This window comes from Trichomycterus rosablanca, chromosome 10 (assembly GCF_030014385.1).
Source record: "Trichomycterus rosablanca isolate fTriRos1 chromosome 10, fTriRos1.hap1, whole genome shotgun sequence".
NCBI lineage: Eukaryota > Metazoa > Chordata > Actinopteri > Siluriformes > Trichomycteridae > Trichomycterus > Trichomycterus rosablanca.
Window position 1 is genome coordinate 9,731,168 of NC_085997.1, and position 144,179 is coordinate 9,875,346.

Here is a 144,179-nt window from a genome sequence, read left to right on the forward strand (position 1 = left end):
ACCTGTCTCACTCCTCTCTTTTCTATCCAAAATTCTTGAACGTGCTGTCTATAACCAACTATCTTCCTTTCTTATTTAGAATGACCTCCATGATCCGTACCAGTCTGGCTTCAAGGCAGCGCATTCTACGGAAACAGCACTTGTAGCTGTTACTGAGAAGCTTCATGCAGCCAAAGCAGCCAAACTGTCATCGGTCCTCATTCTTCTTGACCTCTTCGCAGCCTTTGACACAGTGAATCACAGCATTCTCTTGTCCACTCTCTCCAACCTTGGAGTAACAGGTTCAGCATGGCAATGGATGACCTCCTACCTTGAATGGCACTCCTACCAAGTGTCATGGAGGGGATCCATATCTCCCCCATGCACTCTCTCAACCGGTGTTCCTCAGGGCTCTGTACTTGGCCCACTTTTTTTCTCTATCTACACCCGCTCTCTGGGTAAGGTCATAGCCTCCCATGGCTTCTCCTACCACTCCTATGCAGATGACACTCAGCTCGTTCTGTCATTTCCTCCTTCAGACACACAAGTCTCAGCTCGCATCTCAGCATGTCTGCGAGATATCTCACAATGGATGTCAGCTCATCATCTAAAACTTTATCCCAGCAAGACAGAGGTGTTGCTTATTCCTGGAGATCAGTCTCCAACCCAGGACCTAGTCATTTCTCTGGATGACTCCCAGATCAGACCATCTGATGAGGTAAGAAGTCTTGGTGCTGTCCTGGATAACCAGCTGACCTTCTCTCCTTATATAGCCAACATGACAAGATCGTGCCGGTTCCTCCTGTACAACATCAGGAAGATTCGGCCATTTCTCTCCAGGAAAGCTACCCAGATTCTGGTCCAATCACTTGTAATCTCACGGTTGGACTACTGCAACTCCCTCCTGGCAGGAGCTCCCATGTCCACTATTAAACCCTTGCAGCTCATTCAAAATGCAGCTGCCCGTCTGGTTTTTAACCAGCCCAAACACTGCCACATCACCCCACTGCTGCGTTCTCTTCACTGGCTTCCTGTAGCTGAACGCATTCAGTTTAAAAACTGATGCTCGCCTACAAAGCCAAAAATGGACCAGCCCCAAGCTACCTTCGTGGTCTAATCAAACCCCCGCTCTGTACCACGCAACCTCCGAATCACTAGTCTCGCCCGACTTGATCCTCCACCCAGGACTAAAGGAAGACAAGCATCAAGGCTCTTCTCTGTTCTAGCACCCAAGTGGTGAAATGAACTTCCTCTGTCCGTCCGAACATCTGAGTTTCTTTCTGTCTTTAAAAAACGATTAAAAACCCACCTTTTTACTAAGCACTTAAGCTGACTTGTACATATTTACAAAAAAAAATTTTCCATTTCCAAAGAAAACAACAACCCACTTTTGTTCTAACAGGTTTCAGCAGATTTGTGTTCTTTGACTGTTGTTTACTAAAACTTGAGAAATGAAATGTTTACTATGGAAGCACTTCTGTAAGTCGCTCTGGATGAGAGTGTCTGCTAAATGCAGAAAATGTAAAATGTAAATGTAATTAGAGATTTAAACGGTCCTCTATTTACTACAGTCTGTTTGAAACAGCTGGGCGTACAACTAGTTGGTGTGGAGAACATGTTAACATACAGTGTGCTATTATTTCAAGCTTATCAAGTACATGCTAGTTTACTTACAAAAAACTCACAAAGTACAAATTCTTCATCATTCTAAACAAACCATGTAGTACAGGACATTACCGCTTACCTAATGCAGTAAGAACCAACTCTCCCGAACAGGGACTTGAACACTGGACCTCAGATTAAAAGTCTGACGCTCTAGCGACTGAGCTATCCAGGCTCTGCAAGACATTTCAATCCTCACAAGGACGTGTCCACAAGGATGTGACTTGAATTACAAACTTTAACATACACTGCCTGGCCAAAAATAAAAGTCACCAAAAAACCCTTAAGAAACACTTCTTAGTACTACATACATCAGTTGTATACCACAGAGGTCAGCATGCCATGAAACTTTGATAGTAGATTCAAGATTCAAAGTAGCTTTATTAATAACAGACATTTATTTATTTATTAGTAACGGACATCGTTTTACTTCCTAACTGTGTTCATATTATGCTATCTAGTGGACGATTTAATAGCCTACAATGAGCACAAACAGGGTTTGAGTTCTTAATAAATAATCTTAATAAATAATCGAGTCAGTTAAAAACCCAACAAGAAGGCTGTACCTAATACACTCATACCAGAGAAAACACACCCTAACATGCTAGTGCCGTTACAGTGTCAAAAACATTATTTGGTCAGTTGGAGTGCTCATATGGGGCTCCCTTTCTATTGATACATGGTTTACAGCCTAGTGACAAAGTGTACAGTGCAGCAAATGGGTTACAGTCAGTAAATTTACCAAACATAATAATTTGTGAAAAGATTAAGCAGTTTGTACAAATATTAGTCTGTGTGGGGTGGGAGTGGCGTCAACAGTGTCCAAGCTAGACAGAATGGTTTTAGCAGTCTAAGGCACTGTGACAGCTCATGCTTTACACAAATGTACGTCTTTAACCCTCTACCATACATAATAATGTGAAAAGATTAAGCAGTTTGTGCAAATCTTAGACCATGTGGGGCAAGGGTGGTACCAATGGTACCCCAGCTAGTCAGGATGGCCGAGCGGTCTAAGGCGCTGCGTTCAGGTCGCAGTCTTCCCTGAAGGCGTGGGTTCGAATCCCACTTCTGACAGCTCATGCTTTAAACAAATTTACATATTTAACCCTCTACCATACATAATAATGTGAAAAGATATGCCATTAATAATTTATAATCACTGATTTGTGAGATATCAGCAGTAGTAGGTCATGTTTAACTGGTTTAATATTGTTTAAGCGCTGATTATCGGCTGTTTTTCGTGAGTATGTTGGGCAGTTTTCCATGCATTTTGGCGGGCTTTTAAATGCGCAATCTGGCAACCCTGGCTGAAGCGTTCATTCATATTTTGGAGCGATGTATGTTTGTATGCTAGAATATAAATAACATCTTTTACAAACTGCTGTCTATTTACATTGACATTTTCTCTTCTGTCTAAACCTTGAAATTGGGTTTGTAAAAGTAAGCGATACTGTGGATAATATATGTAATGAGCTGAACTAACTGAGAGAAGCGCTAACGGTGGTGGAAGAGTCTAAAAGGGTTTGGAACATAGTCGTATCATCATAGCAGTACAACACAGTTTTGTCCGTAGCATCCGAAAATATCCAGAAGCTAATATACACAAACTTTTCTTTAAAAAATAAACTTACCTTGTTAATAAAGTATGACCTCAAAATCAAAACAAACACAGTATCCGCTGCTGCAGTCTCTACACAAACTTTGCTGCACTGAAATCTCAAGGACACATTTTATGGATATTACGGTAATGCACTGAAAACGCGTCCTACAGTCATGCAAGCACATACAGCAGTGTGTAAGTTTACACTAATCAACCATAACATTAAAACCACCTCCTTGTTTCTACACTCACTGTCCATTTTATCAGCTCCACTCACCATATAGAAGCACTTTGTAGTTCTACAATTATTGACATGACCACCACAGAGCAGGTATTATCTAGGTGGTGGATTATTCTCAGCACTGCAGTGACACTGACATGGTGTTGGTGTGTTAGTGTGTGTTGTGCTGGTATGAGTGGATCAGACACAGCAGCGCTGCTGGAGTTTTTAAATACCGTGTCCACTCACTGTCCACTCTATTAGACACTCTTACCTAGTTGGTCCACCTTGTAGAGACAGTCAGAAACGATCGCTCATCTATTGCTTTGAGTTTGAGTTGGTCATCTTTTAGACCTTCATCAGTGGTCATAGGACACTTCCCACAGGGCGCTGTTGGCTGGATGTTTTTGGTTGGTGGACTATTCTCAGTCCAGCAGTGACAGTGAGGTGTTTAAAAACCTGCAGCGCTGCTATGTCTTATCCACTCATACCAGCACAACACAGGAGAGTCCTGACCATTGAAGAAAAGGGGGATAAAAAAGCATGTTGAGAAACAGATGGATTACAGTCAGTAATTGTAGAACTACAAAGTGCTTCTATATGGTGGAGCTGATAAAATGGACAGTGAGTGTAGAAACAAGGAGGTGGTTTTAATGTTATGGCTGATCGGTGTATACTCACCATGTATGCGTGGCTTTCCTCCGGGTATGAAAACGTGCCAGTAGGTGTAATTGCTGCTCTAAATTGCACCTGTATGTGTGAGTGAGTGGATAAATTAGTGTGTGATGCTTTGCGATGGTTTGACGCGCCCTGTCCAGGGTGTATTTTTGTCTTGAGCCCAGTGTTCGTGACACTGGACCCACGCTTGCCCTGTAATGCTGAATATCAATACAGGCAAATGAAGCGCATTTAAAAAAGCTTTAAAGCATTCTTGAAAAATGATCAGGCCAACCTTTTTAAAAAGTAGATCCAGATGACCTGTTGACTGAAATAGTAGATCCCAAGCCACAGAAGTGTGGGCACCAGTTTTACATTGGCTACGGTTTAACAAGACGTACCAAGAATGGCCTGTAGATGGCGCACTGTAGTCGTTTTTAAAAGCAAGCCAATTATGCCACCGAACTTAAATATGTACAATACTTTATAATGTATCAATTGTAACAGTATCAAATAATAAAACATTATAAAAAATTATAACTTTATGCGTTTCTGTCAAAACAAAACAAAAAAGGTATGTAAACAAAACTGTTTGAGCGTAAATAGGGCGTTACTGACATTGTAACACGGACAGACTAGCCTTATGGTTAATGCTGCAACGAATTTTACCGTAATTTCATCTTTTCAGATTGCAAAATGATCATAATGTTTGTGCACTGGAGAATGTGGGCATCGATCCCACTACCTCTCGCATGCTAAGCGAGCGCTCTACCATTTGAGCTAATTCCCCTTACACAAAACTTTCCTTTACCCTTTGTAAATTGTAATGTACTAACAGAGTGTTAATGCTGCATTATAAAGTGAGAGTGCAACATGTTTAAGCTCACGTACTCTTTTCTATATTATGCGTTGCTTTTCATTAAAATGTTATGTGCATTTATATGTGGCAAAATAAAAAAATCCATAAAAATCAAATTGAGTTAGCAGAGAACCTTAAATTATACTAAATGGTTCTTCAAGTAGAAACAGTTCTACCAAGAACACCTAAAAGAACCCTTAAGAAACACTTCTTAGTGCTACATACATCAGTTGTATTCCACACAGGTCAGCATGCGATGAAACTGCTCGAAACAGACATCGTTTTACTTTGTAACTGTATTCATATTATGTCATCTAGTGGACAATTGAATAGCCTACAACGAGCACAAACAGGGTTTGAGTTCTTAATGAATAATAATTAATCTTAATAAATAATCCAGTCAGTTAAAAACCCAACAAGAAGGCTGTACCTAATACACTCAGACTAGAGAAAACACACCCTAACATGCTAGTGCCGTTACAGTGCTAAGAATGGTCCACCCAAAAACATTATTTGGTCAGTTGGAGATCTCATATGGGGCTCCCTTTCTATTGATTTTTGGTTTACAGCCTAGTGACAAAGTGTACAGTGCAGCAGATGGGTTACATTCAGTACATTTACAATACATGATAATGTGAAAAGATTAAGCAGTTTACGGGTTCGAATCCCACTTCTGACAGCTCATGATTTAAACAAATCTACTTCTTTAGAGGACACAGCCATCAGGGAATACAGTTTTCATCAAAGGGTGAACATGGTCTGCAACAATGCTGAGGTAGGTGGTACGTGCCAAAGTAACATCCACATGGATGCCAGGACCCAGGCTTTTGATCTCTGAGAAACTGAATCATGTATTCATCCTGATCTTGCTCTGTTTATTATTGCAGCTCTGCTGGAGGGTTATTTTTTTGGTGTTTGTGGTGGTGGTGGTGGTGCGGTCTTTGTTCCCATTTTGGTTTATTTAGTATATGATGTACTTTACATCCATTTAAATATGTACTTAAATACTTAAATATCCATTTAAGTATGTTTATTCAGCGTCCATTTACATTGTTACAGCAGTATTTTACGACAAAAATGGAAATGTTCACATTATTTAAATGGATGTAAAGTACATCATATACTAAATAAACCAAAATGGGAACAAAGACCCCACCACCACCACCACCACAAACACCAAAAAAAATTACCCTCCAGCAGAGCTGCAATAATAAACAGAGCAAGATCAGGATGAATAGTTCGTTGTGGAACTACTTTTTGGCGGAAGGTATTGTCAATATTAAAGCATATTTATTATGAAATTCAGGGCTTCTTTGATTTATTTTCTTTCTTTATTTTGTAAAAACTGTTGTATAAAAGCAATAGAACACTTGAGGTTTTTAGTTTCACCATCACTATCTTATTAACTCTTTAATAATTAAAGCTAATTAAAGCTAAATAAGCATAATGGTTTTATTATACAAGGAAACATTAATTTTCACTGATTAGTCAATATGGCCCACAAGATATCAGCAGAGATCCAGTAAAATATCAGTAATTACATGAAAAAGAAAAGGTAAGTTTAAAGTAATATCACAACCTTCAAAATGGGAACAAGGGAGCATCGTAAGGGGAATTAGCTCAAACGGTAGAGCGCTCGCTTAGCATGTGAGAGGTAGCGGGATCGATGCCCGCATTCTCCAGTGCAGATACATTATGATTATTTAAGGGTATCATGTAATATGAAACTCGTTGCGGCATCGCTTAATCGCAGCTTCAAAAATTAGATCAGGATTTAAGTGAGTCTTTAAGGCAACAAAAAATATGTGGGTATTAATATCTAAAACTCAGCGCATTATTAGGCTACACATAAATTTACATTGTCAGCAGACGCTTTTATCCAAAGCAACTTACACAATGAGCAATTGAGGGTTAAGGGCCTTGCTCAAGGACCCAACAGTAGCAACTTGGTGGTGGTGGGGCTTGAACCGGCAACTTTCTATTTACTAGTCCAGTACCTTAACCACTGAGCTATCACTGGCCCAGTGATAAATATAAATATAGATAAATATATAAATATGAATATAGATTTAAACTGTCCTCTATTTACTACAGTCTGTTTGAAACAACTAGTTGGTGTGGAGAACATGTTACACACACAGAGTGCTATTATTTCAAGCTTATCAAGTACATGATATTTCACTTAATAACATCTCACAAAGTACAAGTTCTTGAACTTTCTAATTAAACCATGTTGTACGGGACATTACCGCTCACCTAATGCAGTAATAAACAACTCGCCCAAAGAGGGACTTGAACCCTGAACCCTCAGATTAAATGTCTGATGCTCTACCGACTGAGCTATCCAGGCTTGCTTTAACCCTCACAAGGATGTGACTTGAATTACAAACTTTAACATATGTTGTCCTGTAGAACAGTTCCAGCAAGAACACACAAAAAAACCCTTAAGAAACACTTCTTAGTACTACATACATTAGTTGTATTCCACACAGGTCAGCATGCGACATCGTTTTACTTTATAACTGTATTCATATTATGCCATCTATATTACGGTGGCCCGCTGAGTTAAAACACAATAACATTTACAAAACAAACAAAAGCTGACAACACAACAACAATAAGGAAAAACGCGAATATATTAAGAGACAACACAAATTATTTAAGGTGGAACGCAATTACATTAAGGGAGAACACAACGAAATTAAGGAAACACGAATACACACTACACTACATCTAGTGGTCGATTGAATAGCCTACAACCAGCACAAACAGGGTTTGAGTTATTAACACATAATCCAGTCAGTTAAAAACCCAACAAGAAGGCTGTACCTAATACATTCATACCAGATAAAACACACCCTAACATGCTAGTGCCGTACAGTGCTAACAATGGTCCACCCAAAAACATTATTTGGTCAGTTGGAGTGCTCATATGGGGCTCCCTTTCTATTGATATATGATGTGGTGTCAACGGTACCCAAGCTAGTCAGGATGCGGTCTAAGGTGCTGCGTTCAGGTCACAGTCTCTCATTGAGGCGTGGGTTTGAATCTCACTTCTGACAGCTCATGCTTTATACAAATTTACATCTTTAACCCTCTACCATACATAATAATATGAAAAGATACAACAGTTCAGCCAAAGCTTAGTCCACATGGGGGTGTTGTGGGATTGGTATTAGACCTTTGCAAGCAGGTCAGGATGGTTGAGTGGTCTAAGGTGCTGTGTTTAGTTTGCAGTTTCCCCTGGAGGTGTGGGTTCGATTTCCACTTCTAATGTTTTACATTTACATTTTCTGCATTTAGCAGACGCTCTCATCCAGAGCGACTTACAGAAGTGCTTCCATAGTAAACATTTCATTTCTCAAGTTTTAGTAAACAACAGTCAAAGAACACAAATCTGCTGAAACCTGTTAGAACCAAAGTGTTTTTTTTTTTGTTAGTTTTTTTGGAAATGGAAAAAAAATGTTAGTAAATAAGTACAAGTCAGCTTAAGTGCTTAGTAAAAAGGTGGGTTTTTAATAGTTTTTTAAAGACAGCAAGAGACTCAGATGTTCGGACAGACAGAGGAAGTTCATTCCACCACTTGGGTGCTAGAACAGAGAAGAGCCTTGATGCTTGTCTTCCTTTAGTCCTGGGTGGGGGCTCAAGTCGAGCGAGACTAGTGGCTCGGAGGTTGCGTGGTACAGAGCGGGGTTTGATTAGACCACGATGGTAGCTTGGGGCTGGTCCATTTTTGGCTTTGTAGGCGAGCATCAGTGTTTTAAACTGAATGCGTGCAGCTACAGCTCATGCTTTATACAAATTTACATCTTTAACCCTCTACCATACATAATAATGTGAAAAGATTTGTTTCAAGATTGTTTCAAAGTTATTGCATGTTTGTCAATTAAAAAAATTAATAAAGGTCTTTAAACTAAACGATGAATGAAAATAGAGCGAAAACTGACCTCATTTTTGACGCAGCGTTTCAGTGAGCAATGACGAAAGGAGTCTTACATTACGTGTTGCCTTTAAACGATCATAATGTTTCTGCATTGGAGAATGCAGGCATCAATCCCACTACCTCCCGCACGCGAAGCAAGCACTCTACCAATTGAGCTAATTCCCCATATAAAGAACTTGCCTTTACCCTTTGTAAATTGTAATGTACTGACAGATCATTGATGCTGCATTATAAAGTGGGGGTTCAACGTGTTTAAGCTCACGTACTCACGTTTATCGCAGCCTTTAGGACGAACTGAACCAAATCGTAACTTTGTACCACTGACAGACTGACTTAAGGGTTGATGCTGCATTATGTAGGGAATAGTGCAGGATATACCAACTGTTTAGTGCAGTGCAATAACAAAGCAGCTCTGTGAAGCAAGAACTAAAATTAACATTCAACATAAAATATGTAGGTATTAATATCTAAAACTCAGTGCATTATTAGGCTGCACATAAATATAGATTTAAACGGTCCTCTATTTACCACAGTCTGTTTAAAACAACTAGTTGGTATGGAGAACATGTTACACATGCAGTGTGCAATTATTTCAAGCTTATCAAGTACATGCTATTTTACTTAGAAATATCTCACAAAGTACAAATTCTTCATCATTCTAAATAAACCATGTAGTACGGGACATTACCGCTCACCTAATGCAGTAAGAAACAACTTGCCCGAACAGAGACTTGAACCCTGGACCCTCAGATTAAAAGTCTGATGCTCTACCGACTGAGCTATTACAAGTGTGGTGACTGCACTTGCAACCTCTTTGACTTCAATTGGAAAATGCATGTAGACATTGCATACGTAGTTGCTCGTTTCAATCAGTACTTTACCCAGTGGTAGCGTGGCCGAGCGGTCTAAGGCGCTGGATTAAGGCTCCAGTCTCTTCAGAGGCGTGGGTTCAAATCCCACCGCTGCCAACTCAGGCTTTTCAACGCCGGCTCCATGTTTACCCACCCAATGCAACGTATACTCAATCACAGTCCTAAGTGTGGCACACGCGATTGGCCCTTTTCGACCCACAACCTTTCTTAACTTTTTTTTTTTATGTAACATGAAACAGTTCGACCGCACTGTGCACACAAACCTTAACTTAGTGTACCTTTGTATCGTTGCTGTTATCTCTAGCATCGCTCCGACTACATGCAACTATGATATAATAGGAAACATAATAAAAAAAAAAACTTGTACTCACGCAATAACTGTGTTTATACCTAAAATGGAAAGCAGACACTGTGAAAACAGCATACGTTCTAAAGCCAATGAGCTTTTAAACAAGCTCAAACACACCGATGCACCACGGAGTCTTAAATTAAGCATACAGCACGATGGTTTAGCAGAAGAAATGTTGTAAGAAAGGAAGCCCTTAAATACTGACCGTCTTGTTGCTCTGCTTGCAAGCTTACTGTAACAAAAGAATGGTCGTGTATCTGATGGGTTAAGATTAGTCGCTACTCCAACAGTTCTTCGCTGTGGCTGGTTAAATGCTGGAAATTACCGCTTACCTAATGCAATAGGAAGCAACTCACTCGAACAGGGACTTGAACCCTGGACCCTCAGATTAAAAGACTGATGCTCTACCGACTGAGCTATCCGGGCTCTGCAACCTGCTTTTATCCCCACAAGCATGTGACTTAAATTACAAACTTTAACATATGTTGTCCTGTAGAACTTCAATTAATATAAAATGTTTTTATTTCTGTTTCGGCTCTCTTGAAGGTGATTATATAAAGTTTTAGGTGAAGTATGTTGCTGCTTACACCAGTGGCGGAGCCAGACAATTTTCATAGAGGTGGCCAGACTGAGACCATTGCTCACACAGGGGTGGCACAGAAACTGTCTGAAACCTTTTTTTTATGTAGCAAGTTGCTGTGGATCTAGTAGTGTTTTGGTCACTCACTCATTTACCTATACAGGCAGTGAGTGTCATGTAGAATTACATCAAGCCTAGCATATAAAAAAAAGCCCAATTTAGAGGAAAACCGCCCAATCTGGCAACACTCAGGGCTCTAGACTAACCTTTTGCACTGGCTGCACTGGTGTGCCTAACTTTTTTTCTTAGGTGCACCAGCACAAAAGTTAGGTGCACCCAAATTTTCAACCGCATCGCATTTAACACCTGTTTCACAGGTTCACTTTTTTTAATACTGACTTTGATTGATATTGATTAACTAACAATCTGGTCAACATAAAGTTCTTTATTTGAAGCACAATTCTACACGAAAGGTAACTTACTGAAAAAGTGTTGGTAATTAAAGTGCTTCACTAAGCTGAAATTTAAACTCAAGATAAATTAAATTAAAAGAAAATCTCAATTAAAAGTGCAAGTGTTTTAAGGGCTTCAAACTGAACATCTCATTTAATGATAAGAATATTACATATAATTAATGCAGTAACGAGACGCATATTATTGACATAGGCTACATGACATGACATTATTACATTTTGAGTCAGTTTGTCGCTGATATTTTTAAAGTGCCTTAAAGAAAAGATGAACTGTGTGATGTGACGCGGTAAAAGTAACCCGGACAGAACGAACAACGTTTAACGTGAAATATAAACACCACACGTGAAGTAAATCCAGTTAAACACAGATACATGTGGAGCTGTTAGACTGGGTTTGATGGTTATTTCACACAGATGTTTGTTTGTATCATGGAACTTTAATGATGTTTTATCTCTCGAGTCGAGCGTTGAGCAAATCGGTTATTTAGGTCGAGAGTCGCGGTGAAAGCGAAGCGCAAAACTCTTCTCACGTCAGTGAACTAAAGAAAACAACAACTGAGACAAACACGTCACGTCTTCTTATCACCGATATTTGATTGATGTTTTTACATTAAAACAAACATCTGTAACAGCAGCACAGATGCTCACACATATTCTACACACTCCGTCATGATATTTCGCTGTGTAACGCCCGCCGGTGATGACGCTGGTCCCGCCCTTCACTATCTCTGATTGGTTTAGATTTATAGATATGATTAGATATGGGCCTAATGTGTGTCTGTTGGTGCACCGGAGACTTTCAGAGTCACAGAGACTTTTTTTTTTCCCCTCGAACGGCTGGTCGCAGATTGACTGTGGATGCTCGTTCACTCACAGCTGTTGAACTCATTTAGCCGCTAATATCCACCGTGTTGTAGGTATTATAGTGTAATCAGAGCGGTAACTGTGGCGCACGTCATCATGCACTTACGTATGCATATCGATCGAATTTGTTTAAAAATCATATCACCGTTATTGAAACATTTTCTATCGCTATATATATCGATATCGAACTATTGTCCAGCACTAGATATTCCCTTGCAATACTTTATCATTTGGCTGCCAACTTGTGTGTAATGAGACTCATTTGAACCCCAGAACATGCTAGTGTGAATGCATGGAAAACTAATTTTAATTTTCTTTTAACAATATGATACAGACTGACCAACACTATTAAGCCAAATCAGCATTGAAAATAGACTTTACTTTTAATAGCCTTCTACAATGCTGGAGCTTCTTAAAACGGAATATATTCTTTTAAATAGAAGTGTTATTTAACTGCGATTAAATTGTTTTCCAACAAAATCTTCCCAATTAGGCGGATAACGGCCCAATCTGTCAACACTGGAACGCGCAGAGCCAGCTGGCGCCTTTACTCGTAGCTCGCCACAAATACTACTAAATAGTAATAGTAGTACTAGTAGTACTAAGTAGTACTACATCTGTAATTGTGTTGGTGGTTGACATTTATGTCGAGTGTATGACTGCACTGTTTTGGTGGAGAACTACTTCTTTGAGGTGCGCTGTTGAATTGCGTCCCTGTGAGAACACCTGCGTGCAGAAATGCTTCCGCAAAAAAAGTTGCCGGCAAAGCGGTGATGGGGGGGCCGGAGGGGTGGCCGAAGATTCATTTATGGTGGCCATGGCCACCACTGGCCACCCCCTCTTACACACACAAAAAAAAACATCTCAGGAGGAGAATTTAGCAGGTAGATTACAAACAGATTCCTTTCTTTCACCTTTTTCCTTTTTTCCTGTATCAATTGCATGATTGTTTTCCAGTCCTTAAATGTTATGTGCATTTATATGTGGCAAGAGAAAAAAATCCATAAAAATCTAATTGAGTTAGCAAAGAACCTTGAATTATACTACAGAGTTCTTCAAGTAGAAACCCAGCTAACACAGAACGTTCCCGTAACGTAACGTAGGTTCCCCTATGGTTATTTTTAGGGAACCATCCCATAACGTTATGGTAACGTTCTATTCTCGTTAAAAAATCAGCGCTGTTCCCGGAACGTTCCGGGAACTATGAAACCTAACGTTCTCTCATGGTTTTATGAAAACTAACAGAGAACGTTATCTAAAAGTTGCCTTAAGGTTTTCTTTCTCATGTGTTTAAAGTAACGTTCCAGTAACGTTCCCGGAAGGTTTTCTTACGATCATTAAAGTTTTTTAGTAGGAACAAAAAAAAAGCAGCCTTTTGCTTGAGACGGTCCATGTAGATCAACCTTTACTTACAAGTACCAACTATAAAACTATGAAACCTAACGTTCTCTCATGGTTTTATGAGAACTAACAGAGAACATTAGTTAAAGCTTGTATAAGGTTTTATTTCTTATGTGTATAAAGTATTGTTCCAGTAACGTTCCCGGAAGGTTTCTAAGTTAACCCAGCTAGCACAATCATCTGGCCCATGTTGAACAGCGTCACCATGGCAACAGTGCGACGCGAGCCGTTGAAAATGAGGAATCGTTCGTTTGTATGAGGTAAATAAACGTTTAATCTTAACAACTTTTTACTTAGTAAAATGTAAGCAGAAAGTCTATTAATGAGTTCTGGATTAAGATAGAGAGTAATTTGGAAATGGAAACTGTTAGGTAATGTTATCTAGTGAGTTTTAGGTTAACTGGTGGTCTGAACTGAAACACTTCAGGTAACGTTAGCTAAAAGGCTAACAGTTTCTAGCATTAGACAACAGCTGCTAAATCATCGAATATAATAAAGTTCATTGAATACTGTGGATAACATTAACAGAAAAGATTTACAGAAAAGTTTAAAGAAACGCTTTAAACTCATGTATGTGGTGTTTAATTGATTTTCTACATTCATAATACTTTGTTAAAACTGACATTGCACAATGCGTCAGGGAAGTTTAATGAAGCGCTTTTAACGTATCTATGTGGTGATTAATTGAATTTTTACATTTCGAATTGACACGGCTCAATGTGTTTTCAGCATAGATAAGCATAAAAAGCGACAGTGGAACTGTAGAGCTACAAAGTGCACCTATAGATAGATAACTTTATTAATCCCATAGGGAAAGTCAGTAAATGGTTAGTAAACTATATGGTTAGTGGAGCTGATAGAAAAAGAGTATACATACAAGGAGGTGGTTTTAATGTTATGGCTGATCGAATATAATTTTATAACCCAAAGGTTGTCCCTTGTATTTTTTGTAGATATTCAAGTGTCCACTACCATCACTGAGCCACATTTGCTTATTCACCTCTCATACATGAGTAAAAACTATGAACACTACTCTGCAGCATCAAACAGCCGGTGTAGATCATCAGCCAAGGTCACAAGATCCAGCAAGAAGGTTCTGGATTCGATCCCCAGGTGGGGCGGTCTGGGTCCTTTCTGTGTTGTTTGCATGTTCTCCCCATGTCCGCGTAGGTTTCATCTGGGTGCTCCGGTTTCCTCCCACAGTCCAAAGATATGCAAGTGAGGTGAATTGGAGACACTAACTTGTTCATGACTGTGTTCGATTTAACCTTGTGAACTGATGAATCTTGTGTTATGAGGTTAAAATCCTGATAAACGAACAAACAAACAGTACTTCTTTATATTGTTTATATATATATATATATATATATATATACTGTATGTGTGTGTGTGTGTGTGTGTGTGTGCAATATGTTATTTTCTACATATAGTATTTATATAGCTGTCATTTTGGTTTGCTTTTGTAATTGGTCTTATTTATAATATTCTGATGATTATTATTATACTACTTGCTGCAATTATCTTAATAAAATACTTTCTGCTGCACAATCAGTAGTTAATCTGTAGTATAAATCTACTATTTTATCTATGAGGATGTGAAAGGAGAAGAAAACGGTAAATAAATAGTATCGCAGTGTTTTGGGGGCTATTCCAGCCCAGTTATGGGAGAGTCGGCAGAGATCTGGCATCCGGATTTGGGCTAGTGTATTTGGCCCGATTCTGGGCAGTCATTCAAAAAGAGTCAGAGCTGACACGGTCTGCCGGTGTTACCGGAGTGTTATTGCAAGGTTGTCTAAAGTTTTCAATAATTTAAAGGTTAGTACAAGGTTCCCTTAAGGTTTCAATAATTTAAAGGTTAGTACAAGGCTCCCTTAAGGTTTCAATAATTTAAAGGTTAGTACAAGGCTCCCTTAAGGTTTCAATAATTTAAAGGTTAGTACAAGGTTCCCTTAAGGTTTCAATAATTTAAAGGTTAGTACAAGGCTCCCTTAAGGTTTCAATAATTTAAAGGTTAGTACAAGGTTCCCTTAAGGTTTCAATAATTTTAAGGTTACGGGAACGTTAGGGGAACGTTCCCACAACTATAATGCACAACCAAACGGGAACGTTCTATTTCCGTAAAGAAAACTTTCCTGGGGAACCAAAGGGCAACCAAAATGATCCGTTCCCAGAACGTTCTGGGAACCAAAAACTAACGTTCCCGGAACGTTCTGGGAACCAAAAATTGTTAGCTGGGAACAGTTCTAGCAAAAACACAAAAAACCCTTAAGACTTTTTAGTCTTAGTTTTTTATTATTTCAAATGCCATTAATAATTTATAATCACTGATTTGTGAGATATCAGCAGTAGTAGATCATGTTTAACTGGTTTAATATTGTTTAAGCGCTGATTATCGGCTGTTTTTCGTATGTCGGGCGGTTTTCCATGCATTTTGGCGGGCTTTTAAATGCGCAATCTGGCAACCCTGGCTGAAGCGTTCATTCATATTTTGGAGCGATGTATGTTTGTATGCTAGAATATAAATAACATATTTTACAAACTGCTGTCTATTTACATTGACATTTTCTCTTCCGTCTAAACATTTTTGGAATTGGGTTTGTAAAGATAAGGGAAACAGTAGATAATATATTTAATGAGCTGAACTAACTGAGAGAAGCGCTAACGGTGGTGGAAGAGTCTAAAAGGGTTTGGAACATAGTCGTATCATCATAGCAGTACAACACAGTTTTGTCCGTAGCATCCGAAAATATCCAGAAGCTAATATACACAAACCTTTCTTTAAAAAATAAACTTACCTTGTTAATAAAGTATGACCTCAAAATCAAAACAAACACAGTATCCGCTGCTGCAGTCTCTACACAAACTTTGCTGCACTGAAATAGCAAGGACACATTTTATGGATATTACGGTAATGCACTGAGAACTCGTCCTACAGTCATGCAAGCACATACAGCAGTGTGTGAGTTTACACTAATCAACCATAACATTAAAACCACCTCCTTGTTTCTACACTCACTGTCTATTTTATCAGCTCCACTCACCATATAGGAGCACTTTGTAGTTCTACAATTATTGACATGACCACTACAGAGCAGGTATTATTTGGATGGTGGATCATTCTCAGTACTGCATTGACACTGACATGGTGGTGGTGTGTTAGTGTGTGTTGTGCTGGTATGAGTGGATCAGACACAGCAGCGCTGCTGGAGTTTTTAAATACCGTGTCCACTCACTGTCCACTCCATTAGACACTCCTACCTAGTTGGTCCACCTTGTAGATGTAAAGTCAGAAACGATCGCTCATCTATTGCTGCTGTTTGAGTTGGTCATCTTCTAGACCTTCATCAGTGGTCATAGGACGCTTCCCACAGGGTGCTGATGGCTGGATGTTTTTGGTTGGTGGACTATTTTCAGTCTAGCAGCGCTGCTGTGTCTTATCCAGTCATACCAGCACAACACACACTAACACACCACCACCTGAATTTCCTGCATAAATCTGTTCCATAAAATATTTTCTGCCTTACTCAGCCCTCTGCTTCCTTGTATAGAAATAGGCTAAAAACCGGGTGTAGTAAGTCCTGCCGTCCATAACAAAGGACATTGGATAAATGTTTTGTTTAGAAAGGGTTAAAATTGCTGTACATTTCTGTAATCTTTATAAACTGAAGTTACGACTCATATTGAACGAAACTGATCTCTTACTTTGCTTATTTCCATGAAATTTGAAATATGACATGGCAGCCATTTTTAAAAGAAAGTTCATGAGCTGCTTGCCACACACCCACAAATGTGACATTAATAAAAAGCTCAGGATGTACTCTATAAAATACAGTAGTACTCAAATGGATTGCATAAACGGTGCTTGAGTTAGAGATCTCAGACACATGTCAAGTCAGATTTATTTATATGGCGCTTTTTCCAATGAACATTGTCTCAAAGCAACTTTACAGAATCCAGGCCGAAGGGCGAGAGTGGCAAGGAAAAACTCGGGAAGAAACCTTGAGAGGAACCAGACTCAGCAGGGACCCATCCTTCTTGGGTGGCCTGGAGGATACTTTAAATAAAAAGGATTTACACAAATCATACAAACACAAAATTAAATTGAACTGAAAGTTGTAACTAGCAAAAAAATAATGTGAGTTCTTCATTGTTCAGTCCAGTCTGTGATAAAGTCTGTTGTACGTTCTGGACATTTTTGGTGCAAACACGCCAGGTGTCCGTCACATCTAGTAGGAGCAGCATTGTTGGCACTGCAGTCTCGACTTGCAGTCTTTAACCTCGAGAGGGTGAACAGGTTTCCGTCAGAACCACCTCGGGTTAAAACAACAGAAGATGTTGTTACAATGTGAAATCGTTAAGAGTAAAATATCAGAGAGTTTTACAGGTTTAGACTCCAGCACCCCTAACTATTACAGCATAACTAGGTTTGCTTGTTTAGTTTGAAAAGACCAATCAAAAGCCTGAGTAAATAAACATGTTTTCAATCTAGACTTGAACATAGAGACTGTGTCCGAGTTCTGACAGCGGATCTCCCTAAGTTTGAAGCAGATCTGTGATGGAAATGTTGTGTTTCAATAAACAATAAAAGTTATCAGGAGCAAATCCTTGGAAAGACTCCAAAAGGGGTTACCAAAAGTACAGTTGTTTTACATCAGGGGTGCCCAATACGTCGATCACGATCTACCAGTCGATCTCACAGTGCATGCTGGTCGATCGCCCCTCATTTTAACAGGTCAACGTGATTGACATGAAATGTGGTCACTGTTTTTGTAATTTGCGGTTTGCCTCCACCTAGTGCACATCTTGAGAAATGCAATTTATTACAGGTTAGAACATAACATTAAAAAAACCTCTTTGTTTCTAGACTCACTGTCCATTTTATCAGCTCAACTTACAATATAGAAGCACTTTGTAGTTCCAAAATTACTGAATGTAGTCTATCTGTTTCTCTGCATACATTTAAAACCTGGAGAATGCAGGCATCGATCCCACTACCTCTCGCATGCTAAGCGAGCGCTCTACCATTTGAGCTAATTCCCCTTATGAAGGACCCTCCTTTACCCTTTGTAAATTGTAATGTACTAACAGAGCATTGATGCTGCATTATGAAAGGGCCAAAATAGTGCAGGATATACCAACTGTTTAGTGCAGTGCAATAACAAAGCGGCTCTGTGAAGCAAGAACTAAAATTATGATGCATGTAATTCAACATATAATATGTGTGTATTAATATCTAAAACCCAGTGCATTTTTTCACTTTTTATCTTTTTTCCTGTATCAATTGCATGATTGTTTTTCAGTCATCAAAATGTTATGTGCATTTATATGTGGCAAAATAAAATAATCCATAAAAATTAAATTGAGTTAGCAAAGAACCTTAAATTATACTAAAGAGTTCTTCAAGTAGAAACAGTTCTACCAATAACACCTAAAAGAACCCTTAAGAAACACTTCTTAGTGCTACATACATCAGTTGTATTCCACACAGGTCAGCATGCGATGAGACTTTCCAGCACAATAACTGTATTCACATTTTGCCATTTAGTGGATGATTGAATAGCCTACAACGAGCACAAACAGGGTTTAAGTTCTTAAGAAATAATCCAGTCAGTTAAAAACCCAACAAGAAGGCTGTACCTAATACACTCATACCAGAGAAAACACACCCTAACATGCTAGTGCCGTTACAGTGCTAAGAATGGTCCACCCAAAAACATTATTTGGTCAGTTGGAGTGCTCATATGGGGCTCCCTTTCGATTGATATATGATTTACAGCCTAGTGACAAAGTGTACAGTGCAGCAAATGGGTTACAATCAGTAAATTTACCATACATAATAATGTGAAAAGATTCTGGATTTTGTACAAATATTAGTCCGTGTGGGGTGGGGGTGGTGTTAAGTGTGACTTACCTAGTCAGGATTGCTGAGTGGTCTAAGGCGTTGCATTCAGCTCACAATCTCCCCTGAAGGCGTTGGTTCGAATCCCACTTCTGACAGCTCATGCTTTATACAAATTTACATCTTTAACCCTCTACCATACATAATAATGTGAAAAGAATGATACAACAGTTTGTACAAATCTTAGTCCTAGTTAGTCTTAGTTTTTAATTACAAAAAACATCCTTTACCATTTGTAAATTTTTATGTATTAACAGAGCGCTGATGCTGCATTGAATCATGAAACACCGGACGTGATGGTAAACTTGTCCATTGTGCCAGTAAATGGTATGCACATGAGGTTTGCCTTGGTGTTGAGAGTGGCGTGAGTGCTGTATCTCAGATGTGGAAAGATGTAAATTTCAAGACACATCATCAGTAGTGTACCTTTGAATCAAGGGGTGTTTCAGCCTTTCAACACTAAACACCCTCATCAAAGGTGGCCAGCTACAGGGTGATCAAACCTGAGCTTGTGTCCCATGTCCAATCATGAGAATTGCCTGGTTATTTAAGTGGCGCAGCCCACGGGACTATGCAAGGCAGGGGGTGTTTGTTTGTTTTTGTAGTTCAGCGCTTAAACACCTTTGTTTTGTGGGGAGGTAAAACCATTTTCTGTTCGTAGGAAGCGCGTTCTGTTTATTTGTTTTGTACACCAGCACATAAACACCGTTTTCCTTTAGAATTACAGCCGGTTTTGTCGGAAACAAAACGCGTTTGTGTTTGTTTGTTTTTGTAGTTCAGCGCTTAAACACCTTTGTTTTTGTGGGGAGTTAAAACCGTTTTCTGTCTGTAGGAACCGCGTTCTGTTTATTTATTTTGTACACCAGCGCATAAACACCGTTTTCCTTTAGAATTACAGCCATTTTATCCGAACGAAGCGCATTTGTGTTGTTTGGTTGTTGGTTTTTATATTCCAGCTCATCATCGCCTGTTTCGTCCGGAATTAAAGCCGTTTTTCTGTGACTACCAGCAGAAGCGCCGGTGAAACCAACATAAACATCAACTTCAACTCACCCTCTAAAGCTAAGTACATTTCTTTGTTATAATGGCCCCTGCAGGAGCTTTATATCCCTGTTCCGAATGCAACATGTTCAGTTATTCCTTCTCCGTGTTTAGTGATAACTTTATATGTGATAAGTGCAGATTAGTTGTTAGTCTGACGGAGAAGATCTCAGTGTTAGAAGGGCGCATTCGGGCGTTAGAACAGACTACTACTAGTGAGTGTTTAGATACAGCTGTAGCAGTCCCGAATGCCAGCAGTTCAGGTGTAGAACCCCAGACTCCGGCATTAGAGTCCTCACAGCGGGGCGACTGGGTGACGTCTCGGCGACATAGTCGTGCGTATTGCAACCCCCATAGAGACACCAGCAACCATAGTCACTTGTATTCCGGGGGCCAGGGCGCCTGACATCAGAGCAAATCTGAAAGTGCTGGCTAATGCTAATCGTAGATTTTCGAAGATTGTTATCCACGTCGGCACTAATGATGTTCGTTTACGGCAGTCTGAGGTTACTAAGAGTAATGTTAAAGAGGTGTGTGAGTTAGCTAGGTCGATGTCTGAGGCAGTAGTGTGCTCTGGCCCCTTACCGATTCGACCCAGTGGCGAAACCTACAGCAGGTTGTTGTTGCTGAACCGCTGGATGTCTAAATGGTGCTCAGAAAACTGCATTGATTTTGTAGATAATTGGTCCACCTTTGAGGGAAGGCCTGGTCTTTTGAAGCAAGATGGTGTCCACCCCACGTGGGAGGGTGCTGCTCGCATTTCTTGCAGCATAGGTGACAGGCTTTACCACCGCGTTAGTGTAGCGGCAGATAGTGGTAAATGACTATCCAGAGCCAAGACCAGGCAGCAGACAAACAGGCCTAACCAACTGTCTGCGAGTCGCAATCGGACGTCACCTGGAATCCTTAGGTCACAAACCATTGAGACTATGTCTGTTTACCGTGGCAGGTGTAAGCCCACACTAAATCAAAAAGTATGTCATAATAACTTCATTAAAATTAATCTAAATGAGCATCATGAAAACCATAGTAGGGCTAAACTAAAGTTAGGACTTCTAAACATCAGGTCACTTGCATGTAAAACAGTAATTGTAAATGAAATAATTACAGATAATTGTCTTAGTGCACTTTGTTTAACCGAGACCTGGGCTAGACCTGATGAGTATCTAGGTTTAAATGAAGCATCTCCTCCGGGTTACAGTTATGAACATAAGCCACGTCTTAGCGGTCGTGGTGGAGGAATAGCCACAATTTATGATAAAGACATAGGTCTTACTGTAAAATCATCTCCCATAACAAACTCGTTTGAGGTTCTTATCTCTGACATAACCAATAAATGTTCATCTGATAAAACTAGTATGTTTAAGCTGGTTACTGTTTAACGACCCCCTGGTCCTTACTCAGAATTTCTTAACGAATTTGCCGATTTTCTTTCTAAATTAGTCTTATCAACTAAAAAAGCTTTAATTGTTGGTGACTTTAATATTCATTATGAGGATAAGTGTAATCCACTCAAAATTGCGTTTAATTCTATTTTAGAATCTGTAGGCTTTACCCAAAATGTAACAGGACCCACTCACCGCTGTAAACATACCTTAGATTTAATACTTACTTATGGTATAAACATAGACAACCTGGAAATTGTACCACAGAATGACTTAATTTCTGATCACTCCCTTCTAATTTATGAAGTGTCCCTGTCCAATAATATACAGCAACCACATCGTTTTAAATGTAAGCGCACTATTACATCTGCAACTGCAGCAACGTTCATAAACTGCCTACCAGAATTACCAAATATATCAGCATCAGAACCTAAGGAACTAGATCAGGCAACTCAAAACCTAGAGACCGTACTGCGTACAACCTTAGATAACGTAGCCCCACTCAAAACTAAACTGATTAGGGAGAAAAAACTTGCTCCTTGGTACAATGACCACACATGCGCACTTAAACAAGCAGCACGGAAATTAGAACGCAAGTGGTGTCACACTACACTGGAGGTGTATAAGATTGCTTGAAAAGATGCTCTAACTGAGTATAAACATGCACTTATAAAAGCTAAATCTTTATATTATTCGTCCCAATAGAGAAAAATAAAAATAATCCTAGATTCCTTTTCGAGACAGTGTCCAAATTAACTAAAAACGTCAATGAAACTGAATCTCATATACCACCTGACTGTACCAGCGATGATTTTTTAAAATTCTTTAATGACAAGATGGAAAAAATACGACTTCACAGTCAGAGTGAGTTACCTGCCAATGTTAAGTATGGACTCACTCCGAGCAGCATTGGTGATAATAGTAACGAGTTAATCCAACTAAATTCCTTTAATCCAATCTCCCAAAATGAACTAACTATGTTGATTAAATCATCAAAGTCATCATCGTGTATACTCGATCCTGTTCCAACTCATTTACTTAAAGATTTACTCCCAGCTATTGTAGAGCCCCTGCTTACATTAATCAATGCATCCCTTAGCCTTGGGTATGTACCTAAATTGTTTAAAAGTGCCGTTATTAAACCCCTGATTAAAAAACCTAATCTTGATCCACATGTTTGATCTAATTATAGGCCAATTTCAAACCTTCCTTTTGTCTTTAAAATATTAGAAAAAGACGTTTCCAAACAATTGTGTTCTTATTTGAATGAAAATTGTATTCATGAAAAATTTCAATCAGGATTTAGACACAATCATAGTACCGAAACCGCATTAATTAGAGTAGTTAACGAGTTGTTAATGTCTTCTGATAATAGATGTGTCTCTTTTCTTGTTCTATTAGATCTTAGTGCAGTGTTTGATACGGTCGATCATAACATTTTACTGGAGAGGCTAGAAAATACAGTAGGTGTTAAAGGACTCGCACTCTCTTGGTTTCAATCATATCTGACTGACCGCTCGCAATTTGTTTATGTAAATAATAAATGCTCGGAAACTACAAAAGTAAAGTGTGGTGTTCCACAGGGGTCGGTACTGGGACCACTATTATTTACACTCTATATGCTTCCACTAGGTGAAATTATTCATAAACATGGCATAAAATTTCACTGCTATGCAGATGACACACAACTGTATATATCAGCCAAACCAAATGATACTGACACAATCAGTAAGATAGAAGATTGTATAAACGACATAAAAAACTGGATGTCGTGTAATTTTCTTTTACTTAATTCAGATAAAACTGAGGTTTTACTTGTTGGCTCTAAAGCTGCAAGAGACAAGTTGTCTAACCTGGTGCTAAACCTAAACACTTTCTCTGTTACTCCCAGCCCAGATGTAAAAAACTTGGGTGTCACAATAGATTCAGATCTTTCCTTTGATACTCACATTAATAATATTACTAGAGTTGCTTTCTATCATTTGCGTAATATCTCTAAAATAAGAAATATACTATCTGTTAATGACGCAGAAAAACTGATCCATGCATTTATAACTTCTCGTTTAGATTATTGTAATGCTCTTCTAACTGGATGCTCTGGTAGATCCATAAACAAACTCCAGTTAGTTCAAAATGCAGCAGCTCGAGTGCTAACTAGAACGAAAAAATTTGATCTTATTAGTCCTGTTCTATCATCTCTTCACTGGCTGCCAGTTAAATTCCGCATTGATTACAAAATACTTTTACTAACCTATAAAGCGCTACATGGTCTGGCTCCACAGTATCTGAGTGAGCTTATTAATCACTACAACCCAGCGCAGGGTTACTTATAGTTCCTAGAATTAAAAAGATCACGGCTGGTGGAAGAGCATTTTCTTACAAAGCTCCACAACTCTGGAATAATCTTCCTGCCTCTGTTCGGGATTCGGACACAGTCTCAATGTTTAAGTCTAGACTGAAAACATATTTATTTTCTCAGGCTTTTGATTAGTATAGACAAAGGCGCAGAGCTTGGAGGTCCTTGGTCATAGAAACTTGTGGTGATCAGGGATGTTGGGTTGCTGTCGTTCTGCCTCTCCTGTCCGATCACTCTGGTTTGGGTAGGAGAGGTGGGCGCTGATGTCCTGTGAAAGCTTTCATGACCTTGTTACCTGCTCGCTCTCCCTTTTAGTTATGCTGTAATAATTAGGGCTGCCGGAGTCTAAAACTCTCTGTAAAACTGTTTTATATAACTAGCATTGTACATTATTAACTACATTCTCTATTGTTTTACCCCAAGGGCATTCTGATGGAAACCTGTTTACCCGCCGAGGTTAAGGATTAAAGTCGAGACTGCAGTGCCAACGATGCTGCTCCTGCCAGATGTGACGGGTCGGGAGTAACTGCACCAAGAATGACAAGAACTCACTACAGACTTTATTGAAGACTAGACCGAATAATAACTCTATTATTATTTATTTCTTTATTTATTGCCAGTTATAACTTTTAGTTCATTTAATTCTGTGTTTGTATGATTTGTGTAAATCCTATTTATTTAAAGTATCCTCCAGACCACCCAAGAAGGATGGGCCCTGCTGAGTCTGGTTCCTCTCAAGGTTTCTTGCTGTAATTTTCAGGGAGTTTTTCCTTGCCACAGTCGCCCTCGGCTTGCTCAACAGGGGTTTTTTGTAAAGTTGCTTTGAGACAATGTCTATTGTAAAAAGCGCTAAATAAATAAAGTTGACTTGACTTGACTTGAAGTCGATTATACACTATATTGCCAAAATAGCTCACTAGTCGGGATGGCCGACCGGTCTACGGCACTGTGTTCAGTTTGCAGTCTCCCCTGGAGGTGTGGATTTGAATCCCACTTCTGACAGCACATGCTTTATACAAATTTACATCTTTAACCCTCTACCATACATTAAATTGTACAAAAATTAAACAATAAATTGTAATGTACTAACAGAGCGTTGATGCTGCATTATGTCAGGGCCAAAATAGTGCAGGATATACCAACTGTTTAATGTAGTGCTGTTTGAAACAGCTGGGCGTACAACTAGTTGGTGTGGAGAACATGTTACACATACAGTGTGCTATTATTTCAAGCTGATCAAGTACATGCTATTTCACTTAGAAATATCTCACAAAGTACAAATTCTTCATCATTCTAAATAAACCATGTAGTACGGGACATTACCGCTTACCTAATGCAGTAAGAAACAACTCGCCCGAACAGGGACTTGAACCCTGATTCACGTGGGGTGTTGTGGGAAACTGGCATTAGCCCTTTGTGAGCGGGTTAGGATAGCCGAGTGGTCTAAGGCACTGCGTTCAGATCGCGGTCTCCCCTGGATGTGTGGGTTTGTATCCCACTTCTGACAGCTCATACTTTATACAGATTTACTTCATTAAAGGACACAGCCATCAGCAAATACAGTTTTCATGAAAGGGTGAACATGGTCTGCAACCATGCTGAGGTAGGTGGTACGCGTCAAAGTAACATCCATATGGATGCCAGGACCCAGCCTTTGATATCTGAAAATGTGAGAAATTTAAACGTGTATTCATTCTGATCATAAAGTATGTTTATTCAGCTTCTATTTACATTGTTACAGCAGTATTGTACTATTGAAATGTTCACATTATTTAAATGTATGTAAAGTACATTATATACTAGCTGTTTACTTTTTTCCCTAAGTAAAAACTGTCATTACCTCAACATGCCATTACCAACACATAACTTGTTGTGATGGTAAAGACACTTAGTGATGGTATTAACAGGTTTTTAGTTTCACCATCACTATCTTATTAACTGTTTAATAATTAAAGCTAATTAAAGCTAAATAAGCATAATGGTTTTATTATACAAGGCAGCGCATTATTTTCACTGATTAGTCAATATGGCCCACAAGATATCAGCAGAGATCCAGTAAAATATCAGTAATTACATGAAAAAGAAAAGGTAAGCTTAAAGTAATATCACAACCTTCAAAATGGGAACAAAGGAGCATCGTAAGGGGAATTAGCTCAAATGGTAGCTTAGCATGTGAGAGGTAGCGGGATCAATGCCCGCATTCTCCAGTGCAAATACATTATGATTGTTTAAGGGTATCATGTAATATGAAACTCGTTGCGGCATCGCTTAATGAAACGCAGCATCAAAAATTATGATCAGGATTTAAGTGAGTCTTTAAGGCAACAAAAAATATGTGGGTATTAATATCTAAAACTCAGTGCATTATTAGGCTGCACATAAATATAGATTTAAACGATCCTCTATTTACTACAGTCTGTTTGAAACAACTAGTTGGTGTGGAGAACATGTTACACACACAGAGCGCTATTATTTCAAGCTTATCAAGTACATGCTATTTCACTTAATAATATCTCACAAAGTACAAATTCTTCAACTTTCTAATTAAACCATGTAGTAACGGACGTTACCGCTTTCCCAATGCAGTAATAAACAACTCGCCCAAAAAGTGACTTGAACCCTGGACCCTCAGATTAAAAGTCTGATGCTCTACCGACTGAGCTACCCAGGCTCTGCAAATAGCTTTAACTTTCACAAGGACGTGACTTGAATTACAAATTTTAACATACGTCGTCCTGTAGAACAGTTCCAGCAAGAACACCAAAAAACCCTTAAGAAACACTTCTTAGTATTACATACATTAGTTGTATTCCACACAGGTCAGCATGCGACATCGTTTTACTTTGTAACTGTATTCATATTATGCCATCTATATTACGGTGGCCCGCTGAGTTAAAACACAATAACATTTACAAAACAAACAAAAGCTGACAACACAACAACAATAAGGAAAAACGCGAATATATTAAGAGACAACACAAATTCTTTAAGGTGGAACGCAATTACATTAAGGGAGAACACAACGAAATTAAGGAAACACGAATACACACTACACTACATCTAGTGGTCGATTGAATAGCCTACAACCAGCACAAACAGGGTTTGAGTTATTAACAAATAATCCAGTCAGTTAAAAACCCAACAAGAAGGCTGTACCTAATACATTCATACCAGAGAAAACACACCCTAACATGCTAGTGCCGTTACAGTGCTAACAATGGTCCACCCAAAAACATTATTTGGTCAGTTGGAGTGCTCATATGGGGCTCTCTTTCTATTGATACATGATGTGGTGTCAACGGTACCCAAGCTAGTCAGGATGCGGTCTAAGGTGCTGCGTTCAGGTTACAGTCTCTCATTGAGGCGTGGGTTTGAATCTCACTTCTGACAGCTCATGCTTTATACAAATTTACATCTTTAACCCTCTACCATACATAATAATATGAAAAGATACAACAGTTCATCCAAAGCTTAGTCCACATGGGGGTGTTGTGGGATTGGTATTAGACCTTTGCAAGCAGGTCAGGATGGTTGAGTGGTCTAAGGTGCTGTGTTTAGTTTGCAGTTTCCCCTGGAGGTGTGGGTTTGAATTCCACTTCTAACATTTTACATTTACATTTTCTGCATTTAGCAGACGCTCTCATCCAGAGCGACTTACAGAAGTGCTTCCATAGTAAACATTTCATTTCTCAAGTTGTAGTAAACAACAGTCAAAGAACACAAATCTGCTGAAACCTGTTAGAACCAAAGTGTTTGTTTTTTTGTTTTGTTTTTTGGAAATGGAAAAAAAAATGTTAGTAAATAAGTACAAGTCAGCTTAAGTGCTTAGTAAAAAGGTGGGTTTTTAATCGTTTTTTAAAGACAGCAAGAGACTCAGATGTTCGGACAGACAGAGGAAGTTCATTCCACCACTTGGGTGCTAGAACAGAGAAGAGCCTTGATGCTTGTCTTCCTTTAGTCCTGGGTGGGGGCTCAAGTCGAGCGAGACTAGTGGCTTGGAGGTTGCGTGGTACAGAGCGGGATTTGATTAGACCACGATGGTAGCTTGGGGCTGGTCCATTTTTGGCTTTGTAGGAAAGCATCAGTGTTTTAAACTGAATGCGTGCAGCTACAGCTCATGCTTTATACAAATTTACATCTTTAACCCTCTACCATACATAATAATGTGAAAAGATTTGTTTCAAGATTGTTTCAAAGCTATTGCATGTTTGTCAATTAAAAAAATTAATAAAGGTCTTTAAACTAAACGATGAACGAAAATAGAGCATAAACTGACCTCATTTTTGACGCAGCATTTCAGTGAGCAATGACGAATCGAGTTTAAATGATCATAATGTTTCTACATTGGAGAATGCGGGCATCGATCCCGCTACCTCTCGCACGCAAAGCGAGCACTCTACCAATTGAGCTAATTCCCTGTATAAAGAACTCTCCTTTACCCTTTGTAAATTGTAATTTACTAACAGTAAATTGTAATGTACTACTCACGTTTATCGCAGCCTTTAGGATGAACTGAACCAAATCGTAACTTTGTACCACTGACAGACTGACTTAAGGGTTGATGCTGCTTTATGTAAGGGCCAAAATAGTGCAGGATATACCAACTGTTTACTGCAGTGCAATAACAAAGCAGCTCTGTGAAGCAAGAACTGAAATTATGATGCATGTAATTCAACATATAATATGTAGGTATTAATATCTAAAACTCAGTGCATTATTAGGCTGCACATAAATATACTGTAGATTTAAACAGTCCTATATTTACTACAGTCTGTTTAAAACAGATAGTTGGTGTGGAGAACATGTTACACATGCAGTGCGCAATTATTTCAAGCTTATCAAGTACATGCAATTTTACATAGAAATATTTCACAAAGTACAAATTCTTCATCATTCTAAACAAAGCATGTAGTACGGGACATTACCGCTCACCTAATGCAGTAAGAAGCAACTCACCCAAACAGGGACTTGAACCCTGGACCCTCAGATTAAAAGTCTGATGCTCTACCGACTGAGCTACCCGGGCTCCTACTGTCTCTTTGACTTTCATTTAAAAACCAGTCTGAAGAAGAAAGTTCATCACCAACTCATGATGTTTACCAGTTTGGTGTGGCGATTTGACTTCTATTGGAAAATGCAGGTAGAAATTGCATACATAGTTGCTTGTTTTAATCTACCCCTTAACCAGTGGTAGCGTGGCCGAGCGGTCTAAGGCGCTGGATTAAGGCTCCAGTCTCTTCGGGGGCGTGGGTTCGAATCCCACCGCTGCCAACTCATGTTTTTCAACGCCAGCTCCATGTTTACCCACCCAATGCAACGTATACTCAATCACAATCCCAAGTGTGGCACACGCGATTGGCCCTTTTCGACCCACAACCTTTCTTAACTTTTTTTTTTATGTAACATGAAACAGTTCGACCACACTGTGCACACAAACCTTAACTTGGTGTACCTTTGTATCGTTGCTGTTATCTCTAGCATCACTCCGACTACATGCAACTATGATATAATAAGAAGCATAATAAAAAAACACCTGTACTCACCCAATAACTGTGTTTATAACTAAAATGGAAAGCAGACACTGTGAAAACAGCATACGTTCTAAAGCCAATGAGCTTTTAAACAAGCTCAAACACACCGATGCACCACGGAGTCTTAAATTAAGCATACAGCACGATGGTTTAGCAGAAGAAATGTTGTAAGAAAGGAAGCCCTTAAATACTGACCGTCTTGTTGCTCTGCTTGCAAGCTTACTGTAACAAAAGAACGGTCGTGTATCTGATGGGTTAAGATTAGTCGCTACTCCAACAGTTCTTCGCTGTGGCTGGTTAAATGCTGGAAATTACCGCTTACCTAATGCAGTAAGAAGCAACTCACCCGAACAGGGACTTGAACCCTGGACCCTCATATTAAAAGTCTGATGCTCTACCGACTGAGCTATCCAGGCTCTGCAACCTGCTTTAATCCCCACAAGGATGTGACTTAAATTACAAACTTTAACATATGTTGTCCTGTAGAACTTCAATTATTATAAAATGTTTTTATTTCTGTTTCGGCTCTGTTGAAGGTGATTATATAAAGTTTTAGGTGAAGTATGTTGCTGCTTACACACACAAAAAAAACATCTCAGGAGGAGAATTTAGCAGGTAGATCACAAACAGATTCCTTTCTTTCACCTTTTTCCTTTTTTCCTGTATCAATTGCACGATTGTTTTCCAGTCCTTAAATGTTATGTGCATTTATATGTGGCAAGAGAAAAAAATCCATAAAAATCAAATTGAGTTAGCAAAGAACCTTGAATTATACTAAAGGGTTCTTCAAGTAGAAACAGTTCTACCAAAACACAAAAAACCCTTAAGACTTCTTAGTCTTAGTTTTTTATTATTTCAAATGCCATTAATAATTTATAATCACTGATTTGTGAGATATCAGCAGTAGTAGATCATGTTTAACTGGTTTAATATTGTTTAAGCGCTGATTATCGGCTGTTTTTCGTGAGTATGTTGGGCGGTTTTCCATGCATTTTGACGGACTTTAAAATGCGCAATCTGGCAACCGTGGCTGAAGCGTTCATTCATATTTTGGAGCGATGTATGTTTGTATGCTAGAATATAAATAACATCTTTTACAAACTGCTGTCTATTTACATTGACATTTTCTCTTCTGTCTAAACATTTTTGGAATTGGGTTTGTAAAAGTAAGCGATACTGTGGATAATATATTTAATGAGCTGAACTAACTGAGAGAAGCGCTAACGGTGGTGGAAGAGTCTAAAAGGGTTTGGAACATAGTCGTATCATCATAGCAGTACAACACAGTTTTGTCCGTAGCATCCGAAAATATCCAGAAGCTAATATACAAAAAACGTTTATTTTAATAAACTTACCTTGTTGAAAAAAGTATGACCACAATTTCTAAACAAACACAGTATCCGCTGCTGCAGTCTCTACACCAGGGGTTCCCAAATAATTCCTTATAAGGGGCCAAAGTTTTATCTCAGTGAAGGGCCACGGGCCAAAACTAAAACGTTATGTTATTGTACTGAAAGCTGGGTGATATTGCAAAAAAAAAAAAAAAAAAAGATTCCGATTGCGTTTTTTTTTGGTTTTGTATAATGCAATAAAAAAAAAGACTTAGATTTATTTTCTTTTTTTCTTGCATTTTAATTTAAAAGACTGCAGAAGTGTAAAAATGTATCAGTATCTACACTGGGGGGGACATTGAGTAAGCACTCAGCTCAGCTTTCATTCTGTCCTCTTGTTATTGGGGGGTGGATGGAGGGGGCACGGTCTGCTTCTAACCATATGGACTACAATTCCCCTGCTCCCACGGACTGTCACGTGACTATCACATGTTCCCGGTCAGCCAATCCTGATCGGTCCTCACGCTTGGGAGTTTTGATTCAGTTCAGCTGTGTTCGATTCCATGAATCTTAATGAAACTCTTCTGTTCGTGAGTCTCGTTGTGAAGTTTTGCTGATCGTGTTTGCGCTCCTTATTTCTGAATCTAACTCTGTCTGGTTTTGTACACTGTTTCGCCCTTTTGATATTAAACTTTCCCCGATTTATATATTCCGTGAGCGTCTGGTCAGTTTCTGCCTCGGGATATTTTAATCGCGATTGTCACATTTCTAACATTGTGTGATAACGTTCATTCGAATTAACCGAATTTATCGTGAAAATCGCCCAGCCCTAATTTTAATATTGCATTAAATTTAAATATATCACGTTTTTTATTGTTAAATAAAACATTACTGTCTATTCTAATTAACAGTGCTTTTATTGATTTCAACGGATGATAATGTTTCTTTTAGGAGCAGAAATATTTGAACAAATGTAAATTTGTAAAGAAAAACATGCAAAGCAAAATATTCTTTTTCACCTTTCTTTCCTCCCCACTGTACTTTGAGAACAGATGTGCATGTTTTGTTTCGTAATGCTGCCGGATCTTGTACTCTTAGCACAGCCACTCTATCCGCAGATGAGGCAAACTGCGGTTTAATCTATTTCAGTGAAATAATATTCAAGCTGCCAACTGTTTTTAAATGTTGGTTTATCCGTATGCCACTGCCTCATACGCTCCATGATTAACAGCTCACTCGTGTCATCATAGATTACTTGATGTCTGCTGACAGGAGCTCCACAGCGCCCCCCTCTCCTATCCACTGTCTCATGTAAAATTGTGGTCAGCTAATGAATTGCAGCTAGCGTTATCGGCAGTTCAACACCTGCTGAAAGAAATTCCCAGCTACTGACAAAAGTAGGTGCTACTTTGATCTAGTGAGGCGGGCCAAAAAAAAATAGACGGCGGGCCAAGTTTGGCCCGCGGGCCCCAAATTGGGCAGCCCTGCTCTACACAAACTTATCTGCACTGAAATCGCAAGGACACATTTTATGGATATTACGGTAATGCACTGAGAACTCGTCCTACAGTCATGCAAGCACATACAGCAGTGTGTGAGTTTACACTAACCAGCCATAACATTAAAACCACCTCCTTGTTTCTACACTCACTGTCTATTTTATCAGCTCCACTCACCATATAGAAGCACTTTGTAGTTCTACAATTACTGACTCTAGACTGCTCACTCTGTTCTTCAATGGTCAGGACCCCCACAGGACCACCACAGAGCAGGTATTATTTAAATAGTGGATGATTCTCAGCACTGAGAATCAGGGCAGTGGTTCATTATTCCTGGTTCAATCGATTAGGACTCCCATGAAGTCACCCAAATGTCAAAGCATCCCCACACAATCACACTGCCACCACCTGGTGGTATGATGGATGTTCTTATTGTTTCTTATTATGGAATACATTCATTCATTCACTGCCTGTTTTATCCTGGTAATGATCACTGTGAGTCTTTTTTTCCAAAAAAAACTTCAAAAAGTAAATAAAAAAGATAACAATAATATCATTTCAGTTATATCAATAGCAGCGATCAAACTAAGAAATAAAACTCTGATGAATTTTAATATTGTAGCATTATAAGTTCATGTGTTTCTGTCAAAACAAAACAAAAAAGGTATGTAAATAAAACTGTTTAAGAGTAAATAGGGCGTTAATGACATTGTAACACTGACAGACTGGCCTAAAGATTAATGCTGCAACGAATTTCACCTTAATTTTATCATTTCAGATTCCGAGTTGCTGCCAAATGATCATAATGTTTCTGCACTGGAGAATGCAGGCATCGATCCCACTACCTCTCGCATGCTAAGCGAGCACTCTACAATTTGAGTTAATTCCCCTTACGAAAACCCCACCTTTGCTAATGTACTAACAGAGTGTTGATGCTGCATTATAAAGTCAGGGTGCAAGTGTTTAAGCTCAGACTCAGCTTTATAGTCATTCTATTATATAATACAATATTAACTGTATTCATATTATTCAATCTTGTGGACGATTGAATAGCCTAAAACAAGCACAAACCGGGTTTGAGTTCGTAACAAATAATCCAGTCAGTTAAAAAGCCAACAAGAAGGCTGTACCTAATACACTCATACCAGAGAAAACACACCCTAACACGCTAGTGCCGTTACAGTGCTAAGAATGGTCCACACAAAAATCATTATTTGGTCAGTTGGAGATCTCATATGGGGCTCCCTTTCTATTGATATATGATTTACAGCCTAGTGACAAAGTGTACAGTGCAGAGACTGCGAGCTGAACGACTGCTTGGCCATCCTGACTTGCTTCACGTTACCAATGCCAATTTTCCTCAACACCCCCACATGTCCTAATATTTGAACTGCAAGCTGCTTGAGCTACAGCAACAAGGCGCCGAGGAACTAATACACAGAGTTTTGCTCGAGTCCAATCATAAAGGCCAATTACCATAGCAGAAGTCGAAAACCTGGGTAAAAATCAGGAATCCTGACCACTAGACCATATGGGAAACTGCAAGGCTCAGCACCGGCTGACGCCAGAATCAGCCACTTCATTCTGCTCTGCCAAGTCTTTGTCACCTTGACAAGACCTGCATTGTTGGATCTGGGGTACAGAGAGCCATACACAAGGAGTTAGAGAGACAAAAAAAGAGAGAGAATAGAAACCTTCGAAGCACGGCATACGGAAAGACAGTGCCGTGACTTGGATTCGAACAGGGGTTGCTGCGGCCACAACACAGAGTACTAACCACTATACGATCACGGCTTCCCAGCAGTCTGCCACTGGTGGCTCATGTCGGCTGCCCCCTGATAGACTGCAGTCATAGTTCCAACAGAAAAAGCTGCTTGAGCTACAGCAGCAAGGCGCAAAGGAAGTAATGGGCAAAGTTTTGCTCAAGTCCAATCATAGAAGGCAATTCCCATACTGGGAGTCAAACCCGGGCCACCTGGGTGAAAACCAGGAATCCTGACCACTACACCATATGGGAAACTGCAAGGCTCAGTATCGGCTGGTGCCAGCATCAGCCACTTATTTCCGCTCTGCCAAGTCTTTGTCACCTTGACAAGACCTGCATTGTTGGATCTGGGGTACAGAGAACCATACACAAGGAGTTAGAGAGACAAAAAAAGAGAGAGAATAGAAACCTTCGAAGCACGGCATACGAAAAGACAGTGCCGTGACCCGGATTCGAACCGGGGTTGCTGCGGCCACAACACAGAGTACTAACCACTATACGATCACGGCTTCCCAGCAGTCTGGTGGCTCATGTCAGCTGCTCCCTGATAGACTGCAGTCATAGTTCCAACAGCATCAGCCACTTCTTTGCGCTCTGACAAGTCTTTTTCACTTTGACAAGACCTGCATTGTTGGATGCATTGTTGGTGCTCCATACACAAGGAGTTAGAGAGACAAAAAAAAGATAACCGAGCCAGCCAGGAGTCGAACCTAGAATCTTCTGATCCGTAGTCAGACGCGTTATCCATTGCGCCACTGGCCCACGTTTGACTATGGTTCTGACTTTCCTGAAGCTCCAGCCTCATTTCGGTCTCTTGCCCGAGGAGAGAATAGAAACCTTCGAAGCACGGCATACAAAAAGACAATGCCGTGACTTGGATTCCAACCGGGGTTGCTGCGGCCACAACGCAGAGTACTAACCATTATATGAGCATGGCTTTCCAGCCGTCAGCTACCACTCCCTGATAGACTGCAGTCATAGTTCCAACAGAACAAGCTGCTTGAGCTAGAGCAACATGAAATGAGGAACTAACAGGCAAACAACAAGTACAAACAGGGTTTGAGTTCTTAAAAAATAATAAATAATCTTAATAAATAATCCAGTCAGTTAAAAAGCCAACAAGAAGGCTGTACCCAATACACTTATACCAGAGAAAACACACCCTAACATGCTAGTGCCGTTACAGTGCTAACAATGGTCCACCCAAAAAACATTATTTGGTCAGTTGGAGTGCTCATATGTGGCTCCCTTTCTATTGATATATGGTTTACAGCCTAGTGACAAAGTGTACAGTGCAGCAAATGGGTTACAGTCAGTACATTTACTATACATAATACACATAATAATGTGAAAAGTTCGTACAAATATTAGTCCGTGTGGGGCGAGGATGGTGTCGATGGTACCCAAGCTAGTCAGGATGCAGTCTAACTCGCTGCGTTCAGGTCACAGTCTCTCATTGAGGTGTGGGTTTAAATCCCACTTCTGACTGCTAGTGCTTTATACATACTTATGTCTTTAACCCTCTAACATACATTATAATGTGAAAAGATTCAGCAGTTCGTACAAATCTTTGGCCATGTGGGGGTGTTGAGGAAAATTGGCTTTAGTAATGCATATTCAGGTCAGGATGGCCGAGCGGTCTAAGGCGCTGCGTTCAGGTCGCAGTCTCCCCTGGAGGCGTGTTTTTGAATCCCACTTCTGACAGCTCATGCTTTATACAAATCTACTTCTTTAGAGGACACAGTCATCAGGGAATACAGTTTTCATCAAAGGGTGAACATGGTCAATGCTGAGGTAGGTGGTACGTGTCAAAGTAACATCCACATGGATGCCAGGACCCAGGCTTTTGATCACTGAAAATGTGAGAAACTGAATCATGTATTCATCCTGATCTTGTTTTGTTTATTGTTGCAGCTCTGCTGGAGGGTCATTTTTTTGGTGTTTGTGGTGGTGGTGGAGTCTTTGTTCTTATTTTGGTTTATTTAGTATATGATGTACTTAACATCCATTTAAATATGTACTTAAATACTTAAATATCCATTTAAGTATGTTTATTCAGCGTCCATTTACATTGTTACAGCAGTATTTTACGACAAAAATGGAAATGTTCACATTATTTAAATGGATGTAAAGTACATCATTTACTAAATAAACCAAAATGGGAACAAAGACCCCCCCCCACCACCACCACCACCACCACAAACACCAAGAAAATAACCCTCCAGCAGAGCTGCAACAAGAACAGCACAATCTCCTACAGGTCCAACAAAATCAAAGAAAAAATGCACTTCATAAAAGACCTCACATTGTTCGTCCTAAAGGCTAAGATCAACGTTTTAAATGAACTGAGTCTGTGATGGTTTAAAAACAACGCATAATATAGAAAACAGTACGTGAGCTTAAACACGTTGCACCCTCACTTTATAATGCAGCATCAACGCTCTGTTAGTACATTACAATTTACAAATCCTAAAGGACGGTTCTGTGTAAGGGGAATTAGCTCAAATGGTAGAACGCTCGCTTAGCATGCGAGAGGTAGTGGGATCGATGCCCACATTCTCCAATGCCGAAACATTATGATCACTTAAGGGCAACACGTAATATGAAAGTCATTGTGTTGTTGCTCACTGAAATGCTGCATCAAACATTAGGTCAGTCTGTAAGTTCTACAATGACAGTTATGCTCTATTTTTACTCAAATCGTTTGGTTTAAAGACCTTTTTTGACTTGTTTAAATTGACAAATGTAGCGCCCCCTAGCACCCTTGGCTGTATATGGAAAGCGCTCCCTGACTTCTTTTATTTGTTTAAGAAATCTCTTTCTTTGTGGTAATGTAAGGATTTAAAAGGGCCACTACTTATTAGTACTTACGGTTATTTTATATGTAAACTATACTCTTATTTAAACCAAAAAAACTACTTCAATTACCCTATATATATGTGGTACTAACCTTGCACAAAAAAACCTGCGACTAACACCATTTACAGTAGCTGTATTAACATTATCCCTGACTCACATACCAAACTTGTATACGTTAATAATACTTAAACAAATTAACTATTTACTCATTAACACAATCATTAATATGCATTTCAAACCCCAATATATTTTACAAAAATGTTATAATACAATAAAAAAAAATTACCGTTGCAGGCCTGATCCAACCTAATAGTCCCAATCAGCACAGATCACAAAGTATATTTGGTCGGTTGTGGTGGAGCTGTCCACGTTCTTTGTTTACATGGATGAAACAGAAAAAATCCACCAGTCTTTTTCCTTTTGATCTTGGATGAAACAATCAGAGGAAGCGTACTGCCTTCAATGTCCATGCGCGAAAACTCAAGAGACGAAGTTCACGGCTGATACAGCATAAACAATGTCACTAATCGACTGCAAGATGTTAATATAAGACTTACTGTCCGTTTGTCTTTACGCATCAACAGAAATAAATCCTAAACAGGTGTTTTACCCGCTTACATGACACATCAAGGAAGAGCTATACATACACTTTACTTTAAACAACATAAAACCATCAGAACATTATTTACAGAACACAATTGCACGATTGAAAAAGGGTAGCACTGTCGCCTCACAGCAAGAAGTTCCTGGGTTCAATCCCCAGGTCGGGTGGTCCGGGTCCTTTCTGTGTGGAGTTTGCATGTTCTCCCCGTGTCCGCGTGGGTTTCCTCCGGCTGCCCTGGTTTCCTCTTACAGTCCAAAGACATGCAAGTGAGGTGAATTGGAGACACTAAATTGTCCGTGACTGTGTTTGATATAACCTTGTGAACTGATGAACCTTGTGTAATGAGTGACTACCGTTCCTGTCATGAATGTAACCAAAGTGTGTAAAACATGACGTTAAAATCCTAATAAACTTTAAACTAAATAATTTGAGTGAAAATAGAGCGTAAATGTCATTGTAACATTGTAAATTTTGATGCTGCGTTTCAGTGAGCAATGACTCAAGGAGTTTCATATTACGTGATGCCCTTAAATCAGGGGTGTCAAATCCGGTCCGCCACGTCATTTTATGTGGCCCACAAGAGGTTAAACGACGTACGATTGTTGTGATGGTTCTAGTAGTCACTGAGACGTACTTATAATTTAATGCGACACCTGCGGCTTTAAGCGGCAACTGCTGACATCGTAGTCATGGCAACTAACTTTGACCTTCGCTAGAAGCCTTGTCACTTTTACGGCAAAAAGAACGCGGAGTAGTGTAGTCAGTAATGTAAACAGTAATAATAAATACAAATAATGATCTTGCAATATAATACAGAAGCATCGTCTGTAAGTAGTGATGTTTATATTCTCAGTTGTTTGTAAATGTTTAGCGAGTTTTGTGTTCTGGAGGGAGTTGTCTGTCTGTCTCTCTGTCTAGCTAAAAGGGGGGGGACTCTTAGAGAGGGGAAAACAATCGTCTTAAAATACACTGTAAAATCCTACATAAACTGCATCTCCCAAAATGCATGCTGATTTTGTGACCCGCAAAGTGACCGCATCCCGCCAGTAGATGATGTTGAGAAATATTTACACATTATCCCAAAATGTACAAGAAGAGAAAATTAAGCAGAATGAGAAAACTTAATGAAAGTGAATACAAGTTTGCGCTTTAGGAGGAGAAACCGGTGCGTCTCTTGTGTTACCATAATGCTGATGTGGCCCTTGGTGAAAATGAGTTTGACACCCCTGCCTTAAATGATCATAATGTTTCTGCACTGGAGATTGCGGGCATCGATCCCGCTACCTCTCGCATGCTAAGCGAGCGCTCTACCATTTGAGCTAATTCCCCTTACACAGAGCAGTCCTTTAAACTTAGTGTTAATGCTGCATTATAAAGTATGGGTAGTAGTAGTAGTAGTAGTAGTAGAACTTTATTGTCACTATAAATTGCAACAAGTACAATTACAGCGAAATTAGCCATCCACCCGTCCAAACATTCAATATGACAAGGGGGGGGGGAGACAGGACGGGAAGACAGGATAAGAAACAAGAAATAATAAACATCATTGGGAGGATAGGAGATAAAAAAAAACAGCAACCAGATTGTGCTCCCTGAGGAGCCCACTATGGTAACATGAAAAAAAGCTCCTTACAGCACACAAGCACATGTAAACAAAACATAACATAGTCACACGACCAGCCACTAGTAGGGATGAGGGGATAAAAAGTAACCAGCTGCGACAAGCAGCCATCTGGTGATTCGCAGCCAGACCAGCGCGCACTACAGACCTGTCATGCCGTGTTGTTGGAATTAAGCTAAGAGTGGAAAACGTTGGGTTGGGGGTTGGGAAAGTTCTGACAGTCAAATTCGTGCAGCAAGAAAAAGTCTGTATAAAATTCACGATGAAATGGTTGTTGACAGCTCCCTTACTGCCCCGAATGAACCAGCCAGTGGAGGAGGGTAGGGTGCTTCGCAGCAGATCCTCTGGAGGAATTTTCTTATCACCAAGGTCGTTGATGATAACAGTGGGAGCCAAGTGCAGAAATGACATGTTGTTTTGTCTGAGCCCTAATACAAATTTAACAAGAACTCACAGAATTAATGCGTCTCTGATCCATCTCATTTCGCAAAGCAGTTAGTTTCTCCAAAATGGAATCCATGTTGCGATTAATAACCACAGTCTGAGTTCCAACAGCTCTACCCACCATATCAATCAAATTGGGCAATTCCTTGGGACCGTTGACAACTGACCCAACTTTTTAATTTCCAGATACAGCAGGGCTAAGCCTAAACCAATCAGCAGAAACCCCACAATTAAAGTTCCAAATAGGTAAACATCCTCTACGTCCTCCAACAAAAGAGGTGCCAGGCACACGACTCTCCACTTCCCCCACGAGTCCGTCGCGTATCCTGCCATCTGCGTTCCATCGGGGCATGTGGGTTCCCCCGAACCCGAACTTCTCGATGAGAAGATGGTGTCAATAGCATTCAGAGACCATTTAACCAATTCCATAATTTGTTCTTTGAGGAGCTGTGCTGAGAAAATCTCTGTAGAGTAGAGTAGACGAGACAGTACGATACAGGAGAGGCCAAGCAGGACAGATAAGGGAGGAGGGAGAGTGCGACCGCCACTAGTTACCACTTTACATCTTACACACAATCACAGAGTAAATCTTTATTAGAAATGAGTTCTAAATCAAACCTGAACTGGATCCTTCACTCAAAACTTCAATCTATTACATTTAATATAAAATACATTTAATAAAAACGCTTCTAGTCGTCGTGCTGTATCGTACTCACCACTGTGCAGTAGAGACGCATCGGAGAAGGAATCGTACTCGGCAGCAGGTTCGAGTACAATCTCGCCAACAGTAGAGAAGATTTGTTCTATAAAAGCTGTGAATCTAGTCAGAACTTTAGAAGGAGAGCTGCTCCTCTGGACTGAAGTCTTGCTCTTATCACCAGCTACTGTTTACACAAACATCATTAAATCACTGTTAGTAACTGATCTCCAACACGTCAGATGTAGAACAACTGTATAGAACACGTGTGTCAAACTTAAATCTGGCCGCCATGTCATTTTATGTGGCCCGTGTGAGCTTAAAAGACGTCTGATTGTCTTAAAATACTCTGTAAAATCCTACATAAACGGCATCTCCCACAATGCATGTGGATTTTGTGACCCGCAACATGACCGCATCCTGCCACTAGATGGCGGTGTTTCTACACCAGCGTTTAACTGACAACAAACTGTCCAAGAATTAAAAGGCAGAGAGCAATGGGCAGTTGTAGCCTAGTGGTTAAGGTACTGGACTAGTAATCAGAAGGTTGCTGGTTTGAGTCCCACCAATGCCAGGATGCTGCTGTTGGGCCCTTGAGCAAGACCCTTAACCCTCAATTGCTCAGACTGTATACTGTCCCAGTACTGTAAGTGGCTTTGGATAAAAGCGTCTAATAAATGCCAATAATGTAAATGTAAATGCAGTCACAGCAGGATACGTTACAATCGCACTTTGAGGGCCACCATAATGCTGATGTGGCCCTCGGTGAAAATGAGTTTGACACCCCGGTATAGAGCTTTACAGAGACATGAATTATAAATGTTTTATTATTAAATCACACCAGTTCACCCAGTGAGTGGAAACACTTTAAGCAATCGGAAGAGGTAATGGTCAAAACCCAAATTTCCTTCAGTCCTCATGTTGTGCTGCATGATTGTGTGTTGTGGCCTGGATGCCGGTGTGTTTAGAACTCAGGTACAGACTAACTGAGACTTAGATTTGAGATGTTCACTCTCTTTTAGTATTCTTAAACTAAATACCAGCTAAAATTCATCCTGGTGTTTCATAAGAAGCTAAACTAGACCCTCCTGTGTGCACGTGCTGATGGAACTCTACTCGGCCTGCAGGATGTGTTTTTACTTCTATGCTTCAGTAAAGCTTTGGCTGACCTGTGTGGATGCAGTAGCTGGAGAACGTGCTCAGTTCCTGCTCCGGGCTTTCTCTGATATGTGGCGTCCGCCCGAATCTGACAATCTCGACTTAAAAGAGGTATTTTTTGTTAGTATTATCACTTTACATCTTACACACAGTCACAGAGTAAATCTTTATTAAAAACAAGTTCTAAATCAAACCTGAACTGGATCCTTCACTCAAAACTTCAATCTGTTACATTTAACATTTCATTCTAAATAAAAACGCTTCTAGTCGTCGCGCTGTATCGTACTCACCACTGTGCAGTAGAGACGCATCGGAGAAGGAATCGTACTCGGCAGCAGGTTCGAGTACAATCTCGCCAGGACTCATCTCAGCTGTACAGAGGCAGGGTCAGAAGTGGATGGTCAGGGGTACGAGGTTTAGGGTGGAGCAGGAATTAATCAGAAAGAGGAAGAAAGGTGGAACAGATGATTAAACAATACAAGTGTTCTCGTTAGAGCCTGACCGGGGTCCTGAACCCACCTGAGGATCCAGAGACTGATTTTAGACGTAGCGAGTCTCTCTCTGCGTGTTTAGATCCTCCAGATTCAGAGTTACTGAATCCTTCCTGCTTTGCTTTTAAATCCACCACCTTGTTTAACTGGGATGTGATGGAAATCGACTTCAGAGTTTCACCGGACGATGATGACGATGACGACAGCTTCCTGTCCGGCTCCTGTCGAACACACAATACAGACGAGGTGCACTGAGATATTATTATTATTATTATTATTAATATTTTTAAAGCTGGAAAATCTATCGACGTCACAAAATGAACAAACGAGATGAAATGACAGTGTTTTGAAGGTGAGCGCTGGATTGTGACTGTTTTCTGACATTTATTTTCCTTTTCTCTGCATTTAAATGTTAAAGAATCTTTGCAAAACAGTCATGATTGGACGTTTTGACTGGGTACGATCTGTAAAGTGTTAGTGATGCTCTAAAGAGGCTTATGAGAGTAAAACAGAATTAAAAGAGAGTCACCTCGGCCTCGGAGTCGTCTCTTCTGTTATCATCAGTTTTAACGACGATGTTCTGAATAGTTCTGATCCAGGCCTCTCTTCTCTCCTCTGAATCAGCCTGTAATACACATTTCCTACACACACACACACACGCGTGTAAACATGTACACAACACGTGCTTTATCATAAATACCTCATAAATATAGAATTATAATGAATGTTCATGGCTGATGGTGAACTCTACTCACTTTGTAGGTGAAACCACCTTAAAGCAGAAACGGCGTCCGATGCTCTTATAGTGTTCAGCCGTGCACAGACGTAGATCCTCCATCACCACAGTGGGGTTCTGCTGGGGGCAAATAGTTTATCAAACATCTTTACCTCCAAAATACCAGTTTAAATCAAAGCACAAACAAAACGACTCAAACTTTAGCAAACGTGTCCTTACAAGTGATTCTTTAGAATCAGTTTGAGTAATTTCTCCTTTTTTATTTATTTATTTATTTATTTATTATGATTTTAACGTCATGTTTTACACACTTTGGTTCCATTAATCACAGAAATGGTAGTTACCGTGCCGCCCCCTTTTTTATATATACAGCGGTACCTTGTAACTCACCATTTCCCTTAAACTCAACATGATCAGTTTGTTTTTTAAAAGAATTATTTATTTAATTTTAAATGAACAATAAACATCCGCTTTGTTCAGCAGTAAAACCTCATCAGCATGTGAATCTGAGCTGAATCTGCATTAGTGTGGAATAAGCGTCAGATCCAGTGTTACAGCTCCACATGTATCTGTGTTTATCTGGATTTTCCTTCCTGTTTCACTTTGAAACTTGTGTTACAGCTCGAGCTTATGAGAAATGGTGAGAATCAGAATCAGCTTCTCCCAGAGTCTAAAACGCTTCTGGTTCAAAATAAAGCTTAATGTGGTTTAATGTAGTAAAAGAAGGAGACAGGAGCACTAAACTTCTCTTCATTATTACTGCTCATAAGTTCCTCCACTAATCAAATTCCTCACTCGCTGTTTTACTACAATAAGTCACGTTAAGTTTTGTGTACCGCCGTCACACTTCATAGGAAATAACGGCACAGCGGCACAAAAGCGGTTTTGTCACTTCTCATGTGAATGCGCCAGTGCTGAAGGGAATACGGTATTCCAACATCAAGCATCTCCAGCATAAAGAAGCGTCAGAAAACAATAAAGAAGTAAAGCTAAAGTACAGCTTTTATTGTATTTTTATTGATGTTTAACTGTTTGTAATTGTATTTCAGTGTTTAATATTAGATTTGGGTTATTTTCAGTGTTTAAGTGTCAAAAACAACCTCATTATTTTACATGAGACTAAAATATCTGCAGCTCTACGGGACCATGGATGCATTAACAGGTTTCCCAAACATCCTTATGAAGAAAAATAGCTCGAAACTCAACGTCTTTAAAACTCAACACCACTCCCAGAACCAACTTACGTCAAGTTACAAGGTACTGCTGTATATACAGTATATATATTTTCATCATTTTCATATTTTCATTTTCATGTGTTAGAACACACAGCTTAGGTTAAATACAATCTCTAATATTTCAGCTGCCAGTGCTTCCATCATCATATTCACTCCTGCTGGATCATTCAAACTGGACCATTATTACTGAAAAGCAGCTGAAAAAGCTCGAGTTTACTGCAGATAAAGCATTTTATTTTATGTAAAGGACACGTTACAGACCTCAGACTTCTTCTGGTACATGAGCTGGTTGTTTTGGATCAGGAACCAGCGCCTGAAGAAAAGAAATAATAGAAATAAAACAACGGCGTGATGGATTTAATACATTTGAACTTGTAAATAATACAATAATTTAATAATAGATCAGATTTAAATCCTCGTGTCTTCTGATTTAACACGACATTGATCAGTCTGAGTCAGTACAGTTGTAGGAAATATGTAGGACATGATCACTATGATGATTAGAGGTGATTAATTTGTACTTCTCTCATCATCTGCTCTCACTCTCTACAGACCTGTTCCATGTTTTGAAGACGTTACTGCCCCTCTTGAACAAATATCCCTCCATAATGATCTGCTTCTTGGCCTCCACGCCGCCCTTTGATTCGGTTTCTCCAGCACAAACATCCTGAAAGGGCTGAGGATGAGCTCGATTGTGCGGCCAGCGCCGACACGGGATACCCAGAAAGCGCTGCATTCGAGCGGGACGGTGGGTAGCACATCTCTTCTGTTCAGGAGCCATGATGAGAGTGATGTGCACACACTGAAGGTTAAACTAAACTGAGCTCTCGTTCCATAAGTACTCACTGTTAGAACCCTCAGTGCCATCAGAATGATGATGTCACAATGGCACAAGGAGGCAGAGTGCAGAGGGCTGAGGTGTAACGTCACCATGGTAACGGTGTACCTCTATATTACCAAATATGGACGTGTCTGAACTTTATCATTTGTTTATTTATCATTATGTTACTAAAATGATTTTACACCCCCCCAACACAAATGTATTGTAATTAATAATTACTGTAACTTTACACTATATGCTTATTAAGTACATTTAAATGTATTCATTCTTTTCTTGAAGGAATAAATGAAAATTAATAATAAATGAAAAAAATGAAATATCACAGTAAATCATTTATTGTAAAATACAGTTCCAAATCAGAAAAAGTTGGGACACTATAGAAAATGTAAATAAAATAAAAATAGAGTTTCTTACATTGTTTGTTATAATTGTGGTTATATCAGCTATTGTTGAGTGGTGGTTCTTGATGCCGTCTGAGGGATGGAAGATCACGGGCGTTCAGATTAAACTTGCACTCTTGGCCTTTACACTGAAATTCCTCCTGATTCCTTGAAAGGTTTAATGATTATATGCACTGTAGAGGGAGAACATACAAATCCCTTCCAATCTTTCTTTGAGGTTCATTGTTTGTAAACATTTTAATCATTTTCTCACACATTTGTGGGCAAACTGGAGATCCTCTGATCATCTTTGCTCATCAGAGACTCTCAGCCTTTCCTGAATGCTGCTTTTGTACCAAACCATGATTACAATCATCTGTTTAAAATCACATCATTATTTAGTATTTTCACCTCATTACTAGCTCTAAATTGCCCCCGTCCCAACTTTTTTTGGAATGTGCGAATTTTTGCAGGCCTGAAATGCAGGAATGGATGTTTATTAATGCTTTGGGCGACGTTCTCCTGGGAAACCTTGGGTCCCGCCATCCATGTGGATGTTACTTTGACACGTAGCACCTACCTAAGCATTGTTGCATACCATGTTCACCCTTTCATGGAGACGGTTCCATGATGGTTGTGGACTCTTTCAGCAGGATGATGCACCCTGCCACAAAGCTAAAATGCTTCAGGAATGGTTTGAGGAGCACAACAACCAGTTTGAGGTGTCGACTTGGCCTCCAAATTTCCCAGATCTCAATCCAATCAAACATCTGTGGGACGTGCTGGACAAACAAGTCTGAGGCCCCACCTCACAATATACAGGAGTTAAAGGATCTGCTGCTGACATCTTGGTGCCAGATACCACAGCACACCTTCAGGGGTCTAGTGGAGTCCATGCCTCGTTAGGCTTAGGATCAGGATTTAGTGACTGGGGAGGCCACTCTGATAAACCACTCAACTCGTTTACAATGCAGCATCATGCTGGATGTAGCTGTTATAAGATGCTAAATTCTACATGTCTATAACATTTAAAACATCTAAAACTTTTACCAGGCACTTTTATCCAAAGCAGTTTATTATAGTGCAAGGATTGAGAGCTTGGACCAGTGAGTGTTTCCTATGAAATGTGATCCTGAGCTTTTGTTTGGGGTGGGGGGTGTCGCGGACAAACTTTACAGTGTACACACTTGAGTGTAATTACAATATTTCAATGTTTTATTATAAAAAGATTTAACAATCTGAACGTCAAACATTGCTTATCTTGTCTGATCTATAATAAATACGCATAAGTATAAATGCATGTGTATCAATTACACTTTAACACAAACATTAACACATAACATTTTGGCATTGTAATCTCTCTCTGCCCACACAAAACAGAATAATAGCAGGTTAAACACTTCAATATATTTCAAAAGTTAACTGCTTAGTTTATAGTTACAGATATTTCTTAAAAGTGTATGAACGTGTACGATTAGTTATGCCTGTAATCCAGAATTAAGTTCTATACCGTAACAAAAAATATGAATGTAAATGTTCATGTTGCGATGACGGTGATGTAAAATAATGTTAAAATAATTCAAAGTCCAAACATTTGAGTGGTTAACGAGAACGCTACTTTACATGTCACACAAGCTCAGTGCAAAACACGAGCACAGAAACGGTACAAATCCGATCTCTTCCCTACACACTCGCTCCCTACGCCCTATAGTGCGCTTAACTTTCTTAAAGGGCCAGACTATATATTTTATAATTCACATTACACGACAGGTGAGACGTTCTTTTTTCTTAATATAGCACTTTTATTTAGGAAAAAATAGTTCTTACATAGGCAGGAAAATCTATGGCAGACAAGAGTCAGAACAGCGTATTGGGCGTAACGTTATTATTACTGTTTGCTCCTTTTTCTCAACACTTGTGCTCGATTTACACTGAAGATATATTTAGTAAATAAGTACATGTCCGCGCATGCACGCGCTTGTGTTCATTTCCGGTTGAACTGATAAAAAATGTTGATTTTGAAAAATTTAAAGACGAGCCGTTTTTCAGTTTCTGCTTGTTAGCTCACAGCTAACGCTAGCCAGTGTGGCTCTTCACTCGTCTCTCTGTGTTATCACCAGTAAGCACCCCACAGCCAATCAGCGAGCTCCAACCGCCTACCCCTCCCACCCCTCCCTCACTGTGGATGCGCGCATGTCCTAAAGTCTCAGTTTTCAAGGTAAACCTGAAGCAGAAATTTGGCGCTTCACATTTAAAAAATACCGGCACCATTTTTTAATACCGTCACCATTTTTAAAATCCGCGGTATACGGTAATATCGTCATACCGCCCAACCCTAGTGTGACGTTAATGTTTTGAGTCAAGGGGAAAAGAAGACGGGGAGAGTCTTAGATCTGGTTTATGTGAGAGCACCACCCAGAGGTCAAACAGTTCTAGCAGGTTTTATAAAACTTGATTATAGCGGCAAGTTAAATTTTATTTCTAAAATACCTCACTAGTTGTGTAAAAAAGAATAACAGGCTGCAAATGGCCCACGGGATGTACAACCCCAAATCAGAAAACGTTGGGACAGTACGGAAAATGCAAATACTGAAAACACATTGACTTTAACTTATTTATTGTCAGACAGGATGAACCTGAGATATGTCATCTTTCATCTGCTCAACTTCATTTCATTTATTAATAAACATCCATTCCTGCATTTCAGGCCTGCTTAACATTCCTTTAACGCCCAGGCCCCACACTGTTGCAGTGCAACCATGATACTTACTGTGATAACGTGGTCATGAGTGGTCGATTTTATGAGGCCACCGTAAGAACTTGCCAGAGATGCGTCGTCAGGTCATAGCAAAAGTTGATATTTTATTGAAGAATCCAGTGATAATTTACAAACATTGGAAAAAGAAAAGAAAAAGCATAAAATGATGCAAAGGCTACTGCAGCCTGTACCTTGCTTTACTCGGGACTAACTTTGTAGCACACAACAAACAATTATGCCCCTCCGAGCTGCGGTTCACGCACCCAGCTCCTCCACAATCAAAACTGTCCTCCATCTTGATTAGATGGGCACTTATAAACGGGATGCCCCTCTCCCTTTCCTGGAGCATACCATTTGCGGGTCACAGAAAGGATCCTGAAACAATACATTCATTCACAATACCGGTATTATCAACACTATTAGTTAGCACACATATCTAAGGTAACTTGGTATTCTAACAGACTGATGTAATGCTCTGTGGTCAGACTCAAGTGTGAACTCAGCCCCAACTAGATAATACTTAAGAGAATCTAAGGCCCACTTAACAGCTAGCGCCTCTTTCTCTACAGTTGAGTATCTAGTCTCTCTGGGAAACAACTTCCGACTAATGTACAAAATTGGTTTTTGTTCTTCCCCTTGCCCCTGGAGTAAAACTGCTCCTAGACCCAGACCTGAAGCGTCTGTTTGCACTATGAAAGGTTTACTAAAGTCCGGACTCCTCAATACCGGTTCTGAACACATACAGTTCTTAAGATCCTGGAAAGCTGCTTCACATTCAGGAGTCCATCGCACTCTCTGGGGCATGTCCTTTTTTGTGAGGTCTGTTAAAACGGCTGCCCGGCTGGCAAAGTCAGGAATAAAACGTCTAAACCATCCAACTAATCCCAAGAACGATCTTACCCTTTTCTTGGTTGTTGGAACTGGACTTGCTCTGATGGCCTCGACCTTATCTACCTGTGGTCTGATGACTCTGCTCCCAAGCATGTACCCTAAGTAGGAAACCTCGGACCTGGCGATGCTGCACTTGGCTGGATTGATTGTCAGACCTGCAGCCGCGAGTTTCTGGAAGACAAGATGTTTCAGGTGCTCTTCCCATGTCGCACTGTAAACAATCACATCATCAATATATGCTGCAGCATACTCGTCAGTGCCTCTCAGTACTTTATCCATAAGTCTTTGAAAAGTTGCTGCTGCTCCATGCAGCCCAAAAGCCATCACTTTTAAATGATATAGTCCACTTGGCACCCGAAATGCAGTCAATTCTCGCACTGCTGGGTCCAATGGGACTTGCCAATATCCCTTACATAAATCAAGGGTGGTAAGGAAAGCTGCCTTACCCAACCTCTCTATCAATTCGTCAGCTCTAGGAATGGGGTATGGGTCAAAAGTAGAGAAAGCATTCAACTAGGAAAAATACACACAAAATCGCAGTCCTACAGGGCTACACCACTCACTGGATGATGGCTCAATAACATCCATCTCCAGCATTGCCTTCACCTCATTTTTCAGGTCAGGGACTAGACGGGCTGGCACTCTGCAACATGTTTGCCGGATAGGCTCGGTCTTTGCTAGCTGGATCTTGTGCTGCGTCATGTTTGTCCTCCCTGGCTCTGCACTGAAGAGTAACACTGGCAGAATCTTTGCTATCTTTGCCCTGCTGGTCCTCACTGAGATGTGACACACCCGGTGTGCCTGGTGCTGTGCTTGAGCCCAGAAAATACTGCTCTTGGTGCTCTTCCTCTTCTCCAATTGCTCTTATCCACAAGTTGAGGGCTGTTGGGGGCTCTTTCTGGTGCCATTTCCTGAGCATATTGATGTGGAAGCTCTGCACTTGTTTCTTCCGATCTGGCAGCACCAGTTCGTAGGTGATCTGGTTGATCTTCTTGCGGACAGTGTATGGTCCTTGCCATTTTGCAAGTAGACCAGTGTCAGAAGTTGGTAAAAAGATTGAGTTCTCTATCACCTGGTTTTAGCTCCAGACATCTTGCTGCCTTGTCGTACCACCTTTTTTGCTTTGCTTGAGCTGCTGCCATGTTTTCACGTACCTTTACCGATAAATCTGCCAATTTGTCCCGCATTTTGAGCACAAAGGAAAGGATATTCAACTCATCAGTAGGGTTGTCACCTTCCCATGCCTCTTTAAGGACATCCAATGGCCCTCTCACTTCTCTTCCATACAGCAGTTCAAAGGGAGCGAAGCCTGAAGAAGCTTGTGGGACCTCTCTGTAAGCAAAAAGAAGACAGGGGAGCCACGTGTCCCAATCCGAGCCAGTGTCATCCACAAACTCTTTCAGCATAGATTTCAGGGTTTTGTTAAAACGTTCTACCATGCCGTCAGTCTGGGGGTGGTATGGGGTAGTTGTAATGCCCTTAATGCCTAATAATGAATACACACCTTTTCACCTTTTAGCAGTTTTGATTTGAAGTTTATAACCCGGATGCCCCTCCCCCTTTCTTGGAGCATACCATTCACGGGTCACTGAAAGGATCATTAAAACAGTGTATCCATTTACAATACCGGCATTATCAACAACATTAGCATATGCATATTTTTATGAGCTCATACTCCTACATCTGTCTAATCATTAATGTGTGCACACATGTTTAAGATAGCTTGGGAGCAAGGACGGATTAAGGATAGTCTGGGCCCCTGGGCAAAGAGTTGCCCAGGGCCCCCCCATCCCCCGCTGAGTTCATTCTTAATACGAGCCAGTTTGGAGAATGAACGCTCCCCTTCACAATTTGTGATAGGCACAGTCAAAAAAAGTCTAAGTGCTATGTAGACATTTGGAAAGGTTGACTGTAAATTCAAATTTATCATGGTTTTGAGCATTTTACTAGGACATTTTTCTTTTTCTGTTATGAATTATTTGTATTGTATCAATTCATCTGCCAGGCTCATGTTCAGATCTGAAGGATATGCTGCAGCGAGTGAGTTAGCCTTTAAAGTGAGCTCACTGTTGGACATATTGTCAGGCATGAAAAGAACATCAAATAGCTCAGTTAAGTGTGTGTATGCATTCAAACTGCTTGAAATTGCTAAATTAATTTGTGTCTCTGCGCTTAAGAGAAATTGAACATAATAATTTTGAAACAATACAAATTCAGAAACATTAAGTAAGGGCCTGAATCGCATATTTGCAACAAAACGTCTGTTATGAAATATGGTAGCTTGCCTGGCAATTTGTAGGTCCCTAGAAAGTCAAGAAGCCATGGTAAACGACTTCTATGGAAGTCAAGGGCCCCATAGCAGGGGCCCTCATGATCAAGGGCCCTCTAATAATATGCCCTGCTCTTCTCTAGGGCCCCCTGGTATGGGCTCTCATAACCAGGGCCCTCTAAAAATATGCCCCTCTCTTTTCTAGGACCCCTAATAGCCAGAAGTCGAAGTCAGAGCAGTGCCACAACGCCTCATCCATTTTCATGAGGGCCCCAAAAGCATGGCTAGGGCCACCAAGAGGCCCTGGGGTCAAAGTCCCTAATAGTCAGAGGATCCTTAAAATGGAGGGCCCTCGGAAATAAAAATATATTGTATAATAAATGTTGATAGGCATTGCAAAATGTTTTGGGCCCCCTGACATCAAGGGCCCCTGGGCGCTGGCCCCACTGGCCCGGTCAGTAATCCAGCCATGCTTGGGAGTCTGACAGAATCTGGTGTTACTGGTGATGTGTCTGGCGCCTTGACATCATCACAGTTACTCATAATAATGTGAAAAGTTCGTACAAATCTTAGTCCGTGTGGGGCGAGGGTGGTGTCGATGGTACCCAAGCTAGTCAGGATGCAGTCTAACGCGCTGCGTTCAGGTCACAGTCTCTCATTGAGGCGTGGGTTTGAATCCCACTTCTGACTGCTAGTGCTTTATACAAATTTATGTCTTTAACCCTCTAACATACATAATAATGTGAAAAGATTCAGCAGTTCGTACAAATCTTTGGCCATGTGGGGGTGTTGAGGAAAATTGTCTTTCATAATGTGCGTTCAGGTCAGGATGGCCGAGCGGTCTAAGGAGCTGTGTTCAGGTCGCAGTCTCCACTGGAGGCGTGGGTTCGAATCCCACTTCTGACAGCTCATGCTTTATACAAATCTACTTCTTTAGAGGACACAACCATCAGGGAATACAGTTTTCATCAAAGGGTGAACATGGTCTGCAACAATGCTGAAGTAGGTGGTACGTGTCAAAGTAACATCCACGTGGATGCCAGGACCCAGGCTTTTGATCACTGAAAATGTGAGAAACTGAATCATGTATTCATCCTGATCTTGCTCTGTTTATTTTTGCAGCTCTGCTGGAGGGTTATTTTTTTGGTGTTTGTGGTGGTGGTGGTGGGGTCTTTGTTCCCATTTTGGTTTATTTAGTATATGATGTACTTTACATCCATTTAAATATGTACTTAAATACTTAAATATCCATTTAAGTATGTTTATTCAGCGTCCATTTACATTGTTACAGCAGTATTTTACGACAAAAATGGAAATGTTCACATTATTGAAATGGATGTAAAGTACATCATATACTGAATAAACCAAAATGGGAACAAAGACCCCACCACCACCACCACCACCACAAACACCAAGAAAATAACCCTCCAGCAGAGCTGCAACAAGAACAGGACAATCTCCTACAGGTCCAACAAAATCAAAGAAAAAATGCACTTCATAAAAGACCTCACATTGTTCGTCCTAAAGGCTAAGATCAACGTTTTAAATAAACAGAGTCTGTGATGGTTTAAAAGCAACGCATAATATAGAAAAGAGTACGTGAGCTCAAACACGTTGCACTCTCACTTTATAATGCAGCATCAACGCTCTGTTAGTACATTACAATTTACAAATCCTAAAGGAAGGTTCTGTGTAAGGGGAATTAGCTCAAATGGTAGAGCGCTTGCTTAGCATGCGAGAGGTAGTGGGATCGATGCCCACATTCTCCAATGCCGAAACATTATGATCATTTAAAGGCAACACATAATACAAAAGTCGTTGCTCACTGAAACGCTGCATCAAACATTAGGTCAGTCTGTAAGTTCTACAGTGACAGTTATGCTCTATTTTTACTCAAATCGTTTGGTTTAAAGACCTTTTTTGACTTGTTTAAATTGACAAATGTAGCGCCCCCTAGCACCCCTGGCTGTATTTGGAAAGCGCTCCTTGACTTCTTTTAATTGTTTAAGAAATCTCTTTCTTTGTGGTAATGTAAGGATTTAAAAGGGCCACTACTTATCAGTACTTACGATTATTTTATATTTAAACTATACTCTTATTTAAACTGAAAAAACTGCTTCAATTACCCTATATATATGTGGTACTAACCTTGCACAAAAAAACCTGCGACTAACACCATTTACAGTAGCTGTATTAACATTATCCCTGACTCACATACCAAACTTGTATACGTTAATAATACTTAAACAAATTAACTATTTACTCATTTACACAATCATTAATATGCATTTCAAACCCCAATATATTTTACAAAAATGTTATAATACAATAAAAAAAGGGTATCCAAAATTACCGTTGCAGGCCTGATCCAACCTAATAGTCCCAATCAGCACAGATCACGAAGTATATTTGGTCGGTTGTGGTGGAGCTGTCCACGTTCTTTGTTTACATGGATGAAACAGAAAAAATCCACCAGTCTTTTTCCTTTTGATCTTGGATGAAACAATCAGAGTTTATCCGATGCTTTTAATCCACTGTAATCGGCACAGTTGCTGAGGAAGCGTACTGCCTTCAATGTCCATGCGCGAAAACTCAAGAGACGAAGTTCACGGCTGATACAGCATAAACAATGTCACTAATTGACTGCAAGATGTTAATATAAGACTCACTGTCTGTTTGTCTTAACGCATCAAGAGAGATAAATCCTAAACAGGTGTTTTACCCGCTTACATGACACTTGTTTCACATCACGCTATTTTCTCCACTTTTTTCTTCTTTTTCCACCCACTTTCTCCCGCTCTTTTCCCGACCTGTGACAGTTCATGCTGATTGGCTTAAAAATAAATCAAGGGAGGGCTATACATACACTTTACTTTAAACAGCATAAAACAACCAGAACATTATTTACAGAACAAATAAGAACAACTTATTTACTAGTTATAAATTAACATAAACAAAAATATTAGTAATCCCCAAATTTTAATTGGGTTACACAAACACACAATAATTTATAATTCTCCAATTTTGAAATGTCTCGGAGTTTTATCTGAAACGACTTTTTGTTAAAGTAGCGGTACGTGACTTTTGAATGGTTTTTCATCTGGTGAAACTGCTTCATGAAAGATGAACAGCTGAAACTCACGACATCCCCTTTAAAATGCTGAAAAATGACATCCCCTTTAAAAAGCACGAATGCTGTTTTTTGACTTCAGCTCAGCATTTAATACTGTAATCCCTTCCAAGTTAGTCACTAAACTTGGAGATCTGGGTATTAACACCTCCCTTTGTCACTGGATTATGGACTTTCTTACCAACAGACCTCAGCATGTTAGGTCAGGCCACACCTACTCCATCACCATCTCACTCAATACAGGCGTACCACAGGGCTGTGTGCTGAGCCCATTCCTCTACTCCCTTTTCACCCACGACTGCAGGCCTGTGCATGGATCCAACTCCATCATTAAGTTTGCTGACGACACCACGGTGATTGGACTCATCAGTAACAACGATGAGACAGCCTACAGGGAGGAGGTACAGCATCTGGCCACATGGTGTGAGGACAACAATCTGCTCCTCAACAACAACAAAACTAAAGAGCTCATCGTGGACTTCAGGAGGGAAGGAGGAGGCACGCATGACCCCATCCACATAGACGGAATAGCTGTTGAACGTGTCTCCAGCTTCAAGTTTTTGGGGACCCACATTTCGGAGGACCTGTCCTGGACCACCAACACCTCCAGCTTGGCCAAGAAGGCTCACCAGTGCCTCTTCTTCCTGAGGACACTCAGGAAACACAATCTGTCTTCGGCCATCCTGGTGAACTTTTACCACTGTGCAATAGAAAGTATCCTGACCAGCAGTATCACAGTCTGGTATGGAAACTGCACTGTTGCAAACCGCAAGGCACTGCAACGAGTGGTGAAAACGGCCCAGCGCATCACAGGGACTTCACTTCCACCCATTGAGGACGTCCAGAGGAAACGCTGTCTGCGTCGAGCTCGCAGCATTCTTAAGGACTCCTCCCCCCCCACACACACACACACTACAAACATGATAATTTTTATCCTTTTTCCGCTTTGTATTTCACTGGTACATACCTCATTTGTACATAAATCTCATAAATACTGTATATATCTGTTTATTATGTTTTTACGTACTCATTCCTTGATCGTGTCCATAGCACCTTAATCACTTTAACCTGCATAGCACCTTAATATTAATCTGCACCTTAATATGTATATTGTTTTCAGCTACATATCTTGTTTATAGTATAGTTTATAGATCCTGTTAATACCACTGCTATTTACCCACTGTAAATAATGTATATCATAAATACTGTTTATTCTGCACTTTCTGCTTATTGCACTTCTGGTTAGATGCTAAACTGCATTTCGTTGCATTGTACTTGTACATGTGTAATGACAATAAAGTTGAATCTAATCTAATCTAATCTAATCTAATCTAAAAAAATGCAGCATCAACCCTTAAGTCAGTCTATCAGTGGTACAAAGACAGTTTTGATTGTGTTTCGATCGTCCTAAAGGCTGCGATAAACAGAGTCTGTGATGGTTTAAAAGCAAGGCATAATACAGAAAAGAGTATGTGAGCTTAAACACGTTGCACCCTCACTTTATAATGCAGCATCAACGCTCTGATAGTACATTACAATTTACAAAAGGCTAAAGGGGGTTCATCGTAAGGGGAATTAGCTCGAATGGTAGAGTGCTCGCATAGCATGCGAGAGGTAGCTGGATCGATGCTCGCATTCTCCAATGCAGAAGCATTGCAAACTTTTAAGCACATTTTCCCGTGAGCTAAGTAGGGACTTGTAAATAACATTTAGACTTGTAACGCACTGTAGTTAAAAACATGGTCTTCATACTATTTATTTTGTTCTTCTGTCTGTGTAGGGTTTTTACCATGAAGTAAAATCGAGGGAATCTAAATGCAATTATCCATCCAACAATCCATTCATTAGCTTTTAACTATTCATGCAAACGAATGACTTTTTATATTTATATATTGCTCATTGTAGTACTTGTGTCTGCATGGACTTGAACATCACATGACTAAACATTAGGTAGAACTATAGAGACTTACTTACTGTCTTGCCCAAAAACAAACTGGCATAAAGTACTCGACGAGTACAACACACTGAACAATAAAATATAGATGACATACTATAGGCCAGTGAGGTGGCTGCTGCTTCTGGGTGTGTAGTTTCTAAATGATCAAGTCAGCACAGGCACAAGCACTACAAGTATTTAGAATAAAGTTTATGTTTAATATTGTGTATATACTGTATACTTTCCCTCCGCCCAGAAATTCCCAGTAAAAAATGACCCACCACAACCCCGTCCAAGATAAAAATGTTTGATGAAAATTAAATAAAATAAAAGAATATGCTGCACTTACACGCACCTGAGATAAATCTACTTTTGGTTTAAACTAGACTGTGCTGGTGTTATGTTGGGTTAGTCTGTAACTGAGCAACAGTGTATGCTACAATGACAACTATAACAATGGTTATCACTGCACACTAAGCTATTCAGTTTTTTGTGATTGTCATTTTAAGATAATACTGAATCAGTCATCAATAAGGTCAGTCAGAACACAGAAAGAACTCATTATGTAAGGGCCAAAATAGTGCAGGATATACCAACTGTTTAGTGCAGTGCAGTAACAAAACGGCTTTGTAAGGCAAGAACTGAAAAAAAAAAAAAAAAGCATTTAATTTGACATAAAATATGTGGGTATTAATATGTACAACTCAGTGCATTATTAGGCTGCACATAATTATAGTTTCAAACGGTCCTCTTTTTACTACAGTGTGTTTGAAACGGCTGGGGGTACAATTTGTTGCTGTTGCTGTTTACACACACAAAGAAAAACATCTCTGGAGGAGAATTTTGCAGGTAGATTACAAACAGATTCCTTTCTTTCACCTTTTTCCTTTTTTTCTATATCAACTGCACGACTGTTTTCCAGTCATTAAAATGTAATGTGCATTTATATGTGGCAAGAGAAAAAAAAATCCATAAAAATCAAATTGAGTTAGCAAAGAACCTTGAATTATACTAAATGGTTCTTCAAGTAGCAACAGTTCTACCAAGAACACAAAAAGAATCCTTAAGAAACACTTCTTAGTGCTACATACATCAGTTGTATTCTAGAGGCGACCGAATCACAGCGGTGATGTTATTCGCGATAACACACTCCCTCTCGTGTTCTATTTCTTGATTCTAACGCAATATTAACTGTATTCATATTATTCCATCTAATGGACAATTGAATAGCCTACAACCAGCACAAACAGGGTTTGAGTTCTTAATAAATAATCTAGTCAGTTAAAAACCCAACAAGAAGGCTGTACCTAATACACTCATACCAGAGAAAACACACCCTAACATGCTAGTGCCGTTACAGTGCTAACAATGGTCCACCCAAAAACATTATTTGGTTAGTTGGAGATCTCATATGGGGCTCCCTTTCTATTGATATATGATTTACAACCTAGTGACAAAGTGTACAGTGCAGCAAATGGGTTACAATCAGTAAATGTATCATACATAATAATGTGAAAAGATTAAGCAGTTCGTACAAATGGTGGTGTCGATGGTACCCAAGCTAGTCAGGATGAGGTCTAAAACGCTAAGTTCAGGTCACAGTGTCCCATGAGGCGTGGGTTTGAATCCCACTTCTGACTGCTAGTGCTTTATACAAATTTATGTCTTTAACCCTCTAACATACATAATAATGTGAAAAGATTGAGCACTTTGTACAAATCTTTGGCCATGTGGGGGTGTTGTTGGTAATTGGCATTAGGACTTTGCAAGCATGTCAGGATGGCCGAGCGGTCTAAGGCGCTGCGTTCAGGTCGCAGTCTCCCCTGGAGGAGTGGGTTCGAATCCCACTTCTGACATCTCATGCTTTATGCAAGTTTACTTCTTCAGAGGACACAGCCATCAGGGAATACAGTTTGCATGAACTGGGTGTACATGGTCTGCAACAATGCTGAGGTACAGTAGGTGGTACGTGTCAAAGTAACATCCACATGGATGCCAGGATCCAGGCTTTTGATCTCTATAAGTGTGAGAAATTTAAACATGTATTCATCCTGATCATAAAGTATGTTTATTCAGCGTCTATTTACATTGTTACAGCAGTATTTTACAATTGAAATGTTCACATTATTAAAATTTATGTAAAGTACATTGTATACTAGTTGTTTACTTTTTTCCTAAGTAAAAACTGTCATTACCTCAACATGTCATTACCAACACATATCTTGTTGTGATGGTAAAAACACTTAGTGATGGTAATTACAGGTTTTTAGTTTCACCATCACTATCTTATTAACTATTTAATAATTAAAGCTAATTAAAGCTAAATAAGCATAATGGTTTTTTTATACAAGGAAATATTAATTTTCACTGATTAGTCAATATGGCCCACAAGATATCAGCAGAGATCCAAAAAAATCAGTAATTACATGAAAAAGAAAAGGTAAGTTTAAAGTAATATCACAACCTTCAAAATGTGAACAAGGGAGCATCGTAAGGGGAATTAGCTCAAATGGTAGAGCGCTCGCTTAGCATGTGAGAGGTAGCGGGATCGATGCCCGCATTCTCCAGTGCAGATACATTATGATTATTTAAGGGTATCATGTAATATGAAACTCGTTGCGGCATCGCTTAATCGCAGCTTCAAAAATTAGATCAGGATTTAAGTGAGTTTAAGGCAACAAAAAATATGTGGGTATTAATATCTAAAACTTACACAATGAGCAATTGAGGGTTAAGGGCCTTGCTCAGGGACCCAACAGTAGCAACTTGGTGGTGGTGGGGCTTGAACCGGCAACCTTCTGTTTACTAGTCCAGTACCTTAACCACTGAGCTATCACTGGCCCAGTGATAAATATAAATATAGATTTAACCTGTCCTCTATTTACTACAGTCTGTTTGAAACAACTAGTTGGTGTGGAGAACATGTTACACACACAGAGTGCTATTATTTCAAGCTTATCAAGTACATGATATTTCACTTAATAACATCTCACAAAGTACAAATTCTTGAACTTTCTAATTAAACCATGTTGTACGGGACATTACCGCTCACCTAATGCAGTAAGAAGCAACTCGCCCAAACAGGGACTTGAACCCTGGACACTCAGATTAAAAGTCTGATGCTCTACCGACTGAGCTATCCAGGCTCTGCAAGCTGCTTTAATCCTCACAAGGATGTGACTTGAATTACAAACTTTAACATACGTTGTCCTGTAGAACAGTTCCAGCAAGAACACCAAAAAAACCCTTAAGAAACACTTCTTAGTACTACATACATTAGTTGTATTCCACACAGGTCAGCATGCGATATCGTTTTACTTTCTAACTGTATTCATATTATGCCATCTATATTACGGTGGCCCGCTGAGTTAAAACACAATAACATTTACAAAACAAACAAAAGCTGACAACACAACAACAATAAGGAAAAACACGAATATATTAAGAGACAACACAAATTCTTTAAGGTGGAACGCAATTACATTAAGGGAGAACACAACGAAATTAAGGAAACACGAATACACACTACACTACATCTAGTGGTCGATTGAATAGCCTACAACCAGCACAAACAGGGTTTGAGTTATTAACAAATAATCCAGTCAGTTAAAAACCCAACAAGAAGGCTGTACCTAATACACTAATACCAGAGAAAACACACCCTAACATGCTAGTGCCGTTACAGTGCTAAGAATGGTCCACCCAAAAACATTATTTGGTCAGTTGGAGTGCTCATATGGGGCTCCCTTTCTATTGATATATGATGTGGTGTCAACGGTACCCAAGCTAGTCAGGATGCGGTCTAAGGTGCTGCGATCTGTAACCCTCTACCATACATAATAATGTGAAAAGATACAACAGTTCCGCCAAAGCTTAGTTCACGTGGGGGTGTTGTGGGATTGGTATTAGACCATACGCAAGCAGGTCAGGATGGTTGAGTGGTCTAAGGCGCTGTGTTTAGTTCGCAGTCTCTCCTGGAGGCGTAGGTTTGAATTCCACTTCTAACATTTTACATTTACATTTTCTGCATTTAGCAGACGCTCTCATCCAGAGCGACTTACAGAAGTGCTTCCATAGTAAACATTTCATTTCTCAAGTTTTAGTAAACAACAGTCAAAGAACACAAATCTGCTGAAACCTGTTAGAAGTGTTTTTTTTGTTTGTTTTTTTTTGGAAATGGAAAAAAAAATGTTAGTAAATAAGTACAAGTCAGCTTAAGTGCTTAGTAAAAAGGTGAGTTTTTAATCGTTTTTTAAAGACAGCAAGAGACTCAGATGTTCGGACAGACAGAGGAAGTTCATTCCACCACTTGGGTGCTAGAACAGAGAAGAGCCTTGATGCTTGTCTTCCTTTAGTCCTGGGTGGGGGCTCAAGTCGAGCGAGACTAGTGGCTCGGAGGTTGCGTGGTACAGAGCGGGGTTTGATTAGACCACGATGGTAGCTTGGGGCTGGTCCATTTTTGGCTTTGTAGGCGAGCATCAGTGTTTTAAACTGAATGCGTGCAGCTACAGCTCATGCTTTATACAAATTTACATCTTTAACCCTCTACCATACATAATAATGTGAAAAGATTTGTTTCAAGATTGTTTCAAAGTTATTGCATGTTTGTCAATTAAAAAAAATTAATAAAGGTCTTTAAACTAAACGATGAATGAAAATAGAGCGAAAACTGACCTCATTTTTGACGCAGCGTTTCAGTGAGCAATGACGAAAGGAGTCTGATGTTACGTGTTGCCTTTAAACGATCATAATGTTTCTGCATTGGAGAATGCGGGCATTGATCCCGCTACCTCTCGCACGCGAAGCAAGCACTCTACCAATTGAGCTAATTCCCCGTATAAAGAACTCGCCTTTAACTCACCTTTGTAAATTGTAATGTACTAACAGATCATTGATGCTGCATTATAAAGTGGGGGTTCAACGTGTTTAAGCTCACGTACTCGCGTTTATCGCAGCCTTTAGGACGAACTGAACCAAATCGTAACTTTGTACCACTGACAGACTGACTTAAGGGTTGATGCTGCATTATGTAGGGGCCAAAATAGTGCAGGATATACCAACTTTTTAGTGCAGTGCAATAACAAAGCAGCTCTGTGAAGCAAGAACTAAAATTATGATGCATGTCATTCAACATAAAATATGTGGGTATTAATATCTAAAACTCAGTGCATTATTAGGCTACACATAAATATAGATTTAAACGGTCCTCTATCTGTTTGAAACAGCTGGACGTACAAACAGTCGGTGTGGAGAACATGTTACACATACAGTGTGCTATTATTTCAAGCTGATCAAGTACATGCTATTTCACTTAGAAATATCTCACAAAGTACAAATTGTTCAACTTTCTAAATAAACCATGTAGTACGGGACATTACCGCTTACCTAATGCAGTAAGAAGCAACTCGCCCGAACAGGGACTTGAACCCTGGACCCTCAGATTAAAAGTCTGATGCTCTACCGACTGAGCTATCCGGGCTCTGCAACCAGTTTTAATCCTCACAAGGATGTGACTTGAATTACAAACTTTGTACAACAAAAGTTGTCCTGTAAAACTTCAATTAATATAATTTTTTTTTATTTCTGTTTTGGCTCTCTTGAAGGTGATTATATAAAGTTTTAGGTGAAGTATGTTGCTGCTTACACACACAAAGAAAAACATCTCGGAAGGAGAATTTTGCAGGTAAATTACAAAATGATTCCTTTTTTTCACTTTTTACCTTTTTTACTGTATCAATTGCACGATTGTTTTTCAGTCATTAAAATGTTATGTGCATTTATATGTGGCAAAATAAAAAAATCCATAAAAATCAAATTGAGTTAGCAATAACTATATTCAGATTTTGCCATTTAGTGGACGATTAAATAGCCTACAACGAGCACAAACAGGGTTTAAGTTCTTAAGAAATAATCCAGTCCGTGTGGGGTGGTGTGGTGTGGCGTTGGGGTGGTGTGGGGGTGGGTGTGGGGGTGGGTGTGGGGGTGGGTGTGGGGGTGGGTGTGGGGGTGGGGGTGGGGGTGGGGGTGGGGGTGGGGGTGGGTGTGGTGTTAAGGGTGACTTAGCTAGTCAGGATGGCCGAGCAGTCTAAGGCGCTGCTTTCAGGTCGGAGTCTCCCCTGGAGGTGTGGGTTTGAATTCCACTTCTGACAACTCATGATTCATACAAATTTACATCTTTAACCCTCTACCATACATAATAATGTGAAAAGAATGATACAACAGTTTGTACAAATCTTAGACCTAGTTAGTCTTAGTTTTTAATTACAAAAAACATCCTTTACCCTTTGAAAATTTTAATGTATTAACAGAGCGCTGATGCTGCATTGAATCATGAAACACCGGACGTGATGGTAAACTTGTCCATTGTGCCAGTAAATGGTATGCACATGAGGTTTGCCTTGGTGTTGCGAGAGCTGTATCTCAGATGTGGAAAGATGTAAATTTCAAGACACATCATCAGTAGTGTACCTTTGAATCAAGGGGTGTTTCAGCCTTTCAACACTAAACACCCTCATCAAAGGTGGCCAGCTACATGGTGATCAAACCTGAGCTTGTGTCCCATGTCCAATCATGAGAATTGCCTGGTTATTTAAGTGGCGCAGCCCACGGGACTATGCAAGGCAGGTGGTGTCCTCTTCCTCGAGTCAAGCCTAGCGCTAATCGTATACCTTGTTCATCCTCCTCCTGGAGGGCTGTGACCTGGGTTCTCTAAAGGGATGGGGTGTGGGGGAAATTAGTGAGCGGGTCCTGTCGATGCTTTTTGAGCCCAGCAATGGTCCTTCCGCTTGATCCATATCCACTGGCTGCTTCTTTCGGCCGCTTCAGAGACTGATCTAATTGTTTGTCGCAGAGCCTGTCCATGGATGCCAAGTTCTTTCAGCAGCCTGATGGTGGAAGAAGCCACAAAACCTCTGCATCCCACTTCAACCGGATAGACTTTCGCATTCCATCTGAGCATCTGCTGCCAGTTCTGTGTAGCGCAGTTTCTTGCGCTCATAGGCCTCTTCTGTTGAGTTCTCCCATGGAACTGTGAGCTCTGTGATGTATACAGACTTCAATGAAGGGGACCAGAGTACCAAGTCTGGCCTAAGGGTGGTGGCTGCAATCTCAGGTGGAAAAATTAGTTGCTGGCCAATATCGACTAGCATCTTCCAGTCCCGGGCCATGGCTAGCTGTCCAGCTTCTTGTTTAGTAGGGGGATGGCTAGGCTTTTCCTGTCCCTCCCGAATGAAGATTGGGGCTGTAATGGAACTGGTTGCTCTCTTGGGCAAGGAGTTGATGGCATTCCTCTTGCTCTCATGAGCTGCTGCCAGACTCTTGAGGACCTGGTTGTGCCTCCATGTGTAGCGGTCTTGTGTGAGGCTGGTCTTACAGCCGGTCAAGATGTGTTTGAGTTGCTGGAGTTGGGCAGAGGGCACAGGTTGGAGCCTCGCCATCCCACTGGTGGAGGTTTTTTGGAGATGGGAGCACATCATACGTGGCTCTGATAATGAAGCTGATGTTGCTTGCCTCCATCTCACAGAGCTCCCTCCAGCTGAGCTTTCTTCTCTCCAAGCCTTCCCACCTCATCCATTGTCCCTGCTTGGCAAGCGAGACAGCTTTTGTCCTTCTTTCTGCCTCCTCCTGACGGCACACCTCCTCAACCACCATTTTCCTCCTCTCCGATGCTGTGGCCCTATGCCAGGTTGGCTTACTTGCCGTAAGGCCAAAGCCTCCCCTTCCCAACTGGACATGCCCTACAATATCGCTGTGCCTCAGGGCTGACGTAGCATGCTGCACCGTGTCGGATGGTGTCCATTTCCGTCCAGTTATCAGGGGTGGAGCAGTATTGCTAATGGTCTGGTCTCTGGAGTCCTTCAAAGTCATCTGGAGTCTTACTTTAGCGCACTTGTACTCTTCGGTGAGGCTCGTGATAGGCAGTTCCAGGACCCCTTTGCCATAGAGGCTCATGTAAGTCATACAGCGTGGGACACCGAGCCATTTCTTATTGCCTTACCTGCTGCACTTGGTCTTTGTCCTTGAGGCTTGCGTTGTACCATCTGCCCAGGCTTTTGACAGGTTGCTCAAACACTGTTGGTATTGGGTCGTCACCAATGTAGAACTTCATGTTTTTTAGCTGTCCCTTGACTATTGAAATACTTCGTGACTTGTTCGGCTTGATTTTCATCCGGGCCCACTTTATGTTCTCCTGCAGTTTACCAAGTAACCGCCTGGTACATGCTGCAGTAGTGGTCAGAGTGGTCATGTCGTCCATGTATGCTCGGATAGGTGGAAGGCGGATCCCGTTCTTAGCTCGCTCACTCCCCACCACCCATCTTGAGGCCCTGATGATGACCTCCATAGCCATTATGAAGGCCAGGGGTGCAAGAGTGTAAGAGTGCAATGTTTTAAAGCTCACGTACTCTTTTCTATATTATGTGTTGCTTTTAAGCGGTTACAGACTCGGTTTATTTGAAACGTTTATCGCAGCCTTCAGGACGAACTGAAACAAATCATAACTGTCTTTGTACCACTGACAGACTGACTTAATTAAAAGCCCAGGGCATACTCTATAAAGTACAGTAGTACTCAAATGGATTGCATTAATGGTGCTTGAGTTAGAGATCTCGGACATGTGTCCCCACAGGTGACAAAAATGAATTGCTCGGTCTCGGGAGGATATGTTAATTAAAGCTCATAATGTCACTCATTACAGTTTGCTGTTGTTATACACCAGGGCTGCCCAGTACGTCGACCACGATCTAGCAGTCGATCGCACAGTGCATATTGGTACATTGCACCTCATTCTAACAGGTCAGCGTGATTTACATGAAATGTGGTCACTGTTTTTGTAATTTGCGGTTTGCCTCCACCTAGTGGACATTTTGAGAAATGCAACAGGTTAGAACATAACATTAAAACCACCTCCTTGTTTCTACACTCACTGTCTATTTTATCAGCTCCACTCACCATATAGGAGCACCTTCAATTTCTACAATTATTGACAGGACCACCACAGAGCAGGTATTATTTAGGTGGTGGATCATTCTCAGCACTGCAGAGACACTGACATGGTGGTGGTGTGTTAGTGTGTGTTGTGCTGGTATGAGTGGATCAGACACAGCAGCGCTGCTGGAGTTTTTAAATACCGTGTCCACTCACTGTCCACTCTATTAGACACTCCTACCTAGTTGGTCCACCTTGTAGAGACAGTCAGAGACGATCGTTCATCTATTGCTGCTGTTTGAGTTGGTCATCTTCTAGACCTTCATCAGTGGTCATAGGACACTTCCCACAGGGCGCTGTTGGCTGGATGTTTTTGGTTGGTGGACTATTCTCAGTCCAGCAGTGACAATGAGGTGTTTAAAAACCTGCAGCGCTGCTATGTCTTATCAACTCATACCAGCACAACACATTAAGACACCACCACCATGTCAGTGTCACTGCAGTGTTGAGAATGATCCACCACCCAAATAATACCTGCTCTGTAGTGGTCCTGGGAGAGTCCTGACCATTGAAGAACAGCATAAATAAGGGGATAAAAAAGCATGTAGAGAAACAGATGGATTACAGTCAGTAATTGTAGAACTACAAAGTGCTTCTATATGGTGGAGCTGATAAAATGGACAGTGAGTGTAGAAACAAGGAGGTGGTTTTAATGTTATGATCGGTGTATACTCACCATGTATGCGTGGCTTTCCTCCGGGTATGAAAACGTGCCAGTAGGTGTAACTGCTGCTCTAAATTGCACCTGTATGTGTGAGTGAGTGGATAAATTAGTGTGTGATGCTTTGCGGTGGTTTGACGCGCCCTGTCCAGGGTGTATTTTTGTCTCGAGCCCGGTGTTTGTGACACTGGACCCACGCTTGCCCTGTAATGCTGAATATCAATACAGGCAAATGAAGCACATTTAAAAAAAGCTTTAAAGCATTCTTGAAAAATGATGAGGCCAACCTTTTTAAAAAGTAGATCCCGATGACCTGTTGACTGAAATAGTAGATCCCAAGCCACAGAAGTGTGGGCACCAGTTTTACATTGGCTACGTTTTAACAAGACGTACCAAGAATGGCCTGTAGATGGCGCACTGTGGTCGTTTTTAAAAGCAAGCTATGGCCAATTATGCCACCGAACTTAAATATGTACAATACTTTATAATGTATCAATTGTAACAGTATCAAATAATAAAACATTATAAAAAATTATAAGTTTATGCGTTTCTGTCAAAACAAAACAAAAAAGGTATGTAAACAAAACTGAGCGTAAATAGGGCATTACTGACATTGTACTGACAATCTTTACAGATTGCAAAATGATCATAATGTTTGTGTACTGGAGAATGTGGGCATCGATCCCACTACCTCTCGCATGCTAAGCGAGCGCTCTACCATTTGAGCTAATTCCCCTTACACAAAACTTTCCTTTACCCTTTGTAAATTGTAATGTACTAACAGAGTGTTAATGCTGCATTATAAAGTGAGGGTGCAACATGTTTAAGCTCACGTACTCTTTTCTATATTATGCGTTGCTTTTCATTAAAATGTTATGTGCATTTATATGTGGCAAAATAAAAAAATCCATAAAAATCAAATTGAGTTAGCAAAGAACCTTAAATTATACTAAATGGTTCTTCAAGTAGAAACAGTTCTACCAAGAACACCTAAAAGAACCCTTAAGAAACATTTCTTAGTGCTACATACATCAGTTGTATTCCACACAGGTCAGCATGCGATGAAACTTTGCTCGAAACAGACATCGTTTTACTTTCTAACTGTATTCATATTATGTCATCTAGTGGACAATTGAATAGCCTACAACCAGCACAAACAGGGTTTGAGTTCTTAATGAATAATAATTAATCTTAATAAATAATCCAGTCAGTTAAAAACCCAACAAGAAGGTTGTACCTAATACACTCAGACTAGAGAAAACACACCCTAACATGCTAGTGCCGTTACAGTGCTAACAATGGTCCACCCAAAAACATTATTTGGTCAGTTGGAGATCTCATATGGGGCTCCCTTTCTATTGATTTTTGGTTTACAGCCTAGTGACAAAGTGTACAATGCAGCAGATGGGTTACAGTCAGTACATTTACAATACATAATAATGTGAAAAGATTAAGCAGTTTATGGGTTCGAATCCCACTTCTGACAGCTCATGATTTAAACAAATCTACTTCTTTAGAGGACACAGCCATCAGGGAATACAGTTTTCATCAAAGGGTGTACATGGTCTGCAACAATGCTGAGGTAGGTGGTACGTGTCAAAGTAACATCCACATGGATGCCAGGACCCAGGCTTTTGATCACTGAAAATGTGAGAAACTGAATCATGTATTCATCCTGATCTTGCTCTGTTTATTGTTGCAGCTCTGCTGGAGGGTTATTTTTTTGGTGTTTGTGGTGGTGGTGGTGGGGTCTTTGTTCCCATTTTGGTTTATTTGATGTACTTTACATCCATTTAAATATGTACTTAAATACTTAAATATCCATTTAAGTATGTTTATTCAGCGTCCATTTACATTGTTACAGCAGTATTTTACGACAAAAATGGAAATGTTCACATTATTGAAATGGATGTAAAGTACATCATATACTAAATAAACCAAAATGGGAACAAAGGCCCCACCATCACCACCACCACCACCACCACAAACACCAAGAAAATAACCCTCCAGCAGAGCTGCAACAAGAACAGGACAATCTCCTACAGGTCCAACAAAATAAAATAAAAAATGCACTTCATAAAAGACCTCACATTGTTCGTCCTAAAGGCTAAGATCAACTTTTTAAATAAACTGAGTCTGTGATGGTTTAAAAACAACGCGTAATATAGAAAAGAGTACGTGAGCTTAAACACGTTGCACTCTCACTTTATAATGCAGCATCAACACTCTGTTAGTACATTACAATTTACAAATCCTAAAGGAAGGTTCTGTGTAAGGGGAATTAGCTCAAATGGTAGAGCGCTCGCTTAGCATGCGAGAGGTAGTGGGATCGATGCCCACATTCTCCAATGCCGAAACATTATGATCACTTAAAGGCAACACATAATATAAAAGTCGTTGCTCACTGAAACGCTGCATCAAACATTAGGTCAGTCTGTAAGTTTTACAGTGACAGTTATGCTCTATTTTTACTCAAATCGTTTGGTTTAAAGACCTTTTTTGACTTGTTTAAATTGACAAATGTAGCGCCCCCTAGCACCCTTGGCTGTATTTGGAAAGCGCTCCCCGACTTCTTTTATTTGTTTAAGAAATCTCTTTCTTTGTGGTAATGTAAGGATTTAAAAGGGCCACTACTTATCAGTACTTACGATTATTTTATATTTAAGCTATACTCTTATTTAAACCGAAAAAACTATTTACAGTAGCTGTATTAACATTATCCCTGACTCACATACCAAACTTGTACACATTAATAATACTTAAACAAATTAACTATTTACTCATTTACACAATCATTAATATGCATTTCAAACCCCAATATATTTTACAAAAATGTCATAATACAGATTCACTAAAATTACCATCAGTAATATTCAAAATATTATCAATCCCTCCTAAGTTAGGTAAATAACTAACTAAAAAAAGGGTACCCAAAATTACCGTTGCAGGCCTGATCCAACCTAATAGTCCCAATCAGCACAGATCATGAAGTATATTTGGTCGGTTGTGGTGGAGCTGTCCACGTTCTTTGTTTACATGGATGAAACAGAAAAAATCCACCAGTCTTTTTCCTTTTGATCTTGGATGAAACAATCAGAGTTTATCCGATGCTTTTAATCCACTGTAATCATCACAGTTGCTGAGGAAGCGTACTGCCTTCAATGTCCATGCGCGTAAACTCAAGAGACGAAGTTCACGGCTGATACAGCATAAACAATGTCACTAATCGACTGCAAGATGTTAATATAAGACTCACTGTCCGTTTGTCTTAACGCATCAAGAGAGATAAATCTTAAACAGGTGTTTTACCCGCTTACATGACACTTTTTTCTTCTTTTCCACCCACTTTCTCCCGCTCTTTTCCCGACCTGTGACAGTTCATGCTGATTGGCTTAAAAATAAATCAAGGGAGGGCTATACATACACTTTACTTTAAACAGCATAAAACAACCAGAACATTATTTACAGAACAAATAAGAACAACTTATTTACTAGTTATAAATTAACATAAACAAAATATTAGTTATGCCCAAATTTTAATTGGGCTACACAAACACACAATAACTTATAATTCTCCAATTTTGAAATGTCTCGGAGTTTTATCTGAAATGACTTTTTGTTAAAGTAGCGGTACGTGACTTTTTAATGGTTTTTCTTCTGGTGAAACTGCTTCATAGAAGATGAACAGCTGAAACTCACGACATTCCCTTTAAAATGCAGCATCAACCCTTAAGTCAGTCTATCAGTGGTACAAAGACAGTTTTGATTGTGTTTAGATCGTCCTAAAGGCTGCGATAAATAGAGTCTGTGATGGTTTAAAAGCAAGGTATAATACAGAAAAGAGTATGTGAGCTTAAACACGTTGCACCCTCACTTTATAATGCAGCATCAACGCTCTGATAGTACATTACAATTTACAAAAGGCTAAAGGGGGTTTTAAAGGTGCTTTAAAGGTGAAGGCTGTTGCTGTTTACACACAAAGAAAAACATCTCTGGAGGAGAATTTTGCACGATTGTTTTCCAGTCATTAAAATGTAATGTGCATTTATATGTGGCAAGAGAAAAAAAAATCCATAAAAATCAAATTGAGTTAGCAAAGAACCTTGAATTCTACTAAAGGGTTCTTCAAGTAGCAACAGTTCTACCAAGAACACAAAAAGAACCCTTAAGAAACACTTCTTAGTGCTACATACATCAGTTGTATTCTAGAGGTCAGCATGCGATGAAACTGTGATAGAAACAGACATCGTTTTACTTTATACCACAGTTAGTTCCGACCTTACAATCTGATTGGTTGAGAAGCGTTCTAACCGTGCTGATATTCGTGATAACAGCACAGCCTTTTCACACCACAACTGTATTACTCCGCTGACGCATTGCCAGTAACGACAAGCTTCATGCACACAAACGCGCACGCAGGCAACACAGACCTTTTTCCCGATCGTAGTGTTAAACTTTATATTCGTTGTGGAACTACTTTTTGGCGGAAGGTATTGTCAATATTAAAGCATATTTATTATGAAATTCAGGGCTTCTTTGATTTATTTTCTTTCTTTATTTTGTAAAAACTGTTGTATAAAAGCAATAGAACACTTGAGGTCATGTGTTATCGCGAATAACATCACGGCTGCGACCGAATCACAGCCGTGATGTTATTCACGATAACACACTCCCTCTCGTGTTCTATTGCTAGATTCTAACGCAATATTAACTGTATTCATATTATTCCATCTAATGGAGGATTGAATAGCCTACAACAAGCACAAACAGGGTTTGAGTTCTTAATAAATAATCCAGTCAGTTAAAAACCCAAAAAGAAGGCTGTACCTAATACACATATACCAGGGAAAACACACCCTAACATGCTAGTGCCGTTACAGTGCTAATAATGGTCCACCCAAAAACATTATTTGGTCAGTTGGAGGGCTCATATGGGGCTCCCTTTCTATTGATATATGGTTTACAGCCTAGTGACAAAGTGTACAGTGCAGCAAATGGGTTACAATCAGTAAATTTACCATACATAATGATGTGAAAAGATTAAGCAGTTCGTACAAATGGTGGTGTCGATGGTACCCAAGCTAGTCAGGATGAGGTCTAAAACGCTAAGTTCAGGTCACAGTGTCCCATGAGGCGTGGGTTTGAATCCCACTTCTGACTGCTAGTGCTTTATACAAATTTATGTCTTTAACCCTCTAACATACATAACAATGTGAAAAGATTCAGCACTTTGTACAAATCTTTGGCCATGTGGGGGTGTTGTTGGTAATTGGCATAAGGACCTTGCAAGCATGTCAGGATGGCCGAGCGGTCTAAGGCGCTGCATTCAGGTCACAGTCTCCCCTGGAGGCGTGGGTTCGTATCCCACTTCTGACATCTCAAGCTTTATACAAAGTTACTTCTTTAGAGTCAACAGCCATCAGGGAATACAGTTTGCATGAAAGGGTGTACATGGTCTGCAACAATGCTGAGGTAGGTGGTACGTGTCAAAGTAACATCCACATGGATGCCAGGACCTTGGTTTTTGATCTCTAAAAATGTGAGAAATTTAAACATGTATTCATCCTGATCATAAAGTATGTTTATTCAGCGTCTATTTACATTGTTACAGCAGTATTTTACAATTGAAATGTTCACATTATTTAAATGTATGTAAAGTACATTGTATACTAGCTGTTTACTTTTTTCCCTAAGTAAAAACTGTCATTACCTCAACATGTCATTACCAACACATAACTTCTTGTGATGGTAAAGACACTTACTGATGGTAATAACAGGTTTTTAGCTTCACCATCACTATCTTATTAACTCTTTAATAATTAAAGCTAATTAAAGCTAAATAAGCATAATGGTTTTATTATACAAGGAAACATTAATTTTCACTGATTAGTCAATATGGCCCACAAGATATCAGCAGAGATCCAGTAAAATATCAGTAATTACATGAAAAAGAAAAGTTAAGCTTAAAGTAATATCACAACCTTCAAAATGGGAACAAGGGAGCATCGTAAGGGGAATTAGCTCAAATGGTAGAGCGCTCGCTTAGCATGTGAGAGGTAGCGGGATCGATGCCCGCATTCTCCAGTGCAGATACATTATGATTATTTAAGGGTATCATGTAATATGAAACTCGTTGCGGCATCGCTTAATGAAACGCAGCATCAAAAATTATGATCAGGATTTAAGTGAGTCTTTAAGGCAACAAAAAATATGTGGGTATTAATATCTAAAACTCAGTGCATTATTAGGCTACACATGAATATAGATTTAAACTGTCCTCTATTTACTACAGTCTGTTTGAAACAACTAGTTGGTGTGGAGAACATGTTACACACACAGAGCGCTATTATTTCAAGCTTATCAAGTACATGATATTTCACTTAATAACATCTCACAAAGTACAAATTCTTCAACTTTCTAATTAAACCATGTAGTACGGGACATTTCCGCTTACCTAATGCAGTAAGAAACAACATGCCCAAACAGGGACTTGAACCCTGGACCCTCAGATTAAAAGTCTGATGCTCTACCGACTGAGCTACCCGGGCTCTGCAAGTTTCTTTAACCCTCACAAGGACGTGACTTGAATTACAAATTTTAACATACGTTGTCCTGTAGAACAGTTCCAGCAAGAACACCAAAAAAAACCCTTAAGAAACACTTCTTAGTACTACATACATTAGTTGCATTCCACACAGGTCAGCATGCGACATCGTTTTACTTTCTAACTGTATTCATATTATGCCATCTATATTACGGTGGCCCGCTGAGTTAAAACACAATAACATTTACAAAACAAACAAAAGCTGACAACACAACAACAATAAGGAAAAACGCGAATATATTAAGAGACAACACAAATTCTTTAAGGTGGAACGCAATTACATTAAGGGAGAACACAACGAAATTAAGGAAACACGAATACACACTACACATCTAGTGGTCGATTGAATAGCCTACAACCAGCACAAACAGGGTTTGAGTTATTAACAAATAATCCAGTCAGGTAAAAACCCAACAAGAAGGCTGTACCTAATACACTCATACCAGAGACAACACACCCTAACATGCTAGTGCCGTACAGTGCTAACAATGGTCCACCCAAAAACATTATTTGGTCAGTTGGAGATCTCATATGGGGCTCCCTTTCGATTCATATATGATTTACAACCTAGTGACAAAGTGTACAGTGCAGCAAATGGGTTACAGTCAGTAAATTTACCATACATAATAATGTGAAAAGATTAAGCAGTTCGTACAAATGGTGGTGTCGATGGTACCCAAGCTAGTCAGGATGAGGTCTAAAACGCTAAGTTCAGGTCACAGTGTCCCATGAGGCGTGGGTTTGAATCCCACTTCTGACTGCTAGTGCTTCATACAAATTTATGTCTTTAACCCTCTAACATACATAATAATGTGAAAAGATTCAGCACTTTGTATAAATCTTTGGCCATGTGGGGGTGTTGTTGGTAATTGGCATTAGACCCTCGCAAGCATGTCAGGATGGCCGAGCGGTCTAAGGCGCTGCGTTCAGGTCGCAGTCTCCCCTGGAGGCGTGGGTTCGAATCCCACTTCTGACATCTCATGCTTTATGCAAGTTTACTTCTTCAGAGGACACAGCCATCAGGGAATACAGTTTGCATTAACTGGGTGTACATGGTCTGCAACAATGCTGAGGTAGGTGGTACGTGTCAAAGTAACATCCGCATGGATGCCAGGATCCAGGCTTTTGATCTCTATAAGTGTGAGAAATTTAAACATGTATTCATCCTGATCATAAAGTATGTTTATTCAGCGTCTATTTACATTGTTACAGCAGTATTTTACAATTGAAATGTTCACATTATTTAAATGTATGTAAAGTACATTGTATACTAGCTGTTTACTTTTTTCCTAAGTAAAAACTGTCATTACCTCAACATGTCATTACCAACACATATCTTGTTGTGATGGTAAAAACACTTAGTGATGGTAATTACAGGTTTTTAGTTTCACCATCACTATCTTATTAACTATTTAATAATTAAAGCTAATTAAAGCTAAATAAGCATAATGGTTTTATTATACAAGGAAACATTCATTTTCACTGATTAGTCAATATGGCCCACAAGATATCAGCAGAGATCCAAAAAATATCAGTAATTACATGAAAAAGAAAAGGTAAGTTTAAAGTAATATCACAACCTTCAAAATGTGAACAAGGGAGCATCGTAAGGGGAATTAGCTCAAATGGTAGAGCGCTCGCTTAGCATGTGAGAGGTAGCGGGATCGATGCCCGCATTCTCCAGTGCAGATACATTATGATTATTTAAGGGTATCATGTAATATGAAACTCGTTGCGGCATCGCTTAATCGCAGCTTCAAAAGTTAGATCAGGATTTAAGTGAGTCTTTAAGGCAACAAAAAATATGTGGGTATTAATATCTAAAACTCAGCGCATTATTAGGCTACACATAAATTTACATTTTCAGCAGACGCTTTTATCCAAAGCAACTTACACAATGAGCAATTGAGGGTTAAGGGCCTTGCTCAGGGACTCAACAGTAGCAACTTGGTGGTGGTGGGGCTTGAACCGGCAACCTTCTGTTTACTAGTCCAGTACCTTAACCACTGAGCTATCACTGGCCCAGTGATAAATATAAATATAGATAAATATATAAATATAAATATAGATTTAACCTGTCCTCTATTTACTACAGTCTGTTTGAAACAACTAGTTGGTGTGGAGAACATGTTACACACACAGAGTGCTATTATTTCAAGCTCATCAAGTACATGATATTTCACTTAATAACATCTCACAAAGTACAAATTCTTGAACTTTCTAATTAAACCATGTTGTACGGGACATTACCGCTCACCTAATGCAGTAATAAACAACTCGCCCAAAGAGGGACTTGAACCCTGGACCCTCAGATTAAAAGTCTGATGCTCTACCGACTGAGCTATTCAGGCTTGCTTTATATAAATATATATATATATATATATATATATTATATAAATAATGTAGGTATTAATATCTAAAACTCAGTGCATTATTAGGCTGCACATAAATATAGATTTAAACAGTCCTCTATTTACCACAGTCTGTTTAAAACAACTAGTTGGTGTGGAGAACATGTTACACATGCAGTGTGCAATTATTTCAAGCTTATCAAGTACATGCTATTTTACTTAGAAATATCTCACAAACTACAAATTCTTCATCATTCTAAACAAACCATGTAGTACGGGACATTACCGCTCACCTAATGCAGTAAGAAACAACTTGCCAGAACAGGGACTTGAACCCTGGACCCTCAGATTAAAAGTCTGATGCTCTACCGACTGAGCTATCACAAGTGTGGCGACTGCACTTGCAACCTCTTTGACTTCTATTGGAAAATGCATGTAGAAATTGCATACGTAGTTGCTCGTTTCGATCAGCACCTTACCCAGTGGTAGCGTGGCCGAGCGGTCTAAGGCGCTGGATTAAGGCTCCAGTCTCTTCAGAGGCGTGGGTTCAAATCCCACCGCTGCCAACTCAGGCTTTTCAACGCCGGCTCCATGTTTACCCACCCAATGCAACGTATACTCAATCACAATCCCAAGTGTGGCACACGCGATTGGCCCTTTTCGACCCACAACCTTTCTTAACTTTTTTTTTTATGTAACATGAAACAGTTCGACCGCACTGTGCACACAAACCTTAACTTGGTGTACCTTTGTATCGTTGCTGTTATCTCTAGCATCACTCCGACTACATGCAACTATGATATAATAGGAAGCATAATAAAAAAAAAAACTTGTACTCACCCAATAACTGTGTTTATACCTAAAATGAAACGCAGACACTGTGAAAACAGCATACGTTCTAAAGCCAATGAGCTTTTAAACAAGCTCAAACACACCGATGCACCACAGAGTCTTAAATTAAGCATACAGCACGATGGTTTAGCAGAAGAAATGTTGTAAGAAAGGAAGCCCTTAAATACTGACCGTCTTGTTGCTCTGCTTGCAAGCTTACTGTAACAAAAGAACGGTCGTGTATTTGATGGGTTAAGATTAGTCGCTACTCCAACAGTTCTTCGCTGTGGCTGGTTAAATGCTGGAAATTACCACTTACCTAATGCAGTAGGAACCAACTCACTCGAACAGGGACTTGAACCCTGGACCCTCAGATTAAAAGTCTGATGCTCTACCGACTGAGCTATCCAGGCTCTGCAACCTGCTTTCATCCCCACAAGCATGTGACTTAAATTACAAACTTTAACATATGTTGTCCTGTAGAACTTCAATTAATATAAAATGTTTTTATTTCTGTTTCGGCTCTCTTGAAGGTGATTATATAAAGTTTTAGGTGAAGTATGTTGCTGCTTACACCAGTGGCGGAGCCAGACAATTTTCATAGGGGTGGCCAGACTGAGACCATTGCTCACACAGGGGTGGCACAGAAACTGTCTGAAACCTTTTTTTTATGTGGCAAGTTGCTGTGGATCTAGTAGTGTTTTGGTCACTCACTCATTTACCTATACAGGCAGTGAGTGTCATGTAGAATTACATCAAGCCTAGCATAAAAAAAAAAAAGCCCAATTTAGAGGAAAACCGCCCAATCTGGCAACACTCAGGGCTCTAGACTAACTTTTTGCACTGGTTGCACTGGTGTGCCTAACTTTTTTTTTTAGGTGCACCAGCACAAAAGTTAGGTGCACCCAAATTTTCAACCGCATCGCATTTTACAGGTTCACTTTTTTTAATACTGACTTTGATTGATATTGATTAACTAACAATCTGGTCAACATAAAGTTCTTTATTTGAAGCACAATTCTACACGAAAGGTAACTTACTGAAAAAGTGTTGGTAATTAAAGTGCTTCACTAAGCTGAAATTTAAACTCAAGATAAATTAAATTAAAAGAAAATCTCAATTAAAAGTTCAAGTGTTTTAAGGGCTTCAAACTGAACATCTCATTTAATGATAAGAATATTACATATAATTAATGCAGTAACGAGACGCATATTATTGACATAGGCTACATGACATGACATTATTACATATTGAGTCAGTTTGTCGCTGATATTTTTAAAGTGCCTTAAAGAAAAGATGAACTGTGTGATGTGACGCGGTAAAAGTAACCCGGACAGAACGAACAACGTTTAACGTGAAATATAAACACCACACGTGAAGTAAATCCAGTTAAACACAGATACATGTGGAGCTGTTAGACTGGGTTTGATGGTTATTTCACACAGATGTTTGTTTGTATCATGGAACTTTAATGATGTTTTATCTCTCAAGTCGAGCGCTGAGCAAATCGGTTATTTAGGTCGAGAGTCGCGGTGAAAGCGAAGCGCAAAACTCTTCTCACGTCAGTGAACTAAAGAAAACAACAACTGAGACAAACACGTCACGTCTTCTTATCACCGATATTTGATTGATGTTTTTACATTAAAACAAACATCTGTAACAGCAGCACAGATGCTCACACATATTCTACACACTCCGTCATGATATTTCGCTGTGTAACGCCCGCCGGTGATGACGCTGGTCCCGCCCTTCACTATGTCTGATTGGTTTAGATTTATAGATATGATTAGATATGGGCCTAATGTGTGTCTGTTGGTGCACCGGAGACTTTCAGAGTCACAGAGACTTTTTTTTCCCCTCGAACGGCTGGTCGCAGATTGACTGTGGATGCTCGTTCACTCACAGCTGTTGAACTCATTTAGCCACTAATATCCACCGTGTTGTAGGTATTATAGTGTAATCAGAGCGGTAACTGTGGCGTACGTCATCATGCACTTACGTATGCATATCGATCGAATTTGTTTAAAAATCATATCACCGTTATTGAAACATTTTCTATCACGATATACAGTATATCGATATCGAACTATTGTCCAGCACTAGATATTCCCTTGCAATACTTTATCATTTGGCTGCCAACTTGTGTGTAATGATGAGACTCATTTGAACCCCAGAACATGCTAGTGTGAATGCATGGAAAACTAATTTTAATTTTCTTTTAACAATATGATACAGACTGACCAACACTATTAAGCCAAATCAGCATTGAAAATAGACTTTACTTTTAATATCCTTCTACAATGCTGGAGCTTCTTAAAACGGAATATATTCTTTTAAATAGAAGTGTTATTTAACTGCGATTAAATTGTTTTCCAACAAAATCCGCCCAATTAGGCGGATAACCGCCCAATCTGGCAACACTTGAACGCGCAGAGCCAGCTGGCGCCTTTACTCGTAGCTCGCCACAAATACTACTAAATAGTAATAGTAGTACTAGTAGTACTAAGTAGTACTACATCTGTAATTGTGTTGGTGGTTGACATTTATGTCGAGTGTATTACTGCACTGTTTTGGTGGAGAACTACTTCTTTGAGGTGCGCTGTTGAATTGCGTCCCTGTGAGAACACCTGCGTGCAGAAATGCTTCCGCAAAAAAAGTTGCCGGCAAAGCGGTGATGGGGGGGCCGGAGGGGTGGCCGAAGATTCATTTATGGTGGCCATGGCCACCACTATCCACCCCCTCTTACACACACAAAAAAAAACATCTCAGGAGTAGAATTTTGCAGGTAGATTACAAACAGATTCCTTTCTTTCACCTTTTTCCTTTTTTCCTGTATCAATTGCACGATTGTTTTCCAGTCCTTAAATGTTATGTGCATTTATATGTGGCAAGAGAAAAAAATCCATAAAAATCTAATTGAGTTAGCGAAGAACCTTGAATTATACTAAAGAGTTCTTCAAGTAGAAACAGTTCTAGCAAAAACACAAAAAACCCTTAAGACTTCTTAGTCTTAGTTTTTTATTATTTCAAATGCCATTCATAATTTATAATCACTGATTTGTGAGATATCAGCAGTAGTAGATCATGTTTAACTGGTTTAATATTGTTTAAGCGCTGATTATCGGCTGTTTTTCGTGAGTATGTTTGGGCGGTTTACCATGCATTTTGGCGGGCTTTTAAATGCGCAATCTGGCAACCCTGGCTGAAGCGTTCATTCATATTTTGGAGCGATGTATGTTTGTATGCTAGAATATAAATAACATCTTTTACAAACTGCTGTCTATTTACATTGACATTTTCTCTTCTGTCTAAACATTTTTGGAATTGGGTTTGTAAAGATAAGGGATACAGTAGATAATATATTTAATGAGCTGAACTAACCGAGAGAAGCGCTAACGGTGGTGGAAGAGTCTAAAAGGGTTTGGAACATAGTCGTATCATCATAGCAGTACAACACAGTTTTGTCCGTAGCATCCGAAAATATCCAGAAGCTAATATACACAAACCTTTCTTTAAAAAATAAACTTACCTTGTTAATAAAGTATGACCTCAAAATCTAAACAAACACAGTATCCGCTGCTGCAGTCTCTACACAAACTTTGCTGCACTGAAATCGCAAGGACACATTTTATGGATATTACGGTAATGCACTGAGAACTCGTCCTGCAGTCATGCAAGCACATACAGCAGTGTGTAAGTTTACACTAATCAACCATAACATTAAAACCACCTCCTTGTTTCTACACTCACTGTCTATTTTATCAGCTCCACTTACCATATAGGAGCACTTTGTAGTTCTACAATTATTGACAGGACCACCACAGAGCAGGTATTATTTGGATGGTGGATCATTCTCAGTACTGCATTGACACTGACATGGTGCTGGTGTGTTAGTGTGTGTTGTGCTGGTATGAGTGGATCAGACACAGCAGCGCTGCTGGAGTTTTTAACTACCGTGTCCACTCACTGTCCACTCTATTAGACACTCCTACCTAGTTGGTCCACCTTGTAGATGTAAAGTCAGAAACGATCGCTCATCTATTGCTGCTGTTTGAGTTGGTCATCTACTAGACCTTCATCAGTGGACATAGGACGCTTCCCACAGGGTGCTGATGGCTGGATGTTTTTGGTTGGTGGACTATTCTCAGTCTAGCAGCGCTGCTGTGTCTTATCCAGTCATACCAGCACAACACACACTAACACACCACCACCTGAATTTCCTGCATAAATCTGTTCCATAAAATATTTTCTGCCTTACTCAGCCCTCTGCTTCCTTGTATAGAAATAGGCTAAAAACCGGGTGTAGTAAGTCCTGCTGTCCACAACAAAGGACATTGGATAAATGTTTTGTTTAGAAAGGGTTAAAATTGCTGTACATTTCTGTAATCTTTATAAACTGAAGTTACGACTCATATTGAACAAAACTGATCTCTTACTTTGCTTATTTCCATGAAATGTAAAATATGATATGACAGCCATTTATAAAAGAAAGTTCATGAGCTGCTTGCCACACACCCACAAATGTGACATTAATAAAAAGCCCAGGATGTACTCTATGAAGTAGAAGTACTTAAATGGATTGCATCAATGGTGCTTGAGTTAGAGATCTCGGACACATGTCAAGTCAAATTTATTTATTTAGCGCTTTTTACAATGAGCATTGTCTCAAAGCAACTTTATCCAGGACCAACAGACCAAAAACCCCTATTGAGCAAGCCGAGGGCGACTGTGGCAAGGAAAAACTCAGGAAGAAACCTTGAGAGAAACCAGACTCAGCAGGGACCCATCCTTCTTGGGTGGCCTGGAGGATACTTTAAATAAAAAGGATTTACACAAATCATACAAACACAAAAGTAAATTGAACTGAAAGTTGTAACTAGCAGAAAAATAATGTGAGTTCTTCATTGTTCAGTCCAGTCTGTGATAAACTCCGTTGTAAGTTCTGGACATTTTTGGTGCAAACACGGCAGGTTTCCATCACATCTAGTAGGAGCAGCAATCGTTAAGAGTAAAATATCAGAGAGTTTTACAGGTTTAGACTCCAGCACCCCTAACTATTACAGCATAACTAGGTTTGCTTGTTTAGTTTGAAAAGACCAATCAAAAGCCTGAGTAAATGAATATGTTTTCAATCTAGACTTGAACATAGAGACTGTGTCCGAGTTCTGACAGCGGATCTCCCTAAGTTTAAAGCAGATGGAAATGTTGTGTTTCAATAAACAATAAAAGTTATCAGGAGCAATTCCTTGGAAAGACTCCAAAGGGGTTACCAAAAGTACAGTTGTTTTACATCAGAGGTGCCCAATACATCGATCATGATCTACCACAGCGATTCTCAACTGGTGGGTCGCGACCCAAAAGTGGGTCGCGGACACGTTCTGGGCGGGTCGCGGACAGCTTGTAAAAAATAAATACATTTAAAAAAATTTTTAAATAATTAATGCTCATCTGATTTTGTACTCGTCTTTTATCTGGAAAAAAAAGAGACAGAGAGAGACACGCATCAGACGCGCGCAGCATTCTCGTTGCCATGGTAACCACCATTCGTTTGCCGGTTACCCTTCTCTTTAAATTTGTGATGATGTTCGGAGGCAAGATGGCGAAACGCAAATACAACCCGGAGTATTTGAAATGTGGATTTTCGTTCATTGAGGACAAACACGGACAGAAACCCAAGTGTGTTATTTGTAATGAAGTGCTGGCACAAGAGAGCATGAAACCATCCAAACTAATGCGACATTTACAAACGAAACATCCCGCATGTAAAGACAAGCCGGTGGAGTTTTTTCAAAGACGACTTCATGAGCTGAAGGTATCAGAGAAGTGTCTGACAGCATCTTGCTCCAAACAAGAACATGCGCTCCGGGCGTCTTATCACGTAGCTCACCGTATTGCGAAGGCCAAGAAACCCCACACAATAGCCGAAGAGCTTATTTTACCCGCTGCCATGGACATGGTAAGAGAGGTGCTGGATCAATCAGTGGCAGACAAGCTTAAAACAATACCCCTGTCCAATGATACTATAGCTCGGCGTATTGAAGACATGTCTGGTAACATAAAACAACAGACCACAGCTCGCGTCCAGGCAAGCCCTTACTACGCATTACAGATGGATGAATCCACGGATATAGCTCACCATGCCATTTTACTGCTTTATGTGAGACATGTGTGGGACGGTGATTTGCAGGAACAATTTCTCTGCAGCAGAGAACTCCCTACCACTACCAAAGCAGAGGACATTTTCAACTCCGTAGACTTGTATTTGAGCTCAGTGGGCCTAAGCTGGGAATACTGTGTTGGAATCACAACTGACGGCGCTGCCTCCATGACCGGGAAACATTCAGGTGTGGTGAAACAAATTCTGATGAGGGCACCTAATGCGACTTGGAACCACTGCTTTTTGCACCGAGAGGCACTGGCGGCTAAGAATATGGTTCCTGTGCTTGATGAAGCTTTGCAAAATGTCATCAAAGTGGTGAACCACATAAAACGGAGTGCGAAGAACAGCCGCTGCTTTTCAAATCTATGTAAAGATTTGGGTTCTGAGCATATGCAGGTTTTGTATCACTCCGAAGTGCGCTGGCTGTCGAGGGGTAAGGTCTTGTCACGCTTTTATGAACTGAAAACAGAAATCGCCACCTTCCTCTCAGAGAATAACTCCTCATATGCTGAACTGTTTGACAACGACACCTGGCTCGCACTTGTTGCATATCTTGCTGATATTTTTGAGCACCTCAACACGTTAAACGTGTCTATGCAGGGGAAAGGACACAACATTTTTGAACAGTCAGACAAAATTGTTGCGTTCAAGAAAAAGATCACACTGTGGGTAAATCATTTATTCAAAGACAGACTGGACATGTTTCCAAACGCTTGCCAGGAAGCACAGCAGCTGCACACCACGGCCAAAAATGACTTGAAAAAAACGATCAAGGTGCATCTCAATAAACTTCAAGCTCGGTTTGACGACTACTTCCCAGAGAGACACGGAGATAACATTAATGCCTGGATACGCGACCCTTTCAGCGTCAACATGGAAAGCGTCATGTTGCCAAGCAACGAAGAACATCAGCTGGTGGAGCTGTCATGTGACCAGACGCTGAAAAAGAGATTCGGCGACGTACGTTTTTCCCACTTCTGGTGCAGCGATGTGATGGCTGAGTATCCATCTCTCGCCACTCTTGCAGTCAAAACGATCCTACCATTCAGCACGACCTATCTTTGTGAAAGTGGCTTTTCTACCTTGGTCCAGCTCAAGTCAAAGCAGAGAAACAGGTTGAACACTGAGCATGACCTGAGAGTAACTCTGTCTACTGTCACCCCAGACTTTGAAACTCTGATCAGAAGTAAAGTACATGCCCAACTGTCTCACTGACTTCCACAAAAGACAGGTTAGGTGAAAGCATCTTGTTTTGTAGCCTTATTTATTTTATGCAGTTTTGATATTTAAATGTATTGTAGTAACTTTTATACATGCAGTTGGCATGATCCTCCTCAGTTTCTTACTAATGTACTCTGAATGCAGAGATATGCAGAGAAGTGAAATATCAAATTTTGTGGCCTTATTTATTTTGTGCAGTTTTGATATTTAATTTTATCAGTTTTGATATTTAATTTTATTGTAGTAACTTTTATACATGCAGTTGGCATAGTCCTCCTCAGTTTCTTTAAAAAAAATTGCTCTTAAATTCACTTTGCATGCATATATATGTTTAAATGTGTTTTTGAAGGCTATTTTTCAAAAATAAATTTGTTTGGTTTGTATTCTATAAAAGTGGGTCGCGACTTAATGACCATGAGAAAATGTGGGTCACGGGCTGAGACCAGTTGAGAACCCCTGATCTACCAGTTGTTCGCACAGTGCATACTGGTACGTCGCCCCTCATTCTAACAGGTCAGCGTGATTGACATGAAACGTGGCCATTGTTATTGTAAATTTGCGGTTTGCCTCCACCTAGTGGACATTTTGAGAAATGCAATTTATTACAGGTTAGAACATAACATTAAAAAAACCTCTTTGTTTCTAAACTCACTGTCCATTTTATCAGCTCCACTTACCATATAGAAGCACTTTGTAGTTCTACAATTACTGACTGTAGTCCAACTGTTTCTCTACATGAATTTAAAACCTGGAGAATGCAGGCATCGGTCCCGCTACCTCTCGCATGCTAAGCTAGCTCTCTACCATTTGAGCTAATTCCCCTGATGAAGGACCCTCCTTTACCCTTTGTAAATTGTAATGTACTACAGAGCGTTGATGCTGCATTATGAAAGGGCCAAAATAGTGCAGGATATACCAACTGTTTAATGCAGTGCAATAACAAAGCAGCTCTGTGAAGCAAGAACTAAAATTATGATGCATGTAATTCAACATAAAACGTGGGTATTAATATCTAAAACTCAGCGCATTATTAGGCTGCACATAAATATAGATTTAAACAGTCCTCTATTTACTACAGTTTGTTTGAAACAGCTGGGCGTACAACTAGTTGGTGTGGAGAACATGTTACACACACAGTGTACTATTATTTCAAGCTGATCAAGTACATGCTATTTCACTTAGAAACATCTCACAAAGTACAAATTCTTCATCATTCTAAATAAATCAGGGGTCCTCAAACTTTTTAACCAAAGGGCCAGATTACTGTTCTTCAGTGTTTCGGGGGGCCGGACCGCAGGTGAAATAGTAAACACACCCAAAAAAGCTATTTACTATGTATACTGGATGTATTGTCTGTGCTTTGTATAATTGTAGTTCATAATGATAATGCAGAAATGTTATTTATTTTAATAATTTTCATTATCCTACCTCATACAGTGTTTCCTTAAAAAATCAGTGTGAACTGTGAGCCTGCTTTTGCCTGACGAGAGTAAGCGTCAGGTTCCATATTTGTTACTGCCAGTCATAATAGCTAATAAATGTTGATCAGTGAGTCTGGATCTGACTCAGACTCAGCTTTATTGTCATTCAAAACCATGTACATGATTAGAACGAAATGCACTTACTCAGGTCTCGGTGTGTGTAAACATAATAATATATAAAATATAAATAGCAAGAAAACCAAGTTAAGTAAAAATAAAACTTAGGACTTAAAAAGACTAGAAGAAATAACTAAGATAGGAATTTTAAATATTTACATTTACATTCAAGTATTGCACAGGAACTACAGCAGCTTTATGTGGATCTAAAGTGCATGATTCGAACTATATCAGCAGAAAAAGGCAGCACCAGGTCACAGGTGTTTAAGGTAACTGGTGAATAGACAGTACATGAGGGGTGGAGCAATTTAGCAGTCTGACTGCATCCGGTTGGAGATTGAAGGTGTTTCAACTTCAAAAAAGTCTGCTCACAGATCCAGATGCTCCCGAAAACGGTAGTTACTTTGAGTGCATGTTTTATTGAGATCGGGGAGCAATGGAAAGAGAAGCATACAAATTAAACAATGTGCTTGAGTTTTGATTTTGGATGCATAAATGCGTTGATCTCCGGGAGCAGGTCGTTAAAACATTTCAAAACTCGTCCCGACTCAGCCAGCAGATCTCAGTAAAGCCCATCTTCAGCTCAGACAAGAATTCCTGAAACTGCCTGTAGTTAAGAGCATTAGCTTTAATGAAATTAACATAGGACACGAGGATTTTCAAAACGAAATCCCACTTAACTGCTTTGCAACACAGTTCAGTGGCTGCGGTCACTCATCTCTCTATTGATGCGCCAATCACTCCCCTCATGCTTGGAGCGCCACCCGTTGGATCGCTGCCGTATAATCTACTGAGGTGGCCAATTTTGGTTTCCTCTGTTATTTTTTTCCCGTTATAATACTGTGAGTTTGAAGATGAACAGCGGCCAGACAACATGTACTGCTGCTGTGGTTAAAGGGGCCGGTCAAAGCATCTACCTAAAGTAGTTTGATGACCCCTGAAATAAACCATGTAGTACAGGACATTACCGCTTACCTAATGCAGTAAGAAAAAACTCACCTGAACAGGAACTTGAACCCTGGACCCTCAGATTAAAAGTCTGATGCTCTACCGACTGAGCTAGCCAGGCTCTGCAAGCTGCTTTAATCCTCACAAGGACGTGACTTGAATTACAAACTTTAACATGAGTTGTCCTGTAAAACTTCGATTCATATGAAAAGGTTTTATAACTGTCTCGGCTCTCTTGAAGTCGATTATACACTATATTGCCAAAAGAGCTCGCTGGTCGGGATGGCCGAGCGGTCTACGGCACTGTGTTCAGTTTGCAGTCTTCCCTGGAGGTGTGGGTTCAAATTCCACTTCTGACAGCACATGCTTTATACAAACCCTCCACCATACATAACAATCTAAAAAGATATAGTTTCAGTGAGCAATGACACATTGACTTTCGTATTACGTGATGCCATTAAATGATCACAATGTTTGTACAATTTTCATATTTTGGAGCGATGTATGTTTGTATGCTAGAATATAAATCTTTTACAAACTGCTGTCTATTTACATTGACATTTTCTCTTCTGTCTAAACCTTGGAATTGGGTTTCTAAAAGTAAGCGATACAGTGGATAATATATTTAATGAGCTGAACTAACAGAGAGAAGCGCTTACGGTGGTGGAAGAGTCTAAAAGGGTTTGGAACATAGTCGTATCATCATAGCAGTACAACACAGTTTTGTCCGTAGCATCAGAAAATATGTAGAAGCTAATATACAAAAAAAAAAAAGTTTATTTTAATAAACTTGCCTTGTTAATAAAGTTTGACCACAATTCTATTTCTATTGTATAGAAATAGGCTAAATACAGGGGGTAGAAAGTCCTGCTGTCCACTACAAAGGACATTGAATAAAATTGCTGTATATTTTTTAAATCTTTTGAAACTATTTGATTATTAGGAAAAGATTGACAAGAAAGATCATGAGCTGCCACACACCCACAAATGTGACATTACTAAAAAGCCCAAGGTGTACTCTATAAAGTACAGTAGTACTCAAATGGATTGCATCAATGGTGCTTGTGTTAGAGATCTCGGACACATGTTCCCACAGGGGACAAAAATGAATTGCTCTGTCTCAGGAGGATATGTTAATTAAAGCTCATAATGTCACTCATTACAGTTTAATTTAGAAATACAAGATCTGATAACTGACCTTACAAATTTTGAAACAGATCTGTGATGGAAAATTTGTGTTTCAATAAACAATAAAAGTTATCAGGAGCAATTCCTTAGAAGGACTCCAAAGGGGTTACCAAAAGTACAGTTGTAACACATCAGGGGTGCCCAATACGTCGATCGCGATCTACCAGTCGATCGCACAGTGCATACTGGTAGATCGCCCCTCATTTTAACAGGTCAATGTGATTGACATGAAATGTGGCCACTGTTTTTGTAATTTGCGGTTTGCCTCCACCTAGCCATCCCCAAACTGTTCCCACAAAGTTGGGAGCATGAAATTGTCCAAAATCTCTTGGTGTGCTGAAGCATTAAGAGTTCCATTCACTGGAACTAAGGGGCCGAGCCCAACTCCTGAGAAACAACCCCACACCATAATCCCCCCTCCACCACACTTTACACTCGGCACAATGCAGTCAGACAAGTACCGTTCTCCTGGCAACCGCCAAACCCAGACTCGTCCATCGGATCGCCAGACGGAGAAGTGTGATTCGTCACTCACGTCTGTATTAGTTTTAGTCGGTTCCTTTGCATTAAACATTCTTCCATAACATGATGGTGGACGCTGGCGCATTTGGCTGCCGCTACCGTTACCGTATTTTATCGTATTTTATTTTATCGTTTTTCGTTTTCATCTTTTTACACACCTTGTGGATCTATTTCTTTTATGTTACTTTTGATACTTTTATTTGTTCTTTTGATACTTTTTGTTCTTTCTACTGTACATCGCGTCTGCGGCCGGTGGTGAACGGTGGATGAGTTTTCCTGGGATCGGCACGAAGTTGAACTATTCCGTTGACCAGCTGAGGAAGTTCAACAATTGCACTACTCCATCGTGTATTTCAGTCATCAAACAGCTTGGACTCCTTCGCCGGCCTCGTTATATTCACAGGGGCTCCCGGAGAAAGCTTGTTTATTTTCGAAACGGTAACGCTATTCCATCCTTCTGGTCAGCCGTGCGCACTGTCGCTCCGCAAACACGTCATCAGAGCGCTGCTGCCTTGCACACCAGTAGCGGTGTAGTCTCCATGACAACGCTGTCCACGGAGTGGGATGGGAAACGCGGAGTGGACTTTGCAAATCTCCGTTCTCTTCCTCGTTCCTCACAGCCAACTACACAACAATACCACTTGAAAATGGCATTGCTTAATGTTCGTTCACTCAACACAAAAAGTACTGTACTCAGTGAATTTATATCTGACAGTGAACTAGACTTTTTCTGTCTCACTGAAACTTGGCATAAACCCTTGGATTATTTTACGTTAAATCAGACCACGCCAATGGGATACTCGTATATTGATGAACCTCGTATGGAAGGGCGAGGTGGTGGTGTTGCTGCAGTCTATAGGGATGATATTAAAATAACCACTTTGTCTTTTCCTGCTGCTCTTTCTTTTGAACACCTGGCTTTCAAGTTGTCAGGGCCTACTCCTCTGGTCACTGCTGTAGTTTATCGTCCGCCAAAGCCAAACGCTTCCTTTCTCTCTGACTTTTCAGATTTTTTAACCCAGCTTAGTGCCCTCTCATCCTCTGTACTGCTTATGGGTGATTTTAACGTCCATATTGATGACAACAACTGTAAATTTGCCAGGGAATTTTTGGAATTGTTACAGCGTTTTAATTTCACACAACATATAAATTTTCCAACTCATAAAAAAGGTCATACTCTTGACCTTGTCTGCTCTACTGGTGTCCTAGTTCATCAGCCGTCCAGCCATGACCTTACTGTCTCTGATCATTTGACAATCATCATGGACATTGAGGTCACTAAGCCCATCACTACAGCTAAACGTAAAATATCCTTCAGGAATCTTCAATATATCTCTCCCTCTGCTTTCTCAGATTCTCTTGTTAAAAAGATGTCTGTCTGTCCTGTACTGTCTAGTACTTCATCTGACCTTGTCGATTACTATAATGACATACTCGCCTCATGTCTTGATGAGCTGGCTCCTTTGAGAACCAAATTTGTTTCATTTAGTCATTCTGCACCATGGTACACAATTGAGCTTCACCAAATGAAATCCCGTAAACACCAGCTTGAAAGACTTTATAAAAAAACCGGTCTAACAGTACATTATCAGATTTATTCTGATTATCTTCAACATTACAAAGACGCTCTTACGGCAGCCCGATCCACTTACTATTCCGAACTCATACATGCTGGATCAACAAATCCTAAGACTCTCTTTTCCACAATAAATAAGCTTCTCAAACCAGTTGACAATACTACCAATTCCTTTACAGTTGACAAGTGTAACTCTTACCTCTCATTTTTTCAAACAAAAGTTGAGAATATCCACAATTTTCTGACAGTTTCCCCTGTCATCTCTGTTTCTCCGCCTATCTCACCTCAATTTATTACCCAGCCTCTGTCTCAGTTCTCACCTGTGTCTCATTTGGACCTATCTGAGATCTTAACAGGGATGCGAAGCTCCACTTGTGTTTTGGATCCTGCTCCATCAAAACTGGTTAAGGGTTGTTTTCCAGTTATCTCATCACTTATCACAGAGATAATCAATTCCTCTCTTAGTTCTGGCTCAGTCCCTCAATCACTCAAATTGGCTGCTGTTACTCCCATACTTAAAAAACCTGAACTTGACTCTAACATTATGAGTAACTTTCGGCCCATTTCCAATCTTCCATTTCTGTCGAAAATACTGGAACGTGTTGTTGCCTCACAGCTCAAAGATCACCTAAATTCCAATAATCTATTTGAATCATTTCAGTCTGGTTTCCGCCCCCAGCACAGCACTGAGTCAGCCCTCCTCAAAGTCACAAATGACCTTCTTCTTTCCTCAGACTCTGGACAAATTAATATTCTCGTCCTCCTTGATCTTACTGCAGCTTTTGACACCATTAATCACTCCATTCTTCTGTCCCGCCTTGAATCCTCTGTCAACATCACTGGTACTGCCCTTTTGTGGTTAAGGTCATATCTCGTAAACAGACAACAGTTTGTTAATATCAACAATTGTAGTTCTGCCATTGCTCCACTGTCCCAAGGCGTTCCCCAAGGCTCAGTGTTAGGTCCCCTTTTGTTTATTCTTTATATGCTCCCCCTTGGTGACATCATACGTCGGCATGGTTTACATTTCCACTGCTATGCTGATGATATTCAGCTTTACATCTCCTCCAAATCCATTAATACTGAACTTCACTCCACTCTGACAAATTGCATCACTGAAATGAAATTGTGGATGAAAGCTAATTTCCTCAAATTAAACTGTGAAAAATCTGATATGATCATCGTAGGTCCTACAACCCTGGCAAAAACCACAAAAAATTTTCAAATTACCATTGATAATGACACTTTGTCTCCGTCTTCTAACATCCGAAATCTTGGTGTAATTTTTGATAGCAACCTCTCTTTTGACCGCCATGTAAATCACATCACCAAAACTGCTTTCTTTCATCTAAAAAACATAGCACGTCTACGTCCATCACTCTCCTTTTCTGCCGCCGAAACCTTGATTCATGCTTTTATTACATCCAGAATTGATTATTGCAATAGCATCCTTTATGGTACATCTAACAAAATCCTAAAAAAACTTCAGTATATCCAGAATTCAGCTGCTCGCCTCCTTACTCATACTCGCTCCCGTGATCATATTACACCTGTTCTCCAAAAACTTCATTGGCTTCCCGTTGCTCAACGCATTCAATTCAAAATTCTTCTATTCACTCACAAAGCTCTCCATAATCAGGCCCCATCCTACCTCACCGACCTGCTCCATCAGCACATTCCCTCCCGTAGCCTTCGCTCTTCTGAGGCTAACCTACTGTCCATACCCTCTAGGACCAAGCACCGGACCTGGGGTGACAGGGCCTTTTCCATAGCTGCTCCATCTTTATGGAATGCTCTCCCCAAACACCTACGAGATTGTCCTGACCTGTCCAAATTCAAGTCACTTCTCAAAACTCATCTATTCAAAATGGCATTTAACTTGTAACAACACGAAATAAATGCTTTTATTTTTGCTATTCTTTTTAATAGTTTTTATACTTAGATCACGACAGAAATGTGAAGTCCTAGATCCTAAAACTTGTAAAGTTTTCAGTTTCCTGATTGCATGTGAATCTGTCCTGTTTCTGTCTAATTTTAAGAAATTGTTCTATATTTGTTGTTCTCTCTCATAATTTAGCAAATTTTTAATGAACTGTCTTATGCTGCTCTCTTTGTTTTTATCTTAATTATTCTTGATGTTGATGTACTATTTTGATTTTGTACTATGATTTGTATGGTGTATGTACGTATTTGTTTTGATTATTTGTCTTATGTAAAGCGTCTTTGAGTATCTTGAAAAGCGCTATATAAATAAAATGTATTATTATTATTATATATTAATGCAAAGTATTATAGTAAGCAAGTATTAAAGTATGCAAGTATTCAAATTTGCAAGTATTAAAATACAATAGTATTAAGTACACATGTAATGTTGTACAACACTATGTAGTTAAATACATTGAATAAAAAGTAGTATATCGCTTTTATTGTCCTACCAGAATAACAAGATGTAAATCTACCAGCACCGACGTTAATCCTGAATATTTAACCTAGCACATGCGTTATCGGATTATATTTCTTGAGTATACAACAATAACCTTGGCTGACTTAAAAACTCACAGGTAACAGGTGTATAACACTTTTAAAATCAGACAAAATCAATTCTGTCGTTTTACATAAAGCTAATCATAACGTTATTTAGGGTTGTACGCAATAATAAATTTTTTATTCTGTTTATCTTACTTACACTTGTAAACAGAGGACATCTTTCTTCTTCTTTCTTTCTCCGCTGTGAACGCCTACCCAGCTCCAGTTGCATTATGGGATACATTAGCGGACCGAAAGTGTGCATCGCTTGCATACTCAAACATGGCTGCCAAAGAAGTAGGTCATCCGGGTACTTCTCACGTACCTCTTTGTGCATACTATGTATTCGGACATACTAACCGCTCTAGCGTACTCATTTCACGTACTATTGAGTATGGAAGTATGCGATTTCGGACGCAGCCAGACTCTTTTCTATATTATGCGTTGCTTTTAAACCATCACAGACTCAGTTTATTTGAAACGTTTATCGCAGCCTTTAGGACGAACTGAACCAAACCAAAACAGACTGACTTAAGGGTTGTCAAGGGCTTCTGTCAAGAGACAGAAATGGGGCCGGAGCTTCAGGAAAGTCACGACCACAACCCAAGAGGGGCCAGAGGTGCAATGGATAACGCGTCTGACTACGGATCAGAAGATTCTAGGTTTGACTCCTGGCTGGCTCGGTTACCTTATGCCTTTTTTTGTCTCTCTAACTCCTCATGTATGGTTCTCTGTACCCCACATCCAACAATGCACGTCTTGTCAAAACGACAAAGGCTTGTAAGAGCGAAAAGAAGTGGCTGATTCTGGCATCAGCCGGTGCTAAGCCTTGCAGTTTCCCATATGGTCTAGCTGTCAGGATTCCTGGTTTTCACCCAGGCGACCCGGGTTCTACTCCCGGTATGGGAATTGTCCTTTTTGATTGGACTCGAGTAAAACTCTGCATATTAGTTCCTTGGCGCCTTGTTGCTGTAGCTCAAGCAGCTTGTTCTGTTGGAACTATGACTGCAGTCTATCAGGGAGCAGCTGACGTGAGCCACCAGTGGCTGAGCGCTGGGAAGCCGTGATTGTATAGTGGTTAGTACTCTGCGTTGTGGCCACAGCAACAGCATGAAAGGGGACTAACAAAACATGCAGAAAAACAGATGGACTACAGTCAGTAATTGTAGAGCTACAAAGTGCTTCTATATGGTAAGTGGAGCTCATAAAATGGACAGTGAGTGTAGAAACAAGGAGGTGGTTTTAATGTTATAGCTGATCAATGTACAGTATATTAGAATAATACATTACTAAATTATATTATTCTGGGTTATCTGAGTATATTTATACAATAAAAAAAAAATTAAAATACATTCTACATGCTTTGATAACAATATTTGAAGCTTCAAGATTATCACCCAGGTACCACCATGATAAAATTACATCGACTATCTTCTCCTCAGTAACAATCAAACTGTCAAACAACTATGAAACTGACAGTCACCCCAGAAATCATGGTGGGAGTATACTAACGTCATAATAACACTGCCAAAATTCTACTCCCGCAAATAAAAACCCTCTTTTTGACCCTGCCACTTTCAAATAAAATCTGGCAACACTGGTCGTTACAACATGAATGTACATTCCTCAGGGAATTTAGAAACAACTCTTATCTTCTCCAAGCATGACACCCTGGTACATTTCAGACCCAGCAACACCTTTAGACACAACCTGCTTTATCCCAGGGACTTTACACCAATTGGTCAGCCACCTATAAAGCATGTCCCTCCTAGTCAGTTTAACCCCAATTTACACCTGGCAAGGTGGGGCAACGACTCTCAAATGAGTCACACCTTACTTTGCTTGATTTAACTTGAATTTTTTTTTCCATTATTCATTGATAAAGATTTCAGTTTATAATATTTTATCACTTATGTGACGAGTTGCTTGTTCATTTCTGTTTCTGTTGTTTAGCCTGTACAGAACCATGAGAGATCTTTGGACAGACATAAGTAGTGCCAGTTCTAAACAACAGTGATGTGCTGGGGAGTTGCACAGTCTTCTATTAAAAACATGGAAGTGTTCCTGTTGATGACCACTGGACTACAGTTTATGGGATCAGTGCCTTTATGTTGTGTTTTAAACATTTGTTGTTGAAATGTCAGAACATGTCATATGTAACATGTTTTAATAAACAAAATAAGTTTTGAAAATGCTTTTTGTTACATGACATTAGACCCTCTGGTTTAAATAAAGTACTTTAGTGATTTAGTGAGTGAAGTCTGGTTTCCTGGAATGTTGCTGGGCAAAATGTGCCAACTGTAGAGGGTAATTTTGATAATTTTTTATATCCATACGTTCTCAGCTGTACAAAACTACAGCTGCAGGAAAAGGTCATTCCAAACTTGTTTAGGATTCATCTACATTTCTGCATCAATTACTCATAAAAGGTGCTCTCCTGTGTTGTGCAAGTCATAAAGTAGGTAAAGAAAATACACACGCCAGTACAAACACAGTTTTATTCAATATTTTATTGGTTTTGTTTCCTCTCTTGTCTCATACACCATCACAGAGAAGGTCAAAGTGCTTTCAGGATGACAGACGTGGTCGTTGATCTGTAGGGACACAAAACAATGTACTGACCGTTAAATTACCATCGACTGGAATCAAGGCACAATACACATGTGTTACAAGTCTGCAGGATCCATTCCCAGACACCCACCATAGATTGTTGTGGTGACTCAGTCATTTCATCTTCTGTGAGGTATCAAGGTGCTTAGGCCCAAATCTGATCTGGTTGCTTCTTCCAGTAGGTTAGACTTGTTCATTGATGGGGCTTTCTATAAGACAATTACCCAGAACACACACACCCATATCAATCATTGATGTTTAAATTATGTTAAACTCCTAACTGCCTAAACCACTTTCTCCAGCACTCACCTTTCTGACCTGGCGTGGTATGTACATGGTGCTGAGGAATGGAGGTGATCTGAACCTCAGCTAAAAACCTCTGGATGTGTTCTTGTAGCAGACCTGTGCTGTGGTGGTGAAAACATAATGTGAGATTGATTTCCATCATGTGTTAAGGGGATGTTAAGCTAATAATTATCTGAGGGGGGAAACAGATGAAAAGCAGCTTGAAAAACTTCAGTATTATTCAGTCGACTGACTCGTCAAGCTGATCCACAAAATTTTGCTGATCTCCAAATCACTCCTGTTGTGTTTTCTGGTGTTCATGCTCTCAGATTACTTTTACATTACATGAAAGCAAACAGTGGACGGTTTTGTTCATACACATTTAGTCATTGCTTAGTCTCTGATATGCTCACCCATGATCTGTCTGCTACAAACCCATACAGGTGCCTGTAGAGTAAAGAAAAGGAAAAAAAAAACAGTTTGACATGAGAAATTGTTGTTATAACTATAAAAATGTATGATTTTATTTGGTTAAAAGTTCTTTACACACCAATTACTAACCTAGTGTCTTTGATGTTATTAGCAAAATGCAACGATGATTCATTGCAACGTGTGATCTGGCCTATATGCTAACACAGACTCTTAGCTATATCCATTTAGGTCTATCCTTATTTGTTCTAACTGACCTGGTGTTACGTGGGGGGGGAAAAGGAGGACCCAAGATGCAGAGTTAAGTAACAGAAAAGTTTATTAATAAAAGTAAACAAATAATAATCAGGGATATAACGTTTTAACAAAGGAAAATGAAACCCAGTCGCGAATCCCCATCGCGGCTTGCGAGGCCGTCGTGATCGGCATTGCAGGACAGGAGCTTCTCCATAGAGGAAATTAGAGAATAACCCGAACTTGCCGTCGCGATGTCCGGGGACAGGTGGCTCTGTCACTAGTCGCACCATGCTGTCACCAGGCAGAAGCTCACCTATAGGAAACAAGAGAATGATCCGGACCCGCGTCAGCGCAGTCCGAGGAAACCAGTGGCTCTGTCACTAGTCGCACCATGCTGTCACCAGGCAGAAGCTCACCTATAGGAAACAAGAGAATGATCCGGACCCGCGTCAGCGCAGTCCGAGGAAACCGGTGGCTCTGTCACTAGTCGCACCATGCTGTCACCAGGCAGAAGCTCACCTATAGGAAACAAGAGAATAATCCAGACCCGCGTCAGCGCAGTCCGAGGAAATCGGTGGCTCTGTCACTAGTCGCACCATGCTGTCACCAGGCAGAAGCTCACCTATAGGAAACAAGAAAAACACCAAACTCGCCGTTGCGATGTTCGGGGAAACGGATGGCTTGATCGTCAGCAACAGCTGGAATGAAACCAATCCAATTAACGCAAAGAACACACCGAACTCGCCGTCGCGTCGTTCGGAGCGATGGCTGTATTCCCAAAGACCGCTTAAGCGGCGGGGGAAAAACAGCCAACCCGGAGCGCTTGCATAACGGGTTCGCAGGCTGAATTCCCAAAGACCGCTTAAGCGGCGGGGGAGAACAGCTAACCCGTATAGTGCAAGGAACACACCCGGAGCGCTTGCATAACGGGCTCATGGGCTGAATTCCCAAAGACCGCATAAGCGGCGGGGGAAAACAGCCAACCCGTATAGTGCAAGGAACACGCTGAACTCGCCGTCGCGATGTTCGGGGATACACCGAACTCACCGTCGCGAAGTTCGGAAATCGGGTGGTTTATCACCAAGCCGAAGCTGGAATGAAACCAATCCGTATTGTGCAAGGAACACGGCGAACTCGCCGTCACGAAGTTCGGGGACAGGTGGCCATGTCACCGACCGCGCCTCAGCACGATCGGGAAGCCGCACACCTGTTTAGCACACGGGACACCCCGAAATCGCCGTCGCGAAGTTCGGGGAACCCGTGTGCTAAATCACCAGCCAATCCTTGCTGTGGCTGGGAGTAAAACAAAAACGTCGACTTAAACTAAAAGAAACCAAACCAAACGAAACAGGGACAAAGGCGTGACAACCTGTGGCTGCACGGTGCCTGCTTAAATAAGCAGGTGCAGCTGCAGGTCGTCAGCCTTAATTAGGAGACCTCTAATTTAAGGCCTTTGTTCCAGAGGATCTGTAATTCCTGCAACGCCGGGGACCAAGGTAGGTTAGTCCCAACGCCGCAGGAAACCTTACAGTACGCCCTTCTCAAAAAGGACCACTCCTGAGGTCCTAAGCCCCGCAGCCCGAGTCCCCTCGGGTGGACTCAAGCAACTGGGGAGTTAAAGAGGACCACTCCTAAGGTCAGAAGCCCCCGCAGCCTGAGTCCCCTCGGGTGGACTCAAGCAGCCGGGGAAGTAGCCAGGGAGGGCCCCCTAAAAAAATTTTTGAGAGGGAATGGGGAGTTCTCCGCGGGTCCATTTAATGGTCACGCCTTTCTGTTACGTGGGGGGGGGGAAAGAGGACCCAAGATGCAGAGTTAAGTAACAGAAAAGTTTATTAATAAAAGTAAACAAATAATAATCAGGGATATAACGTTTTAACAAAGGAAAATGAAACCGAGTCGCGAATCCCCATCGCGGCTTGCGAGGCCGTCGCGACCGGCATTGCAGGACAGGAGCTTCTCCATAGAGGAAATTAGAGAATAACCCGAACTCGCCGTCGCGATGTCCGGGGACAGGTGGCTCTGTCACTAGTCGCACCATGCTGACACCAGGCAGAAGCTCACCTATAGGAAACAAGAGAATGATCCGGACCCGCGTCGGCGCAGTCCGAGGAAACCGGTAGCTCTGTCACTAGTCGCACCATGCTGTCACCAGGCAGAAGCTCACCTATAGGAAACAAGAGAATGATCCGGACCCGCGTCAGCGCAGTCCGAGCAAACCGGTGGCTCTGTCACTAGTCGCACCATGCTGTCACCAGGCAGAAGCTCACCTATAGGAAACAAGAGAATGATCCGGACCCGCGTCAGCGCAGTCCGAGGAAACCAGTGGCTCTGTCACTAGTCGCACCATGCTGTCACCAGGCAGAAGCTCACCTATAGGAAACAAGAGAATGATCCGGACCCGCGTCAGCGCAGTCCGAGGAAACCGGTGGCTCTGTCACTAGTCGCACCATGCTGTCACCAGGCAGAAGCTCACCTATAGGAAACAAGAGAATAATCCAGACCCGCGTCAGCGCAGTCCGAGGAAACCGGTGGCTCTGTCACTAGTCGCACCATGCTGTCACCAGGCAGAAGCTCACCTATAGGAAACAAGAGAATGATCCGGACCCGCGTCAGCGCAGTCCGAGGAAACCGGTGGCTCTGTCACTAGTCGCACCATGCTGTCACCAGGCAGAAGCTCACCTATAGGAAACAAGAGAATAATCCAGACCCGCGTCAGCGCAGTCCGAGGAAATCGGTGGCTCTGTCACTAGTCGCACCATGCTGTCACCAGGCAGAAGCTCACCTATAGGAAACAAGAGAATGATCCAGACCCGCGTCGGCGCAGTCCGAGGAAACCGGTGGCTCTGTCACTAGTCGCACCATGCTGTCACCAGGCAGAAGCTCACCTATAGGAAACAAGAGAATGATCCGGACCCGCGTCAGCGCAGTCCGAGGAAACCAGTGGCTCTGTCACTAGTCGCACCATGCTGTCACCAGGCAGAAGCTCACCTATAGGAAACAAGAGAATGATCCGGACCCGCGTCAGCGCAGTCCGAGGAAACCGGTGGCTCTGTCACTAGTCGCACCATGCTGTCACCAGGCAAAAGCTCACCTATAGGAAACAAGAGAATAATCCAGACCCGCGTCAGCGCAGTCCGAGGAAATCGGTGGCTCTGTCACTAGTCGCACCATGCTGTCACCAGGCAGAAGCTCACCTATAGGAAACAAGAAACACACCAAACTCGCCGTTGCGATGTTCGGGGAAACGGATGGCTTGATCGTCAGCAACAGCTGGAATGAAACCAATCCGTTTAACGCAAAGAACACACCGAACTCGCCGTCGCGTCGTTCGGAGCGATGGCTGTATTCCCAAAGACCGCTTAAGCGCCCGGGGAAAAACAGCCAACCCGGATCGCTTGCATAACGGGTTCGCAGGCTGAATTCCCAAAGACCGCTTAAGCGGCAGGGGAGAACAGCTAACCCGTATAGTGCAAGGAACACACCCGGAGCGCTTGCATAACGGGCTCGTGGGCTGAATTCCCAAAGACCGCATAAGCGGCGGGGGAAAACAGCCAACCCGTATAGTGCAAGGAACACGCCGAACTCGCCGTCGCGATGTTCGGGGATACACCGAACTCACCGTCGCGAAGTTCGGGAATCGGGTGGTTTATCACCAAGCCGAAGCTGGAATGAAACCAACCCGTATTGTGCAAAGAACACGCTGAACTCGCCGTCACGAAGTTCGGGGACAGGTGGCCATGTCACCGACCGCGCCTCAGCACGATCGGGAAGCCGCACACCTGTTTAGCACACGGGACACCCCGAAATCGCCGTCGCGAAGTTCGGGGAACCCGTGTGCTAAATCACCAGCCAATCCTTGCTGTGGCTGGGAGTAAAACAAAAACGTCGACTTAAACTAAAAGAAACCAAACCAAACGAAACAGGGACAAAGGCGTGACAACCTGTGGCTGCATGGTGCCTGCTTAAATAAGCAGGTGCAGCTGCAGGTCGTCAGCCTTAATTAGGAGACCTCTAATTTAAGGCCTTTGTTCCAGAGGATCTGTAATTCCTGCAACGCCGGGGACCAAGGTAGGTTAGTCCCAACGCCGCAGGAAACCTTACACCTGGACTTAGTTCCTAAGGATCTCTGAAAACCAGTTGTGCTCCAGGATCATCTCGAGGCTGGGTCGCTTATTCGGATCCTTGGCCAGGCAGCGTCTGATCAGATGACGGCAGGCTGTGTGTGCAGTGATCAGGTCGTTACAACATTGTAATAGAAACTATTTAACATCACTTAAAAAAAAAAAACGAAAAGAGACATGCTTCTTATGTTTCTGCATTTTCTTACCCATAGACACACCAGCTTTGAAGATCAGGTGTCCAGCAGCGATCTCCCTCTCATTCCAGAATGGCAGCTCTCCACACACTAGAACAAACAAAAGGACGCCCAGGCTCCACACCGTTGCAGCGCAACCATGATACTTACCTTCCTCGATCCATTCAGGTGGGGCGTATAGTATGGTGCCTGAATAAAAGTGAGAGAAACGGTTCACACACACGGCTTTCCTATGCGATCGCTGTCATCTGTGTTTCATAGCTACTGACCTCCGAGGTACAATTACCTGCAAAACGTCTGTAGGGTGTCGACTTGAGCAAGTCCCCACAGCCAAAGTCTATGAGCTTGACCTCTAACGTGTCGAAACTGACCAGAAGGTTCTGCTCCTTGATATCCCGATGGAGAACGCCACGATCACGGCAATGACGGGCGGCGAGAACCACCTGCCACATGATGACCTGAGCCAGATGTTCGGGAAGTGAGCCGTTCCTGCGGTATTCGAAGAGGTCCATGCAGCAGGCGGGTCGCTCCAGGATCAAGACGTAGCACTCGGGCATGTCGAACCATTCCAGGAGCTCCAGGACACGTTCGCAGCGAGGTGGCTCGGACACCATCAGCATCAACGCCACCTCTACAGGGAGACCGTTCTTCTCACCAGGCTAATATTTGAGCAGACATGGTTAGCATGGGGTTGGAATCTATAGTAAATAGGCAGAGTGGCGGTTACATTCGATGCTATTTTGCATTTTAATGCATCATGTCATTTATAAGATAAGGTTTTTTTTATATGGCTGTTGCATCTTTGCAATATTTCACAAGTGAAACAAATGTTACTTACAATGGTGATGAATCTGTCACAGCCACTCTTCAGCACAATCTTAATAGCAACCTTATAAAACATGCAAAACAAAACGATTCAAATCAGGAACGAATATTACGGGAACGTACTTTTGGCCAACAGTAACCAAAAGGGCCATTCGCTTTTTAACTACAAGTTTGATGACATGCGTAGTCATTGTGGATCTTAAGATCAAAGCAGCTTTGTAATGATCGACAATTCTCGTGTAACTCTGAGCAGAGCCGAGTAAATATCTCACCTGTTTTCCATCGGCCTTACGAAGTCCTGCAAACACAGAACCGTAGCCTCCTTTGCCCAGAAGCTTTCCGACTCCGTACAGGCTATCGAAGCACTCTGTAAAACAGGACGTGTTGTTATTCTGATAGAAACTCCTCAGTAAAAGTAAAAAACTCAATAAAAAACTCAAGAGCAGCATGATTTAAGCTCTAGATAATATTTGTTCTATGAAAGATGTAAGGCTGGACAGACCTTTGGAAGGAGCGCTGCCTCGCTGTCACCAGGCAGAAGCTCACCTATAGGAAACAAGAAAAACACCAAACTCGCCGTTGCGATGTTCGGGGAAACGGATGGCTTGATCGTCAGCAACAGCTGGAATGAAACCAATCCGTTTAACGCAAAGAACACACCGAACTCGCCGTTGCGTCGTTCGGAGCGATGGCTGTATTCCCAAAGACCGCTTAAGCGGCGGGGGAAAAACAGCCAACCCGGAGCGCTTGCATAACGGGTTCGCAGGCTGAATTCCCAAAGACCGCTTAAGCGGCGGGGGAGAACAGCTAACCCGTATAGTGCAAGGAACACACCCGGAGCGCTTGCATAACGGGCTCATGGGCTGAATTCCCAAAGACCGCATAAGCGGCGGGGGAAAACAGCCAACCCGTATAGTGCAAGGAACACGCTGAACTCGCCGTCGCGATGTTCGGGGATACACCGAACTCACCGTCGCGAAGTTCGGAAATCGGGTGGTTTATCACCAAGCCGAAGCTGGAATGAAACCAATCCGTATTGTGCAAGGAACACGGCGAACTCGCCGTCACGAAGTTCGGGGACAGGTGGCCATGTCACCGACCGCGCCTCAGCACGATCGGTGGCTCTGTCACTAGTCGCACCATGCTGTCACCAGGCAGAAGCTCACCTATAGGAAACAAGAAACACACCAAACTCGCCGTTGCGATGTTCGGGGAAACGGATGGCTTGATCGTCAGCAACAGCTGGAATGAAACCAATCCGTTTAACGCAAAGAACACACCGAACTCGCCGTCGCGTCGTTCGGAGCGATGGCTGTATTCCCAAAGACCGCTTAAGCGCCGGGGGAAAAACAGCCAACCCGGAGCGCTTGCATAACGGGTTCGCAGGCTGAATTCCCAAAGACCGCTTAAGCGGCAGGGGAGAACAGCTAACCCGTATAGTGCAAGGAACACACCCGGAGCGCTTGCATAACGGGCTCGTGGGCTGAATTCCCAAAGACCGCATAAGCGGCGGGGGAAAACAGCCAACCCGTATAGTGCAAGGAACACGCCGAACTCGCCGTCGCGATGTTCGGGGATACACCGAACTCACCGTCGCGAAGTTCGGGAATCGGGTGGTTTATCACCAAGCCGAAGCTGGAATGAAACCAACCCGTATTGTGCAAAGAACACGCTGAACTCGCCGTCACGAAGTTCGGGGACAGGTGGCCATGTCACCGACCGCGCCTCAGCACGATCGGGAAGCCGCACACCTGTTTAGCACACGGGACACCCCGAAATCGCCGTCGCGAAGTTCGGGGAACCCGTGTGCTAAATCACCAGCCAATCCTTGCTGTGGCTGGGAGTAAAACAAAAACGTCGACTTAAACTAAAAGAAACCAAACCAAACGAAACAGGGACAAAGGCGTGACAACCTGTGGCTGCATGGTGCCTGCTTAAATAAGCAGGTGCAGCTGCAGGTCGTCAGCCTTAATTAGGAGACCTCTAATTTAAGGCCTTTGTTCCAGAGGATCTGTAATTCCTGCAACGCCGGGGACCAAGGTAGGTTAGTCCCAACGCCGCAGGAAACCTTACACCTGGACTTAGTTCCTAAGGATCTCTGAAAACCAGTTGTGCTCCAGGATCATCTCGAGGCTGGGTCGCTTATTCGGATCCTTGGCCAGGCAGCGTCTGATCAGATGACGGCAGGCTGTGTGTGCAGTGATCAGGTCGTTACAACATTGTAATAGAAACTATTTAACATCACTTAAAAAAAAAAAACGAAAAGAGACATGCTTCTTATGTTTCTGCATTTTCTTACCCATAGACACACCAGCTTTGAAGATCAGGTGTCCAGCAGCGATCTCCCTCTCATTCCAGAATGGCAGCTCTCCACACACTAGAACAAACAAAAGGACGCCCAGGCTCCACACCGTTGCAGCGCAACCATGATACTTACCTTCCTCGATCCATTCAGGTGGGGCGTATAGTATGGTGCCTGAATAAAAGTGAGAGAAACGGTTCACACACACGGCTTTCCTATGCGATCGCTGTCATCTGTGTTTCATAGCTACTGACCTCCGAGGTACAATTACCTGCAAAACGTCTGTAGGGTGTCGACTTGAGCAAGTCCCCACAGCCAAAGTCTATGAGCTTGACCTCTAACGTGTCGAAACTGACCAGAAGGTTCTGCTCCTTGATATCCCGATGGAGAACGCCACGATCACGGCAATGACGGGCGGCGAGAACCACCTGCCACATGATGACCTGAGCCAGATGTTCGGGAAGTGAGCCGTTCCTGCGGTATTCGAAGAGGTCCATGCAGCAGGCGGGTCGCTCCAGGATCAAGACGTAGCACTCGGGCATGTCGAACCATTCCAGGAGCTCCAGGACACGTTCGCAGCGAGGTGGCTCGGACACCATCAGCATCAACGCCACCTCTACAGGGAGACCGTTCTTCTCACCAGGCTAATATTTGAGCAGACATGGTTAGCATGGGGTTGGAATCTATAGTAAATAGGCAGAGTGGCGGTTACATTCGATGCTATTTTGCATTTTAATGCATCATGTCATTTATAAGATAAGGTTTTTTTTATATGGCTGTTGCATCTTTGCAATATTTCACAAGTGAAACAAATGTTACTTACAATGGTGATGAATCTGTCACAGCCACTCTTCAGCACAATCTTAATAGCAACCTTATAAAACATGCAAAACAAAACGATTCAAATCAGGAACGAATATTACGGGAACGTACTTTTGGCCAACAGTAACCAAAAGGGCCATTCGCTTTTTAACTACAAGTTTGATGACATGCGTAGTCATTGTGGATCTTAAGATCAAAGCAGCTTTGTAATGATCGACAATTCTCGTGTAACTCTGAGCAGAGCCGAGTAAATATCTCACCTGTTTTCCATCGGCCTTACGAAGTCCTGCAAACACAGAACCGCAGCCTCCTTTGCCCAGAAGCTTTCCGACTCCGTACAGGCTATCGAAGCACTCTGTAAAACAGGACGTGTTGTTAATCTGATAGAAACTCCTCAGTAAAAGTAAAAAACTCAATAAAAAAAACTCACGAGCAGCATGATTTAAGCTCTAGAAAATATTTGTTCTATGAAAGGTGTGAGGCTGGACAGACCTTTGGAAGGAGCGCTGCCTCTCTGGACCGAGTGCTTTCCTGTAGTCGTGCTCTTCTCACCAGCTGTTGTTCACACAAATGTAATTTAATCGCTGTCAGTAAATGATCTCTAACACATCAGAAGTACAACAAGTGTACAGAGCTTTACAGAGTCATACGTTACAAATGTTTTATCATTAAATCTTACCAGTTCACAATATCATTGAATGGTTCAGTAAAGCTCTGGCTGACCTGTGTGGATGAAGTTGCTGGAGGAAGTGCTGGTGCTCAGTTCCACCGGGCTCTCTTCGATGTGTGAGGTCCTTCCAACTGTACCGTAAATGCTCTCGACTTAAAAGACGTGTTTTGTGTTAGTATCAGCATTTTACATCAACTGGATTCTTTTCTAAATCACTGCACTCATTCACTCAAAACCTTTCACCTAGTAAATTTAGCTCTGAATAAAAAAATGGTTTTCTAGTCGACTTGCTGTAGTGTGTACTTACCACTGCTCGCTAGAGAAGCATCAGAGAGGGAATCCAACACAGCAGCTGATTCCAGCACAATTTCACCAAGACTCAGCTCAGCTGTACAGAGGCAAGGTCAGAAGTGGATGGTCAAGGGTACGAGGTTTGGAATGGAGCAGTTATCAATCAGAAAGAGTAGGAGAGTGGAAATGGAATGTGTCTGCATCCATTCAAATGTTGATTTTGGCCATTTTAAACTGGTTTGCTTTATACTTGATGGAATCGAGTGTTCTTGTTAGACTGGAGTTTCAAACCCACCTGAGGTTCCAGAAGCGGATCGTGGACGTAGTGAGTCTCTCTCTGTGTGTTGGGATCCTCGTGATTCAGAGGAGCTACTGGATCCTTCCTGTTTTGGGCTCAAATCCACCACCTCATTTGATTGGGAAGTGATGGAGTCGTCTGTTCTGTCACCACCGGTGTTAGCAACCATGTTCTGAATGGTTCTGATCCAAGCCTCTCTATTCTCCTCTGAATCGGCCTGCAATACCCAGATCCTACACACACACACACAAACACACAAACACACACACACACACCCTGAACATGGCACGAATCTATAGCACAACAAAGTGCTTATTCCACTCCGGTTTTCATGTCATTTCTATTATAAAGAGAGTAAAATGTTCCTTTTTATATTCCTCATCTTTCTTTAGCAGATCAGTTGCACAGCCACGCCCTTCAGAGTGTCATAAATAAAGAAATCAAATTAATTTTCATGCCTGATGGTACACTGGACTTACTTTGTAGGTGAAACCACCTGGAAGCAGCAACGGCGTCCAATGCTCTTGTAGTGTTTGGCCGTGCACAGGTGTAAATCAGCTATGACCACCATGATATTCTGCTGGGGGCACAAAAGGTTTCTCAAACATTTCTTTACCTCTAATATTTCAGTTTTAAATCAAAGCACAAGCAAAGCAACTCAAACTTTAGCAAACGAGTCTTTAAAAGTGATTGTTCAGGAACAGTTTCTCCTTTTTATGTTGATTTTGATGTAAGCCACTATTGCTACTGATTTTACTTTAGACAAAGGACACGTGACTAACCCCGGATTTCTTCTTGTACACCGTTGCAGCGCAACCATGATACTTACCTTCCTCGATCCATTCAGGTGGGGCGTATAGTATGGTGCCTGAATAAAAGTGAGAGAAACGGTTCACACACACGGCTTTCCTATGCGATCGCTGTCATCTGTGTTTCATAGCTACTGACCTCCGAGGTACAATTACCTGCAAAACGTCTGTAGGGTGTCGACTTGAGCAAGTCCCCACAGCCAAAGTCTATGAGCTTGACCTCTAACGTGTCGAAACTGACCAGAAGGTTCTGCTCCTTGATATCCCGATGGAGAACGCCACGATCACGGCAATGACGGGCGGCGAGAACCACCTGCCACATGATGACCTGAGCCAGATGTTCGGGAAGTGAGCCGTTCCTGCGGTATTCGAAGAGGTCCATGCAGCAGAGTGTCATAAATAAAGAAATCAAATTAATTTTCATGCCTGATGGTACACTGGACTTACTTTGTAGGTGAAACCACCTGGAAGCAGCAACGGCGTCCAATGCTCTTGTAGTGTTTGGCCGTGCACAGGTGTAAATCAGCTATGACCACCATGATATTCTGCTGGGGGCACAAAAGGTTTCTCAAACATTTCTTTACCTCTAATATTTCAGTTTTAAATCAAAGCACAAGCAAAGCAACTCAAACTTTAGCAAACGAGTCTTTAAAAGTGATTGTTCAGGAACAGTTTCTCCTTTTTATGTTGATTTTGATGTAAGCCACTATTGCTACTGATTTTACTTTAGACAAAGGACACGTGACTAACCCCGGATTTCTTCTTGTACATAAGGTGGTTGTTTTGAATCAGGAACCAGCGCCTGAAGGAAAGAAACAGAAACAAAAGGAATCATAGAAATAAAACAACTGCATAGTACTGAAATTCTGCAGGGTTTCACTTGTAACTAATACAATGACATAAATGAGCTTCATATTAAATCATCGTGTTGAATCGTTGTGTATTCTGATTTGACAATATTTAGGAAACGATTGCTATGATGATTAGAGCTGTTTAATTAGCCATTAATTTCTACCTAAATGATTGCTCATCATGTGTTCTAGCTCTCTACAAACCTGTTCCATGTTTTAAAGACATTACTGGCCCTCTTGAACAAGTATCCCTCCATAACTGTCTGGTTCTCTGCGTCCACACTGCCCTCCGGTTCGGTCTCGCCACCACAGACGTCCTGAAAAGACGTCTGAGAACGAACTCGACCGAACGGCCAGCACAGACATAGACTACGCAAAAAGCGTCGCATTAGAGAAGGACGGTCAGTAGCACGTCTCTCCTGTTCAGCAGCCATCATGAGAAATGATGTACAAACACTGAAGGTTCAACTAAACTGAGCTCTCATAGAACACTCAGTGTCATCACAATGATGTCACAAAGGCAGAAGGTCTCAGTGCTGCAGCGCTGCAGGTGATGGTGTACATTTAAATTTCACCATTTGTTTATTTTTAATTATTTTACTCAAATGAATTTTAACAAACCCATGCTGACCCCTGTCCACCGTAAAAGCGCCAACAATGGGCACGTGAGCATCAGAACTGGACCAAGGAGCAATGGAAGAAGCTGGCCTGGCACCAGGATGCAGGAGGCAAGCCGGCGGAGGCAGTGTGATGTTTTGGGCAATGTTCTGCTGGGAAACTTTGGGTCCTGCCCATGTGGACCCCCCCCCCCCCCACACACACACACACTTAATTTATTAAAAATGTCCCTCTTTGATTTTACAGTGTTTATTATTTCTTTTTTTTGTGCTGTTAGTGATAATTACTGTAACCTTACACAACATGTGTATCAAATACATTTACATGAATCATTTTTAGTAAAAAAATAAATAATGAATGGTTAGAAACAGCTGCTGAAGAAACACTTTTTAACTTTTTTAAATGCCCCAATCAGTGTTATGAAAGCGGTAGAGAGGAGATGGCTCCGTCTGGCCACACTTTAACTCTCTTTGTTTCCACACGTTTGCTGAGTGGCACACACATCTGGAACAATGAAAGGTGATCAGACGGTCTACACCTAATCATCAGATACTCTAGATTGGCAGATCAATGACTTTCAGTTACAGCTGAGTCTTTAAAACTTGATTCATTTACATGAATGCACAGACCTCCTCCTCGATTCCTACCGGAGTTTACTGCCACTCTGTCTGAATCATGATGTTACACTCCGCCATCCACCCACGTGTTATGGTCCACAGTCGCAGCTCATCCATTTTGTTTGCCAGAGGTTGTACTAAAAAGTAATTAGGGGAGACGAGACTAGACACAAGTATTGGTCACTACATGGTACTAAGTAAGTAAGTGGTAGGTGAGGAAGATGACATCTTCTGATATGCAGGTAGCAGCGTAGGGTTTGTTATAGCAGCAGAGCTATAACAGGAGTAAGATGCAAAAATGCACAAACTTGTGCAAATTCATTATTGTGCGAAGATGCAAGTAATACACTCACAGTAGTACAATACAGTAGTTGTATGTAATTAAGTTGTCAGAGTCCAGCGAACAAACTGTGTTGATCGTGTGTGTGTGTGTGTGTGTGGTCGTGTTGTGCATGTGCAAGTGCGTGTGTGAGCAAGTGCCTGTGCATGTGTACAAGTGTGTGTATCCTGTGTGCATGTGGGTGTGAGTGAGTGTATGTGCATGTGAGTGCGTGTGTGTGTGTATATACTGTATATATATATATATATATATATATATATATATATATATACAGGGGTTGGACAAAATAACTGAAACACCTGGTTTTAGACCACAATAATTTATTAGTATGGTGTAGGGCCTCCTTTTGCGGCCAATACAGCGTCAATTCGTCTTGGAAATGACATATACAAGTCCTGCACAGTGGTCAGAGGGATTTTAAGCCATTCTTCTTGCAGGATAGTGGCCAGGTCACTACGTGATGCTGGTGGAGGAAAACGTTTCCTGACTCGCTTCTCCAAAACACCCCAAAGTGGCTCAATAATATTTAGATCTGGTGACTGTGCAGGCCATGGGAGATGTTCAACTTCACTTTCATGTTCATCAAACCAATCTTTCACCAGTCTTGCTGTGTGTATTGGTGCATTGTCATCCTGATACACGGCACCGCCATTGGATGCACATGGTCCTCCAGAATGGTTTGGTAGTCCTTGGCAGTGACGCGCCCATCTAGCACAAGTATTGGGCCAAGGGAATGCCATGATATGGCAGCCCAAACCATCACTGATCCACCCCCATGCTTCACTCTGGGCATGCAACAGTCTGGGTGGTACGCTTCTTTGGGGCTTCTCCACACCGTAACTCTGCCGGATGTGGGGAAAACAGTAAAGGTGGACTCAACAGAGAACAATACATGTTTCACATTGTCCACAGCCCAAGATTTGCGCTCCTTGCACCATTGAAACCGACGTTTGGCATTGGCACGAGTGACCAACTCCACTGCTCACATCCAACTGCTGTCTTTGAAAGATAGGCGCAGGAGTGCTGTCAGCATTGCTGCAGAGATTGAAAAGGTGGGGGGTCAGCCTGTCAGTGCTCAGACCATACGCCGCACACTACATCAAATTGGTCTGCATGGCTGTCACCCCAGAAGGAAGCCTCTTCTGAAGTCTCTACACAAGAAAGCCCGCAAACAGTTTGCTGAAGACATGTCAACAAAGGACATGGATTACTGGAACCATGTCCTATGGTCTGATGAGACCAAGATTAATTTGTTTGGTTCAGATGGTCTCAAGCATGTGTGGCGGCAATCAGGTGAGGAGTACAAAGATAAGTGTGTCATGCCTACAGTCAAGCATGGTGGTGGGAATGCCATGGTCTGGGGCTGCATGAGTGCAGCAGGTGTTGGGGAGTTACATTTCATTGAACGACAAATGAACTCCAATATGTACTGTGAAATACTGAAGCAGAGCATAATCCCCTCCCTCCGGAAACTGGGTCGCAGGGCAGTGTTCCAGCATGATAATGACCCCAAACACACCTCTAAGACGACCACTGCTTTATTGAAGAGGCTGAGGGTAAAGGTGATGGACTGGCCAAGCATGTCTCCAGACCTAAACTGTTATGATTTTCCTACGGGTGGACTCAATCGCGGAGCGTCGGCCCGGGAGAGGCGGAACCGACGCAATCTAAACTCGCCGTGAACCTAAATTAAGTAGAGTGGCTGGAAAAGAGGGCGGGGCCAGCCCAAGCCAACAGAAATAACGAACTGAAGGTTCACGTGTGAAAATAAAACCCCAATAACTAAATAAACAGTTCTGGAGTTTAGTATACGCTTGGTGCGCTAATAAATAATATATTCACGCGCTGCACTTATGCGTGCTGTGCAGCGAGTGAGTTTCGAACCGGGAACCTCGGGCACTATGACACAGTGACTTAAACCGGAGAGCCACAGCGCCACTGGTGTCGACGCCGACGGTTTGGGATATAAAGGGCAAACAAAAGAATCGCCTTCTTGCGAATTCAAACAAAAGATGAGTTCGGAAAATTAGGGAAACTTAGATTATTCTCTTTCAATTAATTAATCATTCTTTTCTGAATTATTAACATTCAAAAAAAAATAAAAGAGCAGGTTCACGCCCGGGAGCTGAGAAGTTAGTGGCGTGCTTTTGAACTTTAATCTCAGTACTCCCGAGAATGGGCGTGACCACCTCAAAAGTTACAGAGCACCGAGCGTGTCCGCTCGTGCCGGAAAAAAAAGGGTAACAACTTCGATCCCCGTAGGGAACGAGTAGAGAGCCAGGAAATGGCGAGAAACTCCCCGCTTCACTTGAAGGACGGGGAGAAGAAAGGTTTTAAGGCTCTACCTCTAGCAACGAGGCGGAGTGACAGAGAAAGAGTACTGCGGATCCTCTGGTCGAGGAGGAGGCGCATTTAAATGGAAAGAAAGGAAAAGCGTTTCTCCTAGTAAAATCAGGAGAACGCAAAGAAGTCACACACTGACTAAATCTTTCCCTATAATGCTTTTATTACCTCGGCCCCTGGGCCTACCGCAAACTCTCTATGAGACCTTGCGTTACCTGTGTCCCTGACAACTAATGTGCAAGAGAGCACGAGAGAGGGTGTGACGAGGAAGCCTGGCTGAGCGCTATCTTAAATACACGCTCAGCCAGGTGTTCCTCGTGAACGCTGATTGCCCGAGGGTGTTTTGGGAGTTGTAGTTCTCCTCCCTCGGGGCATGTTACGGGCTGTATGCCCTCTGGTGGCAACTGACGGAGTTTTGCGAAGTTGGCTCCCTCTGGTGGGCGCAAAGGGAGTCGATCGGCCTCCAGCCGCGCGGGCACCAGAAGCCGCAGGTTGAGCCACGGTCTGGCTCCCTCCAGTGGCCGCGGGGTGTGCAGGCCGACTCCTAACAGTACCCTCCCGTCTTGGAACGGCTCCCGACGTTCCCATGCCAGCTGCCCTGTTTTCTCGGAATTCCCGGATTAGTGCTGGGTCTAAAATGTGGCGCGCCGGGACCCAGGTCCTTTGCTCAGGGCCATAACCCTCCCAGTCGACCAGGTACTGAGTGGAGCCCTGGACCCGTCGTGAGTCAAGTAGACGACGGACAGTGTAGGCCGGCGCTCCATCTATGACTCTGGGAGGCGGTGGAGGTTGCTGCTGTGGGAGAGTCCGGCATAAGTAGGGCTTTAATCGTGATACGTGGAACGTAGGGTGAATCTTCATCGCTGGGGGTAGTTCCAAGCGATATGTGACAGGATTCACCCTTCTGATGACTTTAAAGGGTCCCACGTATCGAGGCGCTAATTTACCTGACTCGCCTCTGAGTGGTAGGTCACGGGTGGACAACAACACGCGTTGTCCTGGCCGAAAACAGGGGGCTGCTTGACGTCTCCTGTTCGCTGTGCGCTGCATGGTTGCGGAACTGGCCTCCAGTGCGGCTTTAGCCTTACGCCATGCCTGTCTGCACTGGAGAACAAAGTGCTGAGCCGCTGGGGACCCTACCTCTCTTTCCTGGGTTGGGAAGAGTGGGGGGGGGGGAACCAAACTGGCACTCGAAGGGTGACATGCCAATAGCCGAGTGCCTGAGGGTATTGTGAGCATATTCGGCCCAGGGGAGTTTGTCGGGCCATGAGCTCGGGCAGCCGGAGGTCAGGCATCTAAGGGAGCGTGTAAGATCCTGAATGACTCTCTCAGACTGTCCATTCGACTCTGGGTGGTACCCAGACGACAGGCTAACCGAGGTCCCCATGAGGCTGCAGAAGGCCCGCCAGAACCTGCTCACGAATTGGGGTCCACGATCAGACACAATATCGGTGGGTATGCCATGGGGTCTAATGACGTGCTGAAGGAGGATCTGGGCTGTTCGCTTAGCAGAGGGGAGCCCAGAAAGGGGTATGAATTTACACGCTTTAGAAAATCGATCCACCACCACCAGTATTGCTTTCAGACCCTTAGCGGAGGGCAGACCCGTGACGAAGTCCATCGCAATATGGGACCAGGGTCTAGAGGGGACCGGTAGGGGCAAGAGAAGCCCCTGGGGTCGAGCCCTAGGTCCCTTGTTTTTGGCGCAGACATCACAGGCTGCTATAAAGGAACGAACCTCCTCTTGTATGGCCGGCCACCAGAAACGGCGTCTCAAAAAATCTAGGGTGCGTGAGACTCCTGGATGGCCGGTGAGGTTGGAGGCGTGTCCCCAGAGAAGAACCTGGCGGCGCATGCTGGACGGGACAAATAGCTTGCCCTCGGGACCCCCACCCGGATCTGGTTCCCTGCGCTGGGCAGCAATGACCTTTCTCTCAATGTCCCAGGTGAGAGGAGCTACAATCTGGGCGGCCGGAAGGATGGGCTTGGCCTCTGAGTTAGGTTCAGGGGAATCCCACTGGCGGGAGAGGGCGTCCGGTTTGGCGTTTTTTGAACCTGGGCGATAGGAGAGGGTAAACTGAAACCTCCCAAAAAACAGGGACCAGCGAGCCTGCCTTGAGTTTAGCCTTTTGGCTTGCTGAATATACGCCAGGTTTTTATGATCCGTCCAGACCAGAAACGGATGAGGGGCGCCCTCAAGCCAGTGGCGCCACTCTTCTAATGCCAATTTTACTGCAAGGAGTTCCCTGTCTCCAATAGGGTAATTGCGTTCGGCTGGGGTAAGCCGATGGGAATAGTAGGCGCAGGGATGTAATTTCTGATCCTCCCCCGAGCGTTCAGAGAGGATCGCGCCTACCCCCACATCTGATGCATCCACCTCCACTATGAATGGGAGCTCCGGGTCAGGGAGCCTGAGCACAGGAGGAGAGATCAAGAGCTCCTTGAGGGTGTCAAATGCCTTCTGGGCCGAATGGGACCACTGGAAAGAGCCTTTTGACCGTTTGGTGAGCTCAATGAGAGGAGCTGCAACTGAGCTAAAATTCCGAACAAAACGACGGAAAAAATTAGCGAAACCCAGAAAACGCTGAACTGAGCGCAATGAAGTGGGAACTGGCCAATCTTTAACCGCTTGGTTTTTGGCTGGGTCCATCCTAAGCTCACCATGCGAAACTATAAAGCCCAAGAAGGAGACTGAGGAAGCGTGAAACGTTGATTTCTCCAACTTCACAAACAAATGGTTTTGGAGGAGAAGTTGGAGGATCCTTCTTACGTGGACAATGTGGTCTTTGAGCGAGGAGCTATAAATGAGGATGTCGTCCAGATAAACAAATGCATAGCGGTCCAACGCCTCCCGAAGTACCTCGTTTATGAACCGTTGGAAGACCGCCGGAGCATTGGTTAAGCCAAAGGGCATGACCCTGTACTCGTAATGCCCAGTGGGGGTAATAAAGGCGGTCTTCCACTCATCCCCCTGTCGTATGCGTATAAGATTATAGGCACTGCGAAGGTCCAGTTTCGTGAAAATCTGAGCCTTCTGCAGTGCCTCGAACGCGGTATGCATAAGGGGGAGAGGATAACGGTCCTTAACCGTGATTACATTGAGACCTCTATAATCTATGCAGGGACGCAGGGTTCCATCTTTTTTGCCCACAAAGAAGAACCCCGCGCCCGCTGGTGAGTTAGAATGCCGGATGAAGCCCAGTGCCAGAGCTTCTTTGATATACTCTTCCATGGCCTTCCTTTCCGGGGCAGCGAGAGCAAATAGGTGACCTCTGGGAGGTGACGTACCTGGAAGCAAGTCAATAGCGCAATCAAAGGTCCGGTGAGGCGGCAATTGTTGGGCTTTGGCTTTACTGAACACCTCTGCTAGGTCGTGATAAACAGAGGGGACAGTAGTGAGGTCCGGAGAAGGGGCCAACAGCTTACCCGGCAGATCACCAGGCGGCACTGACCGTATTAGGCATGACTCCTGACATCTGGGGCTCCATGAGTAGACCGTGCCCAACTTCCAGTCAATGACTGGGTTATGGAGTCTGAGCCATGGGTAACCCAAAATAACCTGCATTTTGGGAGAGCGAGTAATAAAAAAGGACAATGTTTCCGAGTGGTTTCCTAACCGCATGGTGATGGGAGGGGTCTTAAATCGAACGGAGCCCCCCCCAAGGGGATGACCGTCAATCGCTACTATGGGAAGAGGGGCGGCCAATGGTTGTGGAGTAAGCCCAAGGTGGCTAACAAGTTGAAGATCCATGAAGTTATTGGCGGCTCCAGAATCTATCCAAACTGCCATATTATTAGACGTCCCCTTATTCCAAACGAAAGTAGCCGTTAATGCAAGACCTAAGTCGGGGGCAGTGAGCCGGCCTCGACCCGAGCCCCCACTTAGGGGCGGGCCGGCGCGTTTCCCGACCTTGACCGTCCGCGTTGGCGCTCCGAAACTTCGGGGCGTGCGCGAGAGGTGCCTATTTGCATGGGTTCCTCCCCGACTGGGGATGGAACCAAGGAGGTGGGAAGTTGGGACCATGATCCCCGTGTGGTGGTGTGCCGAGCCGTTCACGGGCTCGTTGTTTTAGACGGAGGTCGAGACGACTGACCACCTCGTATAATTGCCCTAAAGAGGAAGGAAGGTCTCGGGTGGCCAACTCATCTTTGAGCTTTTCGCTGAGACCTTTAAGAAAGATGGCTCTAAGGGCAGCCTGGTCCCAACCACACTCGGCGGCTAGGGTCTTGAACTCAATTATATAATCGATGGCTGGGCGCGACCCCTGGCTCAACTCCAACAGCCGGGGTCCTGCCTCCTTGCCTCCCCGTGGGGCATAAAAGGTGTCCATGAGTGCTTTCGAAAACTCCTCAGCTGAGCTACACTCTGGTGCTTTCTGTTCCCATAGGGCCGTGGCCCAGAGCAAGGCACGGTCCGACAAGAGTGAAATCATATATGCCACTTTTGACCGTTCAGTAGGAAAACGGGAAGCCTGTAGCTCAAAAACTAAGGAGCACTGTAGGATGAAACCCCTGCATCGTTGAACCTCCCCTGAATAACGTTCTGGAGGGGCTATCGGGGGCTCGGTGGTATGGGTATGAGGCGAAGGACTGGCCGGAGGTTGAGACACCGTAAGCGAGCTAAAGCGTTCGGCCAGTTCGTTAAGCATACTTTCGTGTCTATGAATGACTGACTCCTGCAGCTTGACGGCCTGCTGCAGGGTTGTGTGACCCGCTGAGTCCATTGTTGGTCACACCCTTCTGTTATGATTTTCCTACGGGTGGACTCAATCGCGGAGCGTCGGCCCGGGAGAGGCGGAACCGACACAATCTAAACTCGCCGTGAACCTAAATTAAGTAGAGTGGCTGGAAAAGAGGGCGGGGCCAGCCCAAGCCAACAGAAATAACGAACTGAAGGTTCACGTGTGAAAATAAAACCCCAATAACTAAATAAACAGTTCTGGAGTTTAGTATACGCTTGGTGCGGTAATAAATAATATATTCACACGCTGCACTTATGCGTGCTGTGCAGCGAGTGAGTTTCGAACCGGGAACCTCGGGCACTATGACACAGTGCCTTAAACCGGAGAGCCACAGCGCCACTGGTGTCGATGCCGACGGTTTGGGATATAAAGGGCAAACAAAAGAATCGCCTTCTTGCGAATTCAAACAAAAGATGAGTTCGGAAAATTAGGGTAACTTAGATTATTCTCTTTCAATTAATTAATCATTCTTTTCTGAATTATTAACATTCAAAAAAAAATAAAAGAGCAGGTTCACGCCCGGGAGCTGAGAAGTTAGTGGCGTGCTTTTGAACTTTAATCTCAGTACTCCCGAGAATGGGCGTGACCACCTCAAAAGTTACAGAGCACCGAGCGTGTCCGCTCGTGCCGGAAAAGAAAGGGTAACATTTTCGATCCCCGTAGGGAACGAGTAGAGAGCCAGGAAATGGCGAGAAACTCCCCGCTTCACTTGAAGGACGGGGAGAAGAAAGGTTTCAAGGCTCTACCTCTAGCAACGAGGCGGAGTGACAGAGAAAGAGTACTGCGGATCCTCTGGTCGAGGAGGAGGCGCATTTAAATGGAAAGAAAGGAAAAGCGTTTCTCCTAGTAAAATCAGGAGAACGCAAAGAAGTCACACACTGACTAAATCTTTCCCTATAATGCTTTTATTACCTCGGCCCCTGGGCCTACCGCAAACTCTCTATGAGACCTTGCGTTACCTGTGTCCCTGACAACTAATGTGCAAGAGAGCACGAGAGAGGGTGTGACGAGGAAGCCTGGCTGAGCGCTATCTTAAATACACGCTCAGCCAGGTGTTCCTCGTGAACGCTGATTGCCCGAGGGTGTTTTGGGAGTTGTAGTTCTCCTCCCTCGGGGCATGTTACGGGCTGTATGCCCTCTGGTGGCAACTGACGGAGTTTTGCGAAGTTGGCTCCCTCTGGTGGGCGCAAAGGGAGTCGATCGGCCTCCAGCCGCGCGGGCACCAGAAGCCGCAGGTTGAGCCACGGTCTGGCTCCCTCCAGTGGCCGCGGGGTGTGCAGGCCGACTCCTAACATAAACCCAATAGAACATCTTTGGGGCATCCTCAAGCGGAAGGTGGAGGAGCGCAAAGTCTCGAATATCCGCCAGCTCCGTGATGTCGTCATGGAGGAGTGGAAAAGCATTCCAGTGGCAACCTGTGAAGCTCTGGTAAACTCCATGCCCAGGAGAGTTAAGGCAGTTCTGGGAAATAATGGTGGCCACACAAAATATTGACACTTCAGGAACTTTCACTAAGGGGTGTACTTACTTTTGTTGCCGGTGGTTTAGACATTAATGGCTGTATATTGAGTTATTTTGAGGAAAGAATAAATTTACACTGTTATATAAGCTGCACACAGACTACTTTTCATTGTGTCAAAGTGTCATTTTGTCAGTGTTGTCCCATGAAAAGATATACTTAAATATCTGCAGAAATGTGAGGGGTGTACTCACTTTTGTGATACACTGTATATAAAATGTGAGTAATTTTGTGCCAGTGTAAGTATGTGTGCAGTTAAGTGTGTGAGTGTGTATGTATGTGTGTGTGAGCATGCGCCTGTGTGTGTGAGAAGCGTGATTGTGTGTCAGAATCTAAGTGTGTTGGTGTATGTATGTCCATGTGCAAGTGTTTGTGGATTTATGTGTGTGTGTGTGTGTGTGTGTGTTTGTGAGTGTGCGTATGTTAGTGTATGTGCATGTAAGTTAGTGTATAAGTGTGTGTGTGTGTATGCAAGTAGTTACGTGTCACAGTCTAAGTGTGTGTGTATGTATGCATGCATGTTAGAGTTGAGTATTAGTTTGTGTACATGTGTGACCATGCATGCAAAGGAGTTTGTGAGTGTGCGTGAATGAGTGTGCATGCGTGCGAGTGTGTGTTTATGTGTGTGGTTCTGTTGTGTGTGTGTGTAGTGTGCGTGTGATTGTGTTGGTGCGTGTGTGTATTTGTTTGTGGTGTGCATATAATTTAGTGTTAGTGTATGTGTGTGTGCATGTGTGTGTGTTTGCATGAGTGTAACTGTGTTGGTGTGTGTATGTATGTGTGTGTGTCAAAGTCAATCCTGTGTGTGTGTGTGCCAGAGTCCATCATGTGTGTGTGTGTAACACACACAGACACAATAAAGACTCAGGAACATGAGAAATCTGCAAACCCAATTAGAATAAACCAAATTGCACAAAGACTCAGAACTAAATAGCTGAATGATTGGGAAACTGAAACTAATGTCCAGAGTAAAATGCAGTGTTATTTGGCCCTTAGCAGACACTACAGTACAGCACATTATCTGAGCACAGTATCCGACCCTAAATTAAGAAACACCCTGACGAGGTACAGACTGAGTGCACACGACCTGGCCGTGGAGACGGGGCGACACACCCGGTCCTGGCTGCCCCGGGAGGAGAGGCTGTGCCAGCACTGCACTCTCAGTACAGTAGAGATGGAGCTGCACTTCCTCACCCAATGCACCAAATACCACCACATCCGGTCCCAATTCTTCCCCAAATTTAACACCGTCATCCCCTACTTCAACTCCCTCCCAGACCCCGACAAACTGCCCCACCTTCTGGGGGAGCACAGAGAGAGCTGCACTCTTTTATCCTGGATTAGGCCATCTACCAGTAAAGCAAATGAGGGAGATGTATCAGTATCAGTTGTTTGGTTATTAAAAAGCGTGCACAATATGGCCTTGTTTTTGCCTGTTTTTCATTTATTTATGCAATTTGATAATTTGAGTTATTTGATTAGATGTGTATTGATTGTGTTAACAAAAAATATATAAGTTAAATATCCTACTGTGTTTTTTTTTTTTTTTTTTTTTATAATTTTGGTAATGGGTGCCCTTTTTTTTGCTTGAGCACCTGCCCCCAAAAATGTCTGTGCACGTGCCTGCTAATCAGCCATAACATTAAAACCACCTCCTTGTTTCTACACTCACTGTCCATTTTATCAGCTCCATTTACCATATAGAAGCACTTTATAGTTCTACAATTACTGACTGTAGACTGCTCACTCTGTTTTTCAATGGTCAGGACCCCCACAGGACCACCACAGAGCAGGTATTATTTAGATAGTGGATGATTCTCAGAACTGAGAATCAGGGCAGTGGTTCATTATTCCTGGTTCAGTCGATTAAGACTCCCATGAAGTCATCCAAATATCAAAGCATCCCCACACAATCACACTTCCACCACCTGGTGGTATGATGGATGTTCTTATTGTTTCTTATTATGGAATACATTCATTCATTCACTGCCTGATTTATCCTGGTAATGATCACTGTGAGTCTTTTTTGTTATCAAAAAAACTTCAAAAAGTAAATAAAAAAGATAACAATAATATCATTTCAGTTATATCAATAGCAGCGATCAAAATAAGAAATAAAACTCTGATGCATTTTAATACTGTAGCATTATAAGTTCATGCGTTTCTGTCAAAACAAAACAAAAAAGGTATGTAAATAAAACTGTTTAAGAGTAAATAGGGCGTTAATGACATGGTAACATTGACAGACTGGCCTAAAGATTGATGCTGCAACGAATTTCGCCTTAATTTTATCTTTTCAGATTCTGAGTTGCTCCCAAATGATCATAATGTTTCTGCACTGGAGAATGCGGGCATCGATCACACTACCTCTCGCATGCTAAGCGAGCGCACTACCATTTGAGCTAATTCCCCTTACGAAGACCCCACCTTTACTAATGTACTAACAGAGCGTTGATGCTGCATTATAAAGTCAGGGTGCAAGTGTTTAAGCTCAGACTCAGCTTTATAATCATTCTATTATATAATATTACAGTTTTTCTCAATTGCTTTGGTGCATTTCTCTGATCAGAATTAAAATTCTCATAACTGTTAGTTCAGCCTCCACAAGATTTAGTCATTTGTGCACATCATAGTAGCAGTTTCTCATTCCTTCCAACAAATTGCAAATGCTTTTGGACATGCATCAATTGCTTCCATACAATTCTCTGCTGTTTTATAACATTATCATTTGCTATGTCATGTCAGTCAAAATGAACTATACTTATGAATGCTGAATAGTAATTCCTTATGAAACTAATACACTCATACCAGAGAAAACACTCTCTAACACGCTAGTGACGTTACAGTGCTAAGAACGGTCCACCCAAAAAACATTATTTGGTCAGTTGGAGATCTCATATGGGGCTCCCTTTCTATTGATATATGGTTTACAGCCTAGTGACAAAGTGTACAGTGCAACAAATGGGTTACAGATTAAGGAGGTCGTACAAATCTTAGTACGTGGTGTGGGTGAGGATGGTATTATTCCTACCGTGGCAAGTCAGGATGGCCGAGCGGTCTAAGGCGCTGCGTTCAGGTCGCAGTCTCCCCTGGAGGCGTGGGTTCGAATCCCACTTCTGACAGCACATACTTCATACAAATTTATGTCATTAACCCTCTACCATACATAATAATGTGAAAAGATATAACAGTTCGTACAAATCTTAGTCCTAGTTTGTCTTAGTTTTCTATTACAAAAACATCCTTTACCCTTTGTAAATTTTAATGGATTAACAGAGCATTGATGCTGCATTAAGTAAGAGTGCAACGTGTTTAATCTCACGTACTCTTTTCTATATTATGTGGTGCTTTTATACCATCACAAACTCAGTTTATTTAAAACGTTCATCCCAGCTTTTAGGACAAACTGAAAAAAGATCAGCAGTTCACCAGATGAAAAACCAACAAAACGTCACGTACCGCTACTTAAAAAAAAAAAAAGTCGTTTCAGATAAAACTCCGAGACATAAATTACAAGTTATTGCGTGTTTGTCAATTTCAAAATCAAAAATGATTTTTAAAAAATAGAAAAAAAAATTTAAAAATGATTTGAGTGAAAATTGAGCGTAAATGTCGTTGTAACATTGTAAATTTTGATGCTGTGTTTCAGTGAGCAATGACGCAACAAGTTTCATATTACGTGATGCCTTAAATGATCATAATGTTTCTGCATTGGAGAATGCGGGAATCGATCCCTCTACTTCTTGCATGCTAAGCGAGCGCTCTACCATTTGAGCTAATTCCCTCTACTATGAACCCACTTTACCCTTTGCAAATTGTAATGTACTGACAGAGCAGAGAGTTAATGCTGCATAACTGTCTGTACCACTGACAGACGGACTTAAGGGTTGATGCTGCTTTATATAAGGGCCAAAATAGTGCAGGATATACCAAATGTAAAGTGCAGTTCAAAAAGTCACAGTCAGCCGACAGTGATCATGACTGTAGGAGATTCTTCTGTTCTTGTTGCAGTGCTGCTGAAGGGTTTTCTTTTTGATGGTTGGGGGGGGGGGTGTTTGTGATTATATGTAACTGTAATAGCTTACGTGCCTTTGCATCTTTGATCCCATTTTGAAGGTATAAAGCATGAGCTGTCAGAATGGGAATTCAAACCCACGGCTCCAGGGGAGACTGCGAGCTGAACGCAGCGCCTTAGACTGCTTGGCCATCCTGACTTGCTTGCAAGTTACCAATGCCAATTTTCCTCAACACCCCCACATGGCCTAAGATTTGAACTGCAAGCTGCTTGAGCCACAGCAACAAGGCGCCGAGGAACTAATAGGCAAAGTTTTGCTCGAGTCCAATCATAAAGACCAATTCCCATTCCGGGAGTCAAACCCAGGCCACCTGGGTGAAAACCAGGAATCCTGAACGCTAGACCATATGGGAAACTGCAAGGCTCAGCACCGGCTGACGCCAGCATCAGCCACTTCATTCCGCTCTGCCAAGTCTTTGTCACCTTGACAAGACCTGCATTGTTGGATCTGGGGTACAGAGAGCCATACACAAGGAGTTAGAGAGAAAAAAATTGAAAGAGAATAGAAACCTTCGAAGCACGGCATACAAAAAGACAGTGCCGTGATCCAGATTCGAACCGGGGTTGCTGCGGCCACGGCTTCCCAGTGGTCTGCCACTGGTGGCTCACGTCAACTGCTTCCTGACAGACTGCAGTCATAGTTCCAACAGAACAAGCTGCTTGAGCTACAGCAACAAGGCGCCGAGAAACTAACAGGCAAAGTTTTGCTCGAGTCGGGAGAAAACCAGGAATCCTGACCGCTAGACCATATGGGAACTTCTGGCACCTGTGAGTCTGCGGTCGTGACTTTCCTGAAACTCCGGCCTCATTTCTGTCTCTTGACTGAAGAGAGAATAAAAACCTTCGAAGCACGGCATACAAAAAGACAGTGCCGTGACCCGGATTCGAAACGGGGTTGGTGCGGCCACAACGCAGAGTACTAACCACTATACGATCACGGCTTCCCTGCAGTCTGCCAGCGGTGCCTCACGACTGCTGCCCCCTGATAGACTGCAGTCATAGTTCCAACAGAACAATGTGCTTGAGCTACAGCAACAAGGCGCCGAGGAACTAACACGCAGAGTTTTGCTCAAGTCCAATTCCCATAGCAGGAGTCGAATCAGGGCCGCCTGGGTAAAAACCAGGAATCCTGACCATATAGGAAACTACAAGGCTCAGTATCGGCTGGTGCCAGCATCAGACACTTCCTGCTCCCTGGTAGACCGCAGTCATAGTTCCAACAGAACAAGCTGCTTGAGCTACAGCAACAAGGCACCAAGGAACTATTAGGCAAAGTTTTGCTCGAGTCCAATCATAAAGACCAATTCCCACACCAGGAGGTGAACCCGGGCCGCCTGGGTGAAAACCAGGAATCCTGACTAGACCATATGGGAAACCGCAAGGCTCTACACCGGTTGACGCCAGCATCAGCCACTTCTTTCCACTCTGACAAGCCTTTGTCACCTTGACAAGACCTGCATTATTGGATCTGGGGTACAGAGAACCACACACAAGGAGTTAGAGAGACAAAACAAAAAACATTTTGTTTTTTGGTCCACCCAAAAAACATTATTTGGTCAGTTGGAGATCTCATATGGGGCTCTCTTTCTATTGCTATATGGTTTACAGCCTAGTGACAAAGTGTACAGTGCAGCAAATGGGTTACAGATTAAGGAGGTCGTACAAATCTTAGTACGTGGTGTGGGGTGAGGATGGTTTTATTCCTACCGTGGCAAGTCAGGATGGCCGAGCGGTCTAAGGCGCTGCGTTCAGGTCGCAGTCTCCCCTGGAGGCGTGGGTTCGAATCCCACTTCTGACAGCACATACTTTATACAAATTTATGTCATTAACCCTCTACCATACATAATAATGTGAAAAGATATAACAGTTCGTACAAATCTTAGTCCTAGTTTGTCTTAGTTTTCTATTACAAAAACATCCTTTACCCTTTGTAAATTTTAATGGATTAACAGAGCGTTGATGCTGCATTAAGTAAGAGTGCAACGTGTTTAATCTCACGTACTCTTTTCTATATTATGTGGTGCTTTTATACCATCACAAACTCAGTTTATTTAAAACGTTCATCCCAGCTTTTAGGACAAACTGAAAAAAGATCAGCAGTTCACCAGATGAAAAACCAACAAAACGTCACGTACTTAAAAAAAAAAAAAGTCGTTTCAGATAAAACTCCGAGACATAAATTACAAGTTATTGCGTGTTTGTCAATTTCAAAATCAAAAATGATTTTTTAAAAATCTAAAAAAAAAATTAAAAAATGATTTGAGTGAAAATTGAGCGTAAATGTCGTTGTAACATTGTAAATTTTGATGCTGTGTTTCAGTGAGCAATGACGCAACAAGTTTCATATTACGTGATGCCTTAAATGATCATAATGTTTCTGCATTGGAGAATGCGGGAATCGATCCCACTACTTCTTGCATGCTAAGCGAGCGCTCTACCATTTGAGCTAATTCCCTCTACTATGAACTCACTTTACCCTTTGCAAATTGTAATGTACTGACAGAGCAGAGCGTTAATGCTGCATAACTGTCTGTACCACTGACAGATGGACTTAAGGGTTGATGCTGCTTTATATAAGGGCCAAAATAGTGCAGGATATACCAAATGTTTAGTGCAGTTCAAAAAGTCTCAGTCAGCCGACAGTGCCAACATGCAGCCATATTTGAGGATGAGGTCTTTTATGAAGTGCATTCTCTTTGATTTTGTTGGACTTGTAGGAGATTCTTCTGTTCTTGTTGCAGTGCTGCTGAAGGGTTTTCTTTTTGATGGTTGGGGGGGGGGGGTGTTTGTGATTATATGTAACTGTAATAGCTTACGTGCCTTTGCATCTTTGATCCCATTTTGAAGGTATAAAGCATGAGCTGTCAGAATGGGAATTCGAACCCACGGCTCCAGGGGAGACTGCGAGCTGAACCATCCTGACTTGCTTGCACGTTACCAATGCCAATTTTCCTCAACACCCCCACATGGCCTAAGATTTGAACTGCAAGCTGCTTGAGCCACAGCAACAAGGCGCCGAGGAACTAATAGGCAAAGTTTTGCTCGAGTCCAATCATAAAGACCAATTCCCATTCCGGGAGTCAAACCCAGGCCACCTGGGTGAAAACCAGGAATCCTGACCGTTAGACCATATGGGAAACTGCAAGGCTCAGCACCGGCTGACGCCAGCATCAGCCACTTCATTCCGCTCTGCCAAGTCTTTGTCACCTTGACAAGACCTGCATTGTTGGATCTGGGATACAGAGAGCCATACACAAGGAGTTAGAGAGAAAAAAATTGAAAGAGAATAGAAACCTTCGAAGCACGGCATACAAAAAGACAGTGCCGTGATCCGGATTCGAACCGGGGTTGCTGCGGCCACGGCTTCCCAGCGGTCTGCCACTGGTGGCTCACGTCAACTGCTTCCTGATAGACTGCAGTCATAGTTCCAACAGAACAAGCTGCTTGAGCTACAGCAACAAGGCGACGAGAAACGAACAGGCAAAGTTTTGCTCGAGTCGGGAGAAAACCAGGAATTCTGACCGCTAGACCATATGGGAACTTCTGGCACCTGTGAGTCTGCGGTGGTGACTTTCCTGAAACTCCGGCCTCATTTCTGTCTCTTGACTGAAGAGAGAATAAAAACCTTCGAAGCACGGCATACAAAAAGACAGTGCCGTGACCCGGATTTGCTGCGGCCACAACGCAGAGTACTAACCACTATACGATCACGGCTTCCCTGCAGTCTGCCAGCGGTGCCTCACGTCTGCTGCCCCCTGATAGACTGCAGTCATAGTTCCAACAGAACAATGTGCTTGAGCTACAGCAACAAGGCGCCGAGGAACTAACACGCAGAGTTTTGCTCAAGTCCAATTCCCATAGCAGGAGTCGAATCAGGGCCGCCTGGGTAAAAACCAGGAATCCTGACCATATAGGAAACTACAAGGCTCAGTATCGGCTGGTGCCAGCATCAGACACTTCCTGCTCCCTGGTAGACCGCAGTCATAGTTCCAACAGAACAAGCTGCTTGAGCTACAGCAACAAGGCACCAAGGAACTATTAGGCAAAGTTTTGCTCGAGTCCAATCATAAAGACCAATTCCCACACCAGGAGGTGAACCCGGGCCGCCTGGGTGAAAACCAGGAATCCTGACTAGACCATATGGGAAACCGCAAGGCTCTACACCGGTTGACGCCAGCATCAGCCACTTCTTTCCACTCTGACAAGCCTTTGTCACCTTGACAAGACCTGCATTATTGGATCTGGGGTACAGAGAACCACACACAAGGAGTTAGAGAGACAAAAAAAAGCCATAAGGTAACCGAGCCAGCCAGGAGTGGAACCTATAATCTTCTGATCCATAGTCAGACACGTTATCCATTGCACCACTGCTTAGACCAATTCCCATACCGGGAGTCGAACATGGGCCGTCTAGGTAAAAACCAGGAATCCTGACCGCTGGACCGTATGGGAAACTGCAAGGCACAGCACTGGCAAAGACAAAGAAAGGGAAGCGCTTCAGTACGATTTAAACACTTTTGAACCAACGGTCGCTGTGTCGCGGCGCCTGGGATTAGTTCTGCTGGCAGACAAAGCTATTTCTCCATAAATCAGGGCCTGAACAGAGAAACCGACCGACGTTGAGGTGATTCGGCTCTGGACACTCCCCTGCAGTTTTCCTTCAGCGGACAGGTACACGTTTTTCAGGTGCTCACGGTGAATTGTTGGCTTCGCTACCCTGTTTAATTCGTTTCTACTAATAATTGATAGTGTAGCACCTAAGCTTGCTAATAACAGTAACAAAAAGGCACTAACATTTAACTAGGTTCGATTAGCAGTATACCTTGAAATCATGAGAGATGTTAAGGTGAAGTTAAACAGCTAACACATTTATTGCCATACAAGCAATGAAATATCACATATAGCGCTGCAAAAAAACCTTAGAAATAAAGAAATAAATAAGCTCTTACAAATAGGAATTATGTTAAGAGATCTTCAATTCAATACCACTCCTTATATTTAAAGAGGTATAGATTCAAAAATTAAGTTCTAGTCCTTGAATGTGTGTATTAAAGGTATTTTCCTATGGCTGTTTTACCCAGGTAGAGTAAATAGTGTGAGTAGGTTCTTATCTGGTCCTGGGCAAAAACTCTGATATATCCGGAGTCTTCTGTAAACAGTCTTAACGGTAGGCCACACCGCTTCTACGACCATCAACAGTTTCACAGGGCTGGGCTCGCCATCACAATTCTCCAAGTTTTTCTGTGCGTCTAAGAAAAACCAATCTACACAGATAGTGCAGAACAATGAATGCTCCTATTCTTTTATGTTCCCTAAAATGAGATCTCTAAGTTATTTTCTTCATTTCAGAACATCTTATGACATGTACAAAAACTAAGGATGCACCTTGACTACAAATGATTAATTAACATTCATACATCACAGCAACATTGACATTTAACATGTAAGGAATTACTATACATCACTTCAGTATTGGTATTTTAGCACTGACTAATGAATTACTACTCTTTTCCAACTTTTTAGCTGTAACATGTGCAATTATCCCTTTAACATGAATTTGAATTGAACCATCACTAAACTCCATTAATATGTACATTATGATAACCAAAATATGTTCAATCATAGCACAGTTGTGCTGTAAATAATTAAGATGTATCAATCTAACCAAACTGAATGACTTAACAGAATATGTGCACTGTGCCTTTGCGGCTCCACCACGCTATTAGTAATTCTAGCTAGCGATTAGCATAGCTATACTTTTAAATCATTTCCACAAGCATTAAAGAACATTCTCATAACTCCAATTGGTTTTTTATTCCTTCCATTTCTAATGAAAAGCGTATGAACTCAAAAGAAAGGTGGACTCTCCCTTTACAGAAGCTAGCTAGGCTATCAGAACAAACTCACGGAAGTTTCAAACACTTATTACTTGACAGAAAACCGCCTCCCTCACGTTCATAGCTGGAATTCTGGTAAAAAAAAAAAATCCAGTCCATTAGCTCTAATATATGCTAAAAGTCAATATTTGAAACCATTATGTAGTATTTTGTACCGATTATTGCTCAGCTGGTCTGCAGCAACCTCTCAAGATCTCTCAAGCCAAAAAGGGAAAAACTAATGAAGGTAAAGTCTTTTTCTACCACTGCGCCCTCTTTTGGGGACGACAAGTAACTACACCTCTTAAAGGACTTTTGAGGTTTTAGTAGCTCCATATTTCATATGGGTTACAATAGCATACGCTTCAATCAGGCTCTAAATCTCTGGTTTCCACCTACCATTCAATCATATGCTAATTTTATGTTATAGTTCGCCTACAGATTTATACTTCTATCATTACCACTTAGTTATGCCATTTACTTTTTAACTGTCATTGTATCAGTGGCGATTTCTCTAAGACTAAAATGTCAAAAATTAAATAGTCAAATATGTACAGTTGTGTTAACATTTCATTGACTACAAATGCGTTAGAACACGTTCATCTCGAAGACGAGTTCGTTCAGAATCAGCTACTTATCACAAATCGACTGACTTGATTTTGTTAACTCCCGTAGCGTGAATGCATTTGCCCGTAGAAGCTGAGCGTCTCTTCACTTCAATGGGGCTGCATGGAACGTTTTTTTTTCATTGCTTCGAAACTCGCCGGTCATTGGATAAATGCCACGATTTTGTCCCGCTCCCGGACGCTGAGCGTCTCTGGGGGTGAATGGAGCTGTGGGCAGGTCTGGACGCTGAGCTTCTGCAAGATGATTGGAGGATCAGTCGAATGGCTGAATCCCGTTTTGATTGACAGCTATTTTGAGATCGACACGTCACTTAATCACTGGGAGCTTCAGTCCCATCACGGATTTTGCGAGTGAAGTCGAAAGATAAACCATTTCTTTCTTGACCATTTCCGTTGTTCACTGTGTAAATAATACACACTCATAGTATTTGTTTCAGGACACTGGTCAAGTCCCTGGAAAAGACGCCTACTTGGTACGATAGGATCACAGGCCATTTTCTTGAAAAGGAACGGAGGGCAGAATTTAAGTATAAATAAATTGACAAATTTTATGATGTAAGCCGACAACGAGCTTCCCCTCTTTGAAAGACCAGCAGCCGCCACTGCATTGTATGTGTTATGTTTTGTTAGTTTAAGAAACATTACAACGATTCAAAACTTAGCGCTGTGGTTTTAATTACCTCGGTGAGAAAAATAATCGGCTTTATGTACTTACCCCAACAGAAAGGGACTGATATGTTATGAATTAGGTTTTTTGAAACAATTTAGCCTAACCAAACAAGTAAATGTTGGTTGTGCCTCGTGAAGTTATTAATTATAAAAAAAAATAATTACATGCAAATCTCTCTTTTACGCTACAATAAAGACCACTTCCCATACCCATAGAGAGACCAAAAAGCCATAAGGTAACCAAGTCAGCCAGTAGTCGAACCTAGACTGACCTGATTTTTGATGCTGCGTTTCAGTGAGCAATGACGCAACGAGTTCATATTTCGTTTTGCCTTCAAGTGTTTCAGCTCATGTACTCTTTTCTATATTATGTGTTGCTTTTAAACCATCACAGACTCACTTCATTTAAAACATTCATCTCAGCCTTTAGGATGCTGTGTTTCAGTAAGCAATGACGCAACGAGTTTCATATTATGTGATGCCCTTAAATAATCATAATGTTTCTGTACTGGAGAATGCGGGCATCGATCCCGCTACCTCTCGCATGCTAAGCGAGCGCTCTACCATTTGAGCTAATTCCCCTGACGAACAAACCACCTTTACCCTTTGTAATGTACTAACAGGGCAGAGTGTTGATGCTGCATTATGTAAGGGCCAAAATAGTGCAGGATATACCAACTGTTTAGTGCAGTGCAAGAACTGAAAATATTATGTATGTAATTTAACATAAAATATGTGCCTATTAATATCTAAAACTCAGTGCATTATTAGGCTGCACATAAATATAGATTTAAACTGTCCTCTATTTACTACAGTCTGTATCTAGTTGGTGTGAAGAACATGTTACACATACAGTGTGCTATTATTTCAAGCTGATCAAGTACATGCTATTTCACTTAGAAACATCTCACAAAGTACAAATTCTTCAACCTTCTAAACAAAACCATGTAGTATGGGACATAATGCAGTAATAAACGACTCGCCTGAACAGGGACTTGAACCCTGGACCCTCAGATTAAAAGTCTGATGCTCTATCGACTGAGCTATCCAGGCTCTGCAACCTGCTTTAATCCTCACAAGCATGTGACTTGAATTACAAACTTAAACATACGTTGTCCCGTAGAACTTCAATTAATATAAAATGTTTTATACCTGTTTCGGCTCTCTTGAAGGCGATTATATAAAGTTTTAGGTGAAGGCTGTTGCTGTTTACACACACAAAGAAAAACATCTCTGGAGGAGAATTTTGCAGGTAGATTACAAACAGATTCCTTTCTTTCACCTTTTCCCTGTATCAATTGCACGATTGTTTTTCAGTTCTTAAATGTTATGCGCCATAAAAAATCCATAAAAATCAAATTGAGTTAGCAAAGAACCTTGAATTATACTAAATAGTTCTTCAAGTAGAAACAGTTCTAGCAAAAACACAAAAAACCCTAAAGAAACACTTCTTAAGACTTCTTAGTCTTAGTTTTTTATTATTTCAAATGCCATTCATTATTTCAAATGCCATTAATCATTTATAATCATTGATTTGTGAGATATCAGCAGTAGTAGATCACGTTTAACTGGTTTAATATTGTTTAAGCGCTGATTATCGGCTGTTTTTCATGAGTATGTTGGGCGGTTTTCCATGCATTTTGGTGGACTTTGAAATGCGCAATCTGGCAACCCTGGCTGAAGCGTTTATTCATATTTTGGAGCGATGTATGTTTGTATGCTAGAATATAAATAACATCTTTTACAAACTGCTGTCTATTTACATTGACATTTTCCCCTCTGTCTAAACCTTGAAATTGGGTTTGTAAAAGTAAGCGATACTGTGGATAATATATTTAATGAGCTGAACTAACTGAGAGAAGCGCGTATAACCACAATTTCTAAACAAACACAGTATCCGCTGCTGCAGTCTCTACACAAACTTTTCTGCACTGAAATCGCAAGGACACATTTTATGGATATTACGGTAATGCACTGAAAACGCGTCCTACAGTCATGCAAGCACATACAGCAGTGTGTGAGTTTACACTAATCAGCCGTAACATTAAAACCACCTCCTTGTTTCTACACTCACTGTCTATTTTATCAGCTCCATTTACCATATAGAAGCACTTTGTAGTTCTACAATTATTGACAGGACCACCACAGAGCAGGTATTATTTGGATGGTGGATCATTCTCAGTACTGCAGTGACACTGACATGGTGGTGGTGTGTTAGTGTGTGTTGTGCTGGCATGAGTGGATCAGACACAGCAGTGCTGCTGGAGTTTTTAAATACCGTGTCCACTCTATTAGACAGTCCTACCTAGTTGGTCCACCTTGTAGATGTAAAGTCAGAAACGATCGCTCATCTATTGCTGCTGTTTGAGTTGGTCATCTTCTAGACCTTCATCAGTGGACATAGGACGCTTCCCACTGGGTGCTGATGGCTGGATGTTTTTGGTTGGTGGACTATTCTCAGTCTAGCAGCACTGCTGTGTCTTATCCAGTCATACCAGCACAACACACACTAACACACCACCACCTGAATTTCCTGCATAAATCTGTTCCATAAAATATTTTCTGCCTTACTCAGCTCTCTGCTTCCTTGTATAGAAATAGGCTAAAAACCGGGTGTAGTAAGTCCTGCTGTCCACAACAAAGGACATTGGATAAATGTTTTGTTGAGAAAGGGTTAAAATTGCTGTACATTTCTGTAATCTTTATAAACTGAAGTTACGACTCATATTGAACGAAACTGATCTCTTACTTTGCTTATTTCCATGAAATGTGAAATATGACATGGCAGCCATTTTTAAAAGAAAGTTCATGAGCTGCTTGCCACACACCCACAAATGTGACATTAATAAAAAGCTCAGGATGTACTCTATAAAATACAGTACTACTCAAATGGATTGCATAAACGGTGCTTGAGTTAGAGATCTCGGACACATGTCAAGTCAAATTTATTTATATAGCGCTTTTTCCAATGAACATTGTCTCAAAGCAACTTTACAGAATCCAGGCCGAAGGGCGACTGTGGCAGAGAAAAACTCAGGAAGAAACCTTGAGAAGAACCAGACTCAGCAGGGACCCATCCTTCTTGGGTGGCCTGGAGGATACTTTAAATAAAAAGGATTTACACAAATCATACAAACACAAAATTAAATTGAACTGAAAGTTGTAACCAGCAAAAAAATAATGTAAGTTCTTCATTGTTCAGTCCAGTCTGTGATAAAGTCTGTTGTACATTCTGGACATTTTTGGTGCAAACACGCCAGGTGTCCGTCACATCTAGTAGGAGCAGCATTGTTGGCACTGCAGTCTTTAACCTTGAGAGGGTGAACAGGTTTCCGTCAGAACCACCTCGGGTTAAAACAACAGAAGATGTTGTTACAATGTGAAATCGTTAGGAGTAAAATATCAGAGAGTTTTACAGGTTTAGACTCCAGCACCCCTAACTATTACAGCATAACTAGGTTTGCTTGTTTAGTTTGAAAAGACCAATCAACAGTCTGAGTAAATAAACACAGCATAACTAGGTTTGCTTGTTTAGTTTGAAAAGACCAATCAACAGCCTGAGTAAATAAACATGTTTTAAATCTAGACTTGAACATAAAGACTGTGTCCGAGTTCTGACAGCGGATCTCCCTAAGTTTGAAGCAGATCTGTGATGGAAATGTTGTGTTTCAATAAACAATAAAAGTTATCAGGAGCAATTTCTTGGAAAGACTCCAAAAGGGGTTACCAAAAGTACAGTTGTTTTACATCAGGGGTGCCCAATACATGGATCACGATCTTATAGTCAATCGCACAGTGCATCCCTAAGTAAAAACTGTCATTACCTCAACATGTCATTACCAACACATAACTTGTTGTGATGGTAAAGACACTTAGTGATGGTAAAAACAGGTTATTAGTTTCACCATCACTATCTTATTAACTGTTTAATAATTAAAGCTAATTAAAGCTAAATAAGCAAAATGGTTTTATTATACAAGGCAGCGCAATAATTTTCACTGATTAGTCAATATGGCCCACAAGATATCAGCAGAGATCCAGTAAAATATCAGTTATTACATGAAAAAGAAAAATTAAGCTTAAAGCAATATCACAACCTTCAAAATGGGAACAAAGGAGCATCATAAGGGGAATTAGCTCAAATGGTAGAGCGCTCGCTTAGCATGCGAGAGGTAGCGGGATCGATGCCTGCATTCTCCAGTGCAGATACATTATGATTATTTAAGGGTATCATGTAATATGAAACTCGTTGCGGCATCGCTTAATGAAACGCGGCATCAAAAATTAGATCAGGATTTAAGTGAGTCTTTAAGGCAACAAAAAATATGTGGGAATTAATATCTAAAACTCAGCGCATTATTAGGCTACACATAAATATAGATTTAAACTGTCCTCTATTTACTACAGTCTGTTAGAAACAACTAGTTGGTGTGGAGAACATGTTACACACACAGAGTGCTATTATTTCAAGCTTATCAAGTACATGATATTTCACTTAATAACATCTCACAAAGTACAAATTCTTCAACTTTGTAAATACAGCATGTAGTACAGGACATTACCGCTTACCTAATGCAGTAATAAACAACTTTTAGATTAAAAGTCTGATGCTCTACCGACTGAGCTATCCAGGCTCTGCAAGCTGCTTTAATCCTCACAAGGATGTGACTTAAATTACAAACTTTAACATATGTTGTCCTGTAGAACAGTTCCAGCAAGAACACCAAAAAAACCTTTAAGAAACACTTCTTAGTACTACATACATTAGTTGTATTCCACACAGGTCAGCATGCGACATCGTTTTACTTTCTAACTGTATTCATATTATGCCATCTAGTGATCGATTGAATAGCCTACAACGAGCACAAACAGGGTTTGAGTTCTTAACACATAATCCAGTCAGTTAAAAACCCAACAAGAAGGCTGTACCTAATACACTCATACCAGAGAAAACACACCCTAACATGCTAGTGGCGTTACAGTGCTAATAATGGTTCACAAATGGTCCAAAATCATTATTTGGTCAGTTGGAGTGCTCATATGGGGCTCCCTTTCTATTGATATATGGTGTGGTGTCAACGGTACCCAAGCTAGTCAGGATGCGGTCTAAGGTGTTGCGTTCATGTCACAGTCTCCCCTGGAGGCGTGGGTTCAAATCCCACTTCTGACAGCGCATGCTATACACAAATTTACATCTTTAACCCTCTACCATACATAACAATCTGAAAAAATATAGCTTCAGTGAGCAATGAGGCATTGACTTTCGTATTACATGATGCCATTAAATTATCACAATGTTTGTACACTGGAGAATGCGGGCATAGATCCTGCTACCTCTCGCATGCTAAGCAAGCGCTCTACCATATAAGCTAATTCCCCTTACGAAGGACCCTTTGTAAATTGTAATGTTCTAACAAAGTGTTGATGCTGCATTATGTAAGGGCCACGATAGTGCAGGATATACCAACTGTTTAATGTAGTGCAATTACTACAGTCTGTTTGAAACAGCTGGGCTTACAACTAGTTGGGGTGGAGAACATGTTGCACATACAGTGTGCAATTATTTCAAGCTGATCAAGTACATGATATTTCACTTAATAATATCTCACAAAGTACAAATTCTTCAACTTTCTGAATAAACCATGTAGTATGGGACATTACCGCTTACCTAATGCAGTAAGAAACAACTCGCCCGAACAGGGACTTGAACCCTGGACCCTCAGATTAAAAGTCTGATGCTCTACCGACTGAGCTACCCGGGCTGTAAAGATCCGTGCTGTCTCTCTTGAAGGCGATTATATAAAGTTTTAAGTGAAGTATGTTGCTGCTTACACACACAAAGAAAAACATCTCGGGAGGAGAAATTTGCAGGTAGATTACAAACAGATTCCTTTCTTTCACCTTTTTCCTTTTTTCCTGTATCAATTGCACGATTGTTTTCCAGTCATTAAAATGTTATGTGCATTTATATGTGGCAAGAGAAAAAAAAATCCATAAAACTCAAACTGAGTTAGCAAAGAACCTTAAATTATACTAAAGGGTTCTTCAAGTAGAAACAGTTCTACCAAGAACACAAAAAGAACCCTTAAGAAACACTTCTTAGTGCTACATACATCAGTTGTATTCTAGAGGTCAGCATGCGATGAAACTGTGATAGAAACAGACATCGTTTTACTTTATACAACAGTTAGTTCCTTACAATCTGATTGGTTGAGAAGCGTTCTAACCGTGCTGATATTCGTGATAACAGCACAGCCTTTTCACACCACAACTGTATTACTCCGCTGACGCGTTGCCAGTAACGACAAGCTTCATGCACACAAACGCGCACGCAGGCGACACAGACCTTTTTCCCGATCGCGTTTTAAATCCGTTATCTGATATACAATCTAGTGCACTATGTAGGGAACATTAATGTGTTTGTAACGCGAACAGTTAGTTCAATAGCCCAGTTAGCAGCTCCTAAAAGTTCTGTTATCACCAATATCCTTTGGTGTGTGCAAGAGGTTTTTTTTTTTTTTTTTTTTTTTTCGGAGGTTCTTGCCTTTTTCTTCTTGTTGTTCTTACCTCCCTGAAAGGAGTTTTTGCAACTTGGGATGTCTGCTTTGTAGTGTTAAACTTTATATTCGTTGTGGAACTACTTTTTGGCGGAAGGTATTCTCAATATTAAAGCATATTTATTATGAAATTTAGGGCTTCTTTGATTTATTTTCTTTCTTTATTTTGTAAAAACTGTTGTATAAAAGCAATAGAACACTTGAGGTCGTGTGTTATCGCGAATAACACAGCCGTGATGTTATTCGCGATAACACACTCCCTCTCGTGTTCTATTGCTTGAGTCTAACGCAATATTAACTGTATTCATATTATGCCATCTAATGGTCGATTGAATAGCCTACAACAAGCACAAACAGGGTTTGAGTTCTTAACAAATAATCCAGTCAGTTAAAAACCCAACAAGAAGGCTGTACCTAATACATTCATACCAGAGAAAACACACCCTAACATGCTAGTGCCGTACAGTGCTAAGAATGGTCCACCCAAAATCATTATTTGGTCAGTTGGAGATCTCATATGGGGCTCCCTTTCAATTGATATATGATTTACAACCTAGTGACAAAGTGTACAGTGCAGCAAATGGGTTACATTCAGTACATTTACCATACATAATAATGTGAAAAGATTAAGCAGTTCGTACAAATATTAGTCCGTGTGGGGCGAGGGTGGTGGTGATGGTACCCAAGCTAGTCAGGATGCGGTCTAAAACGCTGAGTTCAGGTCACAGTGTCCCATGGAGGTGTGGGTTTGAATCCCACTTCTGACTGCTAGTGCTTCATACAAATTTATGTCTTTAACCCTCTAAGATACATAATAATGTGAAAAGATTCAGCACTTTGTACAAATCTTTGGCCATGTGGGGGTGTTGTTGGTAATTGGCATTAAGAACTTGCAAGCATGTCAGGATGGCCGAGCGGTCTAAGGCGCTGCGTTCAGGTCGCAGTCTCCCCTGGAGGCGTGGGTTCGAATCCCACTTCTGACATCTCAAGCTTCATACAAAGTTACTTCTTTAGAGTCAACAGCCATCAGGGAATACAGTTTTCGTCAAAGGGTGTATACGGTCTGCAACGATGCTGAGGTAGGTGGTATGTGTCAAAGTAACATCCACATGGATGCCAGGACCCTGGTTTTTGATCTCTAAAAATTTGAGAAATTTAATCGTGTATTCATCCTGATCATAAAGTATGTTTATTCAGCGTCTATTTACATTGTTACAGCAGTATTTTACAATTGAAATTTTCACATTATTTAAATGTATGTAAAGTACATTGTCTACTAGATGTTTACTTTTTTCCCTAAGTAAAAACTGTCTGATGAAGGACTGGGACAGTGAAGCATTGAATATCTTTGTAAAAATCCCAGCTAACTGATCCGCACACTCTTTGAGGACCCTCCCGGTCACTCTGTCTGGTCCAGCAGCCTTTCTGGGGTTCACCGCTCTCAGTGTGCACCTCACCTCATGTTCCTGCACCACGGTTGATGGGGCTGCTGCTGCCTCTGAACTTTCCACCTCGAAGCGTGCGAAGAAGTGGTTCAGCTCCTCCACAAGCGCCGGGTCGTCCTCAGCCATCGTGATGTTGCTGGACTTGTAGTTGGTGAGATGCTGGACTCCCTGCCACATTTGCCTAGTGTTGTTGGTTTCAAAATGGTTCTCGATCTCCCTTTTGTACTCCATCTTGGCCTCCCTGATGCCTCTCTTCAGGTCAGCTCTAGCGGCTCCGTACTGCACACCATCTCCAGACCTAAAAGCGATGTCACGTTGTCTCAGCAGGACCTGTACTTCTTTGGTCATCCAGGGTTTTTGATTGGAATATGCCCGAATACGTTTGTCCACAGTGACATTTTCAACGCAGAAGTTGATGTATGAGAGCACCGACGTGGTGTATACCTCCAGGTCCTGATGTTCAAAAACACTCCAATCTGTGCTCTCAAAACAGTCCTGAAGCTGATGTGATGCCCCCTCTGGCCATGTTTTTACAGTCCTTGTGGCTGGTGGAATTCTCTTCCTGCAGGGTGTGTATGCAGGGATCAACAGCATGGAAATATGGTCTGACAGACCCAGATGTGGTAAGGGGTTTGTCCTATAGCCTTTCCTGATGTTGCTGTAAACTTTGTCCAGTGTGTTTGCACCCTAGTTGCACACTTAATGTGCTGTTCAAATTTTGGGAGTACTGTTTTTAATTCGGCATGGTTGAAATCCCCCGCTACTATGTGCACTGCGTCGGGATATGAGTTCTGTTGGTTACTTAATGCGTTGTGTAGCTCACCCAGAGCCCGGTTAGCATTAGCATCGGGTGGTATGTATACGGCCGTTACCATAGCGACAGTGAACTCGCGAGGTAGATAGAATGGTCTGCATTTAACAGTTAAATATTCCAAATCCGGGGAACAATGGCTGTCTACAGTCTTTGCATCTTTGCACCAGCTGTTGTTTATGTAGATGCATAATCCCCCTCCTCTGCTCTTACCGGAGTCGCCGTTTCTGTCGTAGCGGTGAGCCGTGTAGCATGCTAACTCGATAGCCGAGTCCGGTATGGTGGGCTGCAGCTAGGTCTCTGTAATTATCGCAACGCTGCAGTTCCGAAGACAGATATTATCAGCAAACTGTAGCCTCAGTTCGTCGATCATGTTTATTATGGATCTGGCATTTGAGAGGAAAATGCTGGGGAGCGGCAGTTTAAACGGTTGTCTCTTTAGCCGTGCTAGCGGGCCGGCCCTGCAGCCATGCTTCTGTTTCCTTTGTTTACGTTTCCTCCTGGGAGACCCCGGAGTCCTGACTATTTCTCCCGGTATATCGTGAAAGCTGTGATAGTCCGATGAAATAATCCTTTCACAGCGGAATCCCAGGTCCAGGAGATCCTGACGACTATAAGCCCAACAAACTGTAATATTTACAAACTGTCCTCTATTTACTACAGTCTGTTTGAGACAGCTGGGCGTACAACTAGTCAGTGTGGAGAACATGTTACACATGCAGTGTGCTATTATTTCAAGCTTATCAGGTACATAATATTTCACTTAATAACATCTCACAAAGTACAAATTCTTCAACTTTTTGATTAAACCATGAAGTACGGGACATTATCGCTTACCCAACACAGTAAGAAACAACTCTCCCGAACAGGGACTTGAACCCTGGACCCTCAGATTAAAAGTCTGATGCTCTACCGACTGAGCTACCTGGGCTCTGCAAGCTGCTTTAATCCTCACAAGGATGTGACTTAAATTACAAACTTTAACATATGTTGTCCTGTAGAACAGTTCCAGCAAGAACACCAAAAAAACCCTTAAGAAACACTTCTTAGTACTACATACATTAGTTGTATTCCACACAGGTCAGCATGTGACATCATTTTACTTTCTAACTGTATTCATATTATGCCATCTAGTGATCGATTGAATAGCCTTACAACCAGCACAAACAGGGTTTGAGTTATTAACACATAATCCAGTCAGTTAAAAACCCAACAAGAAGGCTGTACCTAATAAACTCATACCAGAGAAAACATTTACATTTTCAGCATACGCTTTTACCCAAAAGGACTTACACACTGAGGGTTAAGGGCCTTGCTCAGGGACCCAACAGTGGCAACTTGGTGGTGGCTGGGCTTGAACCGGCAATCTTCTGTTTACTAGTGCAGTACCTTAACCACTGAGCTATCACTGGCCCTAACCTAATACACATTATTTGGTCAGTTGGAGTGCTCATATGGGGCTCCCTTTCTATTGATATATGATGTGGTGTCAACGTTACCCAAGCTAGTCAGGATGCGGTCTAAGGTGCTGCGTTCAGGTCACAGTCTCTCATTTAGGCGTGGGTTTGAATCTCACTTCTGACAGCTCATGCTTTATACAGATTTACATCTTTAACCCTCTACCATACATAATAATGTGAAAAGATTTGTTTCAAGTTTGTTTCAAAGTTATTGCATGTTTGTCAATTTAAAAAAATAATAAAGGTGTTTAAACTAAACGATGAATGAAAATAGAGTGTAAACTGACCTCATTTTTGACGCAGCGTTTCAGTGAGCAATGACGCAACGAGTCTCATATTACGTGTTGCCTTTAAATGATCATAATGTTTCTGCATTGGAGAATGCGGGCATCGATCCCACTACCTCTCGCATGCGAAGCAAGCGCTCTACCATTTGAGCTAATTCCCCTTATAAAGAACTCTCCTTTACCCTTTGTAAATTGTAATGTACTAACAGATCATTGATGCTGCATTATAAAGTGGGGGTTCAACGTGTTTAAGCTCACGTACTCACGTTTATCGCAGCCTTTACGACGAACTGAACCAAATCGTAACTGTCTTTGTACCACTGACAGACTGAATTAAGGGTTGATGCTGCATTATGTAGGGGCCAAAATAGTGCAGGATATACCAACTGTTTAGTGCAGTGCAATAACAAAGCGGCTCTGTGAAGCAAGAACTGAAATTATGATGCATGTAATTCAACATAAAATATGTGGGTATTAATATCTAAAACTCAGTGCATTATTACGCTGCACATAAATATAGATTTAAACGGTCCTATATTTACTACTGTCTGTTTAAAACAACTAATTGGTGTGGAGAACATGTTACACATACAGTTTGCTATTATCTCAAGCTGATCAAGTACATGCTATTTTACTTAGAAATATCTCACAAGGTACAAATTCTTCATCATTCTAAATAAACCATGTAGTACGGGACATTACCTCTTACCTATAGCAACTCGCCCGAACAGGGACTTGAACCCTGGACCCTCAGATTAAAAGTCTGATGTTCTACCGACTGAACTATCCAGGATCTGGAACTTGCTTTAATCCTCACAAGCATGTGACTTAAATTACAAACTTTAACATATGTTGTCCTGTAGAAATTCAATTAATATAAAAAAAATTTATTTCTGTTTCGGCTCTCTTGAAGGCGATTATATAAAGTTTTAGCTGAAGTATGTTGCTGCTTACACACACAAAGAAAAACATCTCAGGAGGAGAATTTAGCAGGTAGATTACAAACAGATTCCTTTCTTTCACCTTTTTCCTTTTTTCCTGTATCAGTTGCACGATAGTTTTCCAGTCCTTAAATGTTATGTGCATTTATATGTGGCAAAATAAAATAATCTTTAAAAATCTAATTGAGTTAGCAAATAACCTTGAATTATACTAAAGGGTTCTTCAAGTAGAAACAGTTCTAGCAAGAACACAAAAAACCCTAAAGAAACACTTCTTAAGACTTCTTAGTCTTAGTTTTTTATTATTGCAAATGCCATTCATTATTTCAAATGACATTAATAATTTATAATCACTGATTTGTGAGATATCAGCAGTAGTAGATCATGTTTAACTGGTTTAATATTGTTTAAGCGCTGATTATCGGCTGTTTTTCGTGAGTATGTTGGGCGGTTTTCCATGCATTTTGGCGGCCTTTGAAATGCGCAATCTGGCAACCCTGGTTGAAACGTTCATTCATATTTTGGAGCGATGTATGTTTGTATGCTAGAATATAAATAACATCTTTTACAAACTGCTGTCTATTTACATTGACATTTTCTCTTCTGTCTAAACATTGTTGGAATTGGGTTTGTAAAAGTAAGCGATACTGTGGATAATATATTTAATGAGCTGAACTAACTGAGAGAAGCGCTAACGGTGGTGGAAGAGTCTAAAGCACTCAGCATACTTCAAGCGAAGCCAAGTTCGCGAACGTCGCACGAAGCCGAACGCGCCTTCGCGAGCTTACAAGCTGGCATACTTCTAGCGGTTTCGCTTTGCCTGTCGCGTCTGCTCCACAGCTGTGAATGTTAGGTTTCCATGACTACCGAAAATGGCGACGTGCGAGGTGTTGGAGGCATATAAAAACATGCTAGAAGAAGAAGCAGAGGAAGAACTGTTTTTGCTGCTTTGTCTTTATAAGAAGAAAAGAGAAAGGCGCAGGTGGTACGTGAGACCTTTGAACAGATCGAGGGTTGACGACGGAGAGTTTATAATGTTGGTAAAACCGATGAGATACATTGACGAGGAGACGCACTTTTCTTACTTCAGGATGTGTGCAAGTCGTTTTGACAGCTTACTGAGCCGACTTGCTCCCCACGTAAAACATGCAAGAACGCATAGATCCCCGGTAGACTTGGCAGAAAGACTTGCCGTGACTTTACGAATTCTTGCCAGCGGTTGCACTCAGCAAAGTGCCGCAGAAAGCTATAAACTGGGTCCATCGACCGTACGTGCTGTCGTATCTGAAATGTGCAAAGCTATTTGGCATGCTCTTGAGGATTTCGTGGAGTTTCCAAAGCCGACACAGTGGGCGGATATAGCCCAAGAGTTTTGGAGTTTATGGAATTACCCCAATTGTGTTGGATCAGTTGACGGCAAGCATGTGCAAATACGAGCCCCACCTGGAGCTGGTAGCGATTACTTTAATTACAAAGGCACGCATTCCATTGTGCTGCTGGCAGCATGTAATGCCAGGTACAAATTTACTATGGTGGATGTTGGTGCTTATGGGCGAGAGAGTGATGGAGGAGTTTTTCAAGAGAGTGAATTTGGATCAAAACTCTTGCAAGGAAAATTAGGACTGCCAACTTCATCTCCCTTGCCTGGTTGCCAGGTCACCTCCCCATATGTGTTTGTGGGGGATGCAGCATTTCCTTTGCATGTCAACCTTATGCGTCCTTATCCAGGTAAGTACTAAAATCTAAATATTTCATTTGTCATGTACACCAATAGGACACTACAGCTTTACACAAGTCTATATATTGTTTAAGTAGTACAGTTGTTTTATCATATACTTGAATTAACATATTTCCAAGTAATTGCACAAAAGCAGTGGTAATTTTAAATACTCATGTTATGTTGGTGTTGCAGGTATACTAGCTATATTTCTGAATGTCATTTATCGTTTTACATTTCACAGGATCCTGTTTAATGAAGGAGCAAAGAATTTACAATTACAGGCATTCTCGGGCACGGCGAGTTATTGAAAATGCATTTGGAATTTTGGCTGCAAGGTGGCGAATACTTGGGCGGCCAATTGAGTGTGCTCCTGAAAAAGCAGTGGACATTGTGAAAGCATGTGTTGCACTGCATAATTACCTGACATGCACCGATGCAACCAACACACTCTCCACATCATACATTCCACCAAATTTTGCAGACATACCTACTGCATCTGGAAACACACAGCCTGGAGAGTGGAGGAGACTGATAGAGGGGGACAACAACCTTCAGGACCCAGGAAGATTGTCAGGTACCCGAGCTAGCAGAGCAGCCATTGGCACACGAAATACCTTGGCACAATTCTTCTGTTCAGCCCATGGATCTGTGCCCTGGCAGGATGCCATCATCAACAAAGGTGCACTTAATCAAGAGTGAAAAAAAATTCAATGTAACCTGTCAAAGCTACACATCAATAATCTTCAATTATTGATGTGTAAACTATTCTTAAATGTTTTATGTAAATTTTGCTAGATATTGCTTATAATTTAGAAATGTAAGAGACAAAATTTGCTTCCAAGGTCATATTTATTTTAACAAAAGTAAGTAATGTTGTACAATGTACATCCGTTCAACTGTAATCTAACATAAATAAAATCTTTTAAACATTTCCTGACTTGAATTTTTGTACCCATCGAAGTGTTTAACATTTGAACAGTTAGTGCAAATTAACATTCAGAACAGCTTATGAATGCCACCCAAGCTCACTTCACGTAGGTTTGGTGGCCAGGACTTGTTTTTCTGTCTCAAACATGAGATTCTGCAATTTAAATTTAAAGTCGCAGCACACCTCTGGGGGTAGGGACCGCATAAAATCAGCTACATGCTGGACATAACGAGAAAAACTATCATTACTTTTCAGGACTTTCTCAAACTGTGCATCTCTTTCTGCCCGTCGCTTATCAAGCATCTCTGTAATGTTTTTTATGCTAAAGCCCTCAGAGGAGTCTCTTTTTCTTTTATGTCTTTGTTGGTTCTCTTTTTTCTCCTCTGAAATATCAGAGGATGCTTCAGAGGAAGTGGATGGTGCACTGGGCAAGGAGATTGATGCTGAGGGTGTAGCTGTTGGAGGTGTCAGTAGTGGGCTGTCAAAATCTTCAAAGTTTATTGTCATTTCACAAGGTGGGTCAGATTGTGGCATGGAGTTTTCAAGGAGATCTGATGCTTCCTCTTCTTTGTTTTTCTATTGGGAAAGGAAAAAGATTATTTCACAGCTACTAATTTATCATCAGAGTATTCACATTACTGTTCATCTTAGCAGAAAGCTATATATACAGTGTATCACAAAAGTGAGTACACCCCTCACATTTCTGCAGATATTTAAGTATATCTTTTCATGGGACAACACTGACAAAATGACACTTTGACACAATGAAAAGTAGTCTGTGTGCAGCTTATATAACAGTGTAAATTTATTCTTCCCTCAAAATAACCCAATATACAGCCATTAATGTCTAAACCACCGGCAACAAAAGTGAGTACACCCCTAAGAGACTACACCCCTAAATGTCCAAATTGAGCACTGCTTGTCATTTTCCCTCCAAAATGTCATGTGATTTGTTAGTGTTACTAGGTCTCAGGTGTGCATAGGGAGCAGGTGTGTTCAATTTAGTAGTACAGCTCTCACACTCTCTCATACTGGTCACTGAAAGTTCCAACATGGCACCTCATGGCAAAGAACTCTCTGAGGATCTTAAAAGACGAATTGTTGCGCTACATGAAGATGGCCAAGGCTACAAGAAGATTGCCAACACCCTGAAACTGAGCTGCAGCACAGTGGCCAAGATCATCCAGCGTTTTAAAAGAGCAGGGTCCACTCAGAACAGACCTCGCGTTGGTCGTCCAAAGAAGCTGAGTGCACGTGCTCAGCGTCACATCCAACTGCTGTCTTTGAAAGATAGGCGCAGGAGTGCTGTCAGCATTGCTGCAGAGATTGAAAAGGTGGGGGGTCAGCCTGACAGTGCTCAGACCATACGCCGCACACTACATCAAATTGGTCTGCATGGCTGTCACCCCAGAAGGAAGCCTCTTCTGAAGTCTCTACACAAGAAAGCCTGCAAACAGTTTGCTGAAGACATGTCAACAAAGGACATGGATTACTGGAACCATGTCCTATGGTCTGATGAGACCAAGATTAATTTGTTTGGTTTAGATGGTCTCAAGCATGTGTGGCGGTAATCAGGTGAGGAGTACAAAGATAAGTGTGTCATGCCTACAGTCAAGCATGGTGGTGGGAATGCCATGGTCTGGGGTTGCATGAGTGCAGCAGGTGTTGGGGAGTTACATTTCATTGAGGGACACATGAACTCCAATATGTACTGTGAAATACTGAAGCAGAGCATGATCCCCTCCCTCCGGAAACTGGGTCGCAGGGCAGTGTTCCAGCATGATAATGACCCCAAACACACCTCTAAGACGACCACTGCTTTATTGAAGAGGCTGAGGGTAAAGGTGATGGACTGGCCAAGCATGTCTCCAGACCTAAACCCAATAGAACATCTTTGGGGCATCCTCAAGCGGAAGGTGGAGGAGCGCAAAGTCTCGAATATCCGCCAGCTCCGTGATGTCGTCATGGAGGAGTGGAAAAGCATTTCAGTGGCAACCTGTGAAGCTCTGGTAAACTCCATGCCCAGGAAAGTTAAGGCAGTTCTGGGAAATAATGGTGGCCACACAAAATATTGACACTTCAGGAACTTTCACTAAGGGGTGTACTCACTTTTGTTGCCGGTGGTTTAGACATTAATGGCTGTATATTGAGTTATTTTGAGGGAAGAATAAATTTACACTGTTATATAAGCTGCACACAGACTACTTTTCATTGTGTCAAAGTGTCATTTTGTCAGTGTTGTCCCATGAAAAGATATACTTAAATATCTGCAGAAATGTGAGGGGTGTACTCACTTTTGTGATACACTGTATATATATTATCCAGTACATGATTAGCTGGATGGTAGCTAAATGTAAATACTAATCTTCCTTTA

At 41.6% G+C, this 144,179-nt stretch overlaps 2 protein-coding genes, 1 long non-coding RNA gene and 19 other non-coding genes across 23 annotated transcripts; 10 read left to right on the plus strand and 12 right to left on the minus strand.

The window, feature by feature from the left end:
• The first annotated feature begins 2,632 nt into the window (after window positions 1–2,632).
• On the plus strand, window positions 2,633–2,715 carry trnal-cag (transfer RNA leucine (anticodon CAG)). The gene has a single exon. It is a non-coding gene; the product is annotated as a tRNA-Leu (tRNA).
• A 2,120-nt stretch (window positions 2,716–4,835) lies between these two features.
• Window positions 4,836–4,908, minus strand: trnaa-agc (transfer RNA alanine (anticodon AGC)). The gene has a single exon. It is a non-coding gene; the product is annotated as a tRNA-Ala (tRNA).
• Window positions 4,909–9,806: 4,898 nt separating this feature from the next.
• Window positions 9,807–9,888, plus strand: trnal-aag (transfer RNA leucine (anticodon AAG)). Its single transcript has one exon. It is a non-coding gene; the product is annotated as a tRNA-Leu (tRNA).
• Window positions 9,889–29,329: 19,441 nt separating this feature from the next.
• Window positions 29,330–29,411, plus strand: trnal-aag (transfer RNA leucine (anticodon AAG)). The gene has a single exon. It is a non-coding gene; the product is annotated as a tRNA-Leu (tRNA).
• A 5,292-nt stretch (window positions 29,412–34,703) lies between these two features.
• Window positions 34,704–34,775, minus strand: trnah-gug (transfer RNA histidin (anticodon GUG)). The gene has a single exon. It is a non-coding gene; the product is annotated as a tRNA-His (tRNA).
• A 180-nt stretch (window positions 34,776–34,955) lies between these two features.
• trnar-acg (transfer RNA arginine (anticodon ACG)) lies at window positions 34,956–35,028 on the minus strand. Its single transcript has one exon. It is a non-coding gene; the product is annotated as a tRNA-Arg (tRNA).
• A 23,061-nt stretch (window positions 35,029–58,089) lies between these two features.
• Window positions 58,090–58,172, plus strand: trnal-cag (transfer RNA leucine (anticodon CAG)). Its single transcript has one exon. It is a non-coding gene; the product is annotated as a tRNA-Leu (tRNA).
• A 1,217-nt stretch (window positions 58,173–59,389) lies between these two features.
• Window positions 59,390–59,462, minus strand: trnak-uuu (transfer RNA lysine (anticodon UUU)). Its single transcript has one exon. It is a non-coding gene; the product is annotated as a tRNA-Lys (tRNA).
• Window positions 59,463–61,722: 2,260 nt separating this feature from the next.
• Window positions 61,723–61,795, minus strand: trnak-uuu (transfer RNA lysine (anticodon UUU)). Its single transcript has one exon. It is a non-coding gene; the product is annotated as a tRNA-Lys (tRNA).
• Window positions 61,796–66,625: 4,830 nt separating this feature from the next.
• Window positions 66,626–66,698, minus strand: trnaa-agc (transfer RNA alanine (anticodon AGC)). Its single transcript has one exon. It is a non-coding gene; the product is annotated as a tRNA-Ala (tRNA).
• Window positions 66,699–68,237: 1,539 nt separating this feature from the next.
• On the plus strand, window positions 68,238–68,310 carry trnaa-agc (transfer RNA alanine (anticodon AGC)). The gene has a single exon. It is a non-coding gene; the product is annotated as a tRNA-Ala (tRNA).
• A 4,127-nt stretch (window positions 68,311–72,437) lies between these two features.
• On the minus strand, window positions 72,438–72,510 carry trnak-uuu (transfer RNA lysine (anticodon UUU)). Its single transcript has one exon. It is a non-coding gene; the product is annotated as a tRNA-Lys (tRNA).
• Window positions 72,511–73,459: 949 nt separating this feature from the next.
• On the plus strand, window positions 73,460–73,542 carry trnal-cag (transfer RNA leucine (anticodon CAG)). Its single transcript has one exon. It is a non-coding gene; the product is annotated as a tRNA-Leu (tRNA).
• A 1,859-nt stretch (window positions 73,543–75,401) lies between these two features.
• trnal-aag (transfer RNA leucine (anticodon AAG)) lies at window positions 75,402–75,483 on the plus strand. The gene has a single exon. It is a non-coding gene; the product is annotated as a tRNA-Leu (tRNA).
• An 18,499-nt stretch (window positions 75,484–93,982) lies between these two features.
• On the minus strand, window positions 93,983–94,958 carry LOC134321761 (uncharacterized). Of its 2 annotated transcripts, XR_010013911.1 has the most exons (5): window positions 94,944–94,958; window positions 94,796–94,829; window positions 94,407–94,504; window positions 94,189–94,306; window positions 93,983–94,081 (listed from the first exon to the last, which is right to left on the minus strand). It is a non-coding gene; the product is annotated as an uncharacterized LOC134321761 (long non-coding RNA). The 2 variants fall into 2 exon arrangements; XR_010013910.1 differs by lacking the exons at window positions 94,796–94,829; window positions 94,944–94,958 and having other exon boundaries at window positions 94,407–94,723.
• Window positions 94,959–99,157: 4,199 nt separating this feature from the next.
• On the minus strand, window positions 99,158–102,113 carry LOC134322048 (serine/threonine-protein kinase pim-1-like). The gene is made up of 9 exons (XM_063003917.1): window positions 102,102–102,113; window positions 101,940–102,025; window positions 101,717–101,823; window positions 101,377–101,430; window positions 100,757–100,810; window positions 100,461–100,555; window positions 99,650–100,022; window positions 99,376–99,552; window positions 99,158–99,264 (listed from the first exon to the last, which is right to left on the minus strand). The coding sequence occupies exons 1-9, from the start codon at window positions 102,111–102,113 to the stop codon at window positions 99,158–99,160; spliced, it is 1,065 nt and encodes a 354-aa protein (XP_062859987.1).
• Window positions 102,114–102,700: 587 nt separating this feature from the next.
• On the minus strand, window positions 102,701–103,342 carry LOC134321820 (serine/threonine-protein kinase pim-1-like). The gene is made up of 2 exons (XM_063003649.1): window positions 103,314–103,342; window positions 102,701–103,173 (listed from the first exon to the last, which is right to left on the minus strand). Exon 2 carries the CDS (start codon window positions 103,093–103,095, stop codon window positions 102,706–102,708), a length of 390 nt encoding a protein of 129 aa, XP_062859719.1. The 5' UTR covers window positions 103,096–103,173; window positions 103,314–103,342; the 3' UTR covers window positions 102,701–102,705.
• Window positions 103,343–119,449: 16,107 nt separating this feature from the next.
• On the plus strand, window positions 119,450–119,532 carry trnal-cag (transfer RNA leucine (anticodon CAG)). Its single transcript has one exon. It is a non-coding gene; the product is annotated as a tRNA-Leu (tRNA).
• A 2,668-nt stretch (window positions 119,533–122,200) lies between these two features.
• trnal-cag (transfer RNA leucine (anticodon CAG)) lies at window positions 122,201–122,283 on the plus strand. The gene has a single exon. It is a non-coding gene; the product is annotated as a tRNA-Leu (tRNA).
• Window positions 122,284–128,165: 5,882 nt separating this feature from the next.
• trnaa-agc (transfer RNA alanine (anticodon AGC)) lies at window positions 128,166–128,238 on the minus strand. Its single transcript has one exon. It is a non-coding gene; the product is annotated as a tRNA-Ala (tRNA).
• Window positions 128,239–133,345: 5,107 nt separating this feature from the next.
• Window positions 133,346–133,418, minus strand: trnak-uuu (transfer RNA lysine (anticodon UUU)). Its single transcript has one exon. It is a non-coding gene; the product is annotated as a tRNA-Lys (tRNA).
• Window positions 133,419–135,113: 1,695 nt separating this feature from the next.
• On the plus strand, window positions 135,114–135,196 carry trnal-cag (transfer RNA leucine (anticodon CAG)). The gene has a single exon. It is a non-coding gene; the product is annotated as a tRNA-Leu (tRNA).
• The last annotated feature ends 8,983 nt before the right edge of the window (window positions 135,197–144,179 follow it).

What these genes read in the sequence shown, in the direction of transcription:
- LOC134321820 (XM_063003649.1), bottom strand. Translation starts at nt 103,095, where the DNA reads ATGCTGATGGTGTCCGAGCCACCTCGCTGCGAACGTGTCCTGGAGCTC.
- LOC134322048 (XM_063003917.1), bottom strand. An exon ending in GTGTCCCGTGTGCTAAACAG is followed by an intron (nt 101,824 to 101,939) that starts GTGTGCGGCTTC and finishes GTTTCATTCCAG; the next exon opens with CTTCGGCTTGGTGATAAACC. An exon ending in GTAAGGCCGATGGAAAACAG is followed by an intron (nt 100,023 to 100,460) that starts GTGAGATATTTA and finishes CTCAAATATTAG; the next exon opens with CCTGGTGAGAAGAACGGTCT.